This window comes from Lipophrys pholis, assembly GCF_963383615.2.
Source record: "Lipophrys pholis genome assembly, chromosome: 5".
Taxonomy (NCBI): domain Eukaryota; kingdom Metazoa; phylum Chordata; class Actinopteri; order Blenniiformes; family Blenniidae; genus Lipophrys; species Lipophrys pholis.
The window spans coordinates 22,604,125-22,748,303 of record NC_137628.1 but is presented as its reverse complement, the minus strand read 5'-3'; the positions used below and the strand labels follow the sequence as shown (position 1 = coordinate 22,748,303).

General features: G+C 41.9%; 7 protein-coding genes across 13 annotated transcripts in view; 3 read left to right on the top strand and 4 right to left on the bottom strand.

The window, feature by feature from the left end:
* Positions 1–54,807: 54,807 nt before the first annotated feature.
* Positions 54,808–65,246, top strand: cdkn2a/b (cyclin-dependent kinase inhibitor 2A/B (p15, inhibits CDK4)). Of its 3 annotated transcripts, XR_013935343.1 has the most exons (3): positions 54,808–55,160; positions 56,228–56,683; positions 64,642–65,246. XR_013935343.1 is itself a non-coding variant. In XM_080463730.1 (2 exons), the coding sequence occupies exons 1-2, from the start codon at positions 55,032–55,034 to the stop codon at positions 56,477–56,479; spliced, it is 381 nt and encodes a 126-aa protein (XP_080319856.1). In that variant the 5' UTR covers positions 54,808–55,031; the 3' UTR covers positions 56,480–58,416. The 3 variants fall into 3 exon arrangements, 2 of the variants coding, with proteins under 2 accessions (XP_080319856.1, XP_080319857.1); XM_080463730.1 differs by lacking the exon at positions 64,642–65,246 and having other exon boundaries at positions 56,228–58,416; XM_080463731.1 differs by lacking the exon at positions 64,642–65,246 and having other exon boundaries at positions 54,903–55,130; positions 56,228–57,013.
* On the bottom strand, positions 58,642–74,539 carry mtap (methylthioadenosine phosphorylase). Its single transcript, XM_080463729.1, has 8 exons — positions 74,427–74,539; positions 72,328–72,414; positions 72,161–72,219; positions 71,867–72,034; positions 66,020–66,122; positions 65,542–65,781; positions 61,483–61,605; positions 58,642–59,693 (listed from the first exon to the last, which is right to left on the bottom strand). The coding sequence occupies exons 1-8, from the start codon at positions 74,448–74,450 to the stop codon at positions 59,655–59,657; spliced, it is 843 nt and encodes a 280-aa protein (XP_080319855.1). The 5' UTR covers positions 74,451–74,539; the 3' UTR covers positions 58,642–59,654.
* A 1,186-nt stretch (positions 74,540–75,725) lies between these two features.
* toporsa (topoisomerase I binding, arginine/serine-rich a) lies at positions 75,726–80,076 on the bottom strand. The gene is made up of 2 exons (XM_080463728.1): positions 79,904–80,076; positions 75,726–78,660 (listed from the first exon to the last, which is right to left on the bottom strand). The coding sequence occupies exon 2, from the start codon at positions 78,655–78,657 to the stop codon at positions 76,276–76,278; it is 2,382 nt and encodes a 793-aa protein (XP_080319854.1). The 5' UTR covers positions 78,658–78,660; positions 79,904–80,076; the 3' UTR covers positions 75,726–76,275.
* Positions 80,077–80,977: 901 nt separating this feature from the next.
* Positions 80,978–83,976, bottom strand: ndufb6 (NADH:ubiquinone oxidoreductase subunit B). Its single transcript, XM_080464740.1, has 4 exons — positions 83,722–83,976; positions 82,512–82,604; positions 82,260–82,304; positions 80,978–82,097 (listed from the first exon to the last, which is right to left on the bottom strand). The coding sequence occupies exons 1-4, from the start codon at positions 83,899–83,901 to the stop codon at positions 82,032–82,034; spliced, it is 384 nt and encodes a 127-aa protein (XP_080320866.1). The 5' UTR covers positions 83,902–83,976; the 3' UTR covers positions 80,978–82,031.
* A 2,613-nt stretch (positions 83,977–86,589) lies between these two features.
* LOC308110397 (PRELI domain-containing protein 1, mitochondrial-like) lies at positions 86,590–97,665 on the top strand. Of its 2 annotated transcripts, XM_080464656.1 has the most exons (8): positions 86,590–86,702; positions 86,881–86,966; positions 88,086–88,292; positions 89,610–89,835; positions 90,397–90,510; positions 91,586–91,664; positions 92,728–92,753; positions 96,184–97,665. In XM_080464656.1, the coding sequence occupies exons 3-8, from the start codon at positions 88,201–88,203 to the stop codon at positions 96,217–96,219; spliced, it is 573 nt and encodes a 190-aa protein (XP_080320782.1). In that variant the 5' UTR covers positions 86,590–86,702; positions 86,881–86,966; positions 88,086–88,200; the 3' UTR covers positions 96,220–97,665. The 2 variants fall into 2 exon arrangements, with proteins under 2 accessions (XP_080320782.1, XP_080320781.1); XM_080464655.1 differs by lacking the exon at positions 92,728–92,753.
* Positions 97,666–101,740: 4,075 nt separating this feature from the next.
* mxd4 (MAX dimerization protein 4) lies at positions 101,741–124,032 on the bottom strand. Of its 4 annotated transcripts, none has more exons than XM_080464651.1 (7): positions 123,789–124,032; positions 122,999–123,098; positions 119,140–119,169; positions 116,631–116,745; positions 105,751–105,865; positions 103,837–103,999; positions 101,741–102,898 (listed from the first exon to the last, which is right to left on the bottom strand). In XM_080464651.1, exons 2-7 carry the CDS (start codon positions 123,081–123,083, stop codon positions 102,735–102,737), a joined length of 672 nt encoding a protein of 223 aa, XP_080320777.1. In that variant the 5' UTR covers positions 123,084–123,098; positions 123,789–124,032; the 3' UTR covers positions 101,741–102,734. The 4 variants fall into 4 exon arrangements, with proteins under 4 accessions (XP_080320777.1, XP_080320778.1, XP_080320779.1 ...); XM_080464652.1 differs by having other exon boundaries at positions 123,683–124,030; XM_080464653.1 differs by lacking the exon at positions 116,631–116,745.
* Positions 124,033–143,652: 19,620 nt separating this feature from the next.
* The window catches only part of LOC308109835 (uncharacterized protein), a gene marked incomplete at its 3' end in the record, with an annotated part of 7,914 nt that continues 7,387 nt past the window's right edge, over positions 143,653–144,179 (top strand). Inside the window, exon 1 of the mRNA XM_080463642.1 lies at positions 143,653–143,666. The remainder of the gene's footprint in view (positions 143,667–144,179) is intronic.

The following is a 144,179-nucleotide window of genomic DNA, read 5'->3' as shown; positions in this document are numbered from 1 at the left end:
TTATGCACTATGCCTTGTGTTTTTCCAGATACAACTTTACAGCAGAACGTTCTCTGTGTGCTCACATTTCTTTCATAATGTAAATTACAGTAAATCCCCTCTGTGTTTCCCGGAGACACACAGGCAAGTTTATATATTTGTTTCTAGAGGCTACAGGGAAACTGGAAAGTTAGTCCATTCATTAAATTCCTCCACACCCACTTTGGATGTGGTGGCACCTCAGCCCTGGGGTTAGATTAAACTACCACACCCCTTCCTGCTCCTTATCCAGAAAATATGGATTTAGTGAGATTTAATAAATCCGATCCCGTACAAAGTCTTATGGAAAGAAAAAAAATGTCTGGGGTTGCTCTCATATTTTTAACGTTTTGCAGTTTCACACATTGCCTGTTATTCATAATAAAATGAAACCAGATTAGCTGCAATTTTCTCATTTTAAGCAATCCAGAGAAGTAGCAGCCATAGCACGAGTCATTTAAACTGTGAATCAAAGAACGACAGCTGATTCTGTGCAACATTTTTAAAATGAGCGTCTGTGACTGTGCAAGTGGTCTTTAAAGTCAAATGTAGATGGGCATCATCTTTTATTTTGTTACCATTACCATTAACAACTGCACTTTTGTTTTGGCTTGTGAAGGAATTAACAAAGGAATCAGATATAATAGCAGATATAAACACAAAGAAACCGGACTGAGGCAATACCAGTGACTGGACTGGATAGAGAACAGATGTGCACAAACAATAGTTGCATTTAATTTAGTACACAGGCGTTACAACATTATCAAGCACGTTAATATTTGTTTAGCTTCAGAGTTTATCGATATGAAACTCGTGTTGGGAGAAATGCCGCCGACGTCTGATCTGATACTAAAATGTTAAAGTTCATGGTGTTTTGGACTCTAAACTCTATCAAAAATCGTTCTACCTTTTTTTGCTGTTATCTGGAAAAATGAATTAACTAGCTGCTTTTACCGACATATAAATTCACTCATGTTAATATTGTATCAAATAACTTTAGTTTTGCTGAACTCAGTTCAACTCATACATAACACCCTATTATAGTTGGATGCTATGTCGTAGTTTACTATCCTATTTATGAGAAGCAAAAGCAATAGCACCTAATTTTTGTTGAATCTGATTTACCACAAGGGGTGTAGGTGATCCACAACCCCCCCCCCCTTCTATGGGGGGAATCTTTACCCTCCGCAGTGGTTTAAACGTTTTTACCAGCAGACCGGAAAAACACATCAGATGAAAGTATTTCAAAAATGTAAATATTGAGAAGCTGCCAACTCTCAAGCAATGACAATGAAACCCATGCTGTCAACTCTAAGACCACAGACACTTTATCACAAGATGAAGAGCAAATTTTGATCAATGTCGGACCTCATAAGGAATTTCTCATGGAAAGATTGTGGGTGTAACAATGAACATGAACACATGCGGAAGCTGATCTATTACCGGGACACACTGAGGACACGAATCTGACAGATGTGTAAAATAACACAAGAGTTTCTTGGGAGGAGTTTCTGCTTATGAATGAATTTACAATGTGCATTTACGTCAAACGTCCCTATCCCACAGCTTTGACTTTTAGGTCAGATTATCTACACATACTTGATTTTTCTTTTCTTTTTTTTTTTTAAATACAAAATTTTTGTTATTTTCTGTAACCATGGTATGTTTTGATAACTTTCTCTTATGACATCAATCCAACTCCATGGTATCACATTCCATTTTGTGCTTGTGGGAGCTATGCTTCGATCTCTCTTTTCATGACAAACTCAAGCAATGATGCACAACAAAACCCCCTTTTGAATGTTCCTGTTAGTGAACAATCACTCGTGATTTTCTTAGTCAACTACCCACAAAACTCAACCAAAACCATATTCATGCACCATGCAATTCATCACGCTGCATACACCACCTTAGTAAATCACAATTTGTATTTTCAATAGTAATTGAGATCCTTATTGAATGATTACATTATTGCAGGGAAGACCGTTAGAGACTTTTCCCCAGAAAGTTTAAATTTAAATATTCATAGTCAGCCTTCAACCGTTACACGAGTTACACTTATGTCTGGTCTCTATAGATTCATTCAATAATTTTGTCCTAATTTCATTCATATTACATTCACATCTGAAATATATGTTTTAATAAGATAAAACTTTTCTCTTTTTTTATCATGGTTTTTTTGTTCAAAAGAACAAACACAAGCAATGTCTCACTCAGGTCCTGGCTTTCATTCACACACTCTTCAAGTCTAAAAATAACCAGATGACCTCCGAATGTGGGCGTAGTTGTTGGAAAAAGCAGGAAAGTACCATAAGCTATGTGAAATAGACAATGTCTGAACCTCTGCAAGTCACATTTGCTCTTTTTTGATAGAGGCTAACAGCGTCCCCCGCCCTCCAGCACCCTGTGTCAAGTCAACATGACCCACACTGGCTCCCTGCTGAACAATGAAAAACTGAAGTGACATTAACTCCCCATCTTGTCAGTCTTGCAGCAAAAAGCCAATTCAAAATATCAAAGTCACCAGGTGTGACTAAGATCATTAACAACAAAATTCATCTTAGAAGCTGGATTTTAAAAAGTAATCCTTACACCACTACTCACGGAAAAAAAAAAAAAAAAGATTATCTGATTACTGAGACGTCTATATGTAACGCAGTGCGAACACTGCTATGTAATACATGTGGCCCTGGAGGTAGGAGAAAATAGGCTGTTGTGTAGGTGAGGCTGTTAATTAAGTTGGTGGGGATGACTCATACGATCCGCCTGGAAATGTCACCGCTTCAGCGCCGGCTTTGTGCTGGTCACCGTGGACACAGGGTGGACAGACGAATATCGTAAGAAGCCAACTTGTTTATGTGATTATTTATCATTTGTTGTTTACCCTAATGAATGTAGTAAAGCGTATAATTAAAATGTGTAAATCAAGTGACATTTAAAAGCTTTGACAACTTTAATAAAAATTTCAAAAAAAAAAATAAAACCAAGTTGTCCTGGAGACCTCCGTGTCAAGTGGCTGCGCTCATTCAACAGCAATCATTAGCTTTTGGGAAGCCCACATAAGCCTTTGTTTGCCTTCCTGACGAGACAGGCGCCACGACAATCTACGTGCAACTCTGGCAGGGGCAGATCACCTCTGCAATGAGAAGGGAGGAAAGCAAAGAGCAAGAAGGATGAGGGATGAAGACAAATGACAGAGATATGAAGATGAAGAGTGAGGCCACACAAGAGGAAGAGGAGGAGGAGGAGGAGGAGGAGGAGGAGGAGGAGAAGGAGAAGGAGGAGAGCAGATGTCACGTGACCCCCTACGTCAGCGCAGTGTGGTGGAGGGAATCGGGCAGACAAAAGAACCTATACAGGCTAAAGTATTGCAATGTGCACAAAGATATACACATAACAACAAGCCAGCACTGCAGCCGGATCAACCTCCATGTCAGAGGGTAAAGATGAGGGAGTGGATGTTCTTTTTTTTTTTTTTTTTTAGGTCAAGCTAAACCTTCAAACATCAAGGTGCTTTGTATGAATATCCCATCTGCCAAGAGAGATACCGGGCCAGCACAGAGGAGGAAGGTCCACCTTCATCAATATCTCACTCATCTGTGGGCACATGGAGGGAAATGGAAACAGTCACTATGCCAACAAAACCAAGGTTGGAACTGAGCACATGGTTCATTTAAAGACAATGTCCCAGAAACACCGCATCGTTTATGATAATTCAAATCTGAAAATTCTGCCACAATCCAACCCAGCCAATCATCAATGGGTTTTATTTCCTCCATGACCCTTGGATAATGCAGATGTGGATGATAGATGGACATTTTCTCGTTAGCTGAAGGTAAAACAAAGCAGTTGAGTTGCACGTTTTAAAACTGAAGTCATTTTCGGACCAAAAGAATTTATTTGTTCAAAGCGGCTCTTGATGATGCAGGTCTCCTCTGGTAAAATAGCTCCCTTTTTTCATCAAAGACATATTATTTCATCCCCATAGTTAAAGTGACCAGAATTCTGGGATTAAAACCCACAGATATTTTCAGAGTGATGTTCAAAAAACATTCTACTGATCATTATGAAATAAAAAAACAAAAAAATACAAAACAGGGGCAATGACTCTTCTATGTATTGGAACAGTTTTTAGGCTTCAGGATCTGTTTCTGTTTTGTTGATGATCGTAGCTGTTTAGGGAGCGATGGGAGTCGCTCTTTAGCCATGATGGCCGACACGTGGGTTGACTGCCCACCAAGATATCAGATGCTTTATGCTGCATTTAGGGGCTTCCTTTTTTACTTTATATCAATGTATGTGGATCTCATTTGGCCTCGTGTGGCTCGCATATTGGGAGGAATTTATCTTCATAGCAGAGGAAGGTAAAGGTCGAAGGTGTGACCTCCTGGTCATGAAACAGGAAGACATGCAGGATCATGGTCCTTCAGTTCTAATAGATTCCTAAAATACTAATTTATGCGAATGATTACAAATTGTTTATGATTCACTCTGTTTTCAACATGTTTGAAAGGGCGGTGCAATTCAGTTCAGTCTTCAACACAGACGCTGTTGCTGTTGTGTTGAGAGGAATTTCCTGACCTGGCCCCCCACGACTTTTAATTGCCGATTTTACGATAAGCTATTTTCATTGTACGTTGAGGGTTTGCCATTCTTCCTATGTCTCTCCTGTTATTCTTGTTTTTTCTCACAGCTTTGACAATGTGGCCGATTCCATCACAGATTGCACTTGTTTTAGGTTCCTTTTCTTTTTTCTCACTTCGTACCACTCCAATATGTTTCATCATTTTCTCAGCACTACATTCCCCCCAATCACTATATGGGACACCAAGGAATAATGTACACAAACTGCTTGTATGAACACTCCTATGTGTGCTTGATGTTACTCAGTTCATTATTTTCAACGGATCACCTAGTCCATCACAATCTATTGCATTTGCATTAGTATGTAATTTAGTGCAGTACAGGATATTAGCAGATCAGGCGTTTAGGTGGTAGTTGACTGCTAATGGGTGTAGCACTGTGGTTGTGATATGTAATGCTTTATATCACGCCTCCTTTCATTCAGACTCAAACAGAAAGTCAAAAGCTGGATCCGGAATGGTCAAAAAGTTTATTTTGAACCTTGTGTACAGCACTGCATAATTCACAGGCTATTCACAAGATTGTCTAATACCATGTGTGGTTGATTTGTAAATGGATTACTTCTTGTTTTACACAGAGTAAGCCATTGTTCACAGTTTGGTTACGAATTCAGTGTCCGGACAAGTTTTAGGATACAACAAAAGCTGGTATTATTATCAACCAACCACATCAATGCGAGTCTCACACTTGATGCTCATAGCAGTGATATTACAGAAAAACCTTAAAGGCCACAGTAACACGTGGATGTCATGTGACAGTCCATTCTACTTTGATCAGCTTTGCTTTGTAGTCACAGTGGCATTTTTTTCAGGCATAAATCTGCGTATGCATAAATAATAAATAAATTGCATTTTGGACCACTTTCTGCTTGTCTTTTACAACAATTTGTTTCTGTTCTTCTACGTTCTGATTCATATTGGGTTAGTGTGGTGTTTTTTTGGGTTGTTTTTTTTAGGAGCTAAGTTACCAACAGTGTATTAATTTATACGGACATCAACAGGTCAGAAATACCTCGATTGTGTAAAATAACTATGAATCGGTTGCAAGAATTTTGTGTTCATGAAGCCTGTCACATCCTGTGTTTGAGCTGCTTCGAGCTCCTCAGACTTCAATCAATCCTCAACCAAACCACACAGTTCATTAGGACATTAGGAAGCAGACTGAGACATGTTTTTTTAATAATAATTAAACATGAATCATATAACAGACTATGTCCATGTTCATGACGCACCATTTCCACATCCGGATCCATTTCACCCCTGACTGAATCTGTAGTACAAAACAAAATGTCTGTGATCAATGTGCAGTGAGAATCATGCTAATGAAACATTCATGTTAGAACAGCATTGTGGTTACAATTTATTGCAGGCAATAAAAAAAAAAAAATTTTTAAATTAAAATTCTTGTAAAAAAATCATGAAAATTCTGCTGTGTGAAAATCAGATATGTCACAGGGTTATTTACCCAGTTGCATTGCTTGAGAGAAAATGGCAAAAAAAAACAGTGCCGTATTTGAATAAGACCAATCTATTGATCCAGTGAGCGTGCCAATGTGGACAAAAACAGTTGCAGACAACTTCTTGGCTTTGTTGCCCTAAATCATACACAACAAATCTTTCTCCATCATGTCACCAGTACCTCAAACAGCACATTGCCACCAGAATTCACTTGCTATCACTGTGCAGCTGTTTCTGGCCTTAACGCCCACTGAGGGAAGTCCAAGTTCCCATCTCGCCACTGAACTTTGGCACTGGATGTGAGTTTAAATGGCTAATATGAACACAGCTCGTATGGCTGGGCCTCACGAGTTACAGAAGTTAGAGAGAAGTCACTGAAGCGTGAACAGTGGGTAGTCCAGACTGGACACCCACACTTTGACACTGAGCCTTTACAGTGGTCCAGTTGCGTATTTATTATCTTTAGGCTCTGTCTCTTAGCATGCAGCCTCAGTTCCAGTGCAGTGATGGGTGAGCAGAGGAGAGCCGTATCTGGGCCCTCCTGCTAATTGAGCGCAGCGCTGGACCCCAAGGTCTGCCTCACTGACGTTTTCTTAATCCATGGCTGTTTAACGCTGGCTGTGCTTGAGTAATTAAGCAGATAATCTTCAATTAAACTGAGCTCGACCCAACAACCCCCAACCCCCATCCGAAGACAGATGGGCTTGAAGCAAGCAGCTTTTCCCCCCAAGATAAATGGTCCACTCCCCTGTCATGCAAGCAGGGTGCTGCTGTGCTTTATGACATGTGTGCTTTTACCATGATCATTTTTAACTTCAGGAGTCACACCGACACATTTTTAACCATGCTCGTTGTGGATTGCAAGAAATTACACTCATCTTTTATTAATATTTGCACTGTATAAAAACACAAATTATAAGGCACATACATCTGTGTTCCAGGATATTTTAAGGAAGGAAATATAATTTTAAAATATCGTGCAGTTTTTTTTTAAAAATTGAATGTCATTGAGTAGTCCTGCAAATATGGTTGTTGATGATTGTATTTGTGTATTTGTAATCAGCAAAATCAAACTCATTTAATTGACAAGTGACAAAACCGTTAAAAGCTAAAAAAAAAAAAAAAAAAAAAAGGAAGGAAGGAAGATTTAAATCCATGTGTATTTTCTGGTCATCATTACTGTGCTTAGAACTTAAGCCTTCTTTTTATTAATCGAGAGTCATAATAAAAAAGTCATTTCAAGGAGGGTGTCTTAGGGCTTGACCCTGATTCAAAACAAATCATGTGGCGCTAATTAAAAAGGTCTAATAAATGCGTGCAGTGATAAAAAAAAAAGGGGGGGGGGGCAGCTCAGACAAGGAAAAGAAAATATTGTGGGACTGTATTATATATACAGCGAGATAATTCACAAGTACAATCAGTACTTATGAATTATCTCGCTGACTGCTGACCTGTCCAGGGTGTACCCTGCCCTCACACAGTACGGTAAGTTGGGATTGGCTCCAGTAATTGGATGGATGGATGGATGGATGGATGGATGGATGGATGGATGGATGGATGGATGGATGGATGGATGGATGGATGGATGGATGCTCTCACGACCATGCATTTCACATACTTGGGAATCTGCAAAACTATCAATTTGGTGTCGCTTTGATCATCCCGTCACTTTGATCTCCCGTCTTTGTTGGTTATTTTGTCGCTGGAGCTCGTAGCAACAGTCACACTGCATATTGTCTTTGTTCGGTGGTCATGACAAGCTCAAAAAAGAATCTCAGCCTGTCTGTGGTCCTTCAACCTTTGGACTGTCCTTCAACACCTCTCACTGTATGACATACGTACACAGACGGGCTGTTGTGCCTCAACTGGGAGAGCTGATTGGCCTCCAATCACATAGTTTCAAACACTGATCTCGCCCATAAGTGTAAAGTGTCCTTGAGGAAAACGCTGGACCCCGAGATGTTCCCATTGGTGTGTATGGCAGACGTCACCATTGCTGTGCTGTGTGGGTGTGTTAATGGGTGAATTTCACAGATCATGTCAAGTGTAAAGTGTTATATAAAGTAAAGTTTATTTTAAGCCACTATCAAACATACCGCCACGACTCTGTCTTTTACCTGAGAAAACCAAAATAAAAGCCACCTCTCGTTCATCACTTGGTCATTTATGCCTAAAATTTTGAAAGCCCAAACATTTTAAATAAATAAATCTGTGACTTACACAAAGACATACACACAGATTCAGTGCATTTCAGACATCAATGTATCGTAATATTTTGCAAAAGCCCAATGTTTCAGCACATGGTCTACAGGACCTTTATTTTCATTTTAACATGTCATGTGTAAGCAGCTTATAAAGAATCAATGACATACACCTGCATGATGTCGTCCTAATATTGTGAGGACCCATACAAAATGTATGTCTATTACGTGAGCCAAAATAAGGATCACAATTCCCCTAACCCTGTAAGGCATCCTATATAATAGGATGTCTTCTGGGACCCCGGTGCCATTTTAGCCCCACGCTAACGATCCTCACAAGCTTATCAGTGCTGCTAACACTTGCACATTACCCCTTCTCCCTCTCCCTCCTTCTTTCTAACCACTCCTGTTTCCACAGCGATAATTAAGCCATCAAAGCGTGCAACCATGCCCATCCTCCGTCTCTAAGGTGAGAATACAGGCCCACATGTCAAGTGGAGCGCAGCCACCCGTGTGTCTCTTTAAAGGGGAAGGCACAGGGGACAGGCAACGCGTGCGTGCGTGCGTGCGTGCGTGCATGCTTTTTACCCAGCCGCTGAGATGGGCTTGTAGACAACACAGTGTGACGTAGGGCGAGCATCTGATACCTGCTGCAGCAGCGTGCTGGAGCTCCACGGAGGAGCCTTTGTGTTCATATGGTTTTTTTAAGGGATGAAAAGCAGAGAAAAGAAATAAAAAGAGAAGTTTAAAGAGGCAAAGTACTCCCCGAATCCTAAGGTGTACTGACACAAAGCTCCTTCCTATTAAACAGAGAAAAACACATACAACTATCCCCGTGTGCTCTTTTTCACTTTCATTTATTTCTACCCAGATACTCTTGCATCAGTTTGTAATTAATCACTGATGTTCAGCGCATCCCAGCAGTTATTTTATGTTTACTTCACTGTACCTACAACCTGCTGCACCTCATCAAGGTTTATTTGAGTTAATTTCCCAAAATGCCTGTTGACATTCTCCAGTGACCGTGCCTGATGCTGTTGGATGCAGCTGTGTACTCATCTGCAGAGAGTTCACAGAAGATATGACGTCTATTTTTAGACAGTTATCCCTGTTAAGAGCCCAAATTCTTAAAATGAGGCCACGAGGATCCTCGTCACAGAAATATGTGATTTAATCCATGTTCAACGTTGCACATAGATGGCCAGCTGAGTGTATAATGAGCCGCGAGCCATCATCCAAGTGTCATTTCTGGATGACTTTAAGCAATTAGGAGAAGATGCTGAACGTAGCAGCAGCAGCTTTCTGAGGTCATGCATGTACGCCACCCAGTTTTAGACCAGGAAAACCTTTCACTAGAAGTGAAAGCCTTTAAGGTTGTCGGCACACTGTTGGCTCGATAGAACCATTTAAGTACCTGTTCTTTTCTTCTTTTTTTATCAGCATGCATTTAATGATAGCAGAATTAGGTTTTTCTTTTTGGGGGGGGGGTCCTTGAATGGTAAAAATCTTAACCCTATACAGCTGTCTGGTGCCCTCCAGTTTAAAACCCGCTCCAATATTGTGTTTGCCAACACCTACAATACAAGAAGAACCTCCAGTTCTTTGAGTTGAGTTCACCCATCCAATATTTCCATTTTCATTTTTTATTTTAATGATATTCTCAAAGGCCCAGTGATTGACTGCTGACCTATCAGCAGTGTACCCACAAACTGTCAGCTCAGATCGGCTCCTGTCCCCTGTGACCCTCATGCATAAATAAGTGGGTGCGGATGATGGATAGATAGATAGATAGATAGACAGATAAATGGATGGATTGATGCTAAAACCCAAATTTAATTAAGATATGAATATAGTATTCTCTAAGATATTCTATCATTCTTGTACGACTAGTTTGGATTAGGGGTTAGGTCTGATTATCACACATGACAGAGTTTTTAGCTGGACTCCCACTTTTACCTCTCACTTTAAAAATAATGTTTTCACACTGTTTCAGTTCCACCCATAAAAATTAAATAGGGGCCTAGATTTAAAAAGAAAAAAGAAAAAAAGGGTACAGTTAAGAAGATTTGTTTTGTTAATTGCTTATAAGTATTTGTTCGAAACCACAAACTGAAACACTGAGCTGAAACTAACTGACGAAATGTCATTGTCGGTACGTCATAGTGTTGGAAATATTTTTAGCCTGAATCAAAGTGAGGGGCCGACTATGTGACATTTCCATTTGAGGCTAAAAATAAAATGAAAAAACACATAATGGAGCGAGTGAACTGAGGTATAACACTAGATGTGTCTTATTGACTTTTTACTCACATCAAAACATACAGAAATCTTCAGTTGGAGATGGCAACATGATGATGTCTCTAACACAGCTGTAAAACAAGCAGACTTTCCTCTGTTGTTTTGATTATTTGATGTTGGATTTATTATTATTATTGTTATTATTGATTTAATGAAGCAGGGGCGCATGAAAACCACAGATATGTTTTAGACATGTTTACTTGTGAAACCACAAAACCCACTGTATATTTAACACGACAGCAGAGAGGTCATTACCACAGTTTGGTTAATTGCTAAACAATAAAAGTTAATCAAGCTCCTTTTCACTAACAGTAGATACATTTATTAACTGCATTGAATCATAAGTACCGGAATTTATTATTAAAGTTTAATTATCACTCAAAATATGCACAGTTCGCAGTGTTTTTATGTTTTCAGCTATATTTTCCTTCTTTAAAATCACATTTTACTTTTTTTTGGGGGGGTGGATCCTCTGAGCCGGTGCAGATGCACAACTCAGGATGACAGGAGCAGACCTGGAAAGCCAGTTGGCATGTTGCCAGGTTGATATATTTCACCCCATCCCAGCTGTGCCTGAACATCACTGTGTTCTGTGACTGAAGGTGCGTCAGGGTGGTGGGAAATTTAACCTCACTTAAGAATAATATACTGTATAGTTATTATAAAATAATATGTTGCACTTCAGACATTATGCAGTGTGAAGATCCTGGATCCTTCCGTAGTAAAGTGACAAATAATAATCTTGAACTTGCTTAACAGCATCTTTAATGTTCCAAAAACAACAATTGACCTCTTCTCACAGCCTCTCAAACCCACTGAAATGGTTTCACATGGTCCTTTTATCCTCTGGGCAGCTGATTGGCTGCCCAATCAGAGCAGAGCTCTATCAGCTCACACGTGATCTCAATCTCCTTTCCAATGGCGCTGAAGAAGACTCAGCGGTTAAAAAATACAAAGTTAATCAAATATTTCTGCAACATTTAATAGTAATATATTATCTTTTTCATCCTAAATAAACCTGTTTGCATTTTCTGTTCATATCAAATAAATATATGGAAAACAAAATACAATGCAACAGACTTAAAAACCCGATTTAAACAGACTTCATTAAATTAACATTAATGTGACGGTGAGAGGAACTTGCACCTTCCTTTCATCTAAACATCAACATTAATCCAAAAGAAAACTATCATGAGGCAATGGAGACAAGGGGCTCCAGGACTTAAGCTTCAAGTGTAACAGATCCAAAGGTTTCAGGGCTGCATATGAAGACATATCTGATCATTCACAATAAACCGTCTGGCAGTCTTTTTGTTTTCTTTTTTTTTTTTATTCTTCGTAGATCCCTTCCTTTAACAATATCTGTACTTGTGAAAATACAGGAAGTCCAGCAGTCAGCTACAAATTCCAACTTCGAATGAGGCAAAATATATGGCTTGCATACTGTGATTACAGCTATTAAAGTTCTGGCAACCCTTCTTTACTCATGTTTTAAATAATATTATTATGACCCTCTTTGAACAATCTGCTTGTGAAGTAGCTTTTAACACCATAAAGAGAAGCTAATATGTATCCCTCCACCTGCAGTAAAAAACATTTATTAGAAGAGGGGATACATAGACAAGTGGGAGGGAAAACCTCAGCAAATCACACCCGGGCCACAACTTATTAATACTGTGATGCTGAATAAAAATAAGATGTGAATGTAATACCCTTTACACATGTTTGATCCCCATGATGGAATGAGTATTTTAGTGTCTCTTCAGTGTGTTGGACAATATTAAACATCTAATTTTCCCACCAGATTGGCATTAGCAATGATAATGTCTGTATTTCATTATAAGTCTTCACAAAACATTTATTTTGAAACAAGCTGGGCATATTAAGAGATTTATCATGCATGTGTTTGGCTGGCCCTATGTCAGATTTAACTTTATAATAAATAAACTGATTTGGTTGTGTGGAGAACTACACAAAGACAATATATAGATGGAAAAAAAACCTAACAAGTGTGGATTATTCAAATGTATTTTAGTGATGATGAAAAATAAATCTTTCTAGCAAAAACTGAATTTAAACATACATGTTTTAACAATAAACATTTATGAATGCTTTAATATTGTCACAAACCCACCGTGTAGCAAATATGTGAGTCTCAATTTGTATTTATGAAAACATTGAATTAAAACTAAAATCTTATAAAAAAAAAGGAGTCAATTCAGGTCAAAACCAAAGCCATGCATAGATAGGCTTTCAGGGCTTACACACACGCACACACACACGCACGTGCGGTATGTGGTGGGTTGCAGTGGACTTCTGTTCTTTAGCGGCTGGTTACGTTCCCTCGTGTTACTGACAGCTCCTAATGGCGGTGGGAGACCTTGCGTAATTAGGAGACCGTACGCCTGCCGTGACGGCTGTCTCATAGAAGCCAATTCCCCCTGATGTTTTCCTACACCACCACAAACCCACCAACCCCTCCGCCCACACACACACAAACAGGACTAGCACACATCATCACTCCTCCACCTCGTTTTCGCGCCGCTGCCCCCTGAATGGCTGCCGTCTGCTCTCCCTGGCGCAGTGCCCCCGGTGGCAGCACGCGCATGGTGTATCCCTGTGTACTTGTACCTGGGGGAGGTAATTATCGAGATAAGCAGCATGAGGGAGGAGGGCTCGGCGCGCGCGCGCGCGCGCGCGCGCGTGTGTGTGTGTGTGTGTGTGTGTGTGTGTGTGTGTGGTGAAGGTAACATGACCACAATGCGTATCTCGATCCTGAAACTTAGGCACGGCCCTTCACAGGCTCCTCATCCTGTGCAAGTGGAGATTAATATTTAAATTCCATTCTATTTTTTCCCAAGAATAATTGTTTTCTGGTGTTTTAAATTTCATTTTGATTCTTGGTTTTTTGTTGTTGTTTTTTTTTTCAATTCCCTCATGCTTTTATTTTTTTAAGGTTTCACATGGCACAGAGGTTTTAACACCAGCCTAATCAACAGAGTTTAATTAAAAAAAACCATACCTTCCTAACCCTCTAGATTACGTGGACGACAAAGCAGCATTACATCTAAATATCTGCTAATAATTCCATCCGTACGATTGGTATCAAGTGGCTTCACCAAGATTAGGTAACGACTGAACCAAGGAGAGACTGGAGTGGCAGGGAGGGAATAAGAGACCAGTAATTATTCTCATTTTATGGGTGCTCACAGTCATGGCGCTTGTGTTCCATCACGAATGAGAAGGAAAGCGATGGGAGACCATTTATATATGACTGGAATTACATGCGTAGCCCGGCCAACACATCAACAAAGACGGCAAACGCTGAGGAACCTGAGGTAAACAGAAAAACGTGAATGATGTTAATGACCGACTCAATGACAAGTTTTTCCTCTCGATTCAACGAACAAACCCACCATGAAATATTTTGGGGAAAATTAATCTTATTGCTGTGATGAGTTCTTCACTACCGGGGCTGATGATGTGATAATCGAGCTGCTATGTGGCGTTCGGTCAGTGGCCAGTGGGTCCTGGAGGAGAGAGATATAACCTTTGTCTCAGGGACGGCAGATATACGAGCCAGGCGAGCGCCAAGGATTATACACCGAGGTCCTCGCCGGGAGATGGAGAGGGGGAAAAAAGCCTGTGACCGTAGAATAATTTCAGCCTCTCTCCCTCCCTCGAGACCACACGCTGTCTGAGCCAACCACCACCCCTCTGCACCCCCCCCATGCACTTCACCAGCCCCTCCTCCATCCCCCCTTTCCCTCCACCTCTCCCGCCAATCCCCTAACTGCCTGCCGATGCCGGATGTCTCTTCTTCTCCTCCTCAATGTAGTGGGAAAGAGAGGCGGGCGAGAGGCAGCGGCGGTGATGAGGCGGGGGGAAGGTGTGGGGCGGGGGTGGGGTAGTGGGGGTGGGGGGGTTGCAGAAACGAGAGTCAGGTTCCTGTGCTGCCGCAGCTAAGTGCTGCAGCAAATCATCCCCGCATTAGGAATATGGGCAATTAGCACTGTGGCACATCCCTCCAGACACCCCTGTGCCTACACACCCATGAACACACGCACAGGCGTACATGTACGGAGGAAAATCGCTCTCTATTTCTGTCCTCAGATAGAATTTAAAAAAAAAAATCTTTTTAAATTAATTTTTACTCATGTTTTTTTCTAAGATGTTGATCAACACTATCGATATTTATTTATTTATTTTTTTTTACTTTTATGCATATACTACTTATATGCTTGACTCAAAAATGAAACCGGCTCTTAAAATTGAGCAGCTTAAATCTCCGAAGGCACACATGTGGCTTTCTGCAAACACCACTAAACAATAAATCCATTTTTTAAGCCTTCAGGTGTACGGAGGACGGTGCAGAGCGGGAGTTGCCGTTCCACCTTAAGAAAGGTACCTTAAAAGATTATCTCGGTTATTTCACCGCCACTGAGCCGGCACTAATAGTCCAAGGCAGATATTGAAGAGCAGCGCAGGGCCGCAGAGATCTATTAGAAATTCCCATCTACGCGCCTCATACATATTGATTTCTGACACCAAGCAGCAATGAAAGGCCCAGGGGAATAATATATTTAGCAGGGTTTGCAGTGAGGAGGTCACAGAGTGCATAAAGATTAGCTGCACAGACCCCTGACAGGACGATGTGTGCGCCCAAATTGTAGACAGGCGGCCAGGGGCTCACGTGCACGCACGTACACGTACACACACACACACACACACACACACACACACACACACACACACACACACACACACACACACACACACAGTAAAACCTCACGGAATCAACATGGAGAAGACTGTGCATCCTCTTACTGTCCATGGGGGCTAAATGCAGCTGCTCTGCTTTTCAGGTTAAATATCCTAACCTGGACCTAAATGAACACGTACTGTGTGTTCAAAAGAATTTACATGTTTTTGTTAAAATGTCCCCTTTTGGTTGGTAAAAATTTACCCCGTTGGTAAATGTTTCAGTGACTGATTCAACACTGTGGTTTAAGATTTTAGGATTCTTAGAAAACAAGGGATTCCTCTGAAACCTCCGTCTCTGCTCAAATACAAGCAGTGTGCCATGTTGAGGGCAAAGCATACATACCATGATGCCACACTGCACAGTTAATACTGCAGCTGCTTACATATAGCCGTACTTTGATATCGATTAAATAACTTCAGCTGTGTCTACTCATCAGGTTAAAAGACGAAAAACAAACTACGGTCACACCGCTACAACTATTTGAATCTTGACTACTACTACTACTGACTAGATTACTGCGACTTGATTATTGCCAAAAAAGAGATACACACATAGACTCACTGTTTCCACCCGGATTTATGGCTTTGTTTGTTTATCCCTTTTAAACAAAAGAACAAGCTTGCAAACACAGCTTTCTTGGTGATTGTAGAAAACCAAACTGTAAAATTGACCCTCTTTTGTCAAACAGAAGGTACAGGAGAAAAATTTGAATGTTGAGGCACATTTCATTTTGACTGCTGCACACCTGGCAAAAGTCAGTTGTGTAAATACGGTGAGTTTCCATACATTTTTCAAAAAAATTTTTAAAAGACTGATGATATATATTTTGAAACATCCCAGTGGAAGTTAGCTGTTGATATCAGTTTAGAGACCAGGCAACCGGCATCACCTGTACCCCGTCCTGACTTTAGTTTATGCATGAATGATGCGGCGAACTCACTAATGTATGTATAATTGCTGAACAATGCCCACATCCAAGTGAATCGGTTATGTAGAATTAGTATGTATTGTGAGCGTGTGTTTGTGTGTGTGTGTGTCCTACGATAGCTGTGCTAATGCTCCATGGTGTATCCCAAGGGACTAATGTAGTCACTAATGATTTGGGTGGGCAGGTGTTGGGACGGGACCATGATAACACAGCTCCACTGCTTGATCACCAATGGCAAAGTATGGTTTGGCTTTAAGTTTTGTGTAAAGGAGAGAATTTTGTTATGCGACGATCATTTTTATATACAATCATTTTCAACCTTTCATTGTTTCTGTGCTAGATAACAACCTCATAATGAATTAGGTTAGCACATATTCCCCACAACGAAATGATCAAATCTACACAACAGACAGGCTGAACGGTTGCCTGAAAAACTCTTTAAAAATACAATCTTTTAACATAATAAACATTTTCACAAATCAGTCCCTTTTAGCCACGCCGCCTCAAAAGTGGGAAGTGTTGGCAGCTAAAATGTGCTGCGGTGCACGTCATGTTTCTTTATGTTTAAAAGCGAGCAGGTCCGTACTGTTACACGCCACGAACTAAAACTACAACTCGGTATGTTTTGTCATGAAATTAGATTGAAACGGCTGTGATAGTGTTTATAACACTTTAATGTTAGCTTTTTCAGAACAATTATGTGTAATAATGTAGAAATATGTATAACTTCTTCACAAGTTCCAGCTCAGCTTCGTCAACAATTCAACTCGCAATCAAATGAATAAATGGATGGCTCTACCAACTGAGCCACAGCTGATCCTAATCGACGGGGAAGTATCTTTCCATACAGGCATTTTTTATACCCAATAAACATACTAGGTACATATTAACGCCCAGTGAACTGTATGAGTAATGGGAGGATATAATCCCACCACCCCACAGGTGAACAGATACATTTATCATAGGTTAAAAAAAAGAATCCCACCCCAAGGTGGTTGAAGCTACTTTACCAGCAGATCAAATGAATGACATGAAGTGAATGCATTTAAAATTCAAAATAAAGGCTGGGCTGCAGATTCTTAAGCATTTAAACTCACAATTGTCTCTTAAGTCACAACGACACTCTGATTGGTAGTTTGCTGTATTTTCTTATACCAAACATCATTGTTGTCAATGACGGTTGTGAGCCATACCCAATAAAACCATTAAGAATGATTGTCAGAGACTTTTGAAAAGGGTGAAGGTGTTTATATTACCTGCAAACATCGCACCTGTATCTCACACCCTGCTTACATGACAAAGCTTTCAACTGAAAATGGAAAACTTTGGTCACATTTTGGATGTGTATTGCCAACGGTGCTCGGAACTACTCAAAATGCAACTTTTTGAAAACAGCTCCCAGGGTGGAACTTTTTGAAAACACTCCATGTCAACGAGAGGAAAAGGAACATTTTTGAAATGCTGCTACTGTGCATTATAGTCGTAGAAAATAGCTCTTCTGCACATGTACATGTAGCTGGACAACAACAACAATGGCGGCCTCCAGAGTGGCCTGACTCCCAATCCATATTCTCCCGGGACTTAGTAGTTATAAAGTTGAGAGTCACCTGGAATAACAATCCAACTTGGTCGTCTGTTAATACAAATGTCTGTTTGCTCCCATTGTTGATGTTTATAGCATATTGTTTTATCTTGTGTTTCATTACAAAAACAAGCAGCACCCACTAACCAGTATCCCAACATGAAAACTACATCGTTTTAAAAAATGTTGTTGCGCAAATACAAAAGCGTTCTAATACAAAAATGCAGAAACAATAAGTTCTCAATTGAAAGAAACCCTTAAAGAATGCTTCTTAGAGAGCTTCTTCATATTACCTACAAACACTGGACCTATTACCTTCATGTTTTCCAAAGTATCTCAGTCTTTTCATTCTAATATCTGTTACTGTTGCATTCAGTAGCAACCATGTGTATTTTCATTCCAGAATTTGTTTAACCTCCACTCTTTTTCATCATCATTTCTTCTCCAAATACACTACATAAAAGTGAAAATTAACCCCAAACCTGGTAAAGAACATATAGTACTCATAGAAATGTCTTTTGGGGTTCCATAGGAAGGACTAATGCTGGATTAATCAAAGGAACTAATTCAGCTTTGTTTACATACTTATTTTTACTTCCAAATTCCTATTTCCTGTTTTATTATCTTTGCAGCGTTCACAATAAGAGCTCAGCAATATTCCTAAAAACATAGCATTGAACACACTAACAGTCATTTTAGGCTTTTATCAAACACACAACAGAAAAATCAGGCATTTTATTATTTGCACTTCTCCGTGATTGTTTTAGCAGTTCTTAAACAGAATGAAAAGAAAAATAAGACACTTAAAGTATGCAAAGTTGTGCATTGAGTTCCTAACATTGAGATCAACTAAAGCATCTGGCCATTTGCTACAAGCCTTTCAATGATCATTGGAAATGTGTGAAGAAAGAACATACAGGATCTGTAATTATTATGTCCTTTATTTCTTTAAGAATGACTGTTTTAATATTCAATATTTAATTGACTGCATTATGGTAATTGCGTTTATTTTAAGTTTGGGATAAATTGTGCCGGGTTGAACTGTGTTCATTTTGTCGTTCTAAGTACATGTGCATAGACTCTTTTTTTAATGACAGTTAACGAGAGTCATCTGACGTGTGAAGACCGACACGTCATCACACATCAGATGACTCTCTGAGGAAGGCTGCAAATGCAGCCGAAACCTTAAAAAAAGAGTCTATACATAGAAACTACCTGAATATTCAAGAATTCCAAATCTTTGATCTGATATCAATAATAGTTTTTATGAGTAGAAGTCTGTTGGGTTTTTTTTTTCCCCACTAGCTGCTTTAAAAAGTCATAAATGGTACATAATGTTTCAATCATGTGCACAAAAAAATGTTGTCTGTGTTGCTTTTGTCTCATTTTGTGAGAACTTTCCTCAAACTTGATCTGCTGCCTGCGTTTCCTTCGAGCTCCTTTCCATCCTGGTTGGAGCTTGACGCTGCTGGAGTGGAGGTAGTGGAGGTAGCAGTGGAGGTGCGCTCATGTGCTGAGGTGATTCTGTGATGAGCTTGTCCAGGTGAAAGGGTAATTGCTTCAAAGGGGATCAGACCGCCAAGAGCAAGGCTGCGACCGACGAGACGGAGGGCTCGGCTCCTGTGTGAGAGCACTTAACACCACCTCCCCTCACAGCCGTCCTCCACACCTCCTCCCTACTGTCACCTAGCTTCTCGTTCCTGCATGCTCAATGCCATTGCCATTACTGCTTTTTCTTTTTTTTCTCCTTTTTTTTCCCGTCAGTCCTGCTCTCCCCCTCCTCCTCCTCCTTCCTCCCCTCCTTCAAAGCGCCACTCGGCAGCCTCTTCAGAAATTACAATCGCTCAGGATTTAGGCAATTTGACCAACTGCAGGGCCTGCATGTACAGATTGGAAGGGGAGGAGGGGGAGTTAGGACAGCAGGGAGAGTTTTCTTGGGGGGGGTGTGGGGGGGGGGCTGGTTTAACATTACCAATTCAGTGGCTGACGCACTGCGTGATAGTGGCAAACAGTGGACACAAAACAAGGATTATCCGATTTTAGGAGGAGGCAATAAATACCAGAGTCTCAAGCCCAGGCGAGCTGACGCCCCCAAGTTTGTTTTGACTGAACCAAAAGGCAGATTTTTGCCAAAACCACTTTTTGTTTTGGTAAAACAGGGAGATTTGTAGGAGTAATGTACTTTAGGCGTCTTATTCATCCCCCAATCACAGAGAGTCAATGATTGTTGTTGAATTGTTATGGGGAGGTGAGCAGGCAGAGAGAGAAAAAATAATGTTTTTCTGGATGATGACATTTGCTCATTTCAGGAAGAAATACAAAACAAAGAAATAGTTGTTTTTATGCAATCTCTCTACAGACCACCAAAAGGTGCAATTCCCCCTAATCAAAATTAATAAAAATGAAGAAAGAAGAGAGAGGGTTTCAATTTTGAGATAAATGCTGATTTCCCCATATCAACACCATAAGGGACGAATACTACCAAAAGACACTTATCTCATCACGGCGGTCGTAAAACGCCAGGAGAGAAATATTGCTCACGTGCCATTCAAAACCCAAGCCAAGGCATTCTATGAGCAACAGCCGACAATAAGGAAAACACCTGATTTGCCACTCCATCATGGGTTGAATGGTAAACACTGCATTGACAGTCCAGTTCCCTATCTCACTTCAGTATCCTGGGACACAAGAGGAGAAAATCTTGTTCAAGCTGCACATTCCAGCTGAAGGGAAAGGTCCTCGTAACTCACTGTTTTTAACGCTCATTCATGCCTCTGATAATAAAGCTCGAATACAGCTGTGGTAGATCTGGCGCGGCCTGTGCGCGTTAAGCAAAACCTAAATATATTTCTGTCACTTGTCATTATCCGTCAAAGCAAAGTATGACAGCCTGATGAGACCGTCACACCTTGATGACAAGCCTCGCCGTTCGGGAGACGTGAGAAACAAGCACAAACTAATCCTAATGCAAACCAGTGGATTTGATAAATCACAATCATTCCCTGTGCCGTGATGAATGGCGATGATGCTAACTACGGCCATTCATCAACTCACCATCAGTTATCCTAAGGTGGCTTAATGTTTCATCCACTCAGACCTGAGCGAGAGCGGACAGCCATCCCTCATCACAGCCGACTGGGAGAGCTCCGCACACATTTCAATCTTGTCTTGTCATCTCTCCCTCGGGCACAGACAGCCACCCTCAAACTCATAATTTTTATCAGCCCCAGTAAACCTTGGACCCTGGACAGCGGTGGAGATGCAGATTTTTATAGACCGGAGAAAACGAAAAAATCAGTGCGGCTTAGTGATCTCATTCAGCTTGCGTGTGTGCATATGATTGTCCTGTGTCTTCTGCTTTACTTATTTATTGTGCGAGCTCTGATGAGGATGGGGAAGACGGTGCTGAAGGGGAAGAAGCGATGACGGGAGGTCTTTCAGCGTCTTGGATACAGTAAATTAGCATTCGAGCTGTGCTGCATGTTTAGCACTTTGCGATTGGGTTCAGCAGAGGCCTCGCCCAGACTGTCCCTGGGGGAACCGTCGGCAGCAGTACAGCGGCACAATGGGCGTTACTGGGCTGTCAAAATTAGATAATAAAGCACCACGGCGCTGGCGGATAAATGCGTGTGAGAGGGCATCCATCTTGCAAGCGTGTTCCTGAAGAGGATGGTGCTAAATGACAGAGAGGGCTGTTCGTGTGTGTGTGTGTGTGTGTGTGTGTGTGTGTGTGTGTGTGTGTGTGTGTGTGTGCGTGTGTGAACCAAAGGGAAACAAACTTTTCTTTGAAATGCAGCCTTGCTCCCAATAAAATGTAATATATGGGATTGTGATTCAAGTGTTTATGTATGAAGGAAAAGAGACGATAAAAAAAAAAAAGGTGGCGGAAAATATTGAAAGGAGGAACCAAAGAGGTGGACAAGAAAACAAAGGCGAGGGATGAGTAGCAGGAGGAGAGAGAGAGAGAGAGAGAGAGAGAGAGAGAGAGAGAGAGACAGAAATGGAAGAAGGAAATTAAATGTCGGCCAGGCACTTAACCTTTCCCTAATAATGTGCGGCCTGCTGAACCAGCAGACTCCCTGATGTTTTATCAATACTCCTAATTAATGTGCAGCTGCCATATTTTTGACAGTATTTATACAATATGGCTGAGTAATGCGATCAATAATATCCTTATTCACATTCCATATCCCCTCTTTTTAAAATGTGCATGCACTTTATCACTTTAGTAGTTCGGCTAAAGTTAAATGATAAATCACGTGATATTGTCCCTTCTTCTTGAACTAATCCCATGAAAACACCATCGCCGAGCGCCTCCATCCAGGTATTATACTAAACCACGCTGGGAAGCCACTCCGCTGCGCTGGACCACGTGACATTGTTTAATGTATTTTAAGTCAGTGATATCCAAAAATTCAAACTCAGCATTCTTGAATAGTCAAGTTCTTTCCAAATGTTAAAATAACAAAACTAGAAAATGGAGCAGCTTGATTGGGTTTGTACAAGCATACGTTGCTGGGTTACCAGCTGTACCTCGCAAATATCATTCATAAGACTTCTTGACTAAAATTGTATAAAGTTACTTATAGACTGAGTATGTAATCAAATTCAAAACATCAACACACTCCACCACAATGATTACCTGTCTATCAGTCGGCATATACTCAATATAATTTAGATAAAAGACCAGAAGAACCAATATTGTGACATTTTGAGGACTTTTTAAGAAAATGCAAGGATCAACTCTCTAGCATGAAAAAGTCACAGCTGGTTTACAAACGGTATACTCATTAATGATGGAGAAAACAATGGGAACCCTTTAGCTTTAATCATGTCAGAACACCCAAAAAATCCTCAACACATATTTTTAATCGTCCAAATCCAGTATCCCCTAACACATATTTGTTGTTTTTGATCACATGATTTCATCAATTACTTTTAATCATGTACGCTGTTCTTACATTTTAATGTAATTTAAACCTAAACTAGTTTAACCTTCTCCATCCCCACTAACAACTGGATGCAATCACATTTCATTTTGCCCAAGTGATCAGTCAGTCCTCGATCCAGTTTTTTTACAGCAGAAGTAGTAACAGACAAAACCATTGGAATACTCTCAATGTCAATAACACAGTAAGATAACATAGTAAGACAAAGGTTGCGTAGATAGTCTATGTTTATATGACTTTACATGATGTATGTAATCAAATAATTTTAATTTCAACCCAGCAACTGTTATTCTCCTGAACAAAAACAAGGTTTTTAAGTCTGTTAGCATGTTTTTGTTCCCGCTTTCATCATGACAAAGATGCTGTATAACTAAACGCTATATGTTTCTCTAAGAGTTAGTCAAAATTAAGCTATTGTGGTATTTTTATAAAAAGGAATTATAGATTTGATGAGAAATATTACAAGATGTACAAAAATAATACATAGGGATTATTTTCTTTGGCAGGTGGTGGATTATTTTATCTTTTTTTCATTGACAGATACATTTTAGGTCCCAGAACTTTTCAAATCTGAGATCTATAAACCAAATAAAGACACTTTCAACCCTTTTTGATTCAGATTTTTTGATAAATGCTTTCGGGAAAGCAGGTCTGAATTTATTTGTCCTAATGCGAGGCAGGGGTAGTGCATCTCTTTAGATTTCTTTCCCCATGTAAATAAAACCTGTCTTTATAGTGTCGCACGTGTATCTCGCCCAGAGAGACATTTTACAAATAGAGATATCTTTCATTTAATCATCCGTAGTTCATTCTCCTTGGTGTACATTGTGCTTGCCATTGTGAGCAGCACGGCTGCTTCTTGATTAATGGCTTTTTCAGAGAGGTGCTGCTAATGGCTCTTTAATTGCTCTGACTTCCTTTCCAGGCTTCCAGGATTTCTACTGCCACTCCGTACACTGCTGGAAATACACCGTTTATGTGGCACGTGGGGAAAATAGTTTCCTACGATGCTCCTCCTGCCAGGTACGATCTTTTGTTGGTGTATTAATAACTTGTGAGGAGGCTTGTTGTCGACAAAGCGCATCAAGCGTTCTTCGAAGGGATTCCACGTCTCCTACAGCCCCCATGCTTGTGGTTGTCCTGAGAAGACCAATTTTTTTCTTATCTCTGTTTTAATATCAGGGTTATTTCTCTCGTAATTGCACGGTTTTAAACTTTCTGAGTAGGACTTGCATTACTCATAAACAAGACAACAGAGCAAATGATTTGAACTGACAACACCTGGAGAGGAATATGGAGCTGGGCCTCTGTTGTAGTTTTCCTCGCAGGGTTTGTCTTTGGTTATTCTCTATAGCTGTCATAAAGCAGACATGGCGGTCATCTATCACCAATAAACAAACTTACCACTCCAGTGAAAATAATGTGACATCATTGAATATCTATTAACATGTAAGTTACGTCTCACGATCCCATACGCATTCAGCTCAGAGGAAATAATTAAACTATAACAACCATGAAATTATAGCAACAAGTAGTAACAATAAGGCACATTTGAATTCAAACATATGAATTAAAGCCCTTTCATCTAACATGCTCATCTACCGGTTTACCAGCATGATGCAAGAACCTCCCTTTATGAAATCGACAGCCATGCAGAGAGATACTGGAAATCATTTTTATAGTGGCTTGTGGTTTCAGGTGTGAAAATCAGCTGCAAACCATTCCAGAGCGCGACGCGGAAGCACGTCGAAGGTGGAATGGAATAACATGCATTATGTATATTTTCAACAAACAGGTATGCACAAAAATCTAAATTATATCAATTAGGTCATTGTGGCACATTTGCAAATGAAGTGAGTGTGTGTGTGTGTGTCTGTGTGTGTGTGTGTGGGGGGGGGGGGGGGGGGGGCGACACTGACGTTCTCCTCTACAAGAGTAAACTCCTTATGTCTCAAATGCAACAGACATTGTTTTGCCACCTACAAAGAGGTGGCAGACCGAGTGCTATCATAAGAAAAGTTTATCATAAGAAAATAAAAAAAAAAATTCCAGAAAAGTGACAGGTGGCTGAAATGTAGTGCAAGATATCCCGTTACATCCACATTTGGCAGATCAAGCAATTAGATTATATATAGACTATTGGAATATCACTTATCTTTTCATTGAGAAAAAAAAATCAATGTGTTGTTAACCGTTGCTAATCAAGAAGCAATAGCCAAGAAGTCCAGCTGCCAATTCGCTCGGTGGTGAAAGAAGCTAAATGAAAAACAACAGCAAGCTTGTTGAAATATTTTTCTCCTTGCGTTTCACAACACGCACGTTCCCAGTATTCCTAAAGACATTCCCCTGATGGAGCGCCTATGAGTAAATATTGTGGGGGGGGGGGGGGGGGGGGGGCATATTATTCATGTAAAGTGGGAACACGGATAATGGAGGCCACCACACACAATATAAGTGGGGAGTAAAGCGCCAGGTTGTAGTTTGAATTTCGGGGAGTGCTTTTTGATGGATCTGAGGACATCACAACCCAGCAGGATGTATGAAGACTTTACATCAGAGCTCCTTGGTCTGACTGCACCACACTGAATATCAAAGGGAGACTTGTGAACCTCTTTCAGGACAAAAGTTTGGATAACTGGAAGACAAAGTTAGTACAGTAGGACGTATCAATGCTACTGCCACTGCTTGTGATGGGACACTCTATTCTGCATATCCTGTGCACAATGGAGACCTTCAATTGCACCATGGTCAGGCAAATTTATTCACACAAGAATTTTGCAAAAAGGGCTGCTGTGCTGAAGAAATTGTGTGAACAGGATGAAATTGTCTATGTGAACTGTTTCATAAAATCTGATGGTCTGCATCTCACTAAAAATATCACTCATACTGAGCCATTAAAACTCAACTGACCACTAGTGATAACAGCAACCTGCAGCACATGTTCAAAACAAGTTTTCAGGTTGTTGTTTTTTTTTTGGGCCAACATGCCTGATATTGGAAACAATTTAATGACATGTATTGTACTTCAGAGAGAAATGTGAGGATAAATCCATGGTGGCAGATGAACAGTTCATATTTCTGCTTGATGCTGAAAGTCATCACAGGTTTGTTCACGGCGGCCTGAAACGAGGCTGCCGTGAACAAAACGGGATGGACGTGAGACAACGCAGGGGGACGGGATGGGCAAACATAACAGGTCGTGATTGCCGTAGGTGCCGTGAAAGACTTTTAAACTGTCAAAAAACTGGCCCCGGCGACTGCGTTAGTTAGCAGTGTGTCTCACAGTGATGTTGCTATCTGACAGGCTACTTAGCATCTCGCGGCTAACATGCTAGCGATGTTGGGAGGCAATGAAAGAAATGTGGCGTTGTCGTTTAAAGGTATGCGCTCTACTGCGCGCCCCTTGTAGTCTACCACGCAAGAAGCTCAATTAGTGAAAAGTGAGAGAGATAGGGGAGGACTGTTCTTACTAGCGCCTCGCTATATATGGAGTGAGCACCAAATAACCCCTGGTGGCCACCTGAGTAGCCCACTCAACAAGTTATGCAGTCCTACTACTTTCAGACACATTTTCGAGAAATGGAAATGTGCATCTTTGCTTATCAAGACGGCCATAATGCATTACTTGGCAGCTTCTGAACTTCTAATTTTAAAAGGCAATGACTAAATGTACTTACTGTGTTCTATAAAACATAGCAACAATTAACTTAATTGAACCAGCGTCTTCACAGGTCTGAGTAAAAATGCTGCTTTCAGAGTCCTGACCAATGCAGAGAGCAGAGCGCATTACAGCTCTTCTGCCATGGCTTCCTGTAAGTCAGAAAACAGACCTTAAAATCTTTCTCATTGGTTATAAGGTAATAAATATATGGTTATCAGGCCTATTTTTCCACTGTAATTTACTTGTTATGTCATGGTTCACTGGTGCAGGTGTCAGCGTTCTCATTCAGGATCAGAACCTAACAAACTTATATTTCTCTGCTATTCACAATCTTCCAGAATATCATAGGTCCGACTGTCGATTCAAATCAGGGCTTAAAACTGCAGGTTACCTTACGGGTAGTTGTGGTTGTCGCATTTGTCTGCTTCTCTTTTATTGGGAGCCTTCGGAATTTGGAACTTACACTTTTTGGGTGTTTTTTATTTTTTTAAGAACTCTGGTTTCTTCCTGTAGTTCAAAAAGATGCATTTAAGGCTAAAGGGTGTGTGTGTGTGAGACTGTCTGGTGACCCATCCAGAGAGTATCCCACCTTTGCTCATAGTCAGCTGGAACGGGCTCATGTGTCCCATGACCTCAAACTAGATATAGAAGACGAATAGATGGGTGTTTTTTCTTAATGATTTGCTTTTTAAAGAGATTTTTTTTTGTAGTCTTCTCAGCTATTTTTTTTTCTTATCTTGCTTTTAGTTTTTGGTTTGATGAGCTCAAATGCAATGGTAATGCTCCCTCAACGCTTTTGCTCTGCGTATTTTATGGTTCTTATAAAGCACCTTGAATTGCCTTGTGTCAGAATGGCGCTATAAAAATGAACTTGCCTTGCCTACAAAACAAAGCCAAAAAAACAATTCATGCCAGTCATGCAAAGAGTAAGTATTTATTTTTAATCTGTGTTGTATATTGATAAATATGTGTTCATTTAACACAAGGACATTCTTCATGACTGAGAGTCGAATTTCATTAAAGAGCATTATCACTGTTGTCCACAAGGTGATCATGTCAGGATATTGAAGCGTGACACTCGTCACTGTTGCTTTTTAAAGGCAATAAAGCGTCTCATTGAGGTCACGTAGTGTACAGGTAAGCCCTTTTCCACTCTCAGCTGTGGGTACTGACTCCAATATGGAATGGAGTAAATTCACAGCTGGCCAGCTCTATCAGAGTACATTAAAACACACGCCGCGAACTGAACCTGAACTACTTTTCTTCTGCTCCGTTCTTAGCCCCCAAATACAGAAGTGATCTCAGATGATCATGAACTAATTAGAGAAAAATCATACAAGTTTCCAAATTGTTTCTATTGAGTACCATTTATGGTAATACAATCTATTCAAAACGAGTAGCTTTCATTTCTTAATTTAGTAACTACAACAAATATACTTGGATCTGCAAATTATATTTACAAAAAAGTAGTAATAAACAGAATTTTTTAACTTCCATTGACTCTCTTGTGATGTTATCCCTTCCAAATGGGAGAGCCCTGCAGGTGTGTTTTATTATATAAAGTTTGTTCCTCTAGTGGCAGCTGATACCGTTTCATTTATTGGTGCTAATTTGAAATTAGGAGTGGCTGCATTCTTTATTCAAGACGACATGAAAGTTTATGTTTGACAATCGGATGTTATCGTGCTGACTGAAATGGCTTTTGTGATTTTAATCAGATTTGTACAACTGGGCTTAGTTTAGCTTAGCTGCACGAGAGACAAGGTTGGGATTAATGTTGTGTTTATGTAGATGGAAACTGGGAATGTTTCGAAATGGAAATGTCCCATTTCTGTTGAGCGCATTTGCACGACGACAATAGACATCAAAGCATGGCAAGGCATTTGTTTATTTGTTTATTGTTTCACGATTCCCATTAGTTGCCACAGTAGTGACAGCTATTCTTCCTGAGGTCATGAACAGTCATACGTCTATAATCCTCATAGATCACTCATAAGATCCAAAAGAATATGCAACTCATAAAAATGGACCAGTACAGAGACAACTGACAACCAAAACAAGAGCAAAAAACAATACAAACAACAATAAAAACAAAAATTCCCTGGAACTGTGAACAAAATCGAAATCGATTCAACAGAATTTCCTTTTTCACTTTTCTTTTGAGAACTGCTCTGCCACTTTCTAGAGTTACTTGTGGCGGTAGGCTATTCCAGTGAGCAGCAGTTTATTAGACACCTGTTTCCTTTAGTGCATTGGCTCGAGGCTGAGGTGGGGTGAAACTACAGCCTAAAGCATGTCTGCTGTTATAATCACGTACAGTAAAGCTCTGTTGAGTACCAGTTGAGAAAACAGGCTGATGAGTTTGCTTGGACCATAAATGTGACTGAAGGATAAGACAGCATGTTAATCTTTCCTCAACTTTCATCCGGCAGTCTTTCATGCTTGACATCAACGTTACTCCTGGTAGAAGAGCAATGAAGAGCAAGTCGTGCAGCTTTGTTCTGAACAAGCTGGAGTTTGGCAAATTCTTTCTTTGAAGTATAAAACCAAACCGCTGGCCAGTAGTCGAGGTGGGACAAGGCTGACTGGACAACAATTTTGATTGTTCTATCAGTTATAGAATATGTAAACCGTTGGATGTTGGTAATACTCCTACTTGTTTTATGTACTATATTATTGATATGTGTGGACCATATTAGGGTTTGATCTATAGTCAAACCTAGGAATTTGGTTTTGATAACCTCCTCAATATTTGCAGCATCTCATGAAAGTAACAGCCTCTGATCTGAAAGCAGTGCGTGATTACAACCAATAACCTGACATTTGGTTTTAGAAAATTTTAGAGATCTGAATTAACTCTGGTTGTTGTCTTTTGAAGTTCCTCAACGCTCCTAGCAGAAGCATAAACAATTGTGTCATCTGCATACATTACCAAACCACAATTTATTATTACATATGACATGTCATTTCCAAGAACAGAATATATTAAAGCCCCAAGGGCACTGCCCTGAGGAACACCACAATGAAGATCTTTCATATCTGACATTACACAGTTTTCTGTGTTTTCTAACACCTTAATAATATAATGTCAGCATTCTTAAAACCATAGGCTGACAACTTTAAGAGTAGTAGTTCCTTTTGTCATCATCTATAAGCTGTGGATGAAATGAAGGAACAGGAGTTCAACGTTGTTATTGTTATTATTTGTTTTATTTATTTATTTATTTATTTCATTTTCATTTTTATACATGTAAATGTACTGTCATGTACTGACATACTGGTTTTTACTAATGGGGGACTAGTGCATCTGCCACTCAATGTATTTTGTGTCTACATGCAACATGTTAACTGTGACAAATATTAAAAAGCACATCACTGAATGTGGTGCTATGTAAATAAAGTTTAATTGAATTGAAACATTTGTTTCCCATGTCAAAACTCAAATTGTCTTCCTTTAAATACTTCAGTGCTTTCCAAATCTCTCTGGAGGGAAGTTCAGTTTGGCAGGTGTATTTACACCATCAGCTCTAAAAACATTCTCTTTTCCTGATTTCTCATGAAGCCCACAGTGCTTTACGTTGACAAAGTTACTCGAGTAAAAAGAAACTTAACCAAGTACTGACACATATAACATTAATTTCCTGTTCCTTAATTTTAACAATACACTGAAAAAATAACTTAATGAATACAACAGAATCATTTTGGTATGTGAGCCTAATCAGAGAGCGACTGTGTCCTGATATATTTATATATTAATGTATTTATTGTTATCATATACACATATATATATATATATATTCACATTATGTACAATACGTTTTTAAGTTGCTAGAAGTGATTAAAAGCAGCAATAACCATTCAAATGGGATAAATAATGGAAAACAACCTAGTGATATAATCAGAATTTGAGCTTTTCAATGATATTCTGATTTGTTGTCATATGTTTGTGTCAACATGTGGGATTTTCTTTCTTGTGTTTTCAGTTTGCACATTGTAATAATATTATCCTGGACCAATTTGCACTGAAAGTTGTTTCTGATCCTTGGCCCCGCACGTTTGGGTGGGAAAACTTAATTTATAATTGCACAGATGAGGATCCATTATAAACATAAAGCTCAAGTTCACGCATGAAATTCTTGACACGTCTCAAGGATAATTAAAGCAAATAGGATGTACCTGAGCTCAATATGGAGTGGCAGGCTCTAAATGAGAGACTTCCACGTTTGATTTTGATTGAATTTGCAAATTTTATGAAAACATGATTTACTATGTCATTAGGAGTCACTAACTTCACATTGATAAGTGCAAATATAGCAGTTTCATCATTAAGAATTTAAAGTACATCACACATGTGCACAAGGTAAACGCATGCTTTCCAGGGGGACAAATAAAAGCTGTTTTTCCAAAACACCTAAAAGGTTTGGGTACCTTGATGTGCACAAAACAAATAGACCAGCTAAGAAAGTGAGATTAAATAGTAAATTGGTAAAACTGGTAAAATACTGAACTTACAAATGGGTATCTCTCAAAGTCATTAATGCCATTGGATTTTATTCAAAACACAAAATACGACTGAAGTAGCTCACCCCAACCATCCGTTTTCCGGTATGTATTTATCAAACAGGTGGTCCTCGCCCCAGCTGACTAGAGGGTCAAAAGTTACAACCTGGACAAGTCACCACTCCATCCCCGGGAAGCACAGCAAGACAATCACACACACTCACATGCATGCAAATGGACGATTTAAAACAACCAGTCAGCATTAACTGCATGTTTTTGGACGGTGGTAGGAAAGGGGAGAACAGAAAAGAGCCCTATAATCAGATTTGAACTAGGATGTTCTTGTGAGATAGTCGTGTGTAATTAAAAAGAACTCATGAGGGAACTTGTTTACGAGTTGATGGATTAAAAAAAAAACATAGATGTAAAGTGGTTGTAATGCCATGCACTTTCTATTGAGCAATAATACTCTGTGTTTGTATTATATTCTAAATAATTTCTCCATATTTGCGAGTTAATGGTGTGTTTTTCAAATTGTATCGATTTTAGTGCAGAAAATCCTGCATCAACCATCAACTAGTACTTTGTGTGCAACCACAACGCTGCGAAATAAGCAGAGCCGGCAATAAATCCTCTATTTTTCAGCGGCCACAATGCCGGTGGTCGTTCATTTCTCCATTTCCATCTCTTTTTTTTTTTCTTTTTTTTTTCTGTAACAAGGGAGGTTCGGGTGGGCATATCGTTAATAACGGAATAGTGATTCATCATTTAATTATGATTTGACAAATGCTCGCGCCTTCCCCATTCTCAGCATCCTCCTCCCTTTCAATTCTCCGCTCTGCCAAACTGTCACGCACTCCCCCCGTGGGATTAATTCGAGCTGTCTGTCTTTGTGAGGCTGCCGGCGCTCTCGGGGCGGCGGGTGCACGACACTGTCAATGAACAGAGAGCCTGACACTTCCAGGGAGCCGCACACAGACGCACGCTCCCCGCTCCCCTTGTTATTGTTTTCACCTTAACCCGTTCCTGCCTGTATCCCTGTGTATGTGTGTGCACTCTCCTCCACTCCCGCCTCCTCGCGCCCGTCTCCCTCTCCTTCTTTCTCCCCATAGCTTTTTCTCTGCCTGTCTCTCTCTCTTTCTGTCTTTCTCCTTCATCCTGTCTGTCGCTCTTCTTTCCTCCCTCCCTCCCTCCCTCCCTCCCACCCATCCATCCCCTCTCTCTCTCTCAACCCTCACAGGGAGAGGGACAGCAGCATCAGGAGGAAATATCACACAAAGGAAACGTGGTTGTAGTTCCAGCTGGAGAGCAAGGATAGGAGAAAGTCATGAAAATCAATTAAAATATTCATGTTAAAGTTCACAGACGGCTCACGTATAGCCTGACACTGAGTAACCAGCCACGGCACGTGGACGAGGGAAACCGGAAAAAAAAAAAACTTCACAAATCCATTTGGAGCCATGTCGAGCCTCCTGGTAACAAGCAATGCTAATGGGTGGCCATTAAAACAAGGCATGTTTGAGTTGAACTGGGGCACTTGTGCAGCCAAATCCAGCAGGCCTTCGCCCCAGCTGGAGAGATAAGGTTTAATACCAGGCGCAGGGCCCAGCCTTATCTCCCCTACTGATAGAGAGAGCAGAGAGGAGAAGGGAGAGGAAGGGGAGGGGAGGGCAGGCAAGGAGAGAAAACAAGAGGGACAAAAACAAGTGTCTTGCAGGGACCCTGGCTGGCTGGCTGCGTGAGTGCGTCCTCCCGCCGTTGGCATAGAAACTAATCCACGTTCACATTTAGCACCTGACTCCTTTTTTTTTTTTTTCCTCCTCTCTTTTTTTTCACCTCTCTCTCTCTCTCTCTCTCTCTCTCTCTCTCCATGGCCATGGTATGGTGGGAGCTGGGGGAGGAGACGGTATCTGAGAGCTTTCTCCGTCTCATAATGAGGCCCGTAGGAGGGAATGAGTGAGGGCAGGGAGGGGGAAGAAGGGGAGGGGAGGGGAGGGGAGGGGAGGGGAGGGGAGGGGAGGGGAGGGGAGGGGAGGGGAGGGGAGGGCGAGCCGCCTGGCTGGCTGACACCCTTGGCCTGCAGGATCCAGCTGTGTCTCTGTGTAGGACGCAGACGTGTTCACACACCGAGCAGATCCTCGCCGCCGCCGCCGCCGCTGCTGTTCTACATCCTTGTCACACACCTGGGGGACAGCGTATTGGAGATGGTATTGATTGACCAGGCTAAACACGCATAAACTAGCTGCTGGGAGTCGTGAAGCGGTTTGGTTTAAATGTCTCACATTCGTTCATTACGAGACACAGTGGGTGTTGTTGTTGAAGGAACCCACACTTTGCACTTAACTTCACTTTTTCCTCACAAGGAAACCAGTTTATTGTGAAAGCCGCCACCATATATACTCTATATAGCTCAACTGAGGGATTCGTCCAGTCCTAACTATTTGTCTTGTACAGCTTAAAGAGCCACAGGGACAGTTAAGTGAGTATATGAGTTATTTGTAGAATCAATTAAAATGTTCACAAAATTGCATATGGCATTTTATCTTCTTTTGTTTTTTTAATTGAATTTGTATTTCGCAGTGTGACCTACAGATGGCTACAACCCTCGCCCAATTACTTGGTAATTCAAACTTCGGTGACATTTGTACAGCTTTTTCCTCGTGAACTGAAAATGCGCCGCTTGTATAATTTTCCACATTGAGACTGACTCGTTTTGCTTGTTTTCTTAAAATTGGTCAGAGTCAGAAACAGATTGACAAAACTGACATTAACGACGAGATCACGAGTGACGCGCCTCATTCCTCTGTGCCGTTTTGGTATGGGTGCTTTGCAGCGACAAAAAAAACAAACAAAAAAAGCTTTCCTCTGTGGATAAGGTGGAACTGGAGCAGCAGGTTGACTTCTCAGTGGACAAACTTTGCCATTCCTTTCCCCGCCTCCTAATATAAACATGTTATGCTGATCTTTAATCGCATCCCGATATTAGAAAAACAAACCTACTTCTCCTATTTTACCTGCTTCTATAAATGACACTCACGTACGCGTCTCCTCTTTCATCCTCTCTGATGTTTGAGGGAAACCAGCCAGGATTTCCATCTGCAAATTCTTAAAACCAGCTGAAGAAGAAATTACTTTTTTTCCCCCGGCCGGGACGCTCTTGACCAGAAACTGTGTCGATAGTAATTTGAGAATTTTGATACGCTACAGGGCTGCCCTGTGGTGTAGTATTTAGCTCTCCTACACCACAGGGCTGCCCTGTGGTGTAGTATTTAGCTCTCCTACCAAGTGTGGATTCAAGGGTCTCTCTGTGTGGAGTTTGCATGTTTTCCCCGTGTGAGTGCATCGGGTTTCTAAGTTCCAAGGTGGTGATGTGTGGCTCATTTGTTGCCCCGAACCCAGAGTGTAATCAATCCCAAATCTTATTTGGGTGATATCAATCATAGGGAACGTCATATTTTTAAGGCAGCTCTATTTATAGACACTGCGAAAATAAAATGAAAATGTGACCAACAATATTTGTGTAGCTTTTCACACAAAAGACCTCAACACAATAAACATAAGACAAAATATCCTAACAAGTAAGATGTCTGTGAGAGAGAAAGTGAAAACTGCCTTGATTTCAAGATGCAGAGTTTAAAAACAAGTCCCTATAGCTATATCACTTGGCAATGTTTTGACTTTTTGCCGTGTGACACTTCAGTCTAAAGTCAGTGTGAGCACTCTGAAAACGTGACATAACTCGTTTTGCTCAAATACCAAGGGTACTAAGGGTATTTGTAAATGCTGCAGGTTCTGGAGATACTGGAAGAAAACAGCTGTAGAAAAGAGCTTTGTGATTTTTACACATTCACTGGTACACACCCAAGGACAAGCGAAGCACTTTGGCTTTATTAGCTTAACATTATCTCAGTTGATCACCTTCTTTGTGATTTGTTAAGCAACAGGGGGGAAGAAAAAAAAAAACCAAACACCCTATTGTTTCTTCCAAACTTTTCTCTTAATTCATAACATATTTTCTTTAGTCGGTTGCGATTCAACACATTTTAAATAGTTGAAATTACACGTGACCCCGTAAAGGCTGTGTTTTTGGATTATCTGCACATTTGGCTTCTTCGATACAGTTTTTTTTTTTAACTTGTACAGCTGTGATGTGTTCACAGACAATGATTTCCAGCAGTGTCCCTCACCCAGTACAGCCTTCAGTAACGAATGGTGTCACTTCTTAATGCAGAGCCGCTTGACGTTCTGAAGAGCCTCCACAATTAACTTTCTGCCTTGACCCCGGACTCCTCCAGATACTCTTCAATGACATCTATCTTCAAACTCTTCTTAAATGAGGAACGTTCTCCTGAAATGCTTCTCCTTTTGGATTTGCAAAAGAAATACACCTAATCACTTCTTTTCTTCGCCTATCTGTAAATATTTGTTCTATAACCATGGATGTTAGGAAATTGGCCAGCTGTTTTGGAGAGTTTCGTTTCCTCTGTAGAAACTTTTGGGAGATTGCTGCCACGTAATTCACAATTAGCTGAAGTTTTACATGGAAGTTAATGTTTTACATTTAAATTATATTGCATTTCCAACCCCCCAATCTGTGTGTATTGGTGGTTGTAATCTGCGTTACTGCACTGGATGAATGTGAGGCTCGAAAAAACAAAAGATGCCAACAAGGCAAGCAGCAGACTCTCATCACTCCAACCAGCCACTAAAGAAAAATACCTATAATTACAAAAGTTTTTCTTGTCCTTGGGGCGTGGCCATTTATAGGACTTATTTATGTCATATATCAGCTGCCTCAAGATGAGGTGTAAGAGTTTTCCATCATCTGATATGTTGTCAATATTCTCTTGTGAATACAATTTAGTTTTCATTGTGTTTCAGTTATAATAAATCCCTATCCTTTTTAAATTGTAGTTGTATGTTGGGAAACTGTGCATCTATGTGTATGTCAGAATTGACATATTCATTGCAATTACAATTTAAGATGGGCAATTATGACAAATCTGGCTTAAACGACATTAATGTAATAATAATAATAATACTAATGTGGCTGTCAAGGATAGACTATGATGCTTGTTAGACACGTCTCTGAAATGAAGAATTGTGTTTGGTGGAATTGTGAAGGTTCTTGATCATTTGACTTCTTCAGTTTTGACAATAGTATGTGTGCAGTCTACCAAGGACACATCCTTGAGATCAAGAAACACCTGTAGACTAAGCAGAGCTGAATATTAATCACACTTGATAAACATAATACAAGTACTGAGAAATATATGATGCACTCATCACAACCCGTGACAGTGTTTTCAACATATTACTGTAGATGTTACTAGATATAACTAGACCGTGTTCACTCAAAGCAATGAAATATTAACATAGAAACATATATCTCTGGCTCTAATCAGGCAACAATCTTAGAATAAAATGGTTCCAAAAAAGAAATGGCAGTTTAAGATGAATTAGTGCAGTCAAGCCAGTGTACAGCTGTCATCCAACAGTGTTTCCATAGACCACCATGAGGACGTATGTCCTTGTGAGCTCATTAACATGCAATATGGTGCAAAGATGACAGTTCGACAAAAACAGGTGACACGAACATGAAGACAGTCCAATTCCACGTGCCGTGGTCCACAAACATACGCATATAAACACACTGCCACACTCTGACGGTTCTGAGCTAGGTGTTTATTTTCTTGCTTTGACGTGGGTTGCACTCTCACGTCATTCCTTCTTTTCTTTTTTTTCTTTTTTCTACCCCCAAATGGTGCGCTCCCACCACTCAGTCTCTCACTGTGACATCAGTCAATGAGCTGGAAGGAAGAAGAGACGAGAAGAGGCGTCTGGAGCGCCATCTCGCTTCCACCCCCCCCTACTCCACTCCACCTTTCATTTGGATGTGGGTGTGGGCGCGCGCTTCCACACACACACACACACACACACACACAATGGTCTCTTAAGGCTTTTGGAGGATGCCGTTTAAGTGTGTGAGGTGCTTTCCCGTGGCTGTCCTTCAGTTCCCTACTTACCCCTCAGAAGGGCTCTCTGCTTCTACGCTGCCCATGTTACAGCTATTGTCCCTAATTAGGGATTCAGGACCAAAGCCCATTCAATTAATGTGCAGCCACAATGCACCACAGATTCACTCCACTCTTCACCCTGTCACCCCCTTCCTCGAGCCCTAAAAAGCCCTTTCTAACCTCTTCTAGCAGTAGCGGATTAGAAGGAATGCGGTTAAACAATGGGAATGGGGTTAATGAAAGAAAGAGGGTACGGGAGCAATTTCGTATAAATGAATAAAATACAAATTATTCAGAAAAATTGCCTTACAAAAAATTTTTATCCACACATAAGCAACAAATGATTCGTAAAATGACATAAAACACTAGAAATAATTCAGTGTAATCAAGCTAATATACATTATATAATAAAACGATTACCAAACGGGCTTTTCATGTAAATGTAGGTGTAGATTTTGAGGCTTTAACATGCCGTCGCTGCGACTTGCTGATGAGATCTCAGGCATAAATGCATCAAGCTGAATTTGAACGAGGGCAGCTGAAGCCGTGACATGCCGGTACTGTAAAAGCTTTAAATGAATGCACTGGCGCTCATTCAGTTTAAGTACCTGCTCTGGTTGGGGCAATCTGGGCAGGGTAATGAGAATGAAAAACTATCTGCAACTACAGTTTCATCATCATTCTCCTTCCTTCCAGCAAGGCACTTAACCCCCAGCTGCTGTGACAGAGCAGCTCATTGACCAACCAACTGTTTCCATTTGGCATCTCGCTCCGACTGTCTCACTGACACTAAGCCTTAACGTACCCAGGGAAAAAAATCTAACTTAATTGAGAGTTAACCGCAAAACAGACCGTTTACATCCGCGCTAACAATCCGATCATTATCGGATTATTGACGGGAGGCAATGGTGGCAGTTGCATTCAAAGGTTTTAATTTCAGGTTCAAAGAGGTTCGCCACTGTGGGTCCCTGAGCAAAGCCCAAGCAGCCCACTACTCCCAGTATAAATAGCAAACTATGAAGAGAATGGGTTCAAAGTAGAGAAATAATCCACCTCTAGGGATCAATGAAGTATCTAAAATCTTAACCTGCATGTGTACACTCTCCAAAAGAAACACAATAATAGACTGCAACACGTGAACACGTGTACACGTACATGTGTCAGTCTGATTATTGCAATAATCTGAAAACTCCCACTTATCAGGTTTTCAATGCGCATGTAAACAGGCTGACTGATGTAAGACAAAACTCTAAAAAGCATTTGAAGTCTTAACAGAGTGCATGTTTTTCTGTACAGACTAATGCAGTCACTTTGGTTAGTCTGTACACAAAGTAAAATAAGCTATATGGTTTCAAAGTAAATACTTGCTTTAAGTGTAACTCAGTCTAGGAGAATGAAATAAAACTGAGCCTCGCACATTTTGGAGCGTTATTACTTGATTTGTTTCAGGGATCCAAACTGCAACTAGTCCAGAGTAACTAGTAACTTGAAAAATCAAAGTTTAAATGTGTTTCAGACACATACAAAAGACAGTACAAAAATCTGCCAATCAACCTCCTATCAATCATTTGATTTTCTCCACTGGTACTTTCATATTTGCTGAGGCAACAACTTGCTTGTTAAACTTCAAATGTGATCAGTGATTCAACAGCATCCGCCTGCTCAGAAGTACACAGTGTCAGTTTGTCTCCTGGTAAGAGGACTCAAAGTTCTTGACGTGTGTACAGTGTTATGCACACATTTTCATGTACGATAACCGAGAAAAAATATTTTTGCGGGTAGTAATTGAAAAAAAATTGAACAAATAATTGTGGTGAAAGCAAAATCAGAGACTTGGAAGCTTTCATAGTTCATGAAAGAATTCGCAAATCTCTGGATTAATAAGGTTGATCCAAGACAACATAACATTTCACTTAAAATTAAAAAAAAACAAAAAAAACTCAAAAGTGTAGCTCACACAAAAAAGTTACAGAATAACTAAAGAAAAAAAAAAATTGGCTTTTTGGCAAAATCAGTCTTATTGGAAGGGGAATTTCTCTCGAGAGCAAAATTGTTTGGGAGGATCAACAGTCAGTGGATGTAGAGTGTCAAAGTGTGAGTTTCCTCTCACAGTCCAAAAACTGAGGTTTAAACGTCAGCTATAGCACCGCACAACCCTGAGTATGGATGGATGGATGGATGGATGGATGGATGGATGGATGGATGGATGGATGGATGGATGGATGGATAAACAGTAGGTGAGTTCTGGTCAAAGTCCCACCACAACAGTCTATCATACACGGTGCTGCATTCAGACCAGCATTTACATTGTTCTGGCTGTTGTGTCACAAAAATCTATGTTTCAAAAACTGTCCATCAAGCATGTTGTTTACATCTGGTTGTTTACATCTGGTCCGGCGTCAACAATGCCGGTGTGGACTGGTTCTGACCAGGAAATTGCACCACAAAGGTGAACAGTTTTGTTCAGAGCAGTTCAGTTAAATTGTTGAGATATTTCAGCGCGTGCCAGACGGGTGGACGGACACATTTAGACTTTTAAAGACGGTCGCGCCCGACGGAATAAACAACAGGTACAACTGAAAATAATTAATTAAATCAACAACAACAAGCTTGATGAAATGTTTAAATAGAAGACGTCATGAATACAAATTCTCCATGCGCAGGCGAGAGTGACACGTATAAAGTTTAATTACGGCCCAAATCCTAAAATATGGAGGGATATAAACCTAATTCCGTAGCCACAGTGTCCCAGAGTCAGCGTGAACACCTCCAACGGAGAGATACGTATCTTTCTTGTGTGTGTGTGAAATGATTCAATTGCGTACCCTCACCCGGACAGGAAATTAGGGGCTTTACATATGAAGTATTTTGCAGGGGTAGAAGGCGTGAACAGGCTTCTTAATGAAGCAGGCCTGTCTGAGTGCATAATGAAGACATCCGAGGAACAGGAGAATTACTGCGACGTGACCCGCGGACCCTCAGAGAACGTTCCCGAGCGCGCACATACAAATATTAATCACACCTGGCAAGGGTCGTCCATATCTCAGGGATCAGCGTTTACGTAAATGAACTAACATTAAAACTTCCCACTTTTGTACAAGTCACACGTTTAAAATCCAACTTTGGCATTTAAAAAAAAAAAAAAAATCACGTCTATGACAACTGCAGCGATAGTCTTGTTTTAAGAAGGAGAAATAAATGAAGAGAAAAATGGAAGAACGGCTGATTGCTCAAATCAAAGATGGAGCTGCTGCTGCTTTTTTTTTTTTTTTTTTTTTAAAAGGGACCAAAGTCTCCGGACTGTGAGTCAGAGCTCAGATTAATAAAAATTGAGTGGATCTGTAGAGTCGCTCCGTGTTCCTGGTCAGTGAGCATAACTGTGGCTGAACGCGTAATAAAAAATAACCAGTCGCCACTGAAAAAAGGTAAATATACACAGATCTCCGGGAGGTGCATGGCTGTTTGGGAGAAACTCAAAAATAAATTCAATCCGCCATGTTTGCTGTCGACTAGTTTAATTAAAGTTTGGTAAAAACTTTAAAGTTTAGCGAAACTTGAAATAGGTGAACAACTTTCCAACTTTAGCAAGTTTCATGAAGTCAAGAAAGGGTCACTGGTCTCATGTTCTATATTTACCCAAACACCAAAATATAAGAGCAGAAAATAAACAAGGAGTACAAATGTGGATCCCAAAGTAGAGTCATACAGAAAGGAGCACATGTATAGCAGCTATATCACTACAATATCTCTCTTAGAATAGATCTTAATATTGTTCGAATTGTTTATAAACCACTTTTTGGATCGGAGTGACCGGTTATCTTCCAAACTGCGCTTTTATTTTGAATAGCAAAGCTTTATGAAATGTTTTCCTGTCAATCTTTACTTAACATTTTACGTGTCTTAATCCACTTGTTACGTTCCTTTTGTATCTTATTGTGTTTTTATTTCAATAATTTAGAGCTTGATTTGAAATTGTGATCCTTTATTATAATATTGTTCTACATCTTGTCTGTTTTATAATTTGATGTGTTTTAGTCAACTTATAAGGTTTTTCTTTCTTTAATTATTGAACTGGTGTTATTACACTTTAATGTATTTCTATTCTTTTTTTTTAAGTTGTGAAGCACTTTGAGCAGCATTTTATGTATGAAAGGTGCTTAGATAAATGAAGTTGTACATATTAAAAGTATTTTTTTAACTAAGAGTATTCAACAGTAGCATATTTGGTCATTATTGTGACTCAGGATGGATAAGACCGATTGGATCCAGCGTTCAGGGGCTCAGTTTATCAACTCTTTTTTTTCTAAACAACAACAAAACACAATTCACTGTCCAGTCCTGCAATGCATAAAGATGTCTCAATTTTCCTGTTCTTCTTTCAGCACCGCCTCATTAGGAGTTGCCACCGCAGATCATCTCCTTCCATTAGCCTCTGGATCCTTCCCTCCCTCGCTGCACCTCGTGAACCTCCTCACTTCCTCTTACCACCTGTGCCTGGTAACTCCATCCTCACCAACCTTTTCTCTAAATCTTCATTTTCTTGATTTTGTCCATTCTGGTCATCCTCACTGAAAACCGGAACATCTTCAGCTTTACCACCCCGACTGCAGCCTGGAAGCCTTCGCCAAACCCCACAACAGAGCCGGTCTCACTCTCCCTACCCTGTCCATCCTGCCTGCAGACTCTTCTTCACCTCTATTTAACACCTTCCGTTGGTTTGGACCTTTCAGCGACTCCATCTTTACGTTTGAAATACTTAATATGCCTGTCAGTGTGACGACGCTCAAATTCTCTTTCGGACTTTTGTGAGAGTCCCAACATGAGCCGTCCCTCTTACGCACGATGACCGCCCTGGCGGGATGTGCGTGATTTAAATATCCGTCTACGGACACGAATAAGTCTAAAATGTAAAACACTCAAATGTAAAAGAAAATGGTAAGGAAAAACAATAAATCCCAAAGAGGTGAAGCCTCAGAGAATTCTTTGTGTCTCACACAGGTGTCAAACGACCAGGAGCCATGAAGTCTGCATTTTAAGGTTGACATCACGTTACTATGAGCGCACTGCACAGTCTAACATATACATAAAACCACCTTCGACAAACAGTGATACCTCGATTTCTTAATTTTGACATTGAATGCAGCAAGTTGAATATGCAGCTCGTGTCATTATATATATTTTTTTCATGGTACAGGAGAGTAATGGCTTCATACTAAGTTGAATATATTTATCCTTCACAAATGTCAGACTGTCGTTGCTGCAGCAGCTTTGGCGTGCCGCGTGCGATTGCCCCACGGGTACATCACGCAGACGCACAGGCGCACAGGCACGCGCCCACACACACACACACACACACACACACACACACACACAAACACACGCACGCACACACACACATCCGAACACACCTGTAAACATATACCGCGCGCTGGTATGTCAGCGACTGTCTCCTCCTCTCATCACATCCATGCACCCATCTCCACCTCCTCCTTCCTCTCCCACCCCAACATCCACCCACAGAGCCTCCCCCGATGTTGTGGCCTGCTCGTGACAGTAATTGAGGGAAGCTGGCCAGAACAGTGTGAAGATGGGGGGAGGAACAGAGAGAGAGAGAGAGAGAGAGAGAGAGAGAGAGAGAGAGAGAGAGGGAGATGAAAAGAGGAAGGGAGGGTGGAAACCATTCATCTGAGACCCATGGATGTGGAATGGCATATTACAGGTCTAATGTGTAATTAGATAGATAGGGAATAAGGTCAGTGTGCTCTCAGAGAGGGTAATTGCTGTTGGCACAGTGCCATCTAGCGGTGGAGTGATACACAGGCTTCCACATCATCCTCAGGTGGATAGTTGAGGAGTGAATGGGCATCAAATTGGAAGTTAACAATGATTTATGACATATTTCTCACCGTCTGCAAGTGTCATTTCTTGTGTGATTGTTTGCTTCTCGAACAATGTGTGGGGTTGTTGTCACATGAATCGCCAGACAATGGAGCGTTTGTTTACCACCGTCATGTGGCTCTTGTGTGACCACCATGCACATTTACAACATTTTCCCAAGAGGCACTGATGAGGTTTCATTTTTAAAATCTCCATTCTGAAGTTTCTTTTCCAGAGTAAAAAGCCCGTTTACCTCTTTAGAGGTACACAATGTAATAGTTTCAGATTGTTTTTTTTTAATCCATCTATCCATCTTCTATACCATCTATCTAACAATGTGTGAAGGCAGGATGCACCCTGGGCAGGTCAAACACAGAGACACAGACACACAGATTCATGCCTACAGGTAACGTATACTCACCAATCAGCCTCCAACACGCGCTTTCAGACTGTGGGAGGAAACCAGACAAAACCCATGCACACACAGGGTGAACATGCAAACTCTGCTCAGGGCCACCATTCAAACACACATTCTTCTCTCTAAGGCCCCGTTTACACGACAACGAATTCGAGTGTATCCGCAAAACTTCCTTCACTTTTGGGGGGGTCCGTTTACACGGCACCAGTTTGCGGATGCAATGTATCCGCAAAGTTTTTAATCCGGCTCACAAGGTGGAAAGATTCTTTCACGGCGCAAATCCCTCCTGCAGAGACTGATGGAGTCTACAGAGCCTGCTACTGCGCATGCACATCTCTCCCCCTCCCTCCTGCTCATTCAGTTGTAAACAAACATGGCGGCCGCATAGTGGTATGACTCGCGGTCTATATTCTAGTTTTATCGTCCATATCAGTAGTTTAATAGTTGAGACTCACCCCTGACATCAGTCCATGTGGATGTCGGGTTCTCTCCATTTACTTCACGTTTATAGTGTTTTGTTCTCTGCGCACACGTCTGTGTAGTTTCATAACAAAATCAGGCAACAGCGCCCTCCAGTGGCCCGGCATACTAACTACATCGTTGTCTCTGTGTCCGCTACTGCAGTGTAAACACACAAATTAATTTTTTTTAGCAGATTAGGTGTTGTCACGTGAAACGTTGTTGTGTAAACAGGGCCTAAGGCGCAAGGAAATAACAGTCCTGATTTCATTCCATCGATCGCTGCGAGCTGTGTAGGTCACTGAAGTTAGCAGTTAACCAGCCCACCCTCAAATGTCCTGTCTTGTAGTTTCGGCACCTTCCACCCTCAGTTCATTCATGAAAATAGCAGATTAATTTGTAAAGACAACAGGGAAATAAATGAGTTGAAGAACATGTAACAGACAAAGACATTTGTTATCTTGTCTATGTGAGCTTCCTCTCTGCACCGACATTACACACGTTCTCATTCAATTCCAGCATCTTAGCTTTACGTTTATGTGGTTGTCTTCAGATCGTCGCTCCTTTGGTCACATGAACTCTCAATTGTCGATTGCTCTGCGGGGGAAAGTCACATCCTGTTGTGAAGTTTAATACTTTCCCTTCGTCACAGAGAAAGCATTTAGTGTTTGTATGGCCATCTGTTTGCATTCATCCTCAACGTTTACGGGTTTGCTGTGATAATATTGGAGTCATCACTGAGAGATCCAGCTCTGCCCTGCCTGCTTCCTGCTGACTGCAGGTGTTTGGTCCAGACCTGCAGGAGACAATTGGATCACATGACAGGAAGCTGTGAGTGCTGCTGGTACAATAAACAGAGAAATCACCACTCTGGAGGACGAGGTAATATTCTCCCCATGACTCTACAAGCCACGCTAAGTGTCTGTTTGTTTTAGCATACATGCTGCACGGGTGTTATTATTCCAGTAAAGATTACAGTGGTGAAGTTTGTTGTGTCTGCAAGTGGAAATCATTTCCCGGTGTAAAAAAGGACCCACATTAGCTTGCGCCACAAAGTGAATGTGTGAAACTCTTTTTTTTTTGTTTTGTTTTGTTTGTTCACTCATGAATTATAACTGAAAATAGTTCATTTGATTTATAATGTATCACAATTTAAACAAACATGATCTCTTATAAAACACAAAACTCATATTTGAAATGTTAGTTTGAAACACACACACACACACACACACACACACACACACACACACACACACACACACACACACACACACACACACACACACACACACACACACACACACACACACACACTCAGTTGTTTCTGTTTGTGCTATTGTTGCCTTTAATAGCTTCAATTTGAAAACCTCTTATTAACCTCTTACAGTAAGCAAGGTTAGTTTGTGGCCAAATACACCAAGTACACACCAAGCACTTCTTAAACCTGAAATAATGTACATGATCTAATCATTAGAAATATTTCTTGGACTCTGTGTTACTGTGCTCTGAATGCCACTAAATCATGTAACTCTGGATATTCCGGTTTTAACATTAAATGCAAATTTGCAAGTGTGTGCATGTGTGTGTGTGTGTGTGTGTGTGTGTGTGTGTGTGTGTGTGTGTGTGTGTGTGTGTGTGTGTGTGTGTGTGTGTGTGTGAGTGTGTGTGTGTGTGTGTGTGTGTGTGTGTGTGTGTGTGTGTGTGTGTGTGTGTGTGTGTGTGAGTGTGTGTCCACAGAGGCACACTCCTCTATCGTTCTATTACATGGGCCAGTGACTGCGCCATCTCTCCAGTTTCACCCCTCTGCTCTCTCAGACGTCTCATATTGCCCAGAGGGATGGTGTTGATGTGGGGGGCCGAGAAGGGGTGGGAGGAGAGGGCGGGTGACTACACACATTATCTGTCTGAGAGAAGCTCAGGAACCACATGGCCGCAGCGTCTATCTCCTCTCTGCTGACTTCGACAACATCTTACATTTGGCTTCAGTGAGCTGACCCTGCCTCCTGCCTTTGACGGTGGCAAATGTAAATTCCATTGCTAATGAAAATCATGATTAATCAGGGTAAAACAAGCATAAACACACCAGTGTACTGTTGAATTATACTGAATAAGCGTTTGTAAAAATCAACTGCAAATTATCTTATTATTCCATATTTTTCTAATTAAGTAAATTGAAAACTAAATTGTAAACTGTGCGTGCGTGTGTGTGTGTGTGTGTGTGTGTGTGTGTGTGTGTGTGTGTGTGTGTGTGTGTGTGTGTGTGTGTGTGTGTGTGTAAATGAATAATGAAATAAATATCTTTGGTTTAATTTAGAATCAATGCTGCCCTCTGGTGGCCATTTTATGAAGAACCGTTGGTATTAAAATGTGACTGCTGTCGTTGCACGGTGAGCTCCTATCGAAAAACTCTTAAGTGCTGTCATTAAAGATAGGAGCTGCTGAGACAGCACAAGACAGACGAGTCACAGTGCCTTCATAAACATGCCTAAGACTGATTCATCATGCGTTATCAGCGATATCGTTTCTGTTTCAGCTGCAAGTCAAAGAAGTTCTATGAAGAACAATAAAAATGCATCCAATGGAATCCAATGCAGTCAAACATTTCTGACCTGAATATCTGGTTGTTGTGCTCCATTGTTATAGATTTCTGTGCAGTTTTGATCCGAGTCAGTCGTCACACACCTGTCACACAAATCACATTTAATGGATTTTTTTTTTTCCGTGCTCAAGTCTTCCAGTGTTGGTCTGATCTCATTTAAAAGCTCTTCCATCTCCTGGACCGCTTTATCCAACCTATTCCTGGAGCTAATCCTAGCTGACTGTGGGTGACAGGACACCAATGCGCACACACACACACACACACACACACACACACACACACACACACACACACACACACACACACACACACACACACACACACACACACACACACACACACAATTATACACATTTTAGAGTCACCAATTAAACTCAAATGCTTGTTTCTGGACTGTGGAAAGGATCAGGTGCACACATGTCCAAAGAACACACAACCTTTACACAGAAAAGCCCCCGCTTGCATCAAACAGCTGCTATTTTCACTGTCTGCATGTATAATAATAAACCTGGCTTGAAACTGTGACACGGGAAGAAACGTATTGGGGCCGTACACTGGCTAATTGTGTGATTCTATATTACTTCCCACGTCCATCCATTTATACATTTTCGTCCAGGTTAGAGATGGGGGGGGGGCCGAAGTGTGTGTGAGTGAAGACGTGAACGTCCTGAACAGATCGTCAGTTCAGCACAGGGCAAATAGTACGTTCACTACATACACGCTCGCTACAAACGCATTAGGAAAACCTAATATACACGTGTTTGGTCTGTGGAAGGAAACAAACCAAATGACAGACACGGTGAACATATCATCTCCACACAGAACGACATCAAAGCCCATAAACTCACCACACCACGGTCCACATCTGCTCCCTAAAAGCCAGAATATTTACCGACACATTGCGATTACCTGCCTTATAATATGAGGCAGCTTATTTTCCATCAGTCTCACGGGCAATCCGCAACACAGTTCACGTTGTTCTTCCACGATATGTTTTTGAATGTTTGTGAGGTTGTGTATTTTCTTGACCGCCGCCGTGTTTGATCACGCTTTTGAGGAAATGGTTCAGCCGGGATCGGGCCACGCTGACAAAACACCCACTCAGACAGCAGCAAACACAGGAAGCCAGTGTATCGCTGTGTGTGAAGAGGCGAATTTCACAGAGGTATCGTTTTTTTGAGTGGATCCTATTGACGGAGAGAGAGATGGAGAAAGAGAAACCACATTGTTTACGCTGCAGACTCTTATCTACTCTAACAGCAAAGTCCAATTTGTGTCCTCAAAAATAAAAGAAGAGCAGACCCAGCTGACCACACCCTGAGAGGGTAAACACCTTTATCGAAGCTCATCAGTTAGTGTAGCTGCTTTTTTTAATCTCTCCAAATTCTAAACAGCTCTTGAGGGCAAAAGAGCAAATTGGTCAAAACTGTAAGCTTCTGAAATCGTACCTATTTATCGCCCCGAACTTAACTCCGTGGAATCTTGCACTGGTTACCTTCTGTGAACTTTTCTGCAAGTTCCCGTTTTGGATCCAAATGACACATCTCAATAAAATGCCTTTCGTGCTCAGCTCGAGGGCCACCCACATAACCCTGAAAGCGGACATGACAAGCCATAGCAGGAACTCATCGAGGGGAAGAGCTGATCGGATGTACCAGTACTGAGAAAGAAAAAAAAAACCTCAAGACCGTTTTGCATCTGCAGGACCGTGAAGCACACGCTCCACATTCACGGTGTTGGATTAGGAAAAGCACGAGTCAACATAGTTCATAAATATGCATTAAATAAAAACCTAATTTAGAAATGTCTTCCTGCGAAACAATGAACTGATCAATGAATAAAGAGGAAGCGACATGATGAGTTAGTTTCTTTTGAAAAGCCCGCTCACTAACAACCTGAATCCACTTCTGTAACTGTTTGGGCTCAAATCAACTGTAAGCAAGCAGCCGCAAATCCAAGAAATTAATATATTATAATAACTTCTGTTACATTTTTCTTGTTAAATAGTAGATAGCTCGAGTTGCCTCGGCGGGGCGATAAAGGTTTCATAAAGCTGCAGGTTTGTATGACGCCAGTATATTTGAAGGTGTTGCTCATGATCGCTGGCATTATGAGGAATGATGTCGGTTTGTTAATCATTATCTGTCCGGGGAAGTACTCAAACTCTGCCTTTATGACCCACTACGAGTGTGTTTTCATCCTGACCAAATCCTGGAAAAACACACAGACCGCACGGTGCATTTCAACAGCTCCAGGAAGAATACAGGCCAAACGCTGCTGGTTAAGAGCATTTACCTCAACTTTGACCTCAGACAGACGCTTCTTGTCAATGCACAATGGACTCCTTGTTAGAGCAGACAACTCTTTAAACATTGTAAAAACTGTATGTTTGCTTTTAACAGTTAATTTTTTTCCCCCTCCATGTTTCCCCATCCTTTCCGTATGTCTGCCTGTTCCAAGGCAGCTGAACAGTGAGGAAACAGTCGTACCCATGAAAGCGGTGGAAGCACAAACATTTTGGCGGCAGCAAACCTCCCCTTTCCTCTGTGTTTCACCCCATCACCACACCGCTCTCAGTCTGGACTGTAAATCCATGACCTTTTATGGAAAAGCAGATCATTAATATTGTGTGTGTTGACAAGAAAACTATAATCATACTTATTGAGCTAGGTGTGATATTTTGGAGTTTTTCTTTTTTTTTTTTTTTTTTTTATGAAAAGTTTAATGTCGGATGTATTTATCTTGAAAATGTGAAAAAAATATGAAAAACTCTGCGTTCGCACATACACACATGAATATACAGTACGCAAGTGACGGGACTTATTTCAATTATATACACATCAAGTATAGTGGGTTTCAGGGTACTTTTATTGTAAACAGCACATTGTATTGTATTCTTAATAATATTTACCTTCGCCAAAGAAAGTTGGGCAAACAGCAAAGTATTTAATTATTTATTCATACATTTATTTACGTATATACAAATGTATGTCTGTCTGTCTGTCTGTCTGTCTGTGTGTGTGTGTGTGTGTGTGTGTGTGTGTGTGTGTGTGTGTGTGTGTGTGTGTGTGTGTGTGTGCGTGTGTGTGTGTGTGTGTGTGTGTGTGTGTGTGTGTGTGTGTGTGTGTGTGTGTGTGTGTGTGTGTGTGTGTATGCATTTTACCAGCTTTTCACAAAAACTACTCACTTTAATTGCATACAATTTTCTGTGATGATTTGTCATCATCCAAGGACCAATCAATTGGATTTTGGGACATTAAAGACTAATCGTTTCCGAATAAATCCTAAAAAACAGCGGAACTGCTAAAAAAAATTTATATTTTGTGTCAAGTCAAATATTTCATCACGTCATTTATTTTAAAGGTCTGTGAACCAACAAGTACTTCCTCCCCCCCCCCCCCCCCCCCCCCCCCCCCCCCCACACACACACACACACACATCTGATTTCTATTGTCACACATTCATTTGTAATTATTTCATAAAATCAGATTTGCAGCATATTTTAGAAATATGATTTTGGTTGAAAAAATAACAACAACAACAACAACAGCAGCAGCAGCTTTTTGGGGGGTAAGATTGTATTTTGGATGAGCAAGATCATTGAGGAGTAAAGTGTTTAAGACCCGGCTGAATATGCCGACTGAGTGAACGGATCAATTGTATCCGTGTTCAAAAATAGCCTCATCATAAAACAAAGCCTTCTCCCGCCGTCTGGCTTCAAAGTGGAGATGCGATAAAGGTTTTCTCTGCAATACGGTATTCTAAATCGTGTTTACTTAACCTCAGTCACAAATTGTGAAGTGTCTTTGATGTAATGCCGGTCTACAAACAGTGGAGAAAGGGCTGGATCAGTGTGTGTGGGTGTGTGTGGGTCTTCTCAGGATACATGAGTCTATCTGAGCCATAACAAGGCCTTTCAATGAAAGATTGTGCAATTTAACCTTGGCCTGAAGATCACTGACACGTTGCAGTCCCAGAAAAAAAAATGTTTGCATCAATAATTCACCCTCTGGGCAGCGTCGTCACGGGATAAGACACTGAAAAGCATCAGGACGAGGTAATTAAAAATTGAAGAGTGTGAAAGGCCAGTGCGGGAGTAGGGCAGAGGTTCCTCTCATCACAACTCGCTGAGATACCACATATTGTGCAGCGAACAGAAGCTATCAATAGAAGTGTGGATAAACAAAGAAAGCCAGCTCTGTAATGTCTGTTGTTGCCGCCATAAGGTGGTGCATTAAAGTAAAATACCTAAATAAATGTGAACCTTCTGAAGGGGCTTCAACACGACCTTTCAGTCTTTTCGCCGATTGACTTGATGTGCCGTACAAAATCGTCTTTGATCTCTATCAACAAGCTTCCTCTTTGATGTGGGAACGACAAAAAGAGAATAAACCGACTCCGAGAGCCGAGTGCACCCTATCACTGCAGCTCCAGCATTGGAAAGTTTGTCTGCACGGAGCAGCAGCATGTGCAATTAGAATATTAAGTATAGCCGTTCACCTCAGTGTTAAAATACCGTATGTTTACCCTTTTATTTACGGTTCTTTCACTCTTCTACGTATGAATATCATCCGTTCCTCTTTTTCAGTCCATCTGATTGATGCATGTCACTAGAAAATATAATAAACTATGAAACTTGTGAATAAGTATTATTGACTGGCATAAAACAAATTTTTCCTCAATATAACTCTTTTCAACCTATCTTACTGTGTGTAAATGGAATATCAGCTTGTTTTAGACAGACTTTGATTTATTGGTACATCTAAGATTACATTCTTGAATGGCCTATAAAGGGTTACTTCATTACTAGACCGCTTTAACAATCCAGAGAGGCCAGACAAAATGAAAAAAAAAAAAAAAAGAAAATGTTTCAAGTGAAGAATAAACAGGGGATTTCAAGAGGGCAGTGGTGATTTCATTCATGGAGAATCAGAGAGCAGGTTTTCCCCTCGTGGGCTGTCTGTGCAGCAGTGTCAGTTCAATAAATACGCAAGAATGATACGGTGTAAAAAAATTTTTTTAAAAACAAGTGACAAGTTTTATTCATCTTTACAAGTCACAATTTTCTAACATCAACCAAACTGAAGTCCCAGATGCTCAACAGAGATTTGTAATTCCGAGTTGGTTCTGTGGGAAACCCCTCATGACTCTGACTTGGATTATATTGATGGCCACATCACTATCGACCACAGTCCTGCAAACTGAGCTGCTAAATTTAGCCCCGTCGAGGAAGACTTTCTTCTTCAGGCATTTCTTTCTGACCAAAAGAACGTTCCAAACGCTCTGATGTCATGAGGTCGAACCCTACAAAAGGCAAACCACCGAATAAAACACGTTTTTGATCATTTTAAAAGCTTTATTCACCCAGAAAAATTGTGTTTACTTTTTCATACTTGAGAATTGTGCATCAAAGACAGAAGCTGTAACTTCGGCAATCAGCACTCCTTTTCTCACATTATACACACACACACACGCACGCACACACACACACACACACACACACACACACACACACACACACACACACACACACACACACACACACACACACACACACACACACACACACACACACACACACACACACACACACAGAGCAGGGGACTTCCAGTCAGTACACCTCCACCCACACAACAGAGCCAAAGGCTGAGCCCTGAGACGAACAAACATTCCTTGCAGGTCTGCTCACATTCACATAGATAAACTCAGAATTAACCGTATTGACACACACACACACACACACACACACACACACACACACACACACACACACACACACACACACACACACACACACACACACACACACACACACACACACACACACACACACACACACACACACACACACACACACACACACACACACACACACACACACACACACTCATTACCACTTACTGCAACATTACAGTGACATTAGAGAAATGATGGTACACGAGGCAGAGTGCAGCTGATAGCGGAAAGTTCTCAGATAATTATTCAATGATGTGGCCCAAAGTGAACATTTATTACTGTTGGAGCAGAGACAGGTCACTTCTATTTCACAGCATGGCTGGTGCCATGGAGGTACTTTAACAACCTTCTAATCAGGCAAAGAATGAGTCAGAGACTAATTGAATCAATAAAAATAAATCTTTTCCCCTCTCTACTTTGATGAAGAGATAAGTGAATGGCAGGTTATTAAGAGATTATGTAAGGCGAAGTACAGGAATGACACCTCCTGTCATTTCCAATACAACAACAAGCCATAATCTGGAACATTTTGAATTATTTAACTGCTTTTATACATATACTAAAGGTTGTTTTGAAATTGGGAACATTTTTTACAATTAACTAAATACACTGAATATAACACTATTGTTATGAGAAAGCTATTGTTCCGAAAGGCTTAAGTTGTTGAAATATTGATTGGATGCCTGTGTTTCATTGTGAATCAAATATAGGCTGATGAAAGTTGCACATGCATGCTTTTTATGTACAATTTCTATATGGAAGCTACATTTGTTCAGATTAACAGTCTGATTTCTGCTTTAGTTTTGGCTGAAAACTAAAAATTTCAAAATAAAAGATGGTACGACTCACGAAAAGTTACCTGTCATAGTTTATGAGCTGTTATTAAAGTTGGAAAATGTACACAGGCATCTACTTAAGATTTGTTCAATTGTCATGCCGCGGGACCTCTTATGAACTTTTCTGTTTCAATGTGAAAGCAGCAGTCAAGTCGGCTGATTCTGAGAATGAAATCGGGAACCACAGGAAGCTGCCCACAACCCTGCACAATAATCTGCAATCTCATTCATAACTACAACATCCACTCAGAGGACTGTGTTTGATACGCAGTTGACTGGGGGGGTTCAGAATGTGGCAGGTTTCTCTGAAAAAGGTTGAAATGAGATGATGTTTGGGCTGACACTTGACAGCTGCACACGCCACACACTGTCCCAGCTGAGAGTGAACGGGCTCACCAGGTCAGAGCTGGTTTCAATAAACCAACATGTCGGTCTGAATTTGGTTCATTTTCAGTTGTTAATTACAGAGCGAGTGGCTCATTGCAAGACTAAACTTCCTGAAGAATTGTGAAAACACGTTCACAATGGCAAAATATATATATATATATATATATATATATATATATATATATATATATAAACTTTGATTACTTTGGTCACTACATTTGTTAGAATTTAATGCATTGAAAAAACCATGATCTACACATGAGACCTGCTGTTGCTGACACTATGGTGTCAGACAGGCAAGTATTCAGTGAAACTCCAATTCTTTTACAAGTGGTTCTCACACCCCATCAACTATCCAAACATCTCAGTCTGTGCTCACGTCAGCAGTTAGTCCGGGTGTTTTGTCCATATCACTTGGAGGAGTACAGCCAAGCAGTCACAACAGTATGGAAACTCAAATTTATCATTTTTATGTTTTCTGTGTTTTTAATGCTTTGGAGAATCCTGACATAAGAAGAGCATATTGTGCAAAATATCATAGTTTTAATATGATTGTACAATACAATGTTTTAGAGGATCACATTTAGGTTTTTTAGTATTATTATTATTATTATTATTATTATTATTATTATTATTATTATTATTATCATGATCATGATCATCATTATTATTATTATTATTGTTGTTGTTATTACTGTTATTATATTAGCATTATTGTTGTTGTTATTGTTGAAGTTTGACAAAAAACTGTGGTTGTTGTTTGACCTCTTGTTTTATAATGTTTTATTCATCACATAAACATTGAGGAGAGCAAAATGTGATCTCTATATTTGAATGTGGGCAGTGGATAGTGATGAAGCAGTGTACAGGGAGCAATGGGAGGTCAAAGGTCAACTGTCCTCCTCAGGGACCCATATTGGCAACCTGTTAGTAAGGGATTTAAAGTTAAATTCAACCCGTTTTGATCACTGGGCTTCCTTCTCTAACCTCGAGGTCACATCTTTCTTAGTTGCTGGACTTTCTGTTAGTCTTGTTACACCTTTTATGATCGATGTTGACCTCAATGTGTTTTTTTGTTGTTGCAGTGAGAGAGAAACGGATGCGGACCGATGTGGTTGAGGAGCAGCCTGCAGTACAGCAGGCGATCTCAAATCTTGTGTGTTCAATCTCCCATTGTGTTGAAAAGTCCTTGAGCACCATGTGAAGATGCAGTTGCCACTGTTGTGTGGGAGAATGTGACAACAGTGTGAAGTCGATTGACTAAAAACAAAGAAAGAAATTATTTAAAAGTGCTAACCTTTATTCAATGTCCTCCTGCTCCTGTGTCATTTGCCTGGTTTCCAGCCACGCCGGGCCGAGGAGGAGCAAGCTGGGGCGAAATGAGTGTGTACAACATAGTCAGCCGCGTGCGCATGCGCAGATCGCACTGCTGCATATAGTGACGTCACTCATTCAAAGCCGAAACAAGCCCGGACACACACCGCCGACGCACCGCCGGACAGACTGTGCACGGTCTGCGCAGGCTCCCGGGTACCGTGACACTCTGACAGCCGTCAGCGGGAGACAGGACACTCCGCCGGGGTCACGCCACCGGCGATCCGCCGCGTTCACGAGCCGCTCTTCCTGAAAAAGAAGCATCATAATCCCACCTGTCAGCGGTGATCTGCCAACCGGACATTTCTCTGCAGATTCCTCGGGAATGGCTGCGACTCCGGAGGATGAGCTGACAACGGCCGCAGCGAAGGGAAAGGCTAAAGATGTGGAGGATCTTTTGCTGGCCGGAGCCGAAGTTAACGGGGTGAACAGATTCGGACGCACGGCGCTACAGGTCGGTGCAGCCAGATGCGCTTCGGGGGCCAAAAGCGGCGCGTTGGCGCGCTGTGATGCGTTTAAAGAAAAAATGCTGACACTCGTATTCTCCTTTTAATATCATCACAGACGGGGATACGTTTGCAAATTCAAATTTGATTCCTCAAAAGATGTTTTAGTTAGTTGTTGTTTTTATAGTTTCTTTTTTTTTGTGAAGAGCAACGGCTCTTACAATGACGCGCAATCCCGTGACTCTCGGTGTTGCGCCCTGTCAATACTTCTGAAGTAGAACAAAAAAAAAATCATCTCTGTATCAGAAATATTGTTTGCGATCAGTAAAAACACCATCAAACTAAACCATCACACTAAATTAAAACGAAAACATGTGTTGTTATGTGTAATTATTATATTGGGACTTTTGATCTTGAATTTTAACACGAATTTTAGTCAGAGAATGACAAAACATTTGAAAATGATCTGAAGTATAGGAACCAACTGTTAGTTATTTTGTGTGCATCTCTCTCTATGCAGATTCAAAATCTATCTTCCAAAAAACGATAGATAGATATAAAATAGATAGATAGAAACCCTGTTAAAATAATAACACTTGCTTGTTTTGTGTGTGCGTGTGAATTAACTTGACCAAATCAGCATATTTACTAATAATATATATATATATATATATATATATATATATATATATATATATATACTGTATAGCTAGATAGATAGATAGATAGATAGATAGATAGATAGATAGATGTGTGTGTTTCCTTTACATTTTCTCATGTATAATAATAATATATAATAATAATATTATCATAATGATAATAATAATACCGTTTAATACTGAGAACTTTTGAAAACTAAATCTCTAAATGGTTTTACAGGTAAAATCATATGCACACATGTCTAAACGTATTAACTTCTTTATTTATTTATTCACTGTATAAATGATCCTGTGTGTCAAACTACCGTTATAGTCGTGCGTAATGCGCTCCAGACGCATGCCGCGTGCAGACTGTTAATTGCTGTGAGGGATGTGATGCCTGACCGGACACTAATTGGATTTGCATTGTGATGAAGGTGATGATGATGGGCAGCACGGCGGTGGCTCAGGTCTTACTGAAGCACGGAGCGGATCCCAACGTGGCGGACCAAAGCACCGGGACGACTCCGCTGCACGACGCGGCCAGGACGGGCTTTCTGGACACGGTGCGGTTGCTGGTGCACTTCAAGGCCAAGCCTCAGGCCCGGGACCACGCGGACCGCCTGCCCGTGGATCTGGCGGCGCAGCACGGCCACGACGACGTCGTGGCTTTCCTGCAGACTGTGTGAGGTGCGGCCTGCTCTGTGAGGAGAGGAGACTGAGCAGCGGGGCCTGATGAGGCCTGCAGCACAAAACCACCGCACTGACTGCGCTGCTGCACTTGGATTTGTCTTTATTTTATTTGAACGTGTATTTATTTGTTTCCTGCTGAAAAGGAGTAAATATGCCACCCTTAACGAAATCAGAGTTTTGACGAGAGGAGGAAAAGTATGGTAAGCTCATTTTAAAAGATCAATTTTTTTTTTTTAACGCATGTTGAGTCTAAACTTCCATCTGAGTTACAATTACGGCTGTAACAACAATTATTGTGGATTTTGTAATTTGATTGTTTCATTTTTGCGACGGGTCGTCGTAATAGCAGTTTTAACGCATTTCATGTCGAATATTTATCCAAATAACACGTAATTTGAGGGGGAAAAAAATGTTTTGCACATTTGAGCGTTCAGCCGATGCTCTATTTATATCTCAAAGCTGCAGAGACTTTGAGCCCCATTTCCTGTTTGATATGCAGATGTGGCTTATTATGCACTTTAATAAACGTTCATTTCTATAGATGTTTTAATCTGGTAAAACAAAAATTATATATATATATATACTGGACTTCTTAACCATTTGAAAGTTGGATTATTGATGGTAGTGATGCAAGTAAAATATATATATTTTGAAGTTTAACTTTCGTTTTCAATTGCGTTCACACTGTCTGAATAACTGGCCCGGTTTAACCTGCATTTCCTAAACAGGTTTTACAGGCAACATGTTATCCTAAGTTGACAAGGAAAATATTACACCGGGTTATGATGACGTGAATGTCCTGCCTCAGGTGACTCCACTGTTAAGATAACACAAGCATTAAGGTGAAAATATAGAGGATCTTTATGTTGAAATATTCTGCCGCTTGATGATTTATTGACAGTGCCTGGACACAATATTGCGCCTCAAGACTTGATGTTGGATAATTGTGTGATTAAAACAAAAAAATCTACTGGCTTCAAAGAATACTCTTCATAGAGGAATGCCTGTACACATAGCCTACATAAATGTTTATTCCTCCGTGGAGGCTTTGTCGGTTCAATAATGCTTCAAGCAGATAAAACAGCAGGCTCAATGAGATATAGATCAAAATTACTTTTAGTGTAATTTAACATAAGATAAAAGTGCGACACAGTGGTTTGAAATCTTGTACCTATAGGATGAAGACACGGGTCACCTTTCACATAATAAAATCCAACTACTTTCATTATTGTAAGAAGAAATCCCCAGGACATAAACATGATCACACGGCTATTTATTCATCTTGTTAAACATTGTCCAAGATTTATTTAGCCAATCAAGTTTTATTTTTCTCTCTACACTGTTTTATTCGCTTAAATCATTATCTCATATTACTAAACGACAGCCAAGTTCATATTTACTATTGGGGAAAATTCACATTTGGAACAGTGATTAAAATAAGCTATTGAGTTTGAGGGGTAGAGTCCCTGAAGCAACCCGTTTTTTCTCTGAGTGGCTTGAAGGAGGACGCAGCAGTGTGACAGTGTTATTTAGAATAACTGAGCCACCACTTCTGGTCTGAAGCCTCTAACAGCCATGTTTGGGAATGTCTTCGTTTTGGATTCAGAGTTTTTGGACTGGGTTCGAGTGGAGTTATCTGAGTCACAGCTGCTTACGACAGAACCGTGTCGAGCGTTGCGCTGCTTGCTCAACGCAACACTTCCTGAGAAACCAGTTTCAAACTCTGCAGATCCACTCTCTCACTTTAACTCTCACTCCCTCTTTCACTATGGAAACAATAGATTTTAATTATTTTATGCTTTTACTTTATTCTCCTTTTCATGCCGTTTTTAATCCCTTTGTTTTAATGTTTTTTTTTTTTCAATGTCTTTGTAAAGCACTGTGAATTGCCTTGTCTAACTGGTGCTAGAGAAATAAACGGACATTGCCATGTGGGAAGCAGCTTCTTAAATCTATAAAAAAAAAAAAAACCACACAATTTTTTTTAATGATTTGAAAACAGCGGGATAAAATCCGCACATTCACAATAACTATTGAATTGTATATAGGAATGCAACACTAGTTATATCGAATATATATGAGTTATAAACAAGTTATAATTAATGGAAACTTGGGGTGGTGGTTGGCACGGAAACCTCTTCAATAATGACCCGACTCTGAAATGTTAAATCTCAAGGTTTTATTATTTTAACAGTGAGGGATGCATATTAGTACTGTTGGAGAAAAGTAAAAGAAGAAATACATAGTGCCTGATCGTGTTGAGCAATGTGCTCCGTGACAAATTGCAAGTCAAACAAACTGCTGGCAAGAAAAATGTTCAATGAAGTGACCTCAGGATACTGATATAAGAGAAACCGGAACTTAAGTTCCCCCAAAATTCTTTGTTTATTATCACAGTATATCAAACATGTGAACTGTTAATTTAATGATCGCTACAATTGAATCACAATCAGAACATGTCTCCAAAAACTACCTAAAAATACTCTTGAATGTTTCAAACTGCTTTGAATTTCTAACTGATCAAAAAAGTCTCTATAAGCAAAAAAAAAAAGAATTTTTTTCCCCCCAGTACTACAAGACAAGACTCAACTAATAGTCCATGCAGCCACTTGGATGTCTGGAGAATATTTGTCTGATTTAGTGAAGAAAGAAATCTTGAGTCGGCTTTGAAAGTAAAAGTACGTGCTGTAACTGAGGCAGTATGAAAGTATTCATGTGCTGCACTGGCAAAGCGTTTTTATGGGATCCTGGATTAATGCAAACAAAGACACTAACGGTTTACAGGCAACAAATAGAAAGATTTACAAACAACGAAAATATCGTCAGTCATTTTGAGATTTAAATCTGCTCCTGCTTAAATCTGTTTGTTTTGTTTTTTTAATGTTTTTTTTATTTTTTTTCTAACCAGAACATGTTTGGACATGAGAGTAACAACTTTTTCCCGAGGAATTGAAGAACCTGTGAATCGGAGTGCGTTTTGTGGATTTTTAGTCGAGACAAAACGTGGAAACTGCTGCTGAACACGCAACATGTGCATTATTATTGTGAGGCACTTTCTTGTGATTCACTGATGACGAATCCGCAGGCAGCGTCGAGTCTGGTCTTCTGTGTCCGGGGCGGTGCGGAGGTTGTGTCTGGAATCCTTATCCTGCTTTCCCGTGAAACCCACGCTCAGTGTTTCGGTAACATCACGGACGACTGGGCCATCGACTGAAACAGAAAGAAGAAAAAAAAAAGAACGGCCTATGAGCCTCGTCTGTGTGTCATCGAGTCACTGAATGAAGAGGAAATTGTCTTGTTGGTTGTGTGTTTTTACATCTGAGGGAGTTCAATCTCTTTTTTTCTTTTTCTTTTGTAGTTTAATTTTCCTGATACCCGAGTAGATCTTCTCCCACAGTCCACAGAGTTTGTGTGAATGTGACAGTCTTCCTGTGCGAGGGGCTGGCGATTTGTCCACGACGGACTCGTGTGTCCAGCTCCAAAAACACGGGACCATATTGGATAGAGTAGGTATAGATCATGGATAGTTGATGATGTTAAAACACTTCGTCTATATTTTCTTTTTGCTGAAGTACACAATGGATCACTCAGTCTGGGCTATTCCTATTAAGGGATTTGTTCTCTAACGCCACCATTTTTTTTTTTACATTTTAAATGTTGGCCTGACCCAGGCCTCATCTCACCCGGAAAGATTTATAATACAACAGCATATTCTGGATTTCAAGATTGACAGTAATCTTTTGTTTTCAGATTGGCTTGGTTTTGTCAACTTTCTTCTTTTATTCATCTATTTCTATTTTCTCCCGGTCTGTTGTATTATAGTAACGTGATTAATGTGTGAAAAGAAAGAAACACTAATAATAAACATTTGTTAGAAAACACTTCAGTAATGTCCGAGCAATTAAGTGGTGCCATGCCTTTCCACTCTGAAATAATTAAATTAACAAAAATGCATTCAATATTTCGCAGGTGCTACATTTCGTATGAAATCCACTCAATCTTCTGTACCACCTCATACAGTTGATGTCTGCCGGGTGATGGTAGTTTAGATGGTAGATTATTGACAGACAAGCACACACACACTCGCGCCTACAGACACTTTAGAGTTACTCAAACTCCAGCTGCGCAGTATCAGCTGAAGATGCAATATGCAACAACGGCCTGTCGAGTATTGCAACAAAAATGACTTGAGGTAAAGCCAAACAATTAGATAAATGTCCTTTGTTCTTCCAAATAGCAGTGCTGTTTTCTAACATGCTCCTCTGCAGCTCTGAGAAGCAGCGTTTCTGAAGCAAAGCAGTTTGCCGAGTTCCTCGTTTGATTCTTAACGCTTTCCTGTAGTTCTGTGCCTCTAAATACGGCCTCGTGGCTATTAGGCATGGAGTGATCAAACCTGTCAATCCATTCAAATTGTCTAATAAGTTTAACTGCACAATGTTTTGGGGTTTCTTTGGGGGGGGGATTATTCGGTTTCCTTTCATTATGAATTTGTTTCTCCTGCAATACGTGCACCGCACACGTCGCTTTCACACGATGACAGATGTGCGATACACTGTGAAACTACTTCAAACACTTTTTATTGTATGGCGTACGAGAAGTAAACATGCGACCTCTGTACAGAAAAGGGGCATGCTGATTGAGAGGCGAGTGTGGAAACTACCATTTCACTGTGCGGCACAGCATGAGGAATTGCTTTTAATATCACGGTGCAGCGGAGCACAGTGTGCCACATTGTGTGGACTTCTCCTCAGAAATGGAAGTACGTCAGTGTGGTAATCCCTGCCTCAAACTGGTGTGTATTTGAAAGTGATCACACACACTTTAGAGTTTGATTATCCTTTTCAAACAATGCTCAAGTGACGGTGCAGTAAAACAGGAAACATATCGCCTGAGATCTCGGTTTAAGAGAGGCGGTGAGAAAATAAACAGGTAAGTCTTTCACGAATTCTTTAAAGTTCTGCTGAATGGAAATTAATCATCGTAATGCTCTTCAACTCACTTTCAAAGTCTTCATTGTCTGAGCCCAATCCATCTGACTAATCTGGGGTATTGCGGTTAGCAGGATGCTGCTGGCTTTGTTGGCATTCTCCTTCATCGTCTTCAACACGTTGTCGACACAAACCTGAAACCAGGGAGAGAAGAAGAAAAAAAATAAACGCATACAATTAATGTCTCGTAGCATGTGTGATATGAAGAGAGAAACTAGAGCTCCTGTAGTGAGTAGAAGATAACAAGTCCACTCATTTATCTCCATGAAAGTGTTTTCATTCAAGGTGGAAATTTACTCGATATTGTGAAACGGCTGAAGATAACCATTATAAACAGTAAAAATAAATGTAGTTCTGTGTGATATTAACTAAGTGCCCAACTTATACCCCGAGACTGTCTCGGAGGAAGACGAGGATCATCCTCTCTGATCTCTGAAGTGACCAAATGGCTCTTTCTGGATCCTTTCCATTGTCTTCTTGGACTTTAGAAAATATGATTCATCTTGGTCATCAAATAGCTGATACCAACCCATTGAGGACATCTAAATATCACGTCCTTACATTAAAAGTCACCTAATAAAATACAGGTATTCTATGAGATTCAATGATTTGGAGATAATTTCTGAAACATCTTAGTAAATAGGGTTATTATAAAGGAGAGTTTTTAAGAGGAGGGTTTTACCACGGATCTAGACAGGAGAATTAATATGAGGAAATCTTAAAACAGCTGTGCTGCTCTGCCAATGCATCACTTAAAAAAAAAAAAAAGGTTAAATAGGTGAAGCACAAGCTCATTCCTGGATGGGAATGTGAGGAAAAGCGAAGTTTTGATCAAATCACCGTCACAACAGGGCCTGTGTGGAAACAGCTGTCAGGTTCATGCAACAATCTGCCAGGAGTGTATGTGAAGAGTGGGGGGAGTCGTCTTCCTGATGGCCACCTGCCTTCTGCACAACGGTGACTCATTACGTGGTATTGGTGGTGAAAACACAATTCACATTGCTCCCAGTAAAAAAATAAAAAAAATAAATAAAGGAAAAGAAAAAGACTTCAAATAAAAATTCCAAAGAATTTATCATCTATGTTGACAGTTAAGACGCTTAATCACACAGCGTTATGAGTAAATAAACAATGACTCCCAGAGTTACAGTCCGGTCTTGACCATCGATCTCCTGTAGCCTTCATTAACTTTTCCCTTGAGTGCTTTGTTTGTAACGTCTAACCCTAAATGCTGGGGTCATGTTTTTCGTGGCATTTGCCCGGACGAAGACAGTGAAGCCGATGACTCGGTATGACTCAACCTCCTCTGCCGGGGCTTCCACCGGAGGTTGGCAGCCGAGCCGACAGGCGGGGAGTGTGAGAGGGAGAGGAGGAGAAGGCGGAGGCGGTGGCGGCGGCAGGAGGTGGTAATGGGCCGGGAGGGAGGGAGCATGAGAGCTGGAGGGGGCGGAAGGATGTGGCGAGTGTTCTGCAACAGGAGGGGGAAGAGGTCAGCTGCAGGAACTCGGAAGTGGAGTTGTGAGTTGAGCTGGATCAGTGACAAATAGCACATTAAAAGAAAAAAAAGAAAGAAAAAAAAAAGACTCGCCTACACACAGTAGATAAACTGCAGTGTGTAAGTCTGTGGCCTCATGTGGCCTCGTGGCATCCGAGTGACACCCCCGCCCCCCTGCTGTCAGATATACACGAGAACAGATGATAAAAAGCTCTCTGTTCAACCCATCTAACTAATGAAAGTCAACAGCATGGTGGGGGAAGTGCTTACTCATAGTAGTAAAAAAAAAAAAATGTTTTGCACTTCAACACTAGATACATTTAAATAATTTAAACTGCCATTGTTTTTTTTTTCTGTATCCAGCCAGTGAAAGCTTCGATGCTGTGCTGTGTGACAATACCAGACCATCTCTTATCTCCCAGCTCACAGTAGAGATCTGTAGATAATTGTGCAGTAATTGCTTTATTGCACATCTTGGCACACGTGGCAGAAACTCGTTTATCCTAAACTGAAACTGCACAGTATTCACCGAGGGAATAGCCTTGGAGAGTTTGTGGTCGTGTGTCAGACCCCAGAGATGTTCCAAGAATCCCCCCCGGGGATCAATAAAGTATTTCTGATTCTGATGGGAGATCCTGGAGTAATCACAGGTATGAAGTGACCCGGTCCAGACCGGTTGTCGTCATATTTCCATCTCGTAAACTTTTTACAAGCTTCTGGCACGCGTCCCAAGGACAAGTGTGGTGAAAGGGCTGCACACTCTGATGACCCCTGACCCCTCTGCTGATGCTCGGCTGTCCAGTTAAAAGTTGAGTCATTGTTTCACTTTTTATTTTTAAATTCATTCATGTCAGGCATGTGACATTTCATACATTTTGTGCATTTACATTGTGCGCATGCACGCACGCACACACACATTGATAACAAATAAATTGTAGTTATACAAAATATATAATCTATGTGTAAGTGTACCCACACGTACTTACTAAACATACATACCTTATATATCTGATTAACATGCCTGAAAAGGGGTAGGAGGAAGTAAACTTATCAAATCCTACCCCTTCTCCGATATTTAATAGTTATATATTTTAATTATATTTCTGTATTAAGAATAGTTAGTATCATATATGCAAGTATAACAGTATGGACGTTATCTAATATAGAAGACATATATACTGTATATACATGCATAATGCTGTTTACAGTACAAGAGACACCCTGTAGTTTCCTCCCTGTTCGTCATCACTGTACTTGGTCAATATTTGAAGTCTGGGCCTTTTTTTGAGCAGTCTCATGCTTGGACGGTGTTTTAGGTTTTGACTTGAGTTTGTTCCAAATCCTCACTCCACTGACTGAAGTGTTCACTTTGCCGAGTAATGTTTGTATGCCTAGGTAATTGTGTCCCTTGCAGTGCTCAAATTTCAGTAGTCATCAGGTTATGAGTGATCAGCTCATTATTACTCAATGTCTTCTTCGGTCACCTGTTACCTTAGTTATGTTATAATTCAACAGGGAATGTCACATGGATGACCTGATTTGCGAATTTAAAGAGTGCACTCTGCTGGATGACGAAGTCAACTATATAATAAACCATATTCCAATTCCAGTGCAATTGTCATGGTTCATGTTTGTTCTGGTGTTTTCGTTCATGTCTTTCTCTCTCTTGTTTCAGGCTCCTTGGTTTCTCCTCATGTCTGATTGCTGTTCCCCGCCCTGATGTTTTCTTCCCTGTGCCTGAGTGTGATTAGCTGCACTTGGTGCTTTTAGTATACAAAGAACTTGTCTTGTGTGCTCGGGTTGTGGGTTTGTCAGTTTTTCTATGCGAGAGTTCCAGTGTTGCTGCGTCTAGTAAGCCTGTGTCTCAGCCCTCATTTAATGTTTTATTTTAAGGATCCCAATTAGTCTCTGCCAATGCGGAGACTATTCTTCCTGGGGTCCATTCACAAAAAGAAAAGAAAGAGGAAAAAAGAAAAAAATGTACACGAATAAAATAAAACTTTCAACAATGATAAACAGCAGATTAAAGATGCACCTACAGTTTGTTAAAAATGACATTGAATAGCGTTTCATCATACAGAAACTGAGCTAGTAGACGTCAACTGATACTACGGTCTTTCTAATTGCTCAGTCCTCATGTGTGGCAGCGTTCATGTTCTTGTGGTCCTCTCCCTCGAGCTTCCCGGTGCCTTGGACCTTTGCTCCCCTGCCTGCAGGACTTTTGAGCTTTTTGGACTTTTTTTTTTGTGTTTGTTTAAGAATAAAGAAGTTTTTCGTTCCACGGCAGTGTCTGGCATCCATTGACTCCACCTAACCCCACATGGACCGTGACAGCAATCCGTCTGTCCATGTGTGTGTGTGTGTATGTGTGTGTGTGTCAGTGAAAATACATTATACAAGTGAAGTCTATTTATGATGCAATTGAAATTCTGTTCACTGTCAGCGATACAATGAGACAAAGCAGGACAGAGATCAGGCGGCAGGACATGACGTCAGCCTATAACGGACTCAACGGACACGAGAAGGATCAAAGTGATTCAAAACTACGGTTAGGCCCTCTGGCCCTTCCACTCACCGCTTCCTCATGCTCCTTCCAACAGTCGTAGTCGGTTGCCATGGCGATGCTGGCATAGCACAAGCCGGCCTCCTTGGCGAGCACCACCTCTGGCACAGTGGTCATGTTGATGACGTCGGCACCCCACTGGCGGAACATCAGGCTCTCGGCCCGCGAGGAGAAGCGAGGCCCCTCGATGGTCAGCATGGTTCCTCGGACGTGACACTTGATCCCCTGACTGCGGGCCACCTCTACCAAGACCTGCGCCCGGACAGACAAGTCGGCAAACGTCATCCATTATTCACTGAGCGGGAACAGAACTGGAAACACGTGGTTCCATTGCTTTTTAGAGTTTCACAGTACCGCCGAGCACTTGGCTCACCAGGAAGTTTTACACTTTGTCAACTAATACCTCGTTTTCAATAGACTGATAATGACTGTAAAATAATTCAAACATACAAAATGGCATGTATGAATTGAGGCGCATCAGTGGACTCGCCTCTCTGGTTCTGTTGCAGAAAGGCTCGGCCATGGGGACGTGACACACACCAGGGGGGCTTGTGGGCTGCCCATCGTACAGCGTTTGTGCTCTCTTGGTTGTCCTGGCAAGAAGAAAACAGATCAAAGTTTTACTTATTTATTTTTAAGTTATTGTCAAGCTCACTGAGACAAACAACTGCAGTGGTTAGATATAGTATGGCTGAAATTCATAATTCTGAGTAACACAAATATTGATTTTACATGTGCAAATCTTAAATGTAATGCCTTACTATGGTCACATTGGAAAATAAAAAGCAGAAAAGAGTGAGAGTGTGTATATACAGAACAAAAACAACTTCAGAAGTATGTTGATATTTATTGATTTGTGGGTATGACGACAGCAGCTTCCATCAGTAAACCACTCAACATGGTACAAACATCCCAGACATCCAGTATTCTGGTTTCGAGCTTCTTCACAACAAACATCTTTCAGTGGTTTCCAGTCCTGCTGAGTCAGTAAGGCTGCAACAGGCACAGAGCCAGCCCGTTTCTCCTTCACTCTTCTTTGGAGACAGGTCAGGAGCACACAAGAGGCCGATTCACTTCCAGCAGTGACCTGAAGACATCAGGAGTTCTTTGCTCACTCAGCTCCTCCAAAATATGTGACCGGTAATGTGAAGATATATAACCTCCGGTTTCCTATTCTGAGTCCTAAAGTCAGAGCCAGTCAAACCCACACCCACTGATTTCAGTCTTTTTCTCTATTTCACTCACTAATTTCCAGATTGTATTCTCACACCAAGGACATCAATACACTTTCATAGTTCAGATGACTCAAAGTAAAAACAGTTGTCCTTGATGACAGCTTTTCACACTCCCGCAAGTATCTTCTTGAGCTCTGCAGAGCTTTAGAATGGTTTGTATGATGCTAGAGCAGTAGTAGCATGTGTGACTAACACCAGGTGACACTTCCAGCCTCAGATAAAGCCACTCTCTCACTCGGGTGTGACAAACTGAGAACGAAATTTGCAAAAACAATTTGCAAAATATCTGGAAACATTTGCAGTCACGAGTCATGGGGCTTACCAACCGCATAACTTAGATTTTGAGCATAATAAAGAAAACAAGGGCGCAATTTTTTCCAATGTAATAAGGGCTTGTCGTCGTCACGGATGTCCCAAACACGTCTTGAATCATTCTCCGAGAGTTAGACAGTATGTCTTCATCCTTTGTCCGTCTACACGGACAACATGAAAACTACATCATTTTGGGACAATAGAGGGTGCTGTTTGTTTTTGTAATGACACCAGACAGGCGCATAAAAAACAATGCACAATGAACAATAACAATGACGAGTACACAAACATTTGTATGGACAGATGTTGAAGTCTGATTGTTATTCCAACTGACTCTAAACTATAAAACGACCACGTCACAGGAGAATACAGGGGGTCATGACAATATGGAGGTCACCACTGTTGTTACTGCCCATCTACTCATGCATGTGCAGAAGAACTATTCACCACGGCCGTGGTGCACGTACGCAGTGGCAGCGTGTCCAGCATCTGCAAGCAGCCCGAGCGTTTCCAAAAAGTTCCACCTTGGGAGCCATTTCCAAAAAGTTGCGTTTTCAGCGGCACCGTTGTCGTGTAAACGGACACCCAAAACACAAGGAATGTTTTGCGTTTTCACTTGAAATCGTTGTCGCGTAAACAAGGCCTGAGATTGTTTAGGACGAGGTGTAATGTGAAGTGAAACCAAAGTCAGTCAAAAGGAGCTCAGCGAGCGTGGTAACTGCTTCAGCTCAGCTGAAAGTGATCCCACCGACATAAAACCAGTAGAGAGAATCACAAGCTCAACAAAGAGAAAGAAACTATGCACACAATAACACACTTTGTATCAGCATTTCTGCAGAAATATGAATTTGTAGTTTTGCCATTTTCAGCAGAACTACAAATTCATATTTCTGCAGAAATGCTGACACACCCTTGAATGAGGAAGTGTGCCGATCATCATACGCCGAGATCATCCCAACAATCTTTCTCACATGGATGACTGAAGACGCTATTCTTTGGTTTCCCCGAGTCATGACACAATTATCTTAGACATCCAAAATATGAATGCCTTTTAACGACAATAATCTTCAAAGCCTGTGCCCAGCCCTGTCTCTTACTCACTGCCCTGGCACGGAGAGACTGAAGCCACTCTTTAAATATTTTGTGAGCTGCAGCTGCGGCCCTGCCCTGCTCAAAACCAACGGCACAGATGCGTGGGTTAAACCTATGAGCTGAGCACAATGCTTGTTTATGCAATAGCAATGAAGTTATGTTGGCCTGGCATTTAATTAGCAACGGGAGTTCAGGAGCATTGTTGCAGAATGGCTCCCACACCCTGTAATTATCAATTATTCAAACATTTCTTTTAAAAATGTGCTGAAGACGTACATGCATTAGTCATATGTAAAACCATGCAGTCCGGAAAGCGTTGGAAAATGACGCTATTTAGTTTGTTATTGATGGAAACAATTAAAAAAAGTTATTAAAAGGCATATCAAGCATGTCTCGCTCAATTCGTTTTGGAATTAATAAGCACTCATCTTTGAATTCAACAATGTCCTGTATTTGGTGATGTCATCGTGTCATTTATTCATTAACTCCTGTGTTACTTAAATTCTCCATTTCAGCTACTTTTCATGTTGCAGGAACTAGATCCAGGCCCATCGCAAACACTCGAACATAAACCTACTCCCAGACGTAACGGCAAGTCTCCGACAAAACGAACGAGCATGTCTTTGAAATGCAGGAGAAAGCCAGCGCTGCCAGGAAAAATCCATCCACGTGCACAGGGAGAACATGCAGACAACAGAAAGAAAAGTTTTGCCCAAAACCACCCTGGTCCTTTGTACTCTAGAGTTGAAACTGCTAAACACAACTCCACCATGCTGGCTGCACACATGGCCAGAAGTGGACAGTTTCTCCACTCCTAATATAGAATCTATATTAAGAGCGGAAAAGATGTAGAAAAGCATAATCAGTCAACTGTGAAGGCTAAAATGCTGCAGAAGTCACCAGAATAGATAACGGCAGCAAAAAATTAAAAATCACCTCAAGTCACACGCAGATTAAAATCGGAAACAATTTTATAAAATCAGAGGATTGTTGCAGGTTTGAAATCTAAATGAGAATAAGGTTTTTTTTTTGAACATTGTGAGAGATTAAGAATAAAATCTGACAAAGAGACACTTATCATAAAGTCGCCTGCTGGTTGGTTTACGCGCAACAAATAAGAAGCGCCGCCAGTACGGAGCCTTTACAAGTATGTTGTCACATGCTGCTGGACAAGTCTGAGCACGTCCAAACATGTAACTTCCTCATTTGGAATAAATAGGTCTTGTTTGCGTTTGATACTGGTCGTCGAGCGGCTTCGACCAGCACGGGCTACAACCCCTGAAAACCTACAGGGTGTGTGACGCAGCGCTGACTGTGCGAAGAGTTTAAACATTTAGCCCGTTGCAACCAGTTGTTTGCAGACTTGTGGTTAATAAGACTGGCATCGTAACGGCACATCTCACAGTGAACACATTGTTGAATCTTTACTGAACTTCCGCAAGCAGCGAACCCAGAGCACAACACAGTGTCATGGTCTTTGTAAGCTATACGTGCAGTGTGTGTGTGTGTGTGTGTGTGTGTGTGTGTGTGTGTGTGTGTGTGTGTGTGTGTGTGTGTGTGTATATATGCCTAGAGGCCTGAACATGCTTCCCGTGAAACAAACACATATCATCAGGGTTAGCGGCAAGTCCGCTTCAGGAAGATTTCACCAACTGTAATCTGAACTGCTGAGACTGACTACTTCATGTGTTCACACACTCGGATCAGGAGTGGCCGTTTGCGGAGGAAAAACACAGAAATACTGCTAAAGGCCTCATCGATGACTGAGAGAACCAGGCTACTATAACAGCAGTGATACTATCCGACCACATTCAGACTGCTTTAGTTAAGTGTTGCTCCAGGTGAGTCTAGATTCTTTGAAAGGTTTGAGGTTAAATTCGATTTTGCCCATGGATGAAAGTGCTTATCTGGTCTTTACAGTAAATAATATCCGTGTACAGTTGTGTCCTATTACATGCAAAAAAAAAAGTTAATGATAAAATCTGCACGTGCTTAAAAATAAATGATCTTAGCCCCACATAGTGGGTTCGGAGGTCAGTGCGAGTGGGTCTATGAGCAGGGTTAATGGACCAGAGCAGCTTTCAGGGTTGGCAGTGGGTCGAATTCAAGCTCAGCAGCAGTGGAAACAGCAAAATGTCCCCGTGGTTCAAGCGTGCCATCAAATCATCATTAAAATACCAGTGTGATGACAATTGCATAGAGACGGCACCAAGTTGGGAGGACAGAGAGGTGAGAGGGGGGGCTTCGGCAGATCCAGGGGCGGGAGGAGATTCGTGGGCAAGTTCCAGAGACCATCAGACAAAAGTGGCTCACAGCCAATCGACCGGTCCGATTACGAGTTCTGTCGGACGATTCAAAATAGTTTTGCTTTTGCGAGTCCACTGAGAGCTTTCAGCCATTCAGCATCCTCTTCACCAAACTAGATGTTATCACAACTTCGGCAAAGCGTTATCAACATCGACATGCTGATACTCTCACGTCTCAAAGAAAGTAACACAATAAAAGAATCACGAGACAAACAGGAAGGAGCCACAACCGTTAGAAATACCTTCACAGCAATCTCCGGCGGAGGAAGGTCACAGTGACAAACATTTTAATTCCTCCGCAGCTCGGAGCAAACTGTGACATTCGAGAAGCAGATAAAATATCACGCAGAAGTAACAAGTGTTTCCCACTGAACGGGACGGTGCAACAATCGTGTGACTTGGAAGGACCGTCCCAAACAGACTCAACTGGATCCTTCCCACTTTGTTATTGAGTGACAAAACCTGCAAGGGTGAGTCTGGCAGCATTTGTCATTCAGTAACATGAATCCGAGCGGTGAGGCCGGTGAGAACACGTGAGCTGGAGAGCAATGAGCTCAACCTGCTGTCAGCAGGAACACACAGTGTGTGTGTTGCATCAGAAGTTTTATTATATCGCTGCTGGATCGACTTTGGTTGTGAATAAAAACAGACACAGAGAGGTATATAGTGTGATAGAGGATTTTATCAATTTAAATATTGCCACACTATATTTGGTATTTAATATGTAATTGGTGAAATTGAAATAGTATATTGTTAATATTACGTACATGTCATGTTCATATATATATGTGTGTGTGTGTTTACGTATGTATATTTGTTTGATGTGCCGGTATAAACTGTATATATAAAACTTGTGCATAATACATATTGGATGTGTATTGCAAAGAAATTATAATAATTAGAAAAAAGAAAAAAGAAATCATTTGTGTGACATTATTTAGAGAGCCTTGTTTTGGTTTTATTGTGACGGGGTAGGTGTGAATAAGCTTTTGCTTCAACCTACGACTGCCGAAGGAGAAAAAACACAAAAAAACACAAAAACCCAGACACGACTTGAATGCACCACTTTTTGAACCTCCCATAATTAAATTGTGTTGATCTGCTTATGTTTTACACCAAGAGTTTGTGAGTAATAATCAACAGAGTTCAAATCCATGCACATCGCCTTTGCTGCATGAACAATGGACGGCACTAAGAAGCCCCTAATGAGTTAAACAGAATTAAGGAAAGGTGGATTCATGATATTTAAATAGAAAACACAATCTACGTAAATCCTGCAGGGAGTTTTATTTTGGTTTCCTCCCTTTTTCTGTCTCAGTCCTGGAGCCGAATGAAACCCCAAAATAGAAAATATCTGCATCTGACCTGCCGGCGAGGTCGTCTCGCACTAACCTGTCAATGAACTGATCTATGATGACGATATCCCCCGGCTGGATCTCCTCCCTGAGTGAGCCACAGGCCGTGGTGACCAGCAGATGTGTGCATCCTTCTTCTCTGAGGGCCCAGATGTTGGCCTGGTAGTTCACATTGGAAGGCATTATGGTGTGCTGTCTGCCATGTCTAAGAATGACAAAACGCATGAAGAGCAAAACACAATTTTAAGACCGCATTGAACACTGCACAGTTTCACCACTAGATGGTGCTAACAGAAAACAAATCCAACTCCATAGCACGTCCGGTTTTTACCTTGCAAGGAGCACACATTCTACATTTTTTATCTTCCCCAGGATCAACGCATCTGATGGCTGTTTCGGGAGGCAAAAGAATAATATTCTGATTAGAGACACCGTGAAACCCGTTTAATCCATGCACTTTTAAGACCATGCAGCACAATTTGATAGAGCCCAGCTCACCTTTCCATACGGCGTGTCTACGTAACGCTCGGTTCTTCCCTCCAAGATATCCGGATCGTCGAGGCCTGAACCTCCAATAATTCCAATCTAGAGGTAAAATGAGAGAGAAGTTAAAACACTTTTGTTTCATCAGATGTAACACTCGAGCGGAAGCTTCTTCAAATCCTGCTTGGCTCCAGCAGGCCGAATGTATGACTTCTGGAGACATTTGCAATACCAGATATGCATCATGCATATTTCATCACACAGCCTACATCAGACAACCAGAGGGCTACAAGCTCACTTTCCGGTCACAAGTGTGTCGCTCTTACACAGATATTACAAGCTATATCCAGGGACAAAAAGGTTGTCGATTAAGGCATTTGTTAGTATTTAATGATCATTTTAAAAGGTTTCATACGGAGATGTGACAAAAGCTCAGATTCTTCGGTTGGAATTTTGAGTACAAGCTACTGTCGTCAGCAAGGAGAAACAGACTTCCACCGTGTAAATATAACACAAACACTCATTCATTCATCATATAAATAGACGAGTGAAGTTGATTAAATATGCGAGTGTGACTGTACAGGTGTGACATATCTGCATTGCACTGGTGTACTTTCAGATTTTGTTTGTGTTTCATGTATACTGTCGACCTGAGGTCAATGTCCCGGAGACAAATAAGAAACTACAGTCAAAGACTGAAGACAGGATTTGATGGTGTCGTTTCACTTTAGGCGAGACAGACATCTTCGTTAATTTTTACTTCCTGGATTATTGTAACCGATTCCCTCGAGTTCAAACATTAAGCTCACTGCAGGTTTTTTGTTTTTTTAATCTAAACTTCTGATGGGCAGTTTTTTGTTTTTTTTTCAAAAAGCCAAAACAACATATTGATATGGAAGTTGCTCCTGTATTTTGACTCTACCAAGGTGTTTGTTAGCTATAAATTATCTTCTGCACTGAATGAACTGTGAGTTACTTATAAGGAATCTAATTTGTATGTGGTTAGAGAAATGGCTCTTTGGGGAAGATGTTTGGAGTTGAGACAGCAGGGGATTCAAATATTATTTTACAATGCCTCATTCTAATTGAACGTACTCATCTAATGTGAAAAAAAAAAAAAAAAACTTTTGGTAAAGTCCCTTTTAATCCCCTCTTTCTATTGTCAATATCACACTGGGTCGCAGGAAGCTGAAAGTGACACCAGCTCATAAAACATTCACACTTCATAGGCAATTTAAAGTCACTAAAATGCACAGTTCTGGATTAGAAATGGACATTTACTCAAAGGGAACATTCCACTGCGTGAACATGCTTTGAATAATCCATCACGGTCATACAGCAGTAGTGACAGCTCGCACACCATCCAATGTTAAGGCAAAAGACACTTCAACACAAGTGTGAGATGGGGGGAGGAATGAAACCAACCCAAACAATCACACAGAGAGAGAGAGAGAACATGCAAACTGCACACAGAGGCACCACAACCTCAAACTGAGCATTCGGTCGGTGTGAATGCCAAACACCTCTCTGAGTGCAGTACTAAATTTGACACACATAGCACCCTGTTCAATACCTTCCATTGCACGTGTCAGCACGAGGAGGGGGGGGGATTAATCCAGTGTGACAGAACTTGGCATAACACCTGCATATTTCATTTCGGTGGTCCTTTTTTTTAAGTGTTTTGTTTTTACACAATGACACTTGGATGGAAGCAAACCCCTGCTTGGTTATGTAAAGTTTACGCAGTGAGGATGAAGATGATGACGACGACTGTGCCTTCGTTCCCTTCCGGCTGCAGGCTGTCGTGGTGCTGCGGGTCTGTGGCCATGTGGCACAGGATCCACACCCACACATATAGACACACACACTCACACACTCTCCTCTCTCTCAGTGTGTTAGAAACGCAGCCTGGCTCTCTCACAGCTTGCTAATGTGATGCTAACATCCCGATCGCCTTCTCTCCGCATTCCCAGGCTGCAGCGCGAACACATCTGGTGTAAAAGCCTCTGTTATTGATTCCCCCCCTACCCCCCATTAGCGGATTCATTCACATCACAATGTGGAATCTGGGACTACAAGACGGTTTTTTGTTTTAGCGTTTGTTTTGTTTTTACCTTGATGGGCGCCGTGGAGGCCATAACGAGTGTTTCTGCTCCGGAGAAAAGTGGAGATTACAGAAAGTTGAACCTCTTAACAACATCCGACTGAGCTCCGGACATCACGGTTCACTTCCTGTGTTTCTTTTCACAGTAAAAGCAGATTTTAACATATGGGGGGCTTCCTTTCAGAACCATGTTGAAATAAAGTATCCTATAAATATTTTTGCATCATGTGTTTGCATGTGTGTATTCACTCTTTCACTTTTCCGTCATTTTGCTAATTTACTTTTTGAGTGTTTTTAGATAAATTACTGATCAGGTTACTTTATTGTTGGTTCCGGTTTTCTTACTTTTTGCCAAGGCTGGATTTGGGGCAATGCATTTTGACACCTATGTAGAAATGTTGAAAACCTGTATAATAATGGGCTTTTAACCCTCTGAATTTGAATCTCAGGTGCGTTGCATCACCTGGACTGGGCCCGCGCCTTGTTGGCCCTTTCATTAAATCCTCCATGAAGACTGTGCTGCTGGACCTGGACAACCACTTGAGCACATCTGCAGCTTGAGTCTGTGTTTTGCAAAAGTTCACATGAAGTAGAAAACATCAAGTGATCATCGGCAGTGTTTATATTACCATCAACAAACACTGGGCTCTGAAAGATTTGTTATATTACTGCAATGAAATTCAAGGAGGAACTCTGAGCTGTAAACTGAGTTGGTTTGTTTTTTAAATTGCGATTTCACTTTATATGACACCAGGAGGGATTGTTAAAATCAGACATTTAATCAAATCCCTCCATCAGTGAACAATTTAGAAATCGTAGGGGCTCCCACTGTAATTGTTAGACTGTGTGAAGTCCTCTTAAAGGCCAGATTAACCTTTTAAAACAATGTCTTAACACTTCAACCGACCTGTGCACGCTGCGAAATGAGGTTTGGAAGTGAAAATGATTTATCTACTTATGGTTTAAATACGTTTTGGTGTGTTTTAACTGACAATGTACCAGGAAATTCCAGCGTGTGTCTGATGTAAAATGAGCTCCATGCCCTTTTGTTTCACTATTGGTATTCTCTGATTCTCTGATCCAAATTCCCATCAGTACAATCATATTCATAATGTCAGACTGCAAATTTCTGGTGAATAATAAAAGAGGGGCAGCGTTGACTGAACGTTGATCACATGCGGGATGTCAAACATGCAGATCAACATCAACTGACCCTGGAAAGGAGCGGTCATCATGATAGATTGAACGTGGCTGTTAAAACTCTTGTTTTCCACATGAGAATAAAAAAAGAAAAGCAGGACTAAGAAATCAGAACATATGGAGGAATTATCCATTTGTTTTTAAATACATTTAATTGAAAAAAAGATTAAATTCAGAAATTCAAACACCAGCAGCAAATATAAACCAGTACTTCAGAGCAGCAGGTTAAACAAAAAAAAATAATTGTTTTGAGAAAATAATTCAAATCATTTAACAAAAATATGTATAAACATCATCCCTGAGAGCACCTTAGAAACGTTCCAAAGCAAACCACTAATTGAGTTTCCAAACTTAAAAGTGACACTTAAAAAGGAAGAGGACCTTACAGTATTTATTGGTTCCTCTATTCGTTGTGGCACGTTGCACATTAAAAGCTTGGTTTTCTGTCGTGAGTGAATCAACTGGAGATACTGGTTACGTGTCTGGTTCATTGCAGCTCTCTGCTTGTTACACTGTCGTACTCTGTTCAATCACTACAGAAAGTACTTGTGGCAGTTTTATTATTTATGTTATTTTCTTTATCTGCCACTTCCCTCAAAGTGTGGTGATCTTAAAACAATTGATTGTTTTTATTCCAAAGTAGGTCTCAGGCTGGACCGTCAACACAACTTGTCCATCACGTTGGCGTCGACTGCGTCTTGTGATGAAGGTTGGACGGGGTTCTCGTTATTCGTGCCGCTCGTCTGGGTCACGTGACCGGGGGAAAAAGAATCACTGTTACTGTCGATGGTAATGACGGTGGGTGAGCGCTTCTCCGAGCGACCGCTCCTGTGACTTTTGCTCTTCTTGTGTTTCTTCTTTTTCTTGTGGTGACGCCTGCTCCGCTCACAGGCTTCCCCGTCATTGACCAGCTCCACGCTGACACTCCTGCTGGTCTTTCTCGATCGCTCTTTGGATTTTTTATGACGCTTCTCTTTGTTCTTTCTCTTGTGTTTGGTGTCGCCTTCTGATGGTTCTTCCAGATGTCTTGTCTTGTATTTTCTTTTACCTCCGGGTTTGTCATGATGGGATCTGCTTCTCAACAAAGGGGAGCGACTGCTGGAGCAAGTCCGAGAACGAGAATGTCTCCGGCCTCGTTGTAGGGAGTCCCTGCTGCGGCTCCGAGACCGAGAGCGCCTTTCTGAGTATTTGCGGCTACTGTAATAGTAGGACTTCCTCTGTGTGCAATGTGTCCCACTCTCACTCCTTTCCTCGCTGTAATGGCTATACGACTGATAAGTAGTGTGATCACCTCCTCTCCTTCTATAAGTGCTGTCGTATTTCGAGTACTCTCTGCCACTTGGGTATAAATAACCTCTCTCAGTTGAATAAGTGCTGCTGGAGACCTTAGGGCTTCTGCATGAGAGGCTGTGCTCCCCACTAACTGACCTCTTTCTCCTTCCTCTTCTTCTGTGGCCTCTGTCTTTTGATGCGTTTCTCTCCTTGGATCTCTTGGCTACAGCAGAATCTCCACCTCTTTCTGTTCTGTCTGACATTCTCAGTGGGTTGTTTATAGCTGATGCCGAAGAGCTCTGTCTTGTCCTCGAGTCCAACACTTGATGGCGATCTGACTCTTCGTTTTTGGATTGTTTGGCAACATCACTACTTTGCGAGGCTGCGGGGCTGGGACTGGTGAAACGGATGTGTCGAGGTAGAAGAGGAACTTTTTTAGTATCTTCATTTTCAGAATCAGATGAGAGCTGAACCAGCTCAGGAGTCCTCTCTACTGTGGGCTTGACAAAACTTACAATGACACAGTCGTCGCTGTCGGAAAGCACGCGCTCTTCTGTGTCACACTCGACCACGTCCAAGTTGGTTTGATTAATCGGACTTGTTGGTCGTGGAGAAGTTGCAAGCTGCTGTGTCTCCTCCTCTAAGCTGCTATCGGAATCCGAGTCCAAGATGGATTGATGCTCCGTCCTGATCTGCTCTGCTGCGGTAGAGAAAGAAGGTCCGGGTGTCTCATCATCCCACATCGAGTGGCTCAGAGAGGATGTGGCATCTCCCGGATGGCTCAGCTCTGCTGAGTCTATTTCATCTTCTGAGATAGCAATCACTGATGAGTTGGAGTTGCCGTCTTCGTTGGAGGATGGCGTTGGGCAGTCATAGACAGCGTGCTCGTCATAGGCCTCCATATTGAAGGGGGCCTTTGCAAAGCTGATGAACTCGTGCAGAAAGTGCTCTGTGCGACCCTGGAGGAAAGGCCTGAGCTCCTCCTGAATAGCTTGGTCCTCCACGTCAAAACGTGTGATGCGTGACATGATGATGTGTTGCACAATGTTGACCAAAGAGCCATGCGCCCCGTACAGCACCACAAGCTCTCGCTTCAACCAGGGTATCAGTCTATGTAGGCAGGCGGGATTTCTTCGGTAAAATTCAGCCGAGGTGTCTCGGGAGCGTCCACCGTCGCGGATACTCCGAACTCTCACGCCTTGCCGGTACAGTTCCCTCCTGAAATTTACCATCTCCTGCTCTCTGATGTTGCTCACCGCTCTGCCTTCCCTCGCGGCTCTCCTCTTGGCTGCCAGCCTCATCATCATGCGACGTACATAGGGGTCTTGTCGCTGTTGGGGAGGGTTTAGGGAGGGTTCAAAAATGACTCCGTTGTCTGGAGGGGCAGACGTTCGAGCACCCTCCATGTGTCGACGGACTCCTGTCAGAGTGGTGCGGTACCTAAATCGCACCCCCTCAAAAGTACCAAAAGAGCCATTATCCACAGGCCGTAGGTCATACTTCTTGAAGTCGTGGTCTGATTCAATACTGTGATAGATTGAATTGAATGGCTGCTTGCATAGGGGACATTGGGCTTTGTTCTTCGACCACTCTTGAATGCAGCGGAAACAGAATTTGTGCAGACAGATGTCCAAGTAGGAGATGTTGTTAAATCTGTCCAAACAGATGGGACACTTGGAGTCTGGCGACACTTCTTCTGACGACGACTTTGAGGATTGTTTCCTGCCACTCTTCTGGCTCCGCTGCAGGGCAATCTTGACAGCAGACATGATCTGACAGGAAGAAAATGACTTAGGTTAATCTTCAGTGTATCTATTGATGGCATTTCCCTCTATGGTATAAGTGCTGATTTTGAGAGTGAATGATGTAAAAAATCTGTGCTCCTGATTTTCATTTGGTGAAACTTGGTCAGCAAGCAGTTGAGGGTTTAAAGAAGAAATGTTAAACCAAGGTGTGTGTGCTATTTCTGTTTGAAAGTTTATTTGGATAATTATTCATTGTCCTAATAATTACAAATATTTAAAATATAATACACAAGTAAATCGTAAACTTCTGTATAGATGATTGACAAACTAAAGGTTCAGTACAGTACATATTATGTCTGTTTAGCTGGTCTTTTTTCAATATATATATTCTTTGGATACTATTCAGTTTACAATATTAGTCAGTGCTCAGGGATGACCCATCAACAATAATTGCTGCAACAACCACTGTTTTTATTCAGTGTAATGTAAAAATATCTTTTGGCCCTTTCAAGTATTTGAAGCTCGGTATTAGTATCATTTCTTTCTACTGTTATTTGATTCTTACTTGATCTGACTGTCATAACAAGTACAGGGACAGTAATACATTTCTACAATCAAGAATACGGTCAAGCAGACGTCATAAACCCATAATATGCACAGAATAGAATAGAAACACTTAGAATCCAAGAGGAAACTTCTATGTGGCTTCTTTGTAGGTACCAGGCATCACCCATTACGCAGTAAAAAAGTGTAAAACAAGTCGGCTAAGGGGCATTTGTTCAGAAAATGTAGAATTACCAACAGATACATGGTCTCAACGTGGAGTTTTCCAGTATGTCGAAACAATGTCATCACATAATGACTGTGAAAGGCCCCCACTGTTGCATACCACACCTCAGACACGTGAAAACTAAAATAACACTGACATGCGAAGTTACTGATGGTCAAATTGTTCATTTCGCCGCGTGGCCTTCCCTCGACTATCCAGCTGCTACCGTTCAGTTAGCTTAGCAGTTAACACTTGTATCCTTTACCGGAGTGAACTATGTCAACATAACAGGGCCAAATAAAGCGTGGTTCGGTTGTGTACATGTGTATTAGCATCTGCAACACTTGCAATATATGTCAAATGTTTTTTAACCTTTGAAAATAAACAGAATATGTGACCGGTTGCCTTGGTTCGCTAAAGTTAGCAGAGCGGCTAACGATGCTAACCAGGCGCGAGCTGGCTGGTTAGGGCGTTTGAAAAAAAAAGTTCTGTAACGCTCACCTCAGTCTTCTTCTGACAAGTGCGCAGCTCGGAATCAGTTAATCCTTCACGTCTTGTGGGATCGTGATTATTTAAAATAATCACAGTCCCTTAAAAAAACATTTACAACATGCTGAATATGTATTATCCCTTTTGTGAGGTTTATTTAAAAAACAACGTCGGCTCTTCACAATAAAAGCGTCGTCTTCCTGTGATGACTTTCATATTAAAAGTGGAATATTTGCGCCACTGAGTGACTGGCATTTCAAGGTTTGATGGGACTTTTGCGATTCATGTTCACTGATATGACCCCTCGTTATCAGCAGTTATTTAACAATCAATCTATTTTTTTATTTCAACTATAAACTAAATGAGCAATTATTGATTAAATAAAACTTTCCATTCATCTCAAGAATCACAATATTAAAGACAAGATTGAGTTAAGTTGTCAGACATTTCAAAAACATAAAAAAACCAAATAAAACTGTCTATGTATATGTTTTACATTTACAGTCTTTTAATCTGAAAAAAAATTTGTTACAGCCACTCATTACCTGTAAGAAGCATCATATTAATTTTAGGAAAACAAGAACTGGCTCTTTGCTCGTTGATCTTTTAAAAATGGGTCAAACTTTGGTTTTACTTTTGAAAGCAATGCTTGTGGTCTGCAAGAGTGAAAATACTCAGAGTTGCTCTAAGTTTAAGGTGAAGCAGCCACAGTCACAGTCACTGATGATTTTGTGTCTTAACTTGTGTGTCATTGCTTCACTGTGGATTACCAGGTCCAAATTTATGAGCCCACCTTGGTAATGCTATGATCTGATCTTTGAGAATAATCGACGGGCTTTGTTAACCATATCACAGACTTCAGGCCAAAATACGGATGAAGCTTAATATTACTCTAATATTAATAATATCATTATCTACCATATCCATTTCTCTCTCGACACAGAAAGTCACATGAACTTCATACAGGAGGAAGTAAATCTTAGTTTTAAATTCTTTTTTTAAATTAATCTATGTAAAACATTACAAAAAATAAAGGAAGAGCACACACAGTCATTAATATACAAAGTAAGTCTTTTTTTTTTTTTTATCTATTTATAACAAACTCTACGGAAGTGCTACTATTGCCAGCTGTTGGTGTGTCGTTTTTGAAAAATTCAAAAGAAACTGCTTTCGATGCGAGGTGTCTACTAAGGAAAGAATGCGCTTTTCTTCTGAAGGCCACTGCATACTCCCACAAGAATAAGAAGAAAAGTTGAACATTCTTGTTCTTATGGCTTCAAAACGGGAGTATGGAGGGGCCTTGACTCACCTTATTCCGAAGCTCAAAGGAAATCAATACATCGAAGAAACTGAGGTAGAACTCGAGATGAGAATTCTGCTAAACGAATGTGCTACTTCCTAGAATTAAAAAAAACAAAACTGTTTTATTCCCAAGGGGGCAATAATTGGGTGATCTAGAAAAGCACATTGAAAAGACTAAGAGACCAAAAACACAAACAGAAAATTAAATGAAGTCTGGCTGAAAGTACATTTCTCAGAATCAGCATTCACACAATCAAATGTCAGTAATTGCCAGGGCGGTAATCACCCAACGTTAGTCTTGTAGGGTTAAAAAATACTGACCTTGTTGCTTCTGTCAGTAGGTGCTGCTTCTTGTTGTGGTCACAAAACTTTTTGGTATTTCAAAATACTGGATTCTTGTGAAATTACATGTATTTTTACTAGAGTTAAAACCACAACGTATTTAAATGTTTTAATTTTAAATGCAAGAACTCAAAAGATGTTATGAAAGTTTCAAATTACTCACTAAATAACTTTTCAATATGTACTTTAGTGGGATGTAGAGGACAGCAATTACTGCAAATGTTTGATTATAATTCAATGACTTCCTATTCCAGGTTTTGCTTTACAAGTGAAAGAATTGAATTTGCCTGTATTTCAGTAAGGTTGTACCACTACATTCCAAATTACAATAATCTCTGGGAAGTGATACGTTGTACAAACAACTCCACATCCACATGCAATTAATACAAAGTCGCAATGATTTGTAAAGACAAACTCGGACAGACATTTTTAATGACATATACACAGTTTTTTTTTTACAGTGGAAACTCGAGGGAATTATTGAAATATTTCAACTTCAATGGTGGCCATGGATTTCCGGGAGATCTGGAACAACTTCGCCGGTCTCCTGAATGACGTCTCCCTGGACACAAGAGTAATGACAAGAAGTTAGAAAAGGTTACTTTTCTTATCGTCCGACCATCACAGATTGGCTGGAAAAATAAATTCACATGTAGTTGTGTGTACAACAATAAAAGGAAGAATAAACAAAGATTGTGAGAATTAATTGATAGGTCACACTTACAGGGAACAACTTGGGTTTCAGCTCCAAAATGCCATACGGTCTAGTCTGTAGGGGACAATAATATAGTTGTTGTCATCACTACACCATTAAGGTAATTGTTTTTCAAAATACCTAATAGTGAAAGCTGCAAGAAATGATTATTAGTGTATTAGAGTCCCTGTATAACACAGTTCCATTTGCTCAATTGTGTACGCTAATGAATAGTGCAATAAATGAAATCACTTTTATTCGGGAAGGTATCTGGTAACTTACAGCAACATGGTACTTCACGTAATAGTGAACAAGCCACGCAGGTATCAACAGCCGTGTCAGTGTGAAAACGCCCCCTCGGTATGCTTTGTAGGTCTGGATGGAAAACAGAAACACCAATAATGTGAAGTACTTTGTCAATCATTGTATGTATCCTTGCTGTCTCAATCAGCCCAGACCGCCACTGCGATCACATGTGGAATAAAAGGGAAAGAAGAAGAGAATCCGAGGCCAAACTGAGGTTACTACTACTTTGTGAGGAGCAATGCTGCAAAGAATTTCCTCCTGGGTTTATAAAGTATTTCTATACAATTGGATCATCCTCTTTTGACTTCCCATGTCTCCTGCATTTCCCCCTCTCACTGGCAGGTCCAACCTCAGCATCCTTTATTTTAACCTACGTTGCCAGATCCTTCTATCACAGATCAATCTCAACATGTATTCTCTTCTTCACCTCCCTGTCACAGCAAGGTGTGTACAACTTCTGTCGAACAGCATATGTTAATTGAATTTAAAGTAATGTAATGATTACCTTGTAGCATGCCCACTAATCTAGGATCATTCTATTTTTCGTATAGAGCACGGATTAAGATTATACGATTCGCATGATAAAATAGAATATTTGGATTTCAGTCTTCTTTGAAACAGTCACCACTGTCAGAGGGTCAGATTGCCCTGACAACAGTTGCTTTTGGGGTGTTATAAGCTACTGTTAGGTAGAGTTCTGCTCTGATCTGCTGCCTTGCGCTCAACCAGCTCCTTTGTTTATATTCTTTGCAACTCAAAGTGAAACCCCCCTTCGAAACCTCATAAAATTCCACAACAGTTGGGGGCTCGTCCAGAGATTTATATCCTACAAAAACGATGAAATTGGCTTTGCTTTCTGTGTTTAATGGTTTATTATGATCATTCACAATCACAACAGGCTCCAACAATGTACACTCAACAATAACAAAATATTACATTCAGGTAACTCGAAAGATGAGCCAAACGACCAATGTAAATATATTTTATTAACCTGAGAGGAAAGTAAAATATTAATAAAACAAAAACGGGGAGGTGTGTTTTAGCGTGGCCACTATTCAATTTACATTGAACGCACCACGCTCGAGGCGATTAATCGATCGAAGCGGTGAATAGTAACGAATATGATATTATTACTGTGGAATCCGTTTGTTTTCCGACAAAAAGTCTGTTTTGCACAGGGACTCACGTAAAGCCTCCACAGGCTCTTCGGCTCCAGGAATCCGGCCCAGAACTTGGCGATGGGGCCCTGAGCTTTGGGCGGCAGGACGGGCTCCCGGGGACTGAGCTCCTGGTCCTTCAGATACTGTCTCCGCAGCTTCACCAGCTGGTCGAAGCGGAGCTTCTCGTCTGGCGTGTACCCAGACATGGTTTTAATCTGAACGTTCAACCTCAGAACACCGACAATGACACCATGGAGGACACTTCCGTTTGCAGGCCGGAAAACAACAACGAAGAAGTAGAAAAGACGACACTCACAGAGTGTTTCAAGAATTGTAGCGCGCCCCCTGCTGCATGGAAGTGCATATTACAACACAAAAGAGTACAAAAGTAGAGACACGTTTCCTAGTCTGCGAGACACACTGCCACGGACATTTTTAGCATTTATTATTATTGTTTTGATATCATTTTATTACCGTTCACTGCTGCTGCAACAATGCAAATTTCCCCAATGTCGGTCAAATAAAGGAATATCTTCTAATTATCTTGTCTTGTCCTATATAATGATTAGTAATCATGCACAACTGAATTAAATTTGGTTAGCATTTTTTAAGATTATTAAGCATTATATGTACTGTAAATGTAAAATGTATTTCTATTTCATTTAAAGGAAAACTAGAACAGGCACTTGGTAGATTACATACGTTCGCCATCCCTACATTTGTGGATGGAGGGAACTGGTGGCTCACCTCGGACCTCCAAAGGAGACGCTGATCTTCTTGATCTCCTATGATTTCTTACATGAGGTGCCTCTCCCATCCGCTTTGCACGGCACATTTTTTTCACATTTTTTGGGAAACAGTACACATTTTTTGTCTCATCTGACAAATCATCCCTGAAGATTTCATGCTATTTGGGTTAATAGTTTTTGCGAAAAGTTGGTAAAATACATACATACATACATACATACATACATACATACATACATACATACATACATACACACATACATACATACATACATACATACATACAAACATACATACATACATACATACATGCATACATACATACCAATAATCACACGAGGACAAAAACAACATTTCCCCCAATATATCAACACAGTTAAACCAGCCGCTGCTTTGCTTAGCGGTGCGCACATACACCATGCATTACCGTGGGCGCGTAATCAGATGGATTTCAAAATAAAAAGGGACGTTCCAGTGAATGAGCGATCATCTTCTTTAAAGGGGACATATCATGCTAAATCCACTTTTTTACCCCTTAAATGCATGTTGTTGTATATTTAGAGTGTTTAAAAGTACAGAAAAGTTCAAAGTAGTCTCTTCAGGTGTTCCGTTGATATCTTTATATTCTGTTTTGGTCATATTTTGCGATCCGTTTCGATTTTTCTATTCTCTATTACGTTTTTTGAACTATTACGTCACAGTATTCCCGGCGGAACTGCCAATTTAGGACATCGACACTTCGAGCAATCCGCCATTTTTGTTTCTCGCTGCGATTTTGTAGTCCAACCTAAGGGTGCCGAAGTTACGAGAGGATAAGTCGAAATGTTCGGTTGTTGGATGTAGTAACCCACAAGCTTCGTTACACCGTCTCCCAGCATCAGAACCTTTTCGAAGTGCCTGGTTGAGTTTTATTTTTCACAGAAATGTACCCACATCTGTGGGTAAGGTCATTTTTGTGTGCGCGAATCACTTTAAGGACGACTGCTTCAGCAACCTCCGCCAGTATAAAGAAGGATTTGCCGAAAGACTTGGTCTGATTGAGCGGTCAGTTCCTTCTATCTATGGAGACGACGAACAGAGCACTTCGGTAAGCTGTATATAACGCTAAAAAGTGTGATGATAAGACGTCCCTGTCATTGTTTTGTTAGCATTAGCAGTTGCACCGTCTTCATATGTTAGCGCTGTGTGCTCGTTTTAGATTATAATGTAACTTCTGTGTTAAATAGTCGTTGTAATACAGGCAGTATTGTAGTAGTGGGCATGGATGGAGAAGTTAGTGTAAATATAGTAACACACCATTGCGTTACATCCATATGAAGACGTTGTTCTGCAGCTGCATCATCGTCATTTTCATCTCGCTCCGCCGGGTCCAACTCTGGCTCCAACATGTATGGCTGGATGGACAAATCTTCCGTTGTTGACATTTTGTAAATAATGTGTGAATATAAAGTTTCTGCGCCGCTAGATAATTGTATCTGTTCTATCAAACTACAAAGATGGCCGAACAGGGTGGCGTTGAACCGAGTGTCACCTCTGCAACCTGGAGAGGAGGCGGGGTATGAAGTGTCTCATTTGCATTTGAAGAGACCGCCCCAAAACGAGTTGCTCTCAGAAGCACATCAGAAAAGGGGTTGAAAAGGGGCCTGTGGAGCTCTAATAATGAGGAATTCAGACCCAAGCATTGCAGTTCTGCTTTATATAGACCACAACTGTATGATTTATATGTAAAAAGGAAGGATTTAAAAGCATGATATGTCTCCTTTAAGTTAGTTGATACAGCACAGATTAATACTACTGCTAATAACAACACATAACGTTTCAGTGAATGATATCTCGAAGTTATACATAGTGTTATCTCACAGTGCAGGGAAGCATTAAGTTAATAATACACAAATTCATACTACTACCACTACTACTACTACTACTACTACTAATAATAATAATAATAGACAGCAACAACAACGCTATTAAATAGTATATCATTAATACTTAAATAACCATTAGTAATCAAATAATAATAAAACGTACTGAAAAAGAAAAAAAACGACATCAGGTTCAGCCAGTCGTGTATTTTTATTACTATAATACAATAAACATCTTCCCATTCTGATGACGTCATTCAAATTAAAAGCCCAAGTCTTCCGCTCAGTATGCTCCTACGGTAATGCATGGTGTGTGCGCGCACCGCGGGACGGACCTGGCTTGACCGTGTTGTTTCACAAGTTGGGGCTGGCTTGACACCAGTCGTTCACCGGCGAAGGTAAAAATCCCTTATATCAAACACATTTCATCATTAGCGGTTATATCATTTCACCGGGTCGAGGGTGAATGATGTGAAAATGTATTTTGAAGTTTCATGTCGTTGTCAGTGCTGGTTTGACCCCCCCTCCTCCTCTCTGACACATGCTGCACGATGTCTGTGTTATTACCCACTTAAGCTTCGTCGTTTGTGTGCTGTGGAGACAACACACTGGAAATACCACTGCAGCCGATTATACCACCATTAAATCAACTTTTAATCCAGGTAAGACTCGTTTATTTTTTACAGCAGGTTCGCTCGTGCGCGGCTAGTTAGCAGTGTTGCGGGGTTATAATGCAAATGTACCTGTTAAATGCTCTACAATCTCATGCCAAAACCTAGGAAACAAGTGATCCTTATTGTTTCGTAATATCTGAAGAATGAGTACTAATAAAATCTTTGGTTAATCCGTGGAAAGTTCCCTAATCTTGAAGCTAATTAGCTAGCCGTTAGCTCCAGGGAATGTGTCGTGTTGGGAGCGAAGACCATAAATACAAAGTCGTAACAGGTCGTAACCTTCAAAATATATAAAATATACATATTACCAGGGTGTCAATGGGATATTTATTCAGGTGAGCGAATTGATGGTCTCATACGGTCCCTAACAGATTTAAAAAAAGAAAAAAAAAACAGAAAGAAAAAGGTTTACATATGATGCTAACGACGTTTTCACTGTAGTCCACAGGGATGTACTCAACTATCCTCTAATAACATGAATCATTATGTCCTGAAGAATCTTTACATACCATCCATCTCCCAATACCGTTAAACATTATAACATTTAAGCACAGGAGAGATCCACCATGCAGCAAATTGTCCACCAAATTGAAATACGCCAGCCTCTGTGGCTAGTCATGTACACAGGAGGAGAATAATTATAATAATAATAGTGATATTTATTAAGACAGACATGCATACAAGAAGATGCGCACTTAATTGATTGATTCGTATAGTATGGCGTTAGTGTGTGTGTGTGTTTGGGATTTCTGTCTGTTACTGACATTGACTGAAATCATGTGATGGCTAATGTAAAGCATCTATTTTAAAAGAAACCTGAATGCATCGGTCAGAAACAGTTTGCTCACATAGTGCCGCTATACCTCCAGAAAACACAATTCTATAAGTTGACTTGATCTGATTTGCACTGGGGCTGGGGGAAGGGATTTGAAGGATTTTGTGAGGGCTTTGGGTCAAAGCTGAATCAGAGCCTTGCGAAAGGTCAGCAACTCAACATAGAGGTGTCATGTTGATGCATATGATGATACTTAGTCTAGCAGAGCTTGAAACCCGATAAAACGGAGCCAGAAAGCGTTCAGAGGCTTGATGTTTTTCTCACATTCGCAGGACCCGGCCAGTCTTTGGATGGAGTCAGCACCCAGATCATTACTGCTTCGTCTAGTCACAGCGTGGGACCCCCGGGTTCAGGACTCCGCTCATCTTGCTCCTCGGCGAGGGAAAAATGGTCAAATATTTCTGTAACAGCACTGACATCACGAGCACCTGGGACCATGTCGTCTCCGCTTTCTGGCAGAGATACCCCAACCCATTCAGGTACTGGATTTTTAGAAGCGCTTTCAGCTTACACACGTTTACTGTATATTTCAGATTGTTTTTAGTTGTGTTAAGAGCTCTTCTCCACTGGTGGAAGTGGAAATGGATTACCAATCACATGTCACACAGTCATTTCTGGTCTACTGACTTTGGCGAACCCCTAAAATCACATTTAAATGGCCGTTGTGGTTTGGAGTGACACGTTTTCCCAACAGTCAGATGAACTGCCGTTCAATTTGCCTCAAATGCAAAGGTGGATCACGATTAAATCCTCTGTCCAGCCTACCTTCAGCTTCTACTTTGTATGTTTGGTCACTTTATTACTGAGGGAAATTTCATCCAAATCCCCACTTTACAAACATTCACTGTCTAGAGAACGACTGGTGAAGTCTTCTGTCATCTCGCTCTGAAAACTGTCGACTTTCCTGTGTCGTCTCGCTTCACTATGTGTGACTTCAATGGGCTTTTGTCTGCGGAGGAGTATTTTGGATTAGACCTGCTGCAACGTTGACAAATCACACCAGTAACAATATGTCTATACATTTAGCACCAGTGCTGATTCATGATATAATATTATGTTATATGTGCCCAAAAACAAATGGTAGGAAACCCTGTTAGTGTAAAAAGTGAATTATTTTCAAGATCTTTTGTTGTTAGTTGATTGTATTGGATGAAATGGAACCGTGTGCCTGTGTGTGTTGACTCAAAGCAAAACCTTGTGCTGTACACACACACACACACACACACACACACACACACACACACACACACACACACACACACACACACACACACACACACACACACACACACAGACCACAGTTGAAAATGAGAACCAGGAAAAATACATCAGAGAAGTATAACCAAGTCGGGCCTGTGAAAGAAATTTCATTATGTTGCTTCTTATCCTCGCAAGAAAGAAACTGTACAAAGTAGTTTAATTACACTTCTATAGTTTTCCAGGAAATCTGTTTGTTAGTAGGCCTCTGCTTTGTCTAACTATGGAATGACACGTGTGGATTTCCCTCTAAAGTTGACTTTTTTTTTATCATAAATGGGATTTCTGGTGCATTCACACTGCAGGAAAAGTGGCTTAAATGCAACTTTTTTTAAATTATTATTTCTATGTGAACGGCACATATACAACATTTGTTCTGGATACGGGTGGCAGCCATTGCTCCACAAAAGGTCCTAAAAAATCTTCTTTCCTGTACCATTTGGTCATGATTTTGTGGACTCCGGTTGACGGACAGATATGACGCTGAAAAAAATGTCCATTGTCACCGACGCTTCTTGTGTGTTTTTTGTGCCGGCCAGCACCCACGTCCTCACGGAGGACGTGGTGTACCGGGAGGTAACCGCGGACCACCGGCTCCTCTCCAGACGCCTCCTGATGAAGACTAACCGGTTGCCTCGCTGGGCGGAGCGATTGTTCCCCTCCGGCATGGCTCGCTCGGTTTACATCGTGGAGGACTCCGTCGTGGACCCCGTCAACAGGAGCCTGACCACCTACACCCGGAATCTCAACCACACCACTCTCATGGTTCGCTCACACCACAACCAAGAGGATGAAATCAAATCAAAACATCTTTGCTCTGTACAGTTCAGTAAACATGATTGGGGGGGGGGGGGGGGGGGGGGGGGGGGGGGGACAAACAAAAACAAAAAACCCAGTCATTTTTTCTTTTTAAATTTGTGTACATGGATTGTAGACTGAACTCAAGGCACATTTATTTCTACAGCACCATTCAGACACAAAGGCAGGGGTAGGGAGTGTGGTTCAGATGAAACCTTCTCGTGATCTATAATGGTAGATTCACTGCAGTTTGACAAATACTGTGTTCGGGTGAACAAATATCACCAAAGATGAATGACTGAGTTTAAATATTTTAGTCCTCTGCAGTCACGGCCGGAAAATGAAATGTTTCTTCATACAAAAATAGCAAAAGCCTTTACAATTCTGTTAACATGTACTTTACAGCAGCTCAGGATAAACTCGACATGATTTCTGTCCATGTAACATCTTTCGTTTGAGTCTTGGCGTGAAGAGATTAAAAAAAAACTTAACCACGCCCTGTTTTCACTCTAATCTCTCTCACAATAGTCCGTTGAAGAGCGCTGTGTTTTCCAAGACTCGGTGGAGCAGCCAGGAACCACCCTGCTGAAACGAGAGGCCTGGATCTCCTCGGGCATTTATGGCTTTTCCAAACCCATCCAGGTACGACCTCCGGCTGCTGTTACACAATGTGTTTGAATCAGCCGTCTCAAGGGTATTATACATTAAATGGCTCTGAATTCTCTTTAAAAAATTAAAAAATCAATAAATGTAATCTGTTATTCTTTTCTTCTCAGTTGATCAGAGCGGTTTGATCCTCACATTTAGTCCATCAGAATTGATCAACGTTGTTCTATTATTAAGACATTCTATATACACTTCATATTCCATTAATTTATTTTGGTGATAGTGTGTTTACTCCGATAAAAAAAACAACAAAGCAGATTTTTGGAATGTTTTATATAGATGCAGGTTTAGATGAAAATATGTTTCGGAATCTAAAATGAGGAAAAATGGTGAAGAAAAGTGCAATGTGCAGTGTAAAATGGATGAGATGTGACGATTTAGACACTTGTAGCAAGTCTATTATATACCAAGTTTGTTTACTTGGAATATTATCCTGAATCCACATTTGCTGTTTTGTTTTTTCTTTTCTTTTTTCTTGCACTCATCCTTTATAACAATGTTCCAGGACTGGGAAGCAATATGGGAAGCATGTTACTTTTCTTAAATGCTGCTGGTTTATCTAGTTTTTGGGTGTTGTGACATTTGAGGGAGACTGTGATGAGATGTGGATTTGTATTTTACAAAATAAGCATATTGTGGTTTCCTAAAAATAAGATGGTAAAATGCAGTTCATGACCTTGCCGTCACATCATTGTGGGATTTGCAATTATAAGACCTTAAGTTGTGTCTTTTTGCCAGATTCTTACCAGCACACATCACTAATGGTATAAAAGTACTCCTGATGATCTGACTGTAGAAGCTTAAGTATTGTTATTATTATTATTACTATTTTTAAATGTAGAGGGTCACATGCAGGATTTTAAAGCCTCTCCTTTGATGCCAGAATGAAGAATTGAAATCCTCTCTATAAATGTCAACCTAAAACTGTTATTATTAGATATAGAAGATGCCAGACTTGCTTTGATATCCCCGGAGACTTGAGGAGATTGTTAGCTGGGCCTGTTGTTGTTGTTTTTTTTGTCAAGCCGTTTCCTGTTCTGTCTGTTCCCAGGAGTTCGGATTGGCTCGCTTCAAGAGCAACCAGGTGAAGGCCATGAAGGGGCTGGAATACGCCATGTCCAACTTACAGGGTACGTCCGCCTCGCGTCGTTGCCGCACGTGCGCTCCCGCAGGACAGAAGTGAACAGGAAAAGAGCAGAGGGGAAACAAACTGGATTATTTTTAACTGCTGCCATTTCTGGAAAAGGAGAGATCTTAGAAAGGAAGCACCGATTTCTCGTCTCTAAACACAGGACTGCCACACACGAGCGACTATTTACTTATTGTGGTTCTATTTATACGTTAAACACCTTCTCCCCAAGTCCAGTTAAAGAAAAATTAAACACTGTGAGAGGTTTGGTTATGAACTATTTCATTTAAGCACCTAAAGCAGCCTGGAGGTCTCTGAGCCGCCATGTGACCGGAGAGCGATCTGAAACCACCACGTGAAACCACCACGAGCACGCAGACAAACGGCTTGAGTTTGTGAATTTAAGCTCAGATTAAAGCCAGTTTGGCCCGGGATTTCCGAGTAATAACGTTTATTTACCATTAAAGGTCACGTAACTGGCAACAGCAGTGCAGTCATATTAAACTGCTTCTGTTGAACAATTCACATGCAAATGAATTGTGACAAATTAACTAAATATGCAGATTTAAGGGGAATAGTTTAATCTGGACTAATGGAAATACAAATATCAAAATATGCAGGCTTCATGTACAATAAACGAGCCATCTGTGAAACTGAAGATTTAGCCTTATTAAAAAGGGAAATGTGTGATTTTCCTTTTTGAAAGTAAAAGCACTGTAAGTGAAAGTAGCCCTGTATAAATACGCAGCTCAGAATGAGTTGTTCGTTTTGTCCAATCAAGACTCCAGAATTCACTTATGAACTTAAAACTGAGTATTACGTAAGTTCATATCGACATATTTGAGAGACTAACGGTAATTTAATGATTCATTTGGTCTCAAATCGGTCGATATTGTAGGAAGCAGTGAACATGAAGCGTGAATGGAAAAGGGCGGCGCCTCGTTCTCCGGAGGCTCGGCCGTGCGACAGATTGTGTTGTGCTGACGCAGCATACTGTTGGCTGAAAGGGTGTTTTCCCGTTGTTGTGACTCTGTTCTGTTGCCCCTTTGTCGATGGCGCTGCAGGAGTTGGCATCAGGCTGAGCGTTGTGGTAAGTACGTTAGGAGCGGGGCATCCATCTGCCATCCCGGGCCTCGCCCAGGGTGGTCACATGATGCCGAGTACGCGCTTCACACAGTAGCCCGAGTAGCCGCGTTAGTGGCCCGACTCCCTGTCCGCAGACTCTAGGGTTTGATTCTAGTCTTTGTTTAGAAGTAGATGACGTGATGTTGGTTTGACCCTCATGGTTTTATCTTCTCAACTCGCTTAATGTCTTTGTTATGAAAAGAAAGTAAGTTAAAAAAAAAAAAAAAAGAAGCATATTTCTTTCATTGACATCCTTTTTTTTTTTTTTTTTTTAAACTATGAAGTATGCACTGCAAAATACCACCACATATTAGTACCGCATTAGAATCAATTGTGTGGATTGTGTGTGTGTGTTTTTAGTTTTTTTTGTAATGAATACAAATTAAAACTCTGAACAACTTAAACATTCTGGTGACCACCTTGTGACGGCGTTTCCTAAAATGAAACTGTTCTGATTTATTTTAATCATTTTAATTCTCAGCACGCTCCTCATTAGTGTCTCTGTTGTGCCCATAGTATGTTGTAGAAATATGATCTGTGTGCTATTTTAAGGTTTTTGCATGAAAATCCTGCGACTTGTTCATAAAAGTACTCCGTAGGATTGTTTTGCTTTCATGTCACACGTCACGTTTTATTTTGCTGCCAGTATTTGTTTTGCATGCTGCCGAAACACAAACATATACTGAGAGTAGAGAAGCGGTCTCTAAGCTGGCGTGTGGGATACAGTAATTAAACATCACCGTGTTCTAATTTAGATATATTTGTTTACGACACGACGGAATATGTGACGTTCAGCAAATAGTTTGAAGTCGACGCTGATCCGAAGTGGTGTCACTTTCCCCACGTGGCCATGGTGTGGCAGTAGAGTCAACTCGTGTGCCCTCTTGTTGGGCTTGGACATGGGGCTGGGGGTGAAGGGGAGGGGTGTGGGGTGGGGTGGGGGTGGGCGAGCTGCGGTGCCATGTGTTGGATGAAAGCCCGTTTAAATCTGTGTGTGTTTACTCTGAACCCGCTGCCGCTGCTTCTCCTCTGGAGAGCCGCCCCTCCACTCAAATGTGTCGCCGTGAACAAACCCACCAATTAGCGCCGCTGCCGGAGGAGCCTGGAGTAAAGGCTGACGCAAAACTAGGAAATAAGTTCACACAAGTTTTCAAAGAAGTTGATCCTCGCAGTTATCCGAGCTAATTAGCGTTGCACCGCGGTGGACTGGATCTGTCGGAGGGGATCCCGTCTGCTGGGTGGAAGCTTGGAGCCGTATGTCGACTCTGAGCGGTGCGGCTGGATCTTTTGGATTTCAGTCACTAATTATTCCAGTGGGGGGTTTTTTTTTTGGGATCAATAGCAGATGGTCATTAATCAGTATTTAAAGCTATATTTATTCAAAGTAGCTTCACTCGTCATCACATAAGAGCATCAAATCTTTATTATTTATTTTTTTTAAATCCTAATAGTGCCACAATTAGATAATGTTTGTGACTTTTACGTGTGAAAATTGTGAATTTGACTGTGTTGCACAGTCCAGCCTGGGCTTGGCGAGGCGTGCGCTATGGAGTTTGCGCGTTCAGTCGAAACATTTGTATTTGGAGTTAATTGGTGACTTTGGATGGAAATGTGGTGTAGAGGTGAACACATGAGAACATACCCGGCTTGAACCAGAGCTCAGCAGCCTATTTGTGTGGATTTCCACCTGTGTGCACGTGGGTTTTCCTCCCAGAGCCCAGAAACAAGCATCTGATGCTGATTGGCGACTGTGACTATTACTCAGCGACGTGTGGAGATCTGCTCCAACTAGAAGATGGATGCTGCGTATCAACCCTCATTCAAAAAGGTTATGGAATAAGTGTGTGCATGTCAGCACATGACTCAATAATAAGCTCTCGTAATAATAAAATACTTGATCCTATAATGGAAAATACCCTCGTTAAGTGGGAGATGTATTTTTATTTAACTTTAGTCCTTAGTAAGCTCTGCGGAGACGGGATCACTGGCCGAGGACAAAAGACGGGGCGGTAGAAAATAGGGACGAGTGAATAACTCCAATTAAAGAGGCAAGTGAAATGATATGACGCACGTGAGAACACAAACCTGTTAAGAACTCGCGGCGATGTCTCCACAAGTCCTAGCCGCCCTGAGATTTCTTCAGCTGCATGAAAATCGGCTCGTAACGGCGAATCAAGAATCTTAAATTTCTTCGTGGGAGCTTTTAGCTCTATTTGGACATTTTTGCTGATTGTGTTTATATCATTGTGTAAGTAAGTTATATAAATCCAAAGTGAGCAGGTAAGAGGAAGCCATAATCCCTGTAGAAAATACACCTCGGCACAGGGAGAACATGCAAACCACACCAGAAAAGACCTGATCGATAATTAAACCATGTCTGGTTGTCCATACGTGCAGTGGAAGGTTGCTTTTCCACAAATTTTTTTTTAAATGTGGTTGTGTAATTAAAAGCGATTCAACAATGTTCCTATTCAGAAAGTAAAACATGTCAGCAGCTTCTAGAAATGTCAGCTTGATGTCGCCGCCGCCGCCGCCACACGTCCAGCGGTTCTTCCCTCTCAGAAAGAAGCTCGGTGGCAAAACACGAGAGACGTGAAGGACGCCGGACTCGCCGTCCCGCTCACATGTCGGGGAAGTCGCTGTGACGCTGCTTGTTTTGATGTGAGGTTGAGGGTTCACAGTCAGGACAGACACAAATAGACTCCGTTTAGCCCGTGGCTCTGGATCCAGTGTGAGGCAGTTCGTGGCAGCATACGGATGTGGGGGGGGGGGGTGCTCTCTTAGTTTATTTATTTATTTCTATTTTTTTAAAAACGTTCGTCCTGCTTGAGTATTATCTGTGGATAGTCGGCTTTCAGTTCACATGCCCACGTCTCTGTCGCTGAGAAATCAGGACGGTTTAGTCCCAGTGACTTCTCTGTGCAGCAGACCTGTGAACTGAGGCTGTCGTGTCGAAGTGAAGCTGCAGAGACGAAAGAACTTTACCGATTGAACGGCTGAAAAACCTTCATTAAAGAATGAAGGGTCGGACGAGCCACGACGTCGGCGTCTGTGCAGTCAATGAGGGACTCTGGGAATCGGCAAAGAAACAAACCATAGAGATTAACAAATAGAACACGCAAGATTTTGACAAACGGATTAAAAAATTTTTTTTAAATTCCATAGTTTTTGAACTGGAAGAAACCAGAATACCCACAAAAAGCCACAAGTGCATGGGAGGAACATGCAATCTCCACACAAAACGCGCCAAGCCCAGACTCCAGCAGTAGACTTTGGCGCCATGTTAGATTAATCTACATTATATTAATGGGGAGGATCGCCTGCCGTCACTCCGTGTAGGCGCTCTGTACGTGTGTCCTCCTCACTCAGTCTGCCCTCTGGCTCTGGTTCCACAGGAGAGACGCCCCAGCGGCTGCTCAGGGTCACGGTGAAGGACGCCTCGGACAAGGCCAAAGAGGCGGCGAAGAGCCTGGCGTCAGCTGCCGCCGGCCCCCAGAAACCCCGGCAGTACGTGTGAAGTGGCGCTCCGGCGACCTGCACTCGGTCGTCTTGAAGTCCGGCTGCAGTCGGCGCCGATTGCAGTTTCACGTATTCTCCGAATACAGGCAATCTGCGGTCCGACTCAGCCGCTGTCGAATTACCTCTGCTGTTAGACTTTTATTTCATTGTTTGTGTTCATTTTGTTCTCTCGCTCGTCTCTCATGAAATCTCAGGTTTGAAGCCTTCGTATGAAACGTACTGCCTTTCAGATCAGCAGCATCTCCTGCTGCTTGACCTGCGTGAGCTGTAAAGATCGAGTATCCAATCTGTTGGTGTAGAAGATTTAAAATGATATATCGTTATATAGCATAACTAACTATAGTATAGTTACTGCATCATTGCTGATTCTGTCGGTGTAGATATTTGTCCAGACATCCACATTAGACCAAATCAGATGTGATGGACTTTTATTTTCACTTCAGAGATTGTGATTGAATGGTTTAACGTGTGAGAGTGTGAGAGTGTGAGAGTGTGCAGGCAGTGTTTATTTCTTTTGTCCTACATAATTATTTGCAGTTTTAAAAAAGTCTGGCTTTCGGATTGAAATAAACATGTAAAGTCGAAACCATCTGCGCTCACTATGCTGCACACTCATTTTCCTGTAATAGTGCAGCACGCGTAATTACACCGTGTTCATGTTCCCACCAGCGAGCCTGGACTGACTCACCGACAATCGCTACCAACCCGAGTGACTTATCTATATGAAAATATTAGAATGAGCGGAGGCTTCACATCCCTGTATTTCGGTGGCGTGATTAATGGGTGGTCATGTCATTTCAATCCGCTTGTTATGACGCTTATTTAATGACGGAAACAATATTGTGAATGTTTCAATGATTGCATTCCCTTGAACGGAGACCTGTATCATGGTGATTATCATGTTTCCTACTCTGGAACTTTTCTTAGTGTGAATGTTTGCATGAGTTGAAATAATGTCAAGAAGTGTATTTATGGATTTTAGGCAACAGTTGAAGCCGTCGTGTCCGTCCTTGATAAAAGTCCAGAGTCTTCTGACTGATTCATGGAAGTCTATCTCATAATGTACGCGTGCAACCAAAATGCAGCTGTAATTTGACACCAGCCTCATTGCTTGTCCAGTTGTTGCTGCCCCCGGCTGTTTTCAACAAAAAAATCTGTAAATACGTATAAAAAGGTCCCATTTAGGATAATATTGACTGATTTCTTTGTTTAGATTTGAACTATTAAAAAAAACCCCCGAAGGTTTAAGGAATGTTGGTGATTTTAGGCTCTTATCACAATCTCTATCTTTTAATATTTGTGTTGTTTATTTCCATTCAACGTGAGCTTTATTAAAACTTGATAAGTTATTGTTTGAATTGTGGCTCTTTGGTTTTTCTCTCCCTGTTGTGGCGAAACACAATGAACCCTGACCTTTAATATCAGCTGACATGCCAGACTAGAAATTACAGTTTGGCAGCTGCGTGAACCGAACAGGAAGCCACACGACATTCGAGCGTCCGTATCTGCACTTTCCTGATCCTTTGTTGTAAGCGCAGGCTCGTCAACGTTTTGTCTTTACGACTTCCCCGCACGGAGCACAGCAGGCCTCTGCACACGGCGTCAAATTAAATGGGTTTTTTCCAAGTGGGGCAGTAACGAGCCTCTGACAGCTTTATGTAGAAAACATTTTAATTATATTACAATGAGAGAATGCACAAATACCTTCAAGTGTTTGCTCGAGTGTAGCCAGCACCAGGTAGTCGTGTACACGCGCTCACATACACACAAAACAAAACGGAACAAAAAAAGGAACTTATAGAACATCTGAATGCATATTACACATCCGCTAGAAAGGAACTTATTCACAGGTCTCTGGCACAGAACTCTCCCTAATCTGCAAATTGTGTCAGCCCAGACAAACTCATCATCATCATCATCCTCCTCTTCGAAGCTAAATCCCAAACCAGTTCAACTGCTTAGTTCAGGTTGGCGGTGCGACCCTCACGTCTCAGCGACGGGCTCCCGAGAGGCGCCCGGCACGTGAAGGTGCGACATTAGTGAGAAAAGACGAGAAGGCTGAAGTGCGGAAAGTGGGAAGCCGAGCTAAAGCCTACAGGTAGTTAAAGCTATTCCTCTCAAATTACATACAGGAGCTCCTACTAATCACAGAAGGATTAAAAGTGACTATTTATTTGGCAGGATTAACATTTTTGTGGAAGTCACTGTCCGTTATGTGAGTGTGTTTTTTCTTTTTGCTTTTCTTTTGTGTTTGAGCACCTTTGATCAGAAGGCTCAGGGTAAGAATGATGTTTTTGGGGCAGATGAAATGCCTGGATCATCCTCCGTCTGCACTTCTCACTCATGTCATCTTATTTATTCTCAGCCTGCCGACTCCCCCCCCCCCCCCCCCCCCCCCCCGAACGTTTGTGCTCTTAGAAAACCTGACAAACTGACTCAAAATCTCTGTGCAACAGCAACGTGGGGGAAAACAAAACATCAAATCTCATCTGCGCTTCCTCTGAACGTTCGGTTGTATTTCTTCTTCCCTTCTCTTCTCCATGAAGACTGTTTCATTTCACTAGAGCAGGAGTTCATTTAAAAAAAAATAAAATCTCAGACCTCCACATCTGCCTCAGTTACAAAGACTAACCTTTTTTGTCTCTCCACGGGGCTAAGAACAAAAGTAACTGTCACTGATTAACAGTCTTCATTTACTGGTACAATCTCTACCTGTTTTTGTTTTGTTTTAAGAAAATAACTTTTTCCAAGGCACATCATTAAAAGAATTTCCACGAACACCGTCCACCTTTACGTTCAAACTAAATATTAACATGTTCAGTCAGCTGCTCGGGAAACACTCCTGGTGTGTGTGTGTGTGTGTGTGTGCGCGCGCGTGTGTGCTATGTTTACTTTTCAATGATGCCACTGAAAACCTATAATCTCATATCTGGCCCCGAGCTCGTCTACATGTCACTTTTCTTACTGGGAGGTTCTGTGCAAGAGAATATTTTGATGCCATTTAAATGGTTTACTCAGTTGTTCATTTGTCCAACAAACTGAAAAGGACTTTTTTTTTTTTTTTTGCTACAACACACAATCATGTACAAATCCTTTGACATGAATGTAAACTCTTGATGACAAAAAAAAAAAAAAAACAGCTTTTAAAAAAAAAAAAAAATTTGTCATCTCTGGTTAGTTTTTTTTTTTTTTTTCTTTGCCCTCCTGCAGTGTATGGAGAGAGTGCAGATAGGAGGTAAAAAAAAATATATATAAAACAAGAGTTGGTCACCAAAAAAAAAAAAAAAAAAAAAAATGCACCACAGAGTCGAAAGCAAAAACCACCTGCTTGTTTTTACCCCACCACCCCCACCCCACCTCCCCCCCACCACCCCGAAAGCACATGATGGTAATATTGCTGTGTCTCGAGAGGTGCCCTGATCAACGGGTAACACTTTTTTTTTTTCCTTTTCTTTTTTTTTTTTTTTAAATCTTTGTTTTGGGACGGACCACTGGGAGCTCGGAGGATAACACCTTGAGCTGCCATTGATTGGATTATTCTTTCATCGCTCCTTCTCCCAGTGATTCCCGCTGAACGAACACAAAGTCAACATACAACAATAGTAAAATGACAAGTTAAAAGAAAGTAAGAAAAGCGCTTCAAGCCCAGAAGTGTTTTTTTTTTGTTTGTTTTGTTTTGTTTTTGTTTTTTTTAACCCCACTGGTGACCATTAGGGGCGACTGGAAGCTGCCATGGGAGTTTACCAGTGTTGTGTTTGATTTTAGTTTTTCCCCCGTTATGAGAGGCGACACTGGCAGATGGGTGGGCATCAAGTGGGTAGGGGAGTGCCTAGAATGGGGTTGGGGGGGGGTACAACAGCGGCTTCAGTAGAGACCAAGGGGGCATTTTCTTTTCTTCCGTTTACTTATAATGAAGTGTTCTCTTCACATGCCCCTTGCTCATGGAAGTGTTTGGTACGGCGGAAGAGGAGGGAGGGAGGGAGGGAGGGTGGACGAGACTGGGAGTTGGGGTGTGTGACCTGAGTAGGAGGCGTGGATGAGGAGGCGAAGGGAGCAGCAGGAGGAGGAGGACGAGGAGGAGGAGGAAGGAGGTCAAAGGCTCACCAAGGCACAGAATGACAGCAGGAGAGTCACCCAAGGGAGAGGGGCCAGTGTATCAGCTCCCCTGCCCCCACTCTCCCTTCAATAAGCCTGGCCTCCTGTCTGTCTGTCTCTCATATACTTTTATGTATTTATATAGATATAGATAGATAGATATACTCACTCTTTTTTGTCTTTTCATTACAAGAGAACATTTAGGAAAATATAATACAAAATTTTATACAAGAAATATAGACTACACTGGCTAATATCACTTTCAGTGACACGTAGCTTCTTTTGTATGCAAGGTTGTTTTTTATTTTTCTGTTTTAAATTTTTTGTTTGTTTGTCCTTTTGAGTCTTTTTGTAGTTTTAAAATTTTTTTTTTTTTTTTTTGATCAGACCAGCCATGTGGGCTGGGCCTTTTCTTGTTTTGTGTTTTTTTTTTTTTTTAAAGTGCCAAGCTCTAAAGACTCCCAGAAACGGCTGGGCCTAACGATTATTAACTGGTCAGAGAGCAACAGGAGCGTCTCCTCCGTCAATAGTGACTATTGTGCATAAGTTACAGACAAGTTACAGAAGGAATTCCATCTACGTTGGTCTTTAGAAGAGCTCCAGAAAAAAAAAAAAAAAGCTCCAGAAACAAGTAACAAAGAGCAGAGGAGAAAAGGATTATTATTCCTCTGGCAGAAAAGTGAACCGACTGCGGTTAGTTTGCGAAGTTAGCGAAAACAAACACCTCAGCAGAGAGCGAATAAGTACAGCTGGCCCTTTCCTTTTCTTCCACATTTACAGCTTTGACTTGTTAATCGGGCTGAATCCAGTTCACACGTGGATACCAACAGGAAGCAGAAACGGAGCTGCAGAGAAGTACAAATTACGAGTGGGACGGCGCCGTGCGCACGGTGATGGACGCCCGCTCAGTTTTCTGCAGGTCCACTGCCTGTGAGCGACAAGTCGCTGCCTAGAGGGTCAAAAGGAGGAAATAAAAAAAAAAAAAAAAAAAAAAAAAGGTCTCCTGTAACACCTCATGGTCCACGAGAATCGATTCAACGCTCGGAGGAAGGACCCGCCTATCGTATTTATTGCTACATCAATTCGCTACTGAGAAGGAATCAGTCTTTACGGAGTAGAGTTTTAGCTGAGAGGCGATTCCTTTCGTCTTTTTTACTTGACATAGTAGTCCATCCACACCATAGGGTGGTATAGTGTAGTGGTCAGTAGTGTGGAGTAGTGGTTAGGCGACCCAACCAGAGGGAGACACGAGGATTTTGGACAGTAACTGTACATCTATTTACATTTTCATTCTTCGCTACAGCTTTTCTTTTTTTTTTTTTCTTGGGGGGGGGGGGCTTTAATAATGCAGATGTGCAGAGATGCTGTTAAAGAAGTTTTAAAAGTATGGCTGGCAATAAGTAATCAGGGAGTGAACAGTCTGCTGTTTCTCCAGGTTCCTCTCGCGTCTCATCTCATTCTCAACAGGACGGCATGTGTAGCCCCCGAAAAAACGTACAATGTTCAGGGCTATAAAGTGATCTTATACTTTTTTTAGCGGGACTTTCCTGATCTCCGTGACTTCTTCTTCATGCTCTGAATGGGAGAATCAGAACAAATATATGAAGCCTGCGAATCTTACACACTGCACCTTTACGGCAGTGTCATTTCCCAGCAGTCAGACATTTCAAAGAACCAGCTTGACATCTGCAATAGCTGCTCCTGTCGATGTTATTATGTAAAAGGAAGATGCCGTGTGACGAAATCAACTTTCGAGGTCCCCGTCGTTGCATATTGCAGAACTAACAGAAATGCTTCACCTCGCGCACCGTTTCTGCAACGTCTTATCTGTGTTTTATTGCTTGCTATTCTCAGGGGGTTTTTTTCGACCTCTTTAGCGCAGCCCCTAATGCTTCTCTCCTGCAGACGCACACGGACACGTTGCACCAATTAACGAGTCAAAGCCGTTCACTTCACCACAAAATTCCCTAATAAAAAACCTCTCGGTGCTCTGCGCTCTCTGAGCCTGCTGCGACACTGGGCAGGGGCAGTTAGAGGGTCAGGAGGGGCAGGTTCAGGCAGGATACAGTAGGACGAGGTAGGGTCAGTGGTCAGGGGGACGTGGGGGTGGGTCAGGAAGCTCGAGTGGCATTTCATTTCATTTCAGTGCCGTGTGCTTCTCGTGGCAAGGCGAAGAAGGAATGAGGTGAGAGTTGTACCGCCGCCGTCATGGACTGGTGTGATGGTCGCGGGGTGACGTAGGCGATTTTAAATCAGGAGGGCAAGGCCGGGCGAGGACCGGAAAGCGTGGGTGGGGAAGGTGGCCCGAGAGATGGGTGGCCGCGCGGCGTCTCTAACAGTGGTGCGGCTGCAGTCTGTGGGAATGTGTGGCCGTGTAGCTGGTGTCGCTGGAGCTGCTCTGGAGGCTGTAGTGGTCCTCCTCCTCCTCGCCGTCGCTGATGCTGTCCACGCTGTCCGCCTCCCCGGGAGTGAACTCCATACCCTCGATGTCCACCTCTGCGCGCCGGAGGAAAAGAAAACGCACCGTTATTTTTCAGTAGTTGTCTAAATCAAAACCAAAGAGAAGAAACTGTTTATTTCCGTCCAACTGTGGGAATATTCATTAGGGCGCCCGCTGCGCTCGCGGATTAAACCTGGATTTAGGCGGCCATTAACTGCCGGCAAACAGGCAGATCTTTGTGCTCCCACGGCTAATCCCCGTCCATTGATAAACAACTGCATGTGTGTTTACCTCAGCCAGGATTAGAACTTCAACAGTCTGTTTTAGGGGAGTGTGACACTGGTGATCAGCAGATTTTCTCTTTACGCTCAACAAGATTCACACTCTCTGACCACGGCAAAAATGCACCAGTGTCTGTGGCGGCTCACAACCCGCCACTCGTGGAGATCCCTCACGACGACAAGAAGCTCAAACTGCAAACTTTCTTACCTCGGTTTAACCAGCCAGCAAATGAAACATACCCACACCTTCAGTCTTGAGATTAAGGCTCTCGCACACAACTTAGCTGTGACCTCCAATGACACCAGATTACCATGTTTACGGTGTTGCTGCGGTTCACGATCTGCCTCGGTTCAATGGACCTCATTGGATGAAGTCTCCCACCTTCGGTGGCGAAACATTACAAGACAGACTTACAAATCTGTAATCTGAGGCGTTAACCTCCTGACACGGGGTCATCACCCGCAAACAAAGCCGGTCTAATCATCGGATCACCATGCTGCCGCTGAAAAAAGGCCAAACTGCTCTATCTGTCTGTGAGCCGGCTCGATCTCAGCCAGAGCCATACGTTGGCCGTTACTTATTTGCATCAAATGTAGAGGAAATCTACATTTCATTTAAATTTAACTGCTTGGCAAAGCCTTGACCTCAGAAATGCCGTTGGACGTTAACAAACGGCAAAGTCTGTGCTGAGGGCCGATCCTTCCGGGCGTACCTTGCTCCGAGTCGGTGGAGATGGTGGAGCCCATGCTGTCGGTGCGGATGCGCTCCACGGATCCCGACACGGAGAGCTGCTCCAGTCGGCGTTTGAGGTAGCGGTGCTCTCTCTGAAGCTGCTCCTTCACATTTAAAGCCTTCCTGTCCTGCTCTTCCAGCTTCTGCAGACACACACATGCAAAGACACTGGTATCATTCCCTGTTCCAGACGTGTCACTATTGTATCGGTTCTCATTGAAGTAACCTTCCAAAACCTCAAAGAGTTCACTTTATTTCTATTTCTAACACGGACCCACAACAAATATTGTGGGGGAGGAACACAAAAGACCCAACAGAAAGTAGTACCTTGTGTTACTCATGTGAGTAATCTTGTAATAAGAATGCTGCTACCTGGCAAATATCAAGAATGACCTTCACTGAAAAACTTTCATTCCACTGAGTGAATAAAAATCATTTCCGCTGAAGAACAACAGCACATCCAGTTACTGTGTTCAGGAATAGTCGTAGTAATAGTGTTAAAATCAATGCAACTTGAGATTAAACACAGATCAGATGACCCAAATTATATATATGAAACAAGATGAGAAATGGGAGTGCTGAGCAACTGTCTTTTTCTGTATTTCATTCATTTTATTTCTTTGTCAAGCACTGTGAATTGCCCTGTGCTCTATAAATACATTTGCCTTGCCTTGCCTTGCCTACTGAAGATTAAATGGTCCCAGCTATAGAGTAAGTGCAGAATTATGGATGGTTTTCTACTTTTTAGTTTCTGGATTAGAGTCGCATCATACTGACTCTGTTTCTGATGTTATCAAGCGACGGTGTTTATGAAAAATCATCTTGTTTTCTTATTTATAATTACAATCACTCAACCAGTAAAATAATCTAAGAATTACTTTTTGGGTAGGAAGTCAAACCACCGCTCTACTACAGGTCACAAACTACAAACAAGAACAAACTGCATAAAAAAGAAGTTTGGCTCGGGGCGGGATGAAAGTTTGCACACAGTTCCATGTGAGAGTTTCTCGGTGGTGAATCGCCTCACTGATACGAGAAGACTCGACGCAGTGACGGGAATTAGTGCAGATCTTCTGAGCAGAAAGGGCATGCATGATAAACAGGAAATGAAGGGTTAAAACAGGCTTCGTCTGGAGCTTCTAGCCAACCACACTGTTGCTGCTTGTAAACAGCAAGATCAGTGCAGCGGGTCCTAAAGGACATGAAATCCTGCCGCAGTGATGAAAAATGACCAATAATAGTCTACTGTGACTGATTTGTTCAGCGTACTAGCGACACGGCTCGCGTTGCACACCTTTTATTTTTGAAATCTAGTGTTTTGCTGTGTTTGTTTGTTTTTGATCTCTCTTGCGTGTCCATGAAGTGAAACTGTTCATGAACCATGAAGCAGTTGGTCTCAAACTAACCACACAAAATTTGTCTTTGTGTGCAAATCTCCAGATCTGGTGTATATTCCTCTCTGGTGACTCGATTGTGAGGCTTTTCTTTCCCCCCCTTCCGTCTTGGAATTTCTTTCTTTTTGTTGTTTTTTTCCAAGGCAGGCGTTGAACCCCTCCGATTGAAAGATTAGGAAACAATGCAACGCTTAAAGTATAAAAAAAAGCGAGACATGGGAGAAGTTGAACCTGAGTTTGTGCTCATGAGGCTTGAAAAGGAGGAGAAAACTTCACAAAGGGATTTTTTTTTTGCTGAATCGATGTAATTTGTAATTTTCTAGACAATGTATTGATGTTAGATTTCTACTTTTGCCTGACCAGAATGGCAAAATGCTCAAATATTCAGTTTTTCATTCATATTGGCTTCAAATCTCTGCAATGAACATAAATAAATTGCAGTTTTAAAGTGTATCTTTTCAAAGAGACATGCCGTGAGGTTGGGGATTTTTTTTTAATACCTTGATGTGCATCTTGGCCCTTTTCAGCAAGCTCAGAGTGGTGTGTCTCGTGCTGTCTGGACCCAAGGGCACCAGCTTCTTCAACTGCTCCAAGTAGAGCCGTAGTTTGGCACGTCTGCAAGCACACAAACGGAGGATGAGTCAGCACACGTCCAACCAGAAGACGGCGAGAGCGAGAGAGAGAGAGAGAGAGCGAGAGAGAGAGAGAGAGAGAGAGAGAGAGAGAGAGAGAGAGAGAGAGAGAGAGAGAGAGAGAGCCGCCGACACAAACAGCCCGAGAGGAGCTTATCCACGTGTCTCTACAGGGCAGGAACCCACGCTGCTTTTCATGTATGGTTATTGTTTTGTTCTGCTCTTGCACCCAAAAAAAAAAAAAAAAAAAACATGAGTGGAAATGTGCCCGATCTGAGGTGATGATCAGCAGGTTTGGTTTCACTTGTGACTTTCAACTTGACCGTGAGACATTTTCTGAAGAGTTCTGGGGGGTTGGTGTTCCCTGCGGTTTCACATGTTCAAAGTGAGCACAGGCCGACAACAAACAGCAGATTATGCTCTACGCCTGCGAGCTGCACAGAATCGAATGAAATGCGAACACTGTGACTCTTTTACCCAATCTAAATGACAGTGTCCCCCGGATGCATAGGTTGGACGTTAAACGGAGAATATCTCAATCAATCGGCCTAAATCTTCGTCCTGATGGCAAGATCAACTGGTCATACTGAAAATGATGCAGAAATAGCCGAGTGAGCGACAGTTACTGCTAATTTACTATCAATAGCAAATAAAACCATTCAGATCCAGTTTATGCGTCTTGACTTCATAAACAAGGGCCGCTCTCATTCTACGCCCACATGTGACACACTCAAGAGACAAGCAGGCCTTCATAAAGGATGCGTTTCTACTGTTATTCATGTATTATACATTACCAGGCCTATTGTGGGGTTGGGATTTCATTATTTAAAATTTTGCAATTGCAAAGACTGCCAATGTCCAATAATGTCAAGGCCAGCTGTGTGGCTGTGTTTCTCCAGATCTTCCTTCACAAAACCCTCAAACTTGCTCTTCTCTAAACAAAGAGAGTCCTCGGTCTCGTGATGACGGTGTGCACTAATCATTACTGACTAACAGGACCAATAAGGACACATAATATGACCCCTAGAAAACCCTGCATCCCTGCCAGAGCGCCACAGGACAACAGGCCTGATTCTCCACCCAGCACTTCGCTCTATCACAAGTCAAGATGTTTATTTGAGAGATCAAGAAAACTGTTCAAGGAAAGGCAAAGTTAATCTTCGGAGTGACCTTCTCTGAATACTGTGTATGTTATTTTAAAAGGGCTGCCATTATTCGGGACATTTTTCTTTTCTTTTCTTTTTAACAGCAGATCCCCTTTTCTGTCCTCGCTCCATTCAGATTTGTTCATAAAAGCCTTTCAATCCGCCATTAGTCAAGCTCGTCCATGAACCGTCTCTTTGTTCTGAGCGAGCCGTTCCCCCTTTTTCTCCCGTTCCTTTGGCTAACTCCGGCTGAACGGTAAACAAACTCCAACAATGCGAGGTCTACATCGGCCATCGTTGCAACCACAATAAACCTAATCAGAGAAATGAAGCTCTATGGGGGTTGGCTGCAGGGCTGAGCTCACAGGAGACCACAGACATGTGCAGTCTTTACACACGGCTCACTCTTTGCCCTGTTTTTCTTTTCCCTTTACAGGAAGGGCGTCACCTGTATTTTTCTCATGAAGTAAGACCCTCTCACTATAGCCACATCTGTTTTATTTAGGGGTACCTCGAGAGGCCTGGTGGCCAGTATGGTCCCGGTGTCTATATCATTATTGAATCGTTAGTCTTAGGGGATTTCGTCATAGCTCCAAAAAGAAATTACACTGATAAAAAATGATATTAAACAGATGAACCCGCTTTGAACAATCTCCCTGCTTTCAACAGGTGTGTGTCAGTGTTCCACGAAAAAAATAAAAAAAGGGCGTGTGAAAGTGCTCTCATTCTTTTATTTCCTCTTCCCCCAGGGGGCAATTACACCTGCCCCCCCCCCCCCCCCCCCCCCCCCCCCCCCCCCGCCCTGCTGAACCCCCTCAACCCTTTGCTCCACCCTGCCAACACTAACACACCCTCATCCCGCTGGAAAACAAGTGTCTTCTGAGGACAGGGGTGGGGGCCACCTCCAACCTGCCCCAGTCTGAGCCACATGAAGCACTTGGTCCGCAGCCAGGGGAAGCGGGCAGGAAGGAGCAAGGGGTCTGAAGCGGAGCTGGTGGGAAGGAGGAGGAGGAGGAGGGGTGTTTTTTTGGAAGGGAGTGGGGTCCGAGCGAGCGAGCGGATGACTTTCTCTCGGGTTTGAAAAAAGGGCTCATTGAGTGCAGTGTGCTCAGCTGCGCGAGGCAGTGCTCCACACACATCATCCAAAGGGTAACTTGAGCCAATGGGCAACCATCTTGCACCCCACCCAACCCCCTTCCCTCTTTCTTGTAACGAAAAACAAAAACAAGGCGTTTCCCAAATACTCTGCCCGACTGCTCTCCTCCCAACTCAAGGAATCTCGGCTGTTTTGGACTGACCGATTCACCTCAGGCTCCACATATATGCTCGAACACAGGACAAGATGAACACAAGACAGAAATGTATTCTCCGAAGTGAGAGAAATCAGGTATATATGATGACATGCAAACTGAGCTTACAAGGTCTTCAATATCTGTGATGAACTGCTTTCATGTCCAGGATGTACCGTATTTCCGCCCAGTTAGTCTGCTCCCCGCTGTTGGATGAAGCGGGAAAAGAAGGATGGATGGATACAACATAACATAACACACCAGAGCTTTACTTTTTACTGCACTAAGAATGCCCAATGATGGCCGAATGTTCTGTCGGTGTTTTGTTTTTGAAAGAGTTACAATCTTGAGATTTAAAATCAATTTGCATAAACCATAAAAAGTCTTAAACTGCATTAATAAAAACATTCCGCAGTGTTTCGACAGCTGTATTTGTTCAGGTGAAATCTATTATCTCAAACTCAGCTGCCTCTATTCCACTGTGAATTACATTTCCTCTTTGGAGTATCTGCACTTTCATCAGCCCGCGAGACAACATGACTCCATGAAACAGTGTGTGACACATAAACCCCTGTCAACCCGACAATGTCTTTGTCCAACAAAATGCATGTTTCTGATGTATATCAGTACAACCGGACCTATCTCACCCCCGCGGTGTGTTCCTGACAGCTCCCTCACTGCACCATGTGTTCGCCCGCCACGAGACCCGCTCGCTATTTTTTTTCCCTTCAAGAGCTCATAGCCAATTTGGAGCAGGGTGAGGACCCTCCCTCTCTCACGTTTGTTATTCCTAAGCCAAGTCCTGGTCACGCAATGTTTATCAGATTGCCTGAAACAGCCATGCATGGTGTGGCACCGCTTGAGCGCGGATGCGGAGTGCGGGACGGGGAGCAGACGGTGTGCAGCGCCTGGTCCACGTGGTTCTGAATCAAATCGCATTTTCCAATTTGTCTGGTTTGAAAATAAGGACGGTCTTTGACATTCCCGTCGTGAACTGTGTGACACTGTTGGTCCAGGGGTCACGTGGGATGCCGTTTACACTACATTACAGAACACCGCGTAGAAGCCAGGAGTTATTTGTTGCCACTGAAGATAGTTTTTATACTCCAAACACTGTTGTTTTCCATGTGTCCACCATCAAGACGAGGCTGTCGCAGCAGCATTTTAAATACTGAAAAGTTGCATCTCTAAAAGCTAACAGAGACCGTTGTGTTTTCCTCTGCAGTCGAGGACTCAAATCGTGACTCTGCAGCTCGATTTGTTCGGGAATCACAGAGTGTGCAGAGAAATCCCCCACCTGACTGTTCTCACGTGCTTAGTACCACGGGATGATTTGTGTCTGATCTCTGCCCCCTCCACCCTCCCCCCCATCAAGGGCTCAGTGCCAAAACAAAGCCAAGACCAAAGAGGAGAGAGAGAGAGAGAGAGAGAGAGAAAAAGGGAACTTTTGCTCAGAAAGCTGCACGCTGCTGAAAGTAGAATAAGCTTTTTTAAACTGCTGACTTACAAGGTTGCTGAGCACAGATCGGGCCTTTCTCACAGACCTGATTACACACAGTCTCCTTTAGAGGAGAACAAGCGTGAATTATCTTGTTTTGCTACCCATCTGTATCTGTAGGGGCATGTGTGCATCTGCCAGGCTATTAATGTGTTCCTCCCCCACAGAAGAGAGGTGGCAATGACACTCACAAGCTGGAGGCCGCCGTGAGTCCCAGAGCGCCTCCATACGAGGGCCTCGGGAGACGAGCTAGTGCAAACAACGGGCCTTCAGCCCTCATTCGCTGCACTGCTTAATGACCTCGCTGCAGCCCAGCACATTCCTCGACCCATACGCACAGGGCCCAGTGGCTTGTCTGGCACTGAGCCAAACCTGCTAAGCCAAGGTCAGAGGTCATCAGGAACACCACCGCAATGTTCCCCCTCACTTACCAGAGCTGCCACGGGAATTCGCTCCAGTTGGGTGTAAGTGTAACAGAAAGTAAATGCGACACCACGCCTCGGGGTGTTGTTTGGACTTGAGCCTGCAAGAAATCAGGAAGCACTGCCTCGTGCGCTCGAGCCTTCACCCGGCACGATAATGTGATAATTTAATCTCAAAATGTCATGAATCGAACTGCGGGGTTTGTCATTTGACGTCTGCAAAATAAAGAGGATCAAAACTGTGTTTTTAAAGGCTTAAGGGATAATTCCAGGCCATTACAAGTTGGATGTTGGTTTTCCAGCGCCGGCCATCACTCTTACCAGTAATAATAAGGTTTGCGCTCACCAGGTAAACTACAGAGATCTGGGAAGAGTGCAGCAACAACAAACCCAGCGTGCGTGTACAGTTTTCTTCCAGATCACAAGGTTCAGGAAGTTATTTGAAGCCTGTAGTTTTGTTTTGTTTAAGACCTGTAAGACGGTCTAAGTGCATATTTGCAGAAATAATGAGGTCCCAACATACACAAAGTTGAAAATGCAAATGTCCCACAGCACGATTTAATTAGTAAATATTTGTCGAACATGCATGGGTGAATATGTACAGTATGTTGGTGGTAGTTTCTGCCACATGGATCGATCTGGAAGCGCTAAACTGTGTGAAGAGGCCGAAAGTGTAGCGAGTAGTTAGATATCCTATCCTATAGTTTCTGTCGCAGATCGACTGCTTCCTCCACCCAGCTGGCTGGACAACAAAGTGGAATCCTTCGAGACGATGGAGGACGACTCAGCACGTCATGAGGGAGTGTTGTGTTTATATGAGTTTCTGCTGGACTCTGCAGCCACTTCCTCCATCCAAAGGCTGCGAGCTCCCTCAGGATCCTGCTTCCATGTCACGTAGCAAAGCAGCCTCGTACGCGTCTGCTCTTCGAGGTTTTGTTTACACTGTAGGGTTGTCCTCTGGTGGTACTGCTGCACCAGCAAAAAAAAAAAAAATTTTTTTTTTCAGGCAGTTGGACTGAACTTTGGTGTTTTCCACTTCCTCCTTTGTGTGTTTTCTTCTGGGTTTCTATCTATTATTGTCATAAATGATGTGTGTTTTTCTGAAATAAATGCTGACTTGTGGAAAACAAACACAGAGGGTTTTAACAAATGTTTGAATCACAGTCTAAAAGTTACTTCTTTTCGTGATTTATATATTTTTTAATGTACCGAGCTCGTCTCTGGAGTTGCGGTGAAAGTGTGTGTGTGTGGGGGGGGGCTGTGTTGCGTGTGGGGGAGATGAGTGCAGTGAGGTGCTGGGATTTGAGGTTGCCAGTGGAGTCACTCCACATCTGGCTGGCAGGTTCCTCAGGAGCACAGAGCAGATGGAGGGAAGATTGAGGTGGTGAGGGACTCGACCCAGGCGCCAGCTGATAAACACCACACACACACACACACACACACACACACACACACACACACACACACACACACACACACACACACACACACACACACACACACACACACACACACGAAACCTTTCAGCAAGCCTTCATCATTTCCCTGTCACCCTCCAGGCCTGACTTGAACATGATTACATTTACCAGAGATCAACAAGACGTTAGAAAACTAAGACGGCGTTGAAGTGGGCTCATGTGAAACTGGCAGAGTGGCTCACCACGCTGCCCACGCCAGCGAGAGAAACAATACAAGCCGAGGGAGCCACGAGACGCTTTTATCACACTGATAGGAAATGTCAGTCGTCTGGGACGAGCGCTGTTTGTCTTCTATCGTGGAGGACGCCGCGCCCACCCAGTGTGTGCAGTGACAACTGAAAGGCGAGACAGACGGATACAAGTCCCCCATAAACACGTTCTTCTGACGGCAGGAACAAGGAGCTTGTTGTCACATGACTCTGCTTTCTCACGCAAAGCGGCCAAACAGAAACCTGAACGCACCACAGGCAGAGGGAGGCCACGTCACTGCTCGTAGAATTACACGGAAGAAAAGGCGCTGCGTGCCTTTAAGGTGAACAACAGGAAGTTTTAGAATTAATGGGCTGCTCCCTCGTAGTAGTAGTTTCTGCAAAAACAAGACTGGACTTTCCACGAGGCATGTTTGGGAATGCCTAGTAATTAGATTCATTCGATTGTTTTTGTGTACTGAAACGATCCCTGTGTGAGCTCGGATCATTACAAAATCCCTTCCTCAGTGCAGACAGCTTACGGTGGTGTTGCCAGAAAAACAGATGTCAAACATAATTTAAAGAGGAGAGCGTGTGAGCGAGCTGGGGGTGGGGTGGGGTGGGGGTGGGGGGTGGGGTGGTTGAAAACAGAGGACGTTGTCCCCGCGCGTCTCTGAATCATTTCAAGACGACGTCAAATGACAGACCTGGACATTAATTGCAATCCGCTGTGTGCCTCGAGAAGTACATCTATTGCACATGTTGGACGGACCAGCTGACACGTCAAGCTGGGGTTTTATAATGATCCTCGTCAATGATTAACACACAGGAATCCAGTCAAACGAATAAACATTTTAACACGGCCTCAGACTGTAAAGGTCGAGCTGTTTACTTCTTGAGAGAAGGTTTGGAGTCCAGTCTCAGGCCTACAGGAGAGAGGTGGGGACATTGGAAGGTTTGGAGAAGGCATTTTTAGCATTTTGAGGTTGTTTCTTTTTTTCTTTTTTTTGTGGACTAGATGTAACTGATTTTACAAAATTGTCCATCGAATCAATTGCACAACTGCAATTTAATGAGATAAAGTACCATAAAGCATCTTGGTGAATATTTACTGAGATGTTGGCAACGACTTATCTTCTATCTGGAGGCACAAATCATCAAAAAGTCTGCGCTTTGCTGCCGTGTTGTTATCTAATGCTGCGTTCATGTCCCATAATTCTACTTGTGAAGTTGTAAATCAGGCCAGTGAGTTTACTTGCTTTTTCGTCTGAATGTGGAGACACATTATAGGAGGGGATTGGTTGAACCTTTTTTTTTTTTACCAAATGTCTCCATTGGATTTTTAACAAAGCGATAACTCATACTAACTTTCTGTGTAGGATCCAGTGTGCATCTAGTCGAGAGTAAAAGTTCCTCTAACCTGAGCTTTCACATCCTGAAAGATTAACACCCGTCCAATGTTGTAACGGGTAAAGAAAAGTTCACGCAGTCTGAAAGCGCCTATACATTACCTGCCTATACATTCTTTTTTTTTCTTTTTGGGTAGTACTGTGATGACGTAAACAACTCACCGGCCAAAATGTTCACACAGTGCTGCTGCAAGCTATAAAAAAACAAATAACTAAAGAGCACAAGAAAGAGGTGGAAAAAGATTGAAAGATGATAAAATGCCTGCAGTTCCAATCCCATCAAACGATGCATAATCAAAAAAACAACAGTCAGTTATGAATATAAACTACCCTGCTCCACCCAATGCTACAGTATATGCAGCTGATTTAGCAATCCTCGGCCTGCTAGTTTTGTGAACCCCCCTCTCTATTACCCCCTCCCTCCCCCCACCATATCGCCTCTCTTACTTAACTCTGCATTCCAGTGTACATGTGTGTATTCCGCTGACCTGGATTTCAGGCAGCCGGCTGACACACATAGCAGCCACGTCCTGCGCAGCCCGGCGTCCCTCCCCTCAGCAACGCTGGAGAATGTCTTCATCTGTTCCTACTCAGACACACTAGGCCCAAGTCCTGCTTTCCTTCTCCCTGACCCCCAATCACTTCAATCACTAGAATAAGCACCTCAGACAAATGCTCAATATTTTCCCATTAAGTTTTGAAAGTACGATTAACGTATGACTGAAGCACTCATTAACGGCGAGCTGGAGCGCGTGGCGGCTACCCTATATATCCCCACTTTACTGAGATTTATTTTATTGGCTATGTATGTGTGTTTTGCACAGTTTCTTGGTATGTATAGAACTAAAGACAAAGGTATTTTGTTGTACGTTATCACTGATGACATTCATTCTTACAATCAGAAGGGAAATATTTAACTGAACTTATTACATGAAGGAACAATTGTGAACACTTTCTTCGTTTTGCCTCTCAGGAGCATTTTATGATCTATTAAGTAATACAAAAACAACTAAACTTTCAGTCAGACAATCTATTTGAGACAATAAGCTGACTTTTCCATCGGCACGACCTCTGGTGAACTCTGATTCAAGTTTGCGATTGACAAGTCGCTACAAATTACAACACGATCGGCGTGCGCTTTAACAAGAAGAGCGTGTACATTACAACCCTCATTACTCTGAGAACGTAATGACAGTGTAAATGGACAGGGTCACAATTGAGGAATTGAAGTACATGTGCCATCATGTGAGTTTCACACTTCAATTGGAGCGAAAAGTAATGATGAAATGTCCCACGTTTTTATAAGCAACAGACACTTTTGTTGTTTTGGACATTTTCTGTGGAGTGCGATGTTGTCAGTGCTGACAGTTTACATCAAATAACAATTCTATTTATTTTGACTTTCTGGCTGTAGAATTAGCAAACAAATGCAGTGTGTGGGTTTGCCCATTTCTTCCAAGATAACGCAACTTTTCAATATTTGGCGTTCATCAATATTACTGTTAATTTACAAGGGCCATCGTAAGTAAAGAGGACATGGGTCCAAAGCTCTTTTTGTGGCATTTTCGGAACATAACATAAACTTTCTAACATTTATGGTTATGAGGACTATACCAAATCCTGTCATCGGCAACAGGAATAACACGGTTATTTATTGCCTTTGCATGAAACGCTGCATACTTTTAAGTCAAGGTTAACCACCAGTGTAATTTCAGGCATCACACACACACACAAAAAAGCCCTTTAAGAAAAACCATGGTGTTTGTGATGAGATAACTTAGTCTTAGGACTCATTACTGTGGTTTTCTATCAGCAGCCTTCCTCCAATCAGAAGGGAGGAGCTTCAAAAGATGTGTGGCTTAAAGAGACACGAGCAAAATTGTTTGTTTAAGAAAAAGGTGCTGTGGAAAAGACTGCCTATTTCCCGACTCTGCGTCATGGAGAAACGACCCCCGTGGAGACCCAGAATGTCTAAAAGAGAGCATAATACACTCTCTTTAAATAGCAGCATATAGACCAGGATGTAGCCTTGACTTTGTCCATGATCACAGCACAGTTTACAATCACAATAAAATGCATGATTAACTTCAATATAAAGTCAGTCACGTTAAGAATGAATTGCACACAAAAAAAGAGGAAAAACAGAGCCAGTTTTATCACTCAATACAGAGTGATAAAGGCCTTCTGTGAGAAGGGCGGGCGCACTCCTCCTCCTTTCAACCTCACATTTGTGCTGACTCAGACTGTTCTCGTCAGCTAAAAGCAGAGAAAGAATGAGGAGAAGGGGGGGAGAAAAAGTAGATAACAGAAAAAACAGATGTGGTCTCCGGAGAAAAGGGGAGACAAAGAGAATATAGGCAAAGGGGTGAAGTAACCGGGCTGTGGAGAGAGAACCCCCACCCTCCCCGCCGACCATTACGCTGTTATAATTCAAACAGCTTGGTGATGTGATGCCTGGCACACACACACACACACACACACACACACACACACACACACACACACACACACACACACACACACACACACACACACACACACACACACACACACACACACACACACACACACACGGAGGCGGGCTTCACTTGAGGGAATAGAGCTCCTCAAAGCCAAATAAGTCTTCCATCACAGCTGGGAGTAGAAGTCACTGGGAGAGTAAATTTAATTAGCGAGAAGATTAGACCATGACAAGCTGAGTGCTTGCTCCTGTGTCCATGAGACGCATGTACATTTTCAAGCTGAGTTCAATAGGTGCTGCACAGTTGCTGCACATGATCTGTGCGGGGATATATACTGTAAGAGAATACTGTTTGTGGAGACTAATCTGCAAAGTTTGAGCCTTCCTTTAATCTCTGTGATCTCAAAAATGAAACCGAGAGCACTCGGTGGCCGTGGGTGGCAGCGATAAAAATAGAACAGTAAATCCTTCTATCAATTGAGGGAAGCAGCACAGACAAACCAGACGCACGGCCTCACGCGGCCGGACTCAGATTTCCTGTAAACAGGTGATCTGTTGGGAATGCAAAACACGCTTCGCGTTTCGCGAAAAGTCGTCACGGGGGTGATCATGACAAGTCATAAATGGGAAGGAAGCAATGCCAGGGGAGTCCAACCACAAAGCGTTGGTTTCACACACAAAGAAAAAAAACAAGCCAGTGCTCTGCAAAATGCTGAGAGATAGTGGAGAGCAGCAGAGTCATCCTGAACATAGTCTGAACATAGCCGTCACGGCCACACTCGGACTGCAGCAGATAAGCCGGCTGTGCCAGGACGGACGACCCCGTGAGTCTCCACACCCGCCCCGCAGACAACTTACTCTGATAACGGGACGCAAATATATGCAGGGTGACTCCTGAGCGTCTGCCAAGGAAGCAGCCGGTGACATGAGGGACACTGAGCAGGCAAACGGTCACGAGCTGCACCCGGTGCTTCTTGTCCAGGGGAAAATGAAAATAAAAAAATAAACGTTTCATTACAAAACTGTCACATTCGTCATGTGGCTACGACGATCAATCCTTTAATAAGCTGACTATCAATAATATGTTCTGCAAACATTCTGATTATTCAAGCACCTGAAACCTTGACTTGTTTTTATCTTGGTTGATAACACAAGTTGTATCAGTCTAATATGCAGGCGGGGCAAAACCTGGCACCACGTTGCCATATATATATATATATATATATATATATATATATATATATATATATATATATATATATATATAATCAGCTTCCAGCGGTGGCTGTGAGGCCAGAGTGCAAGCCATTATACCAACTTTTCACTTAGCATGAACATATAAAGAAAAATAAACCTTGAGTTGTTTTAAATAATGTTACAAATTCACTTCATTCAGTATTTACATGATAATCTCAAATATATGGGATGAAAAAATTTGGGGGGGAAATCCTCCTGCTAATTCCAGTTACGAGTAAGTAAACCCCGGCACGGTTGCAAGATGACTTGATTTAAGTGATGTTTAACTCTTCTCACTGAACCAGCCAGCGTACAGACGTTCATCAGTCACCTCGTCTACCTGTCTACGAGTCAAAGCTTTCCTCTGTGCTGCGAGACGATGAACACAAAACAACGCGTGATCAAACAAAGACAGTGAGTCAGGGCTCAAACAGCAGCACCTCCCTGGCGTGTCATCTGAGGGCGTGAGGAGGACTTTGGCGGCGATACTGAGGTGGCCGTAGATTGAAAGAGAGATGAAACTTTAAGCAGATATGCTCCCAATGGGTTTCATGCTTTAACTGGTTTGACAGGACAACGTTTGAGTTCTCCGATGAATCAGCAATAGACTGATGTTGGCAAAATTCCCTTCAGCAGGATTTGCTTTCAGTTTTCTCCAGATTTGTGTTTAAATGATTGATTTCTAAGCAAGGTTTACCAAGCAATTAATAAGAGTTTTTATTGCCAGATGAGCATGTGTAATACACGTCATAGGCCCCCACGCAAAATGGTTGCACTATAGTCATGGCTAACACCTGCATGTTGGAGTAATGACCCGGTAATTTGAAGGCGCGGGTTCAGACAAGGATCTAGTAAGGACGTCTTTATGTTGTAATGTTGTCACCGTTCGGTCTGTCGTCACAAATGAGCAGATTGAATTTTTTTTCCATACAGTCACGAGTAATCACAAAAAGGAATGATTAAGGTCCAAAAATATGGACTAAGTCACCACTTGTCAGAAAGGTTGGTGCAATATGACAGTGAGCTTGAAGCTTTGTTTTTTTTTCATCAAAGGTTACTTCATGGCATCAGTGAATAATACAGGAACTCACACGTAAGATTGCTGGTCACGAATCACGATGCTTGTTGCGGATGTCAGAAAAACTATTTCTGAGAAACATGTGGCCACACTGATGACAAAGGAAGTGAGTAAACGTGATTATGGAAGTCTTTACTGGCATTTGACAAGTTCGACTGGACGTCACTTCATCGGTAACCAACCACACCCGGCGTTGGACATGAGGTAACCATCATGTCTCAACACCTGCAGTCTAATAAGCCGGGGCCTCCCGTGTCTCTCAGGTCAGAGAGGAATATGCCCTTACTTGTTTCTCCTTGCAGCACACGCGTCCATTACTCACTTCCAGACATGTGACTGGCAAACCCCGAACCTTCGGCGTGGCTGACGGTGTGTCACGCACAAGCAGCCTGACACACCCTTTTCAGCCAGAGGTGATTGACACATCAGCTGATTTGTGCAAGGCAGGTTTTTCACAGTACAGCAGGAACTCAATGCAGAGAAATACGTTGCGCTAACTCATTTAAATGTGTTAGTTTACATACCCAGAACTTGAGGTCAAAACAGTGGACGATACATGTGCATTAAAAAAAAAAAAAGAATGACACCAAGAATGTCACTACTGGGCATCGAAGAAGGAAAAACAAAAAATATTCATGGCCGATAGAGCGGTGCATGCTGGGAGTAGTAGAGTACTATCTGTAGGCTTGGATTCACCGCGCCTCAGTCAGCCGGGGCAGGATTATCACATTACTGAAAGGATTCCCCATCCATACAAGGAAATGAAGTTCATCTGTGAAAGTGAGACCGATCTAATCGAAGTGAAGGTGCTCTTTGAAATCAGCTTATTATCCCGTTTTGAGGCACGAGGGATTAATTGATTACATCTCGGAGTCTTTGAACATGACCTCTGATCCGATTCTGCTGAGCTCTGTGTTTTTGAGGGATTGTAAAATTATCTGACATTTACTTGCAGCTGGGACTCCTTCCCTTTGTACGTTCAAAGACAATGCAGAGAAATCCGAGACACATAAAAGACAGACAAGAACGCGGAGCAGAAGATTCTCTTCCTACCTGTGTTTCTCCAGCTCATTGTGTGTTGATCTGCAATGACAAAAGGAAAAAGATGAGTGTCGAGATGCTTAAAAATACTACTAAAACTTCCCATCCCGTGTGACATGAGGGTTCAGCTTCAGCGTCACGGGGGGAAACTTGGCTAGGAAGTTGGTTTTGATCTCAAAAGTTTGGATGTAAATGCAAAGTAGCAGATCTGAGAAACAATCAGACAAAGAAATATGTCAAAAGATCAAAGAGAGATCTTTGATTCCTCTTCCCTGTCTGCCTTCAGGTGGCTGGAGGGCTTTCTGAAATCTGGAATTCCTACGCATTAAAATTTCATGTTAGAAATGCAGTTTCATAATGCTCTGAAACAAGCTCGCTCTGCTGCATATTCAATCGATTCAGTGGGGTGGATTGAGGACACCAGCATGCAGGGGCTTGGCTGCATATTTTGGGAACGTGTGATGAATGGAGTTTGACTTTTTAAAGTCTCTACTGTGTGACGCGTTGTCAAAAAAAAAAAAAGCACACAGATGAGGTCAAAAACAGCCTTGAAATAGAGGGAGATAGACACAGACAGAAAGAGAGCGAGAGAGAGAGAGAGAGAAAGGCAGAGAGAGAGAGCAGTATCTGTGACACTGCACAAAACCCCTCGCGTCCTCGTTTGCCCTGTGCGCGTACAAACAGCAGGAGCACATTGCACTACATGCTGGCTGAACAGCGGCACAGACCCGGGATAAAAAACACACTCAGACGTCTGGAAGGCCTATATTGTGCAGAATTCCTCAGCATGTGGGCTATTCCAAGGAGAGCCCCCTATTATGATGCACAGCCGGGAGCACGAAGGGCACCACAGTCCATCTGAAACAGGCCCTCTGTTCATGAGACCGTCATGGATACCGCGGCAATAAAAACAACAAAAAAAAAAAAAAAAAGCGGCCAACAAACAAAGGGCCAGACTGACAACAAGCCTTTTCAGATTTTCCACTGTCGAAAGCGCCCTTGTGCTCGTGCGGCAGCAGTTCCCACAGCTGTGCCGAGGATGCATCCTGCACGGCGACACTGATCACTGCACCAAAGAAGGGCTAGGGTCGGCCGTCTGCACAAACATCGGCCCAGCGGGAGTGCAGGATGTTGCACCGCTACTAATAACCCGATCTGAAAGGCCGACGGAACAGCTTCACGCCCTTGGCGAAGGAAGTTGTGCCATTCAAATGGCTGGAATGGAGAGGGGAAAAGTCCCAGTCAAAGCACAGGGCACGACCGGGAAATCATTCAGAGATTCGCTCTCAGACCTGTAATAACAGCAGATTAACACACATGCACAAGCACACACACACACACACACACACACGCACACACACACACACACACCTTTATATGTAATGTAAAAGCAAGGTGTGACATGCAAAGGGCTCTGTGCTCCACTGTAATAAACTCGCCCCCTAATAATCAAAGGTCTATACTAATAGCTTTATATCCCTTTCTATATGGGACGTCACAGTGCCGGAGCTCAGCCTCAGCGCATCCCAGGTTTGTTTTCCCACAGTTGCACGGAAGGATTCAAGGGCATAGAAGAAGTGAAGCGCAGTGTTTCTTTTTGTCTGTGCTATTTATATTTTAATTTCATGTGTCGTATGCAAAACAACCGAAGAACGAACATCTTTTCCAATAAAAATACAGTTTTTTGGGGGAATAATTATTTCAAACAGCAGCCCACAAAAAAAAAAAACAACCTGTCGTTTCTTCACTATGTGCATAAATAGATGTTTCATCCCCCCCCCCCACACACACACACGTGACCTATATGTACGATATCAAACATTATAGTGGCAGTTACTAGCTATACAATATACACATTGTGCTTTATGACTCACTGCCAGCTTCAGTTTCAGTTCAAACATGAAGAAATGTTTTTACTTTGCTAACCCCCCCCCCCCCCCCCCCCCACACACACACACACACACACACACACACACACACACACACACCACCACCACCACCAAGCATCCTGTTGATGCTTAAAAAAGCTGGAGGAGAGCATAAAGGGAATTGGGGAATTTACCCTCGGTGCAGTCTAAAGAAAAAAGGAGGGAAAACGAGGGCCTGGCGCATGAAGCCCCGGTGGGCTGCACTCTGTCACGGGGTGTAGGTGTCTATTTCTGCCGCCACACCCGCCTGCCACATCCACACAAACACACACTGTACGAGTGTGTTACACTGGACCAAAAGAATGTGGAAGGGACCACATTCTTATCTGTGTGTCAAGCAACCGACAATATTACACAGGAAAAAAAAGGGGTGTAATTGAAGAGCAATGCTCCTTTTTCTTTTTTTTCTTTTTTTAACATGCTCTACGAGCAGTGATGTAACTCTCACAACAGGAGAATGATTTCCCCACTATACTTCATTCATGTATTATTATCCAGCAAAGCTCTTTTCTTATTATAGGTAAATCACATGCTCAGGTGAATCACCTTCATAAAACAAGAGATATATTGTAAATGACACACTGTTAAAGAGCACAGTCTCACACACCTGGACAAAATAACACAGTGAAAATTTACATTGAGCCTTTACATATAGCCAAACGTCTCCACAGATGCCTGCTGCGGGTGTGTCCCGTATCGATTCAATCATTGGCCATTCCACTTTCAGTCCAGACTGACAAAGGCCTGTCTATTTTGGCACAAGGGTGTTTAAACTATCAAAAACTTGAATTAGAATAGTGTGTTAATATCTTTCCTGTGAACAAACAATTTAGTGGCATCTAACCATAAAATGTCACATTATAATCAACTAAATATTTTCACATCCAAGCTACTTAAACTATTACAAAAGCCACTCCCTAAAGTGATTGCTTTGTCTATCATTTAGTTTGGCTACTGTGCAAACTCAGGACTCAAAAATGCACTCAAACTCAGGTGGTTATACGTCAATGAAAATATAAATGTCAATAGGAGACTTAAGTTTGGTCAGTCCTAATATGACACCCCCATGTTATGATTTACTTAGGGTGGGTGGGTTGATTTGAATGAACTGTCTGCAATGCCACTTCTTCACTCGAGACTTTTATTAAAATTACTTTCATTCACCTAAAAAATCGACAAGCAATCGTGAAGACATTTGCCTGCTGTAGGAATGATAGAAATACCACTACTTTAGACATAATCATCAAATGTAAGCAGCTGATTCTTGAATTCCTTTTAATCACTAGGTCAACTGGTCTGAAAACACCAGGAGGCCTGAAGTGAAACTGAAAGCTGTGTTCACTACTAATGCAATATAATTCTGCCTTGCTTTATAATCTTACTGCTTGTGGCAGGATGATTGGGGTCAAAGGGAGGCCAGATGGAATTTAAACACAGAAGACACTTTAAAGAAATGTTTCGATCATAAGAATTGATGTGCAATAATAACAAAATGTTCACAAACTTTGTGTGTGTGTGTGTGTGTGTGTGTGTGTAGGGGGGGGGGGGGGGGGGGGGGGGGGGGGGGGCATGAGTGTGTGTGTGTGAACCCATTTCAAAGAGCCCTTTATTAAGCAGTGGACACACCAAGCAAAAACACGATGATCACATGAAAAGAGAGAGAGCGAGAGAGAGAGAGAGAGAGAGAGAGAGAGAGAGAGAGAGAGAGAGAGAGAGAGAGAGAGAGAGAGAGAGAGAGAGAGAGAGAGAGTTGACAGTGTACGCGTGGCACTGTTTATTGGAGAAACCAAAACAGAGAGAGCCCAGCCCAGCAGCAGAAGCAGAAGCAGCAGCAGCATGATGGCAGGGTGCATGAACTCCGTCCTACCATCGGTGTGCATGTGTTTCAGTAAAATTGACATGGACACGTACAAAAAAAAAAAAAAAGTAAGAATGATATTTACCTATTGTTCTGAGCTTTTCTGGAAATTGGCGTGGCTTTCGTTTTCTTTCGGGAAAAGTCGCTGCTGTATGGTAAAACAGACGCATAACCGTGTTCTGCCTCTATAGACACAGAAAGCAAAAAAAGAAGAAGAATTTAAAATTATGAAAAGAAATTAATGTTAATGTATTGCACAGTCTGCAAAAAAACAAACAAACAAAAAAAAAAACAGGTTCGCAATGAGGTATTACATAGCTACAGAGGCTGAATGACAATTCAAGTCAAACAAAACGTGATCGATCGTGGACGCAATCGATCCCAATGCATCTGCACAGCATTGTTTTAGCCTCTGCTACATCTTTATTTCTTCTCAATTAACATTACATGACCATGAAGACACTAAAGACACCGGACTGACGTTCTCAATGTCACTCTTGTTTACTCGTTTCTTAAAAAAAACAACAACAACATTATAGTGCGTCGCTGACAACATACGACACGTGATCTGGCTTGGAAACGAAGCGATCGGGGTTTTATAAAGACGTGACACACTTTACACGATAAATTACAACTGTTGTTATTTCTCCAGCGCGGGTCCAGTTTGCACCCATCGCCTGGTCCCATTGTCTACTAAAGTGACATCATACCTGCACTATGGCAGGGCACGTTAAAAAAAAAAAAAAAAAAAAAAAAAAAAAAAACCTACCAAAGGAGCAGAATATGAAGTTATAGCTGTCGTCACAGTCTCTCGTTCACAGAATAAGCTTTATCGCATAAACGCTGTCAACTTGTCAAGTGTGGCTGCAAAATACCTCTGTCTCTTCTTTCCAAGTACTCTGCAGCCTCCAGCAGAATCAAGAGAGAATTAAGTTCCATCTCGTTGTTGTCTCGCTATAAAAATAAAAAGAGTGTATGTACACGGGCGTAGGAGTCATAAAATAATGGAATGGAAATATAAAAACAGCTTAGGAGCGGCGTATGTAGCGCTGCTATGTTCACTTCTGAGTCTTGGTGACTCCAAACTACAGCATCAACAGCGCCTAACTAAAACTCACTGACATTGCTGACGGCGCGTCTGGCCAATAGGAAAAGCGTGTGGGTGGGCTGTGTGGTGGAGATCCAACCAGTGACGTGGCTGAACGTCCAACAGTGACATTGGATTGGCTACAGTGTGCCAAAGTCGTGAGAGACATACCCTAGCAACAGTTCTAGTGACCCGCCTACTCCGTTGCTGATTGGTTGGACTATATGCAGGAAGCCTATGATTGGCTGGTGAGAATTAGGAGCGTGGCTTCTGGTTGAACTTGGGCGTTTTGGTTGCTGTATTTGATAACTGTTCAAAGTGTGTTTTTGGACTTAAACCTTTTAAAGTGAACCATCAGTCAATGAGGCTTTTTTAGAATATAGCTGTCAGCTAATTACCATATGATTACATGGCATGACAGCGGTTTTTGTTGGCTTTGTTTTTAAATCATTTCCTGTGAAAGTTTGAGAGTTTTTAGGAGCAGTTTTGGAGCTGTACTATGAGCTGCAGTGATGATGCTCGAAATACTGACATGATTAAATCACACTTTTTGAAATGAGTTTAATATTTAAAAAAAAAGAAAAAACATTTCTTGGTTGCTTTTATAACAACTCAAGACATAAATCTTGGTTCTGAGCCCAAAAGTATAGATTCAGCCCAAAACAACTCATGAAACTAACTCAGTCAGTTTATGAACTACTCACAAGATTCAGTGGCAACAAGGAAAATAACTTAAAATATAAAGAAACAATACCAGGTCACGGTGGTTTATAATGTTTGAAACTTTAGATTTGATCGGTAATGAGGAAGTTGTGGCATTCAACTGCACTTGGAGGCCTATACTTACAGGAATTGTGACAAAAGCAGTGAATCAGTAGTAAAACCCTCAATTAAAAAAAAAAAGTTACACAATGAAACTATTGACATCAGCAGTGAGACAAATTTGTTTTCCACAATCACGTGAATGGATAAATATGCGGATTGGGTTATATTGATTAATTGATTTGTTTAGTGTTTCAAAACAACAAACCAGTCAACTGTAAAAAGTAAAAAGAAACTTTCAAACTGCATAGCAGTGGCAGCTGGTGATAGATTTCTTCGGTGAGGCTCTGCACTATTATTTGATTTCAACCATTTTTGTCTGTGCTTGGGTCCAACTGCCATTTCCTGACAAAATGACAGTTAGTCTGAGTTTAGGGAAAGCAAAAGGTATATCAGGTATATTTTCAAACAGCACATCAATCCATCTTTCAAAGTATTTTAAAATCCTCAAAAATTAACTGTGGGCTTTTTAAGCTCTTAGATTTTCAGTAATTAATAAATATGAGCATATCTAAACATTTCTTAACATTAATAAACCTGGAAACATTTGCAAATTTCTGAACACATTTCTGTTTGTGTGCATTTAATAATAATATGATGGAGAAAGTTGAACCTGACCTGAAGCTTTTCAGCCAAATTTCTCCTTCCAAATGGGTAAATTACAAGAGATGTAACAGAGATAATAATCAAAGACTCACCTTTGTTATCTTCAACTCAACATCTAGTAGAAACAAGTCAGAACCAGAACAAACCACTTTAAGCCATTCTCAGAGCGAGGGACGATTTAAAAATAGCATGACGTCTTGGCTATCAGTTGACTCTGATTGGTTTGAATTTATGTCAGTCACTCAGATGTTAATCAGTAATTGGTGAGACCACTACTAAACCCCGCCTCCTCGGGGTGGCTTTCTGCAGCGCCCCAAGCTGTAGTGGTGTGCGATACTCCAAGATTTGGTAACGAGCCGATACCAAGCAAATACAGGGTCAGTATTGCCAATAACGATACCATTAAATATTCAAAGTTATTACATCATCAAAGTGCTAAATCTGGATGAATTCCAATGACTTTTAAGTATTTGTTATGATTTTTCCTTTGGTTTATTTATTAGTTAAGCCTACAACAAATTTGGGGGAAAAGTTTATAGGTAAACAGAATATACTTTATCGTATTAAAAAAATGTTTTCAGACAATTTTCTCACAAATATTGTAATATCTGGATTTTTTTTTTCTTAAATAAACAAAGTGTACAAAACAATCACCCCAGAAAAAGTTAGAACAAAATATTATTTCAGGTAGAGTGTTCAGGATGGAGCAGCAAACAGGTATTCCCTTCCTCCAGGTCATCATCCGAACCTGGTTTATTACAGTTTCACTCACTCACTAGTGGCCCGCGTCTGCTGGTATCAGAACCTGTCTGTCGGGCGATTCTGATGTGGATTTGGATGGAGGGAGAAGGGAAGACGCCGGAGGTTGCGGAATTGTGGCTGTTTCTTCCTCTTTTTAACACCCGCTGGAGTAATTTCACACACATACCTGCAGTATAACACCTCAGGGCAGTGGGCCAACAAAAACTACACTTCCCAAAACCAACACATGCTACAACTCCACTTCTCACAATGCACTTGTGATTTAAAGTGACAGGCTAAGCATGTATTGCAGGAGAAAATGGGAGAGAAACTAAAAGTAAGTATCGATGTTATTGCACTGGTACCATTCGATATCAATACCAACGTAGGTATCGATATTATTGATATTCAGATCGATCCGCCCGGCAAGCTGCTCTCACACAAACACACTACTAGAGAGAGAGAGAAATCAAGAAATCCTCTCTCTTATCGAAGATTATCCATAGAAAATAAAGCAAATACAGTTCAGGGCCCATTGTTAGTGTGTTGGCATAATCATATTTCAACAGTATTACAGTTCATTAATATATTTTATAAAAAAAAAAGTTTTTAAATCCTTCTTGCTTTCACCAGGAAGAGAAAAACGGACTCAAGACATTTCCCTTAACTTTCCTATCTTATTTCAACGAAATTATGAAATTGTATTTCCTGCAAGTTGAACCTGGACCTGGCTGCTGCTTTGCACACTGGACATGCTTGAACCAAATGCTTTGCACATTGCTCCACGTTTTTGTTGACCTCAGCTGTCTTTATATCCAAAAGCACTCAGCCAAGGATTCGTCTGTTGTCGAGCTGCTGATTTGCCAAAAAGACCTTCCCCTTCTGCTGTTGAAATGAGACGCAAGTCTTTTCACTGAGTCAAGTCTATGGTCATGATTCATGACTCAAACCTGAGTGATGTCAGCATCATGTGACTCCAGTCAGCAATTCTATGTGACAGCAAATTCAGAGCTTTTCTATTGGGGTAAATCCCATCAGAATCAAAGTCTAACGTTTCATGATCTTTGTATCAACCCCCCACCTTTGTCACAAGTTTCCATCATTACCACGGGAGTGAGCACGATGCCACGATTGCTGGAGCAATGGAGGAGTTATGGATATCTCAACAGGAGTGCCTGCACAGTATAAATGCGGTTTTCTCTGCATCGAAAGTAGTACATATTGCTGGCAGCCAGATGCTCGTTGGAGTGCACCGTGAAGCAATGACAAAGGCATTACAATGAGGGAAGTGACTTAATGTGAATGATGAGCGAAAGGCCCAACGGCCCAACACTGCAAATACTGTTTCTGTTGTACTTTCTTGATTCTCATCGTCACATATGTTTCTCATGGGTCCCGCTGACAGTATTTTAGAGGTGGATTTCAGGCGACAGTGTGCTATTTAAATTTGTGGTTGTTGCTTTTGTGAATGTCAGCAAGTTAAAAATAAAAAAAAGGGACTTGCAAATTAAAGCTTGCCCAAGATGTGCTAATATAAGCAGCAGCTAATCCAACAAAGAGGAATTCAACATTGGCATTACATCTGCAGATGTAGAGTCTCTCCTCTAAAAAACTTCTGGTAATCTATAATTGCCATGATGCAGAGTTCTGATAAGGTTAAAGTCATGTGAATGGTTAGTAAATTGTTTTAACTAGTGTGCCTTGTCTTTTAACGTTTATTCAAACATGCAAGCTGAGTGACATTTCAACTTGAATAATTGTGTACAATTCAGTTTGATGTTGGTTTTTTTAACTGTGTAAGCTTCATATAATACGATGATTTATTCACAAGGAAGAATGATACAAGGACTAATTGAACAGGAGGTAGAATCAGCCTTGTTATACATGTACTTAAATTTGTGCAGCCTGTGTGGAGTCAACAAAGCACGCACGCACGCACGCACGCACGCACGCACGCACGCACGCACGCACGCACGCACGCACGCACGCACGCACGCACGCACACACACACACTGTAGAGTTTCATAACAGCGAAGCTGCTGTGTTTTTCTCGGGTCAAGTCGGATGTTGTGTTTTGGTTACACCTCATGACTATTCCTGGTGTAATTATAGAGAAGTTATGCAACTTGATTGCTCCTTATCATGGGCCCACATATGTTGTGACGTCACCGCACTCTGCCACTGAACTCTGTGTATGACTGCAGCCTGTCACTAAATGCAGGATGTCACGTAGGACATGCGCTTCTTAAGTTTCTTTGTTGCGCAGCTATTATTTGACCTCACAGAGGGTCAATGCAATAAGGCAAACTCCTGCAAAGTAAAGTGGCCTCGACCCTACAAGGATCTTTTCATGTAAGTAAGCACTCCTCATCGGGCATGTTATCGCCTCTGTTTTGGAGAGTCTGTTTCCTCTCTTTCGAATAGATTGAAGTAGGAAGATGGGTCTCTGCTGCTGCAATCAATACGAATCTCTACTCACATACTTTGACAAGTCAGCCTTAGCATTTGCACAACAGGATTCATTTAGTTTTAAAGTTAATAAGCAGACATGAAGTAAAATGGAAAAAATTGTTAATCACCAACTGGACCTTTGTTGGATTTTACCGGATTGCACACTGTGTCACATGGGAGTATTTTTAAGGCAGACTTGTGCATTTTTAGTGGCTGCCAAATGAAAAAGGAAAATTCCATCGTCAAGCATCTTTCTTTTTTTTTTTTCTGGTTCTGCGTCACATGCACGGTTTATCACATCCTGATGTTGACATGTGTTTCACAGTCTAATCCTTTGAAACATAATGTGGTCGGAATCGACACCACGCTCATGTATTTTATGTCATTGAACTTAAATAGGAAGCAGATGACTGGTCAACTTGTTTTCACTCATTATGGCACTGAAGTCAACCATCCCTTTGCTTCATTTAAAAGGAAATAGCCTTTGTCCCTCTTGCTGGGTGCTTCTATTTATAGACTTATCATCTGCATGCTCTGTGATCATAGTGGCTCGGGCCTTGCATTTGCTCATTGCCCTGGGCCTGTCAGCCAAATGACTATACTCTCTCAGCTCTTTCCTTCTTTTCTTCCATCGCTCTATCCATTTCGGAAAAACATCTTAACGCACTCATCACTGCTGGCATTAGACCAATGGCCTTTGTGCCACAGATCAACAGTCAGAAACTCTGCACCACACAGCTAAGAGCACGGTGATTACCGGAGAAAGGTGGGCAATAGGTCAAGTGCCAGCTTTCTTGTTGTTAATCCCAAGTGAGCATAAAATAACCACACGACAAAGAACAACATTGTTTTAAAATGTACCTGTATTCATTTCATTACATTTTTTTTCAGGGTAGAGTGAAACTGCAGAGTTGATCATTATTGGTATGGCAATTACTGTTTCTTTCTTTCTTTCTTTCTTTCTTTCTTTCTTTCTTTCTTACTTGCATATTACAAGGCTCTTGTTGAGCCACATGCAACACCAAAACCTACTTAGCCAACTATTTTCATATAACCGTTGAAATACAAGTTATTCTAAAAAGAAGGTTTTTTGCTTTTCAAGAACAACAAGTCATTTCAATTGGATCAAAAAATAGCTGGATTTCATCCAATAGAAACGTACGTTTGCGCACTCCTGCACAAGTCATTTTATGGTAAACGGAGTATCAGCACCAGATGTTTTCTGCTTCGGCGGCCGCAACAGGCAGGCTCAAAGTGTTAATCCCCCAATCAAAGTGATGTTTTCAGGAAATCACCCAAATGCCTTCAATATGCGACTGAACTGTGGTTACACACTTTACACAGCACTTCTCTGTCAGTCTTACTGCATTTACTGTCACACAAGTGGGTCGGTCACAAGAAATGCTTCAACAAATTATCTTGGATGGTGAGGCGCAACGGTGGCAAAGTCTAAAATACTAGGGTAAGAATAAAAACAGTAACTTTAATATTTAAATTTGGAAAGACGTCTATGTAGGGACTTACACAGCACAGAGACATGAGCTGAGATATCAGTGACGCAGTTCTAAATGCCAGCAAACTCAATCAAAGTCAAAGCTACTGTCAGTCGTGAAAATAAAAGTGCGAAACCCTTCAGGTATTGTGTGAGAGCTGACAAGTTTTTGGCAACATCAGCCTGAAGAGAAACACAATTTAGGATAGGAAATTAGGTCGTTCAGCCCACCTGCCAATTAAATCAAACACTTTGTTGTGTTTTTAACTGCAATATTCAAGGTGAAAATATAAACGTGAATGGAGGAAATGGTTTATAGACATCTTACTGTATTTTGCAATTGGAGGAATTGTAAATACAAATACAAATACAAAACAAGTATTCCATGTTTAATTCATTTCCGATGTTTCATAATTTAAAATACCCGTTTCGTGTTGTCTTGATTTAAAGGTTATGGTGGTATACTTGTTTGACAATCTCAAGATCAAACTGACCCTTTTCTAATCAAGAGAATGTGTAAATTGAGTTTTTTGAGATGACCCAGATTATATCCTAAACAAAGCCTTAAACATCAATATTATACTCTCCTCACTGTATTTAACCTTATCAAAGACTGGGTGGTGTTTGTGAGAAATCCCAGTCTGCTGCAACATGATTGTTAATGAAGAAAGCTAATGAAGAAGGAGAGCGGAGAACTTTCACATTCAAGGAGATGTTTATCTTGTTGACACTGACTGTTTACTGACAGCCTTCCGCCCATCACTAAGCGCCCCTCCGCCTTCCATTTTCCTTGACATTCTTTGGGCCAAAGGTCATCACTGCTGTCTGCTTTCCAATATTTTAGCTCGACACGCCGTCACAACGGGGTCTGCGATGTCAATGGAGGAAGGCCACGAGTACACAGACATATTTAGTGTTTTCTGCCCACAGGCCCAGCATCAGATCATTCAAAAAGCATTTCTTAAACACACACTAAGCCTGATCAGTTTGGGCAGCATTGACACAGATGCTAAAACCATGAGCTGATTAGACGCAATTACGTGCCTAACATCAGAAATCCACTGTTCGTGCTCACAGTTAGCAAAGGTCACGTCGTTTCAGTGTTTAGATTTTAGCGTGCTTTGATTGGTCTGATGCGACACGCCATGTTGCCTGGACTAATCATGTCCCGTGAAAACAATGGAAAGGTACGGTGTAGTGCAGTGACTTCACACTTGGTATTTGAAATTTTCCATTGGGATTGGCGTAATGCAGGAAAGGACATGGTTTGTACAGCAGACGCTCGACACAAAAGGCCTTAGTCACTGTAACCGCCGGCATCCATTATTACCTAAATGCCTTTTTCAGAAGTCCTATGTGTCAGAGCGGCTGACGTCTCATACCAAAGACATACTGACACGTTAACTAGCTGGAAATGTTACTTAAGGGCGAGGTGGGACGTGTCCACAACAGAGATTTAATCTCAGTGCATTGTAATCCAAACATCCAATTGCATAATGCAATATTTGTTGCACAGCAGCTTTTGACATAAACAATGTCAGTTCAGTTCAGTTTCTGTTATGGCGCACCAATTACAACATGATTATCTTACAGCGCATGTAATGAGTTATAGGAAAAACACCCAACAAGCTCACAAAAGCAAATATAGGCGAGGGCAAACTACATCTTACCAGAAAGAAACCTCTTGATGATTTTGTAAATCCAGACAAATAAGTGGGGGGTTATGTAGCTGTCTGTTTTAACTTTGCATTCACAAAGGAAACACTCCTATATCAATAGACACATACAACATTCACAAGATTACATTAGATTTTATCATCATGTTTTAAAGGCAGGACATACCACTTATTTTCACTGGATTTGAAACCTCGGATGTTCTCTTGAACATGATTACAGAAAACAGAAAAAGCTACAAGTTAATAGATCCTTTAACCTATTTCAGAAAATTAAGACAGCGAAATCACTCATGCATATCACACATTTATAGTTTATCGGTTATATTTGTATATTGGTGTATGTTGACTATCATTAACAAATAATTTCAGATTTCCTGCGGATTTGAATTTTTTTTTTGTTTCCTTCTTGACATTCACATAGTCTGCGTGTGTATATGAATACCTCTAAAACAACTCCTTCCACACCTTTCACGCGTCCAATCACCCACCTGCGTTTCCTCACACACCCTGTTGTTCAATACATATGATTCACACAACAAGAGGCCGTTTCAGTCGAGCGGCCCATCCTCTTTTTGTAAACCTCAGTCTTCTGGGTTCTCTCCAGGTTCCTGGGTTCTCCTGCTTTCCTGGCAGGGTGAGCTGTGGTAGAGCTACTGTCACATGTTCCTTCAAATCTTGAGCATCACGCCACATGACAGCACCATGTTGCTGTGGCATATGTCCTCCATGGGACCTCCAGGATGTCATGCAGTGTTCATGCATGAGGACATTGCACTAATGCACATTGCTTCATTTCTCGAGTAGATTACGGGAAATCTATCGCAGAAGCAGTAAAATCTTCTGCTTCGTGCAGTTAAATTAAATATTTATGTTCACGCTGGTTAACTGGTGAGGGGAAAAAAATCCCACAAGGCTGACACATGAAATGGCTATACAGCCACCGAAAGTCAGGGAAGCCCGTGGGGGGGCAGGGTTGGGTGTTTGTGTGTATGTGGGTTTGAATAAGCTCAAATAAAACAACCATATCCGTGACCATGGCAACTGGTGAACTTAAGCTAATTCATACACTCAAACAGCGGGTCTCTAACAACAAACATCCTCCCCATAAATATGCAAACCAGGCCGTTTTCCTCTTGTGGGTGGGAGGCAGAGGACGGTGACAGACCACCCACCATTGGATGTGATTCTCCACTGACAATGGACAAATTTTTTTCCCGTCTCTCTTTGCTGAACATGACTGAAGCCCATGTCTCCTGGTCCTGATGTGACTGGTGTCCCACTGAGAATCCCTGTGAGGATGTCTGGATTTACAAATCCCTGTTGTTCCATTGCCTCTACCCTTTGGGCTCGTTGTGACTTGTTACTGTGCATTTCCTCCGTGTATTCAGTTCAGAAGTGGTACTCCCCCCAAAATTTGTTATGAAATCCCAAAGTATTTACTTTACAAAGACAAAATGTTTCAAAAAAACCCACAAAAAAATACTTCTATAAGTTCTTCAAAATATACAATTTCTTACTGCGCCTCGAGAAGATCTGAAAAGTATGTGTTAAGTAGCCTGTGGAGTGCGAGCCAGGGGATTATCCTAACTTAGCATAAAGACTGAATGCGAGGAGAAATTGCTCGCTCACACCACTCCGTCCAAATATCATAAATATGCCCACCAACATAAAACTCTTAAATGAATCCAACGTATCCTTTTTGCTTCAGCTGTACACACACTGAATTTATGTAAAATGTGGTGTAACACATGGTTTAATGGAGAATTACAAGCTTCTATTATTTATGCAAAGAAAACAAGCACAGGGCTCTATCCCCGTAACAAAACGCACAGACATGTGAGTGGTGACAATTTCTTCATCTAATTTTCAGCAAAAAAAGACATTTGGAATAATATTTGCAGCTCAGTGTATTTAATACGGATGCCCATTTTGTTCTTTTTAAAATTAGAAGTAGCAAAAAACCACAACAAATCCATCTAAGAACAAGCTTGATGCAGAATATTTCAGGGAAGTCAAGCTAAATTTTGATTAAACATCAATCTGATTGCTTTAAGCTTCATAAAAAAGAGAAACTGTCAATTTAGTGGTTCGGGCTCTCACTTCATAGCAAGAAGCTTGTGTGTTCAAATACAGGCCGGGCCTTTCTGTGTGTTTGCATGTTCTCCACGTGTGAGCATGGGTTTCCTCCGGGTTTCCTTCCACAGTCCAAAAACGTGCATGTGAGGTTAATTGGTGACCCTAAATTGTCCATAGGTGTGAATGTGAGTATGTGTGGTGTTATCTCTCTGTGTGTGTGTTTGCCCTCTGATGGACTTGAGACTTGTCCAGGGCGGTTGCATGGATGGATTAGCTGACTGGTATTTCAAACTCACTTCACAGCGTCTGCTCAATACTCAACACAAAAACAATAAGATATATTCAGCCCTTTATTTTTAGACACAGTGGTCCGAGTATCACTCAGAGTCTGAACTTGGCTCCATCCATAATCTTTAAAGCATGCACATGTGCCTGACCAATTATTAGTGTGTGTGTGTGTGTGTGTGTGTGTGTGTGTGTGTGTGTGTGTGTGTGTGTGTGTGTGTAAGTGAATACCTGCGTGTCTGAAATGCTTCACTTAAGCTTTTCATCAGCTCGCACACAAGTGGTCAAAGGGCGTGTCGGAGACAAATGTCAGAGACAACGCACTGCTGTAATTACTGCCATCTCTGGAGGTCATGCACACGGTGCAGCTCGTGTTTTTGTGACTGGATGCATGCGAGCCTTTGTTTATGCTCTTAGTGTGCTTGCACGAACACTTGTGCTGAGAGTGTGCCATATGCGGCCGTGTGTGTATGTGTTTCGGGTGTCTGCGTGCATTATTTTGTACATCGGACATTTTGAGCCGCAGCTGCAAATGGGTTTGGTTCATATCCTGTGCTGAGCTGGCAGTGGAACGAGGGCTGTTAAAGGGTCTGAGTGTGAGGAGTCATCACAGCTCTTTTTTCCTGCTGTACTCTTCCACTGCCTCCCTCACTCATAACGTCAGCACTGTGCTTTCTTCTGCATGCATGTTTTTATCCATTGGTTTAGGGAGGGGCCATTAACAGGTGGTTTTCCCACTTGCTGTGAAATGTAATTACTTTCAGGTGCTGGGCGTGTACATTTGTACGTACAAAAATGGAAAATCACAGGCAATGAGGCCTCGAGGGGCACCGAGAGCTAATCTTGACATTCTTGGTGCCATCTTCAAGACCACCACAGCTTCGACTGAGCTTTGGAATGCATTGTTTAATTTATGCTACACATAAGCTATTGTCCGGCTCAGCAGGAGGAAAACACATTGTGAAGTTGAGCAATGGTTTCATCTGAAAACAATAGAACCACAGAAATGCCAGGCTGCTCTGAGGGGCTCAAAGAAAAGCAGGGCAATGAATCTCCATGGGTGTTTTTATGAGTTAAGCCAAGAAGCAAAAACACAGGAAACATGCATGTAAGGAAAAAAAAACCCAGAACATGCTATACTATCCTCTTATTATGTCTGCGTGTGCAGAGACCAGTGGAGTCGCTGTGATGATTGTGATTCACAAAACACTTCAGTAGAGCTGCTTGGTTTCGAGGTGCTGACCAAAACCCAAGTGCCCTTGCAATCCCCTTATTCATCACTTTCAGGGGAGGAAAGTGGAACGAAGTGACGGAGTTTCAGAGCAGGGGGCATTCTAGCAGCGAAATTATAGCTCTGCGCGGCTGTGCAGTGACTGCTGGCCTCAGCCGACTGAGAGAATGGCCCACAAACACACAGCTGTTTCTAATCGGTAACTCAGCACCGATGGCTGACCTACATTCTGGTGCTCGCACGTCTTTGAACCCGTGGCCCTGCCAGACTCAGCTATGGGGGAAGGTAGAGGGACAAAAACTACAGGGAGGAGAGGAGTCAAGAGGGGTAAAAGAAACAACAGGGAGAGGAAAGAAAGAAAGAAAGAAAGAAAGAAAGAAAGAAAGAAAGAAAGAAAGAAATGGACTGTGCAGGTATAAGTTTAACACAGGTTGCATGGCTTGCATGCATGTTTAATGACACAGTCAGACAGCCAAACGCCTGTGAGTGCTTGGAAATGCTTCCACAGCCGCAGCATGCAGCTGTGCACACCTAAAAAAAAATTATTAAAAAAAATAAATAAGGAAAAAAAACAACATAAAAACCTTCTGACTGTCAATTTTCTGGTCCTGTGGATCGACTTGTTACGCTCGGAAAATCCTCATTTTAAAAAAAAAAAAATAACAAATTGCTTTTCTTTTTGTCAACACCCTGCCGTCTATCAAACTTTCATAAAGTTGTGCTCTCTGCATCTGAATGAGTGTCTCCTTTCATTAAGGCTGGAGTGCATCTAACTTGCATTCCTTGCATGCAGAGGAGGGGTACAGCAGAGTGCCAGGGGTCCCCTGGTAATGACTCATGGCAAAGTTCCCTATCCACTCCCACTCTCAAGCGGGACGCTTCCCTGGGTCGTGCAGTGAGAGAGAGGGAGAGAGGGAGAGAGGGAGAGAGACTCTGAGTGGGGGTGGGCGTGTTTTATGGAAGAGAAAATGAAAAAAAATAAGAGGAAAGGAGAAGGGGAGAGAGGGGGGGGGGGGGGGGGGGGGTCCTCTGCAAAAATGCTGCAAAAATAAAAAACCGTTAACTTTAACATTTACACACCCTCTGTTTCAGCGAGAGGAAGGAACTGGAAGTGGGTCACTGTGTCTCAGGACTCCAGAAGAAGATGAAGAAGAAGAGAGAAAAAAAAAAACAGAGAGGAAAGGGGAAGGGAAAACTGAACAAGAGTCAGCGGTGGGCTCAGGCCAGCAGAGAAGAATTTAAAGGACTGAAATGTGCAAGCCAATAATCCACACTGCGAGGATGGAAAGCAAAACCAATGCTTCAGGGAGAGTGTGACGTGTGAAATGTTGTAGCGTCAGTCAGAAAGACAGAAAATACCAAATCGGTAGAGTCTGCTAAACCACACCAGCACACTTTCGTCTTGTGTCATGGGAGCAGGTGTGGCATAGAAAAGAGCAAGCCCCAAGACCCGTTTGCAAAATAGCACCAAAAGGCGTCACTCAGAGTTTTTATATAGAAACCATATCAACGGTGTCTCACCAAAATATCCTCTGTTTTTTGTCATCGCACTTCATTTAACTACCTGTTGTAAGACAACAACAACACCAAAAAACAGAACACTTTATGCTGCTGTTGTGTCGTTTGGCAAAACGTGGCTGCAGATGTCGGACTTGAACTAGTCAGCCCACTTTAAAACACTGTCAGCAAACTCAAATGAGGCATTTACTTTGGAAAAAAACAGTTGTTTAGCAGACACGCAGTAAGGAACCAGATTTTCTGCTTGTGTTTGTCTTTATTCTGGTGACGGGCTTATAGAAGTCAGTGGTGCAGCTGAGTTGAGTTCACTTGTTGTCCTGGATGTTGTTCTCCGTTCCTCTCTGGGCCCTGATGGTCCTCAGGGTTCCTTTTGTTTTTGTACCGGCCTGAGACAAAAGCCTTGTGTCAGCAGCAGCAGCAGCACCAGATACAGAAAAAAAAAAAAAAAACATCATCATGGTCCTGTGGAGGGGGGTGGGATTAATCAACAGGGTAGGGAATGGCAGGAATTACACTAATATGGAGGTGTTTTTTTCATTCTTTCAATTCTTTGAGGTTTGTTCCTAACATCCATTCAAATCAAGTATTCTAGCTCCAATATTGTCTGGGTGAACTATGGGCCTACACCTGAGCCTTCAAGGGATCATTTCTCATGATCAACACAACACATTTTCCTTTAAAATGGTACTTCTTTGATATTTTTGTGTTTTTCCATTACTCAGTGTGGTACACCACTATTGTTTGTGTCCCTGCTCTGCGCATTCAAGCAACAGCCATTGGAAATAAACTGAAGTGGTGGGGTGAATGCCAAAAGACGCATAACTCTCATTGGAAGAATTTATTCATTGCATTACACACATGAGTGTCTTCTATACTGGCCAATGCAATAAATTACTATAACGGAACAAGAGTGACACAAATTTTGTAATGGACCTCAGCTGCTACTCAAGTATCACGCCTGTATTGCTAAAAAATATTCAAGTTAGCAGATTTTCATTGTGCGTTACAACAAGCATGTTTGGTTTACCGTGCTCACATGTGCAGCACTGTATTGTGTCTGTAGTAGTAAGAAAAAAAGAATTGTGATCTCACTTCACAATGCACGTGGCTCAGGATTAAATCCCCCTTAACCTGCAAGCAAACAGAAAGCAAAGTCTGCGGATTACCATCTACAGCAATTTGTTTGCATTCTTGGGTTGTGACTCTCTGATGTGAAGCAGTGGGTTTCAGGCTGCAGAGTGAGTTGACCTGATGAAGTCCTCTCATATGATGTTTTGGCTGTCTCACTCAGCAGCACGATAATCTGGTTTGATAGCGTGTGTGCGTGTGTGTGCGGGCGTGGGTGCATGCGCGCGCGCGTGTGTGTGTCCACACTACCCTCATTAAGTTAACTATGGTTGACTTGGCGGGACTTGTCATGAACCTCAGTCAGCGTGTGTGTGTGTGTGTGCGTGTGTGTGTGTGTGTGTGTGCATATTCTGTTGATTTAATCTGCTGTCAAAGAGGAGAGTAGGGGTTCAAAACAGCCTGCCAGTCACGTGTTGCACTCCTTGTGAATGTGCTCGGTGTGTGCAGTGGTTAGTGCTCTCACCTCACAGTGAAATCTATTCAATAAAGTGCAGACAAAAGAAGACATCGCAGTCGTTCCACGATGTTGAAGTTCATCACGTGGTTTAATAAAGCGCTTCAATGAGATTTTGTGGTTCCCACATGTTGGTGTTATTGCACATCGCCCAGTTTCATTTTGACTTTGTAAACTGCCTTATGACCAGTTACAGGAATGGGCAACAATGATTGCTGAGAGGGTTGTAAAAATATCATCCTCACCATCAGCAGGCCGCACTGAGAATTCTTTAGTGTTCAAGAGGAAAACATGAAGGTTCCTCAAACTTTTTAGAGAATTAAAACACACGAGCAACATGAAAACTTAAAAAATGTTGACATATAGGAAGAGATCTCAGGTAAAACTAGGTACATATAAGGGTCTTACTTAAAGGATAATTTTATTAAACTATATAAACAAAATATTCAATTTGCAGATCTTTAAAAGTCTCTCCAAAAATCGGAAGAATTATTAATCTAATTTTATTTCAGTTTTCTTTTTTAACCTTCTCTTCACTATGCCATGGTGTTTGCTGAAATGGCGTACGAACAATAAATCCTATCGTGTCCGTGTTCTGACATCGCGCATGGAGTTTTCCCTGTTTGCATCGCATGTGGACGTCGCGTGGCTGTGCCACAGGACATAATAACAAATGTTTGCAGGCGGATTAGTCGTGTGATCTCTCGACAAACATCAGAGGAATAACTTAGTGTGTCTGTCTCCTTGTAATTTCTGTTTGACAGCTGTAGCATATTAGCACAGAGACAACTGATTTACACCGTCGACGATAACACAGTTCTGTCATGCCTCAAACAAAGAGCCCAGAGACAGTGATCCACGACTTTGTCTGTCTTAACCACTGACAGCTGCTGGAGGATCCTCTGGGGGATTCTCGAGGGCCTCACGCTGGATGTCAGGTATCACTGGCAGGTATCGCTGAGTGATGACAAAGTATCCAAGTACTCGTCATGGAGACACTTGACAGGTTTTTGTAAAGTGGCAGAAAAAGTTTGCTTAAAAAAGTTGCACATTTCTTCAGATCAATAAATATTTAGCAAAGCTCAGAAAACATTCTTTGCTTATACATGAAATCCAGGTTTATAAGTACAGTGTAAGGGTGACCGAATCAAACATAACGCAAACTTGGAGGGACACGACGGTGTAAGGAGAAGTGGAGGTTGTGCACCAGCAGAAAAGTCAAACACTAAATTAAAATATGATCACACTTAACAATGATAAAGAAAAATGTGGCAGTTTTATGACCTGCAGGTAATCAGACAGCCCAGCTATCTGACGCTGCTTTGGAAGATGGCTGGAAATAATAAAAGTAAAGGGGGTGGAATTTCTCCCGCTCCTTCAGGGAGCCACCAGGGACCTGCCGAGCTCATTGCTGTCATTTACAATGGCATTTTTAAATGTCACATGTCCAGGAGGCACAGGATGTGAACTGACAGTGTGGTAAGTGCAGGCAGATGCATGCTGTTTGTGCAGCACCAGACCACTTTGCATTTCCGGCATTAACAAATTATTAAGCTTCGGTGGCCGGTTCAAAGGCTTTCTGTTGAAGATCTGAACAGGGAATGAAACAGTGAAGCTACATAACTCTTGGTTTTTTTTTTTGGTTTTTTTCCCCTCTCTGCTTTGCACATTGTCGTCATTGTCTAATGGGCAGGTTTGAGAAAACTCAACAACAATGTCGCAAGAGGAAACATTCCTTACTGTCATTTATTTTTTGACTCCGTCAAGAGTCGGCAGTTTGAGCACTCGAGCTTTGTTATTGTCCTGTTATCTTGTTGAAACACAGCTTTGCACATGGAAATTCTTGCCTTTGTGCACTGCATACAGACCAAATTAAATGAGAAATGACCTGGTGTGAAAATCCACAAATTAGAGTAAAAGCAACATGTTTAGTATCTTGCGCATCAATAAAAAACTAATCCATGGATCCTATTCTAAAAACTGCCATTAAGAACTGTTTTTTTTTTTGTCACTGTGCTAAAGGCCTTCATCCTACATATGTAGACTTTACAAAATAATATAAAGGATCATTTTTGTCATTCTGATATTTTCTTTGTTCTACACACTATGTCCCCTTCACCAGGTTGTAACTGTGCCTTTTGAACTCCAGTCTTGTGGCTCAGGAGGATTCAGTGCCAAACAACCTTTGATCAAAACCTTGCATACAGTATTCCCCTTCCTGCTCTCACTTGTTTGCATCTAATCTTCTGTGTGCATCTATAATTCCCTCCCTGTTCTCGTGTTTTTTGGTGGATTTGTAATTTGCTGCTGTGTGGAGTGCATCAGCCATACTCCCCTCTGTGAACTGAACGAAGTGGGATCTCTGACGTGCCAGACGAGAAGATGTGCCGAAGGTCACGTCTCATATGGGTGCTGCCTGTTCATAATCCGCACAGAGGCCATAAAGAAATTAGAGGGTGTAATTGCTGCGTAAAACACTAATCTCACCACGGAAAGAAAAGCCAAACATGATTAGAGCTCCATTTTGTGTTTCCTCTAAATGATATTATGTAGATAGTGCTGTACGTGCATAAGAGGTGTTCCCGTTTCAAACCCCACAGCTGCTGACACACACTGGGTGACATGAAGGTTTCATCTGTGGCACCTGGAACAGTTTTGAATAAAATAGCTCCTAATTTAGGTTTTAAGCTTAGACTCTGTGCCTTAACGTGCTGTATTTATGTCAATTTACTTTTGCTAGAAGCAAACACCACTTAAACTTAGACTTAACACTATAGGATGAGTGTTTGTGTGCGTGTGTGTGTGCTTGGCTGTGGCGGTTAACATGCATGTGCTCTTGCTGAAACAGGTCAGAGGAGGTTGTTTTTTGTGTCACGCAAGCAAATATGTTGACCTTCATTTTGGGGGGAAATTTATCGTGATTCAAGAAGCCAACATTATAAAATATTTTCAGATCACAATGATTTTGATGGGAGACTCATGTTTTTGTCAAATAACTACTTAGAGACACAAATCCACAACTTAAACGTTCGTGTCTGTGTGTGTGTGTCTGTGACATGCACGTGCTTTCCCCTAAAACATCTTTCGAGGAAGTATGTTTTTTTTGTCACGTAGTGTCTTCATGTATGTCCTCACACAAGTTTACTAAATGTCTTCTTCACAGTTCTTGGGAAATTTACAGTAGACTGTATGAGGCGTGTGTCACACTGAAATGCGTGATGCTTCTACATTGCTCATCTTATTTATTTCTTCTTTTTTTTAAAGCACATTTAGTTACACTTCCAATAGTTTTCTGACGTTTCCCTTCATTGTTCTCACAATCATTTGCTGTTCTTGAATGTTTCTTCAATTCAAACTTTAAGAGCAAAGTTGCCACCAGTTTCACATCTATTTTATCTCGTTTCTTCTTTATATAGGGTCAATCAGAACATATCCACCTTGTTTACAAGGAAACAGTCCCACATAAGCAGGCATTTGTTCTTTTCTTTTTTTACACCTCACAAATCTAAAACGTTCTCGTTATGAACTCCTGCCTGCATGTGGCTCCCTGACCAGTTAAAAATGTGTTTGGATAAAAAATCCTTGGGGAAAAAAACTTAATAAGTGCATTTACCTTTATTCTCTATAACTTGACCATGCTTGCCCTAAAATGCATCACGACTAGTAAGCGTGTGCTCATGCATGTGAATCACTCTGCGTGTTTCCAAAAAAACAGGTATGAAAAAGGGGGAGAATGGTGGGTGTGGCAAGGGTGTTTTTGTTCCCTTTTTTGGGGGGTGGGGGGTGTCTTAACAGGCCTTACACAAGCTGAGCAGAGAGCTTTCAAATTCATTATGAGAAAAACAAAAAAAGAGACACAAATCAGGTTTGAATATCGAAGAGAAGTGTATTTCTCAACGGATCTTAAACGACTCAAAAACGCAGGTCTTGTTACCAAAAGGTCAATGTACCCTCTCCAACACTTCCCGTTCTCCTTACAAAAAGTTATAGTAAGTCAGCTGCTGCCCTCTTGTGACAGCCACAGCTCACACTGTGTTTAATGCAGACTGCTGAATCTTCATTCATTTGTTAGTTTCTTTGAAAAGGGACAGTGAATATTAACGAACAGGCCATCTCTTCATGAGGTTACTGTAAATATGCCGGATTTAGGACAATGCTAATTTCCATCCGACTCTTCTGGTTTATGTTAGCTGTAAAAACAAACAAACAAACAAAAAAAACACATTAATGTTGAAACTTAAAATATTTTCACAGAATGTGATCAAAACACACAATTCAATAGATTATAGTTAGTCAAACAAATATGCCCCACTATATCCAATATATACAACAATTTACTGGACTTCCCGATGTCGGATCTTAAACGTTTCTTAAATACTTAAATGTCTCTCACTTCAGTTAAAGTTCATCTTTCAGGATATTTGTGTTGCAAATCTCAAATTTTTCATTTTACAACACAGAAAGTTCGCTGTCCTTGTCTCACTCTTCTCGGCCTCAGCTGTGTCTCTTATCACCCCGCAGGTGCAAATAAGCTCACAATAAGTCAACTGGGTCGCTTTTAATACACCCAATTAATAATTACACTTATTAGACGTATAGATACTGTTCATGTGAACATGTGTTGTTTCCCTCCACTGACAGGGACACACGTGTTGTGGGCTCACACACCTGACAGGCCCTCGGTGTGTGTGTGTGCGTGTGTGTGTGCGGCTGTTGCTGGGAGCTCCGGCCAATCAAAGGAGCAGAGCTCCCCCGCGTGCAGTTTGGTGGCTGGAGGAGCATGACATCATGCGCAGCTCGGTCCCCCTCCACTACAACTCACCACGCGTGCAACACCCTCATCTTACTACCGCCGACTCCTCCGTCCTCACCGGAGGCTCCGTGCAGCTCATCGGCCGTGCATGAGGCCCTGATACCACCGGTGTGTCTGCGTGTGTGCCGCGCAGCGGAGCCTGCTGGGAGGGGCATCCGTCCGGTCGAAGGGGAGGGGAGGGGAGGGGAGGAGGCGGTGGGGAATGGCGGATGTGGAGGATACGGTGTCTGTGGAGCGGGACAAGCGGTGATGGGGGTGTAGCGGAGTGACAGCAGCCCACCTTCCCGTCTTCTCTGCGTTAGCTTGGTTTTCCGCTCTCGCCATGGATCCAGAGAAAACGCTGACTTTCTGCCACGGGCTGCAGGCTGAGGAGGTAACGCACTACACGCACGCGCACGCGCGCACACACACACTGTAAGTCAACAGCTGGACTCGGCTGATCCTGCAGAGCATCACGCCTCCTCTCTCGGCCCGTGTTGTCAAACAGTGGCCTCAGTCTGTCACTGGTGTTGCTTTCTTTTTTTTTACCCCCCAACCTGCACGCCTGCGTTGTTTTCTCGACGTCTCGGTACATTTGTTTTGCACCACTGCAGCAAATGTTTAGAGCTCAGTAAAGTAGAGCCAGGTTTGGTTTGTGGGTGAGCTGCGAGGCGAAGGCTGTCTGCAATGCTGTGGTACAATGCAGAGCATCTACTATTAAGTTCAGGAGTGTAAAACCTACTGGATGCACAATAAACGACATTGTCACTGCGTATGTAAAAAACAAAACAAAAAGCAGAGCAACATATAGGCACATTGAACTATTGTCAAACATATATTTGAAAATTGCCTTATTGTATATGATTGTGTTGACATTGTGGTGTTTGGCTTGTGTGACTTGTGGAAA

Coding starts and splice junctions, on each gene's coding strand:
- cdkn2a/b (XM_080463730.1), top strand. CDS start 55,032: ATGGCTGCGACTCCGGAGGATGAGCTGACAACGGCCGCAGCGAAGGGA. Junction 55,161..56,227: donor TCGGACGCACGGCGCTACAG/GTCGGTGCAGCC, acceptor ATTGTGATGAAG/GTGATGATGATGGGCAGCAC.
- mtap (XM_080463729.1), bottom strand. CDS start 74,450: ATGGCCTCCACGGCGCCCATCAAG. Junction 72,415..74,426: donor CCTCCACGGCGCCCATCAAG/GTAAAAACAAAA, acceptor TTTTACCTCTAG/ATTGGAATTATTGGAGGTTC. Junction 72,035..72,160: donor GAATGTGTGCTCCTTGCAAG/GTAAAAACCGGA, acceptor TGTCATTCTTAG/ACATGGCAGACAGCACACCA.
- toporsa (XM_080463728.1), bottom strand. CDS start 78,657: ATGTCTGCTGTCAAGATTGCCCTGCAGCGGAGCCAGAAGAGTGGCAGG.
- ndufb6 (XM_080464740.1), bottom strand. CDS start 83,901: ATGTCTGGGTACACGCCAGACGAGAAGCTCCGCTTCGACCAGCTGGTG. Junction 82,605..83,721: donor AGAGCCTGTGGAGGCTTTAC/GTGAGTCCCTGT, acceptor TTTTCCATCCAG/ACCTACAAAGCATACCGAGG. Junction 82,098..82,259: donor TGAAACCCAAGTTGTTCCCT/GTAAGTGTGACC, acceptor TCTTGTGTCCAG/GGAGACGTCATTCAGGAGAC.
- LOC308110397 (XM_080464655.1), top strand. CDS start 88,201: ATGGTCAAATATTTCTGTAACAGCACTGACATCACGAGCACCTGGGAC. Junction 89,836..90,396: donor TCAACCACACCACTCTCATG/GTTCGCTCACAC, acceptor CTCTCACAATAG/TCCGTTGAAGAGCGCTGTGT. Junction 90,511..91,585: donor GCTTTTCCAAACCCATCCAG/GTACGACCTCCG, acceptor GTCTGTTCCCAG/GAGTTCGGATTGGCTCGCTT.
- mxd4 (XM_080464651.1), bottom strand. CDS start 123,083: ATGCGTCTGTTTTACCATACAGCAGCGACTTTTCCCGAAAGAAAACGA. Junction 119,170..122,998: donor AGAAAAGCTCAGAACAATAG/GTAAATATCATT, acceptor TTGTCATTGCAG/ATCAACACACAATGAGCTGG. Junction 116,746..119,139: donor AATGAGCTGGAGAAACACAG/GTAGGAAGAGAA, acceptor CCCCTGGACAAG/AAGCACCGGGTGCAGCTCGT.